Source organism: Mesoplodon bidens (genome assembly GCF_964165515.1).
Source record: "Mesoplodon bidens genome assembly, chromosome: 14".
Taxonomy (NCBI): Eukaryota; Metazoa; Chordata; class Mammalia; order Artiodactyla; family Ziphiidae; genus Mesoplodon; species Mesoplodon bidens.
This window is the reverse complement of record NC_138170.1, coordinates 89187271-89330334: the sequence shown is the minus strand read 5'-3', so window position 1 is coordinate 89330334 and position 143064 is coordinate 89187271. Positions and strand designations below refer to the sequence as shown.

Here is a 143064-nt window from a genome sequence, read left to right as displayed (position 1 = left end):
TGGGGCTAGTGCTGGGGCTGGGGCTGGGACTGGGGCTAGGGCTGGGGCTGTGGCTGGGGCTGGGGCTAGGGCTGGGGCTGGGGATGGGGCTGGGGCTACTGCTGGGGCTGGGGCTGGGACTGGGGCTAGGGCTGGGGCTGCGGCTGGGGCTGGGGCTACGGCTGGGGCTGGGGCTGGGACTGGGGCTAGGGCTGGGGCTGGGGCTGGAGCTGGGGCTAGGGCTGGGGCTAGGGCTGGGGCTGGGGCTACTGCTGGGGCTGGGGCTGGGGCTGGGACTGGGGCTGGGGCTGGGGCTAGGGCTGGGGCTGGGGTTGGGGCTGGGTCTGGGGCTGGGGCTGGGGCTGGGGCTAGGGCTGGGACTGCGGCTGCGGCTAGGGCTGGGGCTGGGGCTGGGGCAGGGGCTGGGCCTGGGGCTAGGGCTGGGACTGCAGCTGCGGCTAGGGCTAGGGCTGGGGCTGGGGCTTGGGCTCGGGCTGGGGCTGGGGCTAGGGCAGGGGCTGGGGTTAGGGCTGGGGCTGGGGCTACTGCTGGGGCTGGGGCTGGGCCTGGGACTGGGGCTAGGGCTGGGGCTAGGGCTGGGGCTAGGGCTGGGGCTGGGGCTGGGGCTGAGGCTGGGGCTAGGGCTGGGACTGCGGCTGCGGCTAGGGCTGGGGCTGGGGCTTGGGCTCGGGCTGGGGCTGGGGCTGGGGCAAGGGCTGGGGCTGGGGCTGGGGCTGGGGCTGGGGCTACTGCTGGGGCTGGGGCTGGGGCTGGGACTGGGGCTGGGGCTTCGGCTCGGGCTGGGGTTGGGGCTGGGGCAGGGGCTGGGGCTGGGGCTGGGACAGGGGCTGGGACTGGGGCTAGGGCTGGGGCTGGGGCTGGTGTTGGAGCTGGGGCTGGGGCTGGGGCTGGGACTAGGGCTAGGGCTGGGGCTAGGGCTAGGGCTGGGGCTGGGGCTAGGGCTGGGGCTGGGGCTGAGGCTGGACCTGTGGCTGGGGTTGGCGCTGGGGCTTTGGCTGGGGCTGCAGCTGGGGCTGAGGCTAAGGCTAGGGCTGGGTCTGGGGCTAGTGCTGGGGCTGGGACTGGGGCTAGGGCTGGGGCTGGGGCTACGGCTGGGGCTGGGACTGGGGCTAGGGCTGGTGCTGGGGCTGGAGCTGGGGCTGAGGTTAAGGCTAGGGCTGGGTCTGGGGCTAGTGCTGGGGCGGGGGCTGGGGCTGGGGCTGGGACTACGGCTAGGGCTGGGGCTGGGGCTGGACCTGTGGCTGGGGTTGGGGCTGGGGCTTTGGCTGGGGCTGCAGCTGGGGCTGAGGCTAAGGCTAGGGCTGGGTCTGGGGCTAGTGCTGGGGGTGGAGCTGGGGCTGGGGCTGGGGCTGGGACTGGGGCTGGGGCTGTTGTTGGAGCTGGGGCTGGAGCTGGGACTAGGGCTAGGGCTGGGGCTAGGGCTAGGGCTGGGGCTGGGGCTAGGGCTGGGGCTGGGGCTGGGGCTGGACCTGTGGCTGGGGTTGGGGCTGGGGCTTTGGCTGGGGCTGGAGCTGGGGCTGAGGCTAAGGCTAGGGCTGGGTCTGGGGCTAGTGCTGGGGTGGGGGCAGGGGCTGGGGCTGAGACTGGGGCTAGGGCTGGGGCTAGGGCTAGGCCTGGGGCTGGGGCTGGGGCTGGACTTGGGGCTGGGGCTGGGGCTGGTGCTTTGGCTGGGGCTGGAGCTGGGGCTGAGGCTAAGGCTAGGGCTGGGTCTGGGGCTAGTGCTGGGGCTGGGGCTGGGGCTGGGACTGGGGCTACGGCTGGGGCTGGGGCTGGGGCTGGGGCTACTGCTGGGGCTGGGGCTGGGACTGGGGCTACGGCTGGGGCTGGGGCTGGGGCTGGGGCTACTGCTGGGGCTGGGGCTGGGACTGGGGCTACGGCTGGGGCTGGGGCTGGAGCTGGGGCTAGGGCTGGGGCTGGGGCTGGGGCTGGGGCTACTGCTGGGGCTGGGGCAGGGGCTGGGACTGGGGCTGGGGCTGGGGCTAGGGCTGGGGCTGGGGCTGGGGCTGGGGCTAGGGCTGGGACTGCGGCTGCGGCTAGGGCTGGGGCTGGGGCTTCGGCTCGGGCTGGGGCTGGGGCTTGGGCAGGGGCTGGGGCTAGGGCTGGGGCTGGGGCTGGGGCTGGGGCTACTGCTGGGGCTGGGGCTGGGACTGGGGCTAGGGCTGGGGCTGGGGCTGGTGTTGGAGCTGGGGCTGGGGCTGGGGCTGTGACTAGGGCTAGGGCTGGGGCTGGAGCTAGGGCTGGGGCTGCGGCTGGGGCTGGGGCTACGGCTGGGGCTGGGGCTGGGACTGGGGCTAGGGCTGGGGCTGGGGCTGGAGCTGGGGCTAGGGCTGGGGCTGGGGCTGGGGCTGGGGCTACTGCTGGGGCTGGGGCTGGGGCTGGGACTGGGGCTGGGGCTGGGGCTAGGGCTGGGGCTGGGGCTGGGGCTGGGGCTGGGGCTAGGGCTGGGACTGCGGCTGCGGCTCGGGCTGGGGCTGGGGCTTGGGCTCGGGCAGGGGCTGGGGCTGGGGCTAGGGCTGGGACTGCAGCTGCGGCTAGGGCTAGGGCTGGGGCTGGGGCTTGGGCTCGGGCTGGGGCTGGGGCTAGGGCAGGGGCTGGGGTTAGGGCTGGGGCTGGGGCTACTGCTGGGGCTGGGGCTGGGCCTGGGACTGGGGCTAGGGATGGGGCTAGGGCTGGGGCTGGGGCTGGGGCTGGGGCTGGGGCTGGGGCTGGGGCTGGGGCTAGGGCTGGGACTGCGGCTGCGGCTAGGGCTGGGGCTGGGGCTGGGGCTTGGGCTCGGGCTGGGGCTGGGGCTGGGGCTGGGGCTGGGGCTGGGGCTGGGGCTACTGCTAGGGCTGGGGCTGGGGCTGGGGCTGGGGCTGGGGCTTCGGCTCGGGCTGGGGTTGGGGCTGGGGCTGGGACTGGGGCTGGGGTTGGGGCTTCGGCTCGGGCTGGGGCTGGGACTGGGGCTGGGGCTGGGGCTGGGGTTGGGGCTAGGGCTGGGACTGCAGCTACGGTGTGGCTAGGGCTGGGGCAGCGGCTGGGGCTGGGGCTTGGGCTTGGGCTAGGGCTGGGGCTGGGGCTTGGGCTAGGGCTAGGCCTCGGCCCTTAGTTAGGAATAGTGTCAAGGCCTTAGTTAAGGTCACTGTCAGGGCCATAGTTAGGGTTAGCATCAGAGCCTTCGTTAGGTATAATGTGGCCCTGAGTTAGAAGTAGTGTCAGGGCCTTAGTGAGGGACAGTGTCAGGCCCTCGATTAGGACGAGCGTCAGAGTCTTCTTTATGTATAATGGCAGGGCCAGAGTTAGGAGGAGAGTCAAGACCCTTAGTTAGGGACACTGTCAGGGCCTTAGTTAGGGACAGTACCACGGCCTGAGTTAGTAGTATTGTCAAGGCCTTACTTAAGGACAGTGTCAGGGCAAGGCCTAGGAGTAGCATAAGGGTCTTTGTAGGATAAGCATCAGAGGCTGCGGCTCGGGCTGGGGTTGGGGCTGGGGCTGGGGCTGGGGCTGGGGCTGGGGCTAGGCCTGGGGCTGGGGCCGGGGCTGGGCCGGGGCCTGGGCCTGGGCCTGGGGCTGCGCTGGGGCTGGGGCCTTAGTTAGAAAGAGTGTCAAGGCCTTAGTTAAGGACAGTGTCAGGGAAAGGCCTAGGAGGACCATAAGGGCCTCTGTAGGATCAGGGGTGGGAGCTGGGGCTGGGGCTGGGGCTGGGGCTGCGGCTAGTGCTAGGGCTACGCCCTTAGTTAGGAATAGTGTGAAGGCCTTAGTTAGGGTCACCGTCAGGGCCTTAGTTAGGGTTAGCATCAGAGCCTACGTTAGGTATAATGACAGGGCCTGAGTTAGAAGTAGTGTCAGGGCCTTAGTGAGGGACAGTGTCAAGCCCTCGATTAGGACGAGTGTCAGAGCCTTGTTTATGTATAATGGCAGGGCCAGAGTTAGGAGGAGAGTCAAGACCCTTAGTTAGGGACACTGTCAGGGCCTTAGTTAGGGACAGTACCACGGCCTGAGTTAGTAGTAGTGGCAAGGCCTTATTTAAGGACAGTGTCAGGGCAAGGCCTAGGAGTAGCATAAGGGCCTTTGTAGGATAAGTATCAGAGGCTGGGGCTCGGGCTGGGGTTGGGGCTGGGACTGGGGCTGGGGCTGGGGCTAGGGCTAGGCCCTTAGTTAGGAATAGTGTCAAGGCCTTAGTTAGTGTCACTGTCAGGCCCTTAGTTAGGGTTAGCATCAGAGCTTTCGTTACGTATAATGACAGGGCCTGAGTTAGAAGTAGTGTCAGGGCCTTAGTGAGGGACAGTGTCGGGGCCTCGGTTAGGACGAGCGTCAGAGCTTTTTTTATGTATAAGGGCAGGGCCAGAGTTAGGAGGACATTCAGTCCCTTAGACAGGGACACTGTCAGGGCCTTAGTTAGGGACAGTATCACGGCCTGAGTTACTAGTAGTGTCAAGGCCTGAGTTAAGGACAGTGTCAGGGCAAGGCCTAGGAGGAGCATAAGGGCCTCTGTAGGATCAGCATCAGTGGCTGGGGTTGGGCCTGTGGCTGGGGCTAGGCCTGAGGCTCTGGCTGGGGCTAGGGCTAGGGCTGGGGCTGGGGCTGGGGATAGGGCTGGGGCTGGGGCTGGAGCTAGGGCTGAGGGTAAGGCTAGGGCTGGGTGTGGGTCTGGGGCTAGGGCTGGGGCTGGGGCTAGGTTTAGGGCTAGGCCCTTAGTGAGGAATAGGGTCAAGGCCTTACTTAAGGACAGTGTCAGGGCAAGGCCTAGGAGGAGCATAAAGGCCTCTATAGGATCAGCATCAGGGGCTGGGTCTGAGGCTGGGGCGGCACCTTGGGACTTAGTTAGAAATAGTGTCAAGGCCTTAGTTCCCACATTGTCAGGGAAGGCCTAGGAGACTCATAAGGGCCTCTATAGGATCAGCATCAGGGGCGAGGGCTGGGACTGGGGCTGGGGCTGGGGTTGGGGCTAGGGCTGGGACTGCGGCTACGGTGCGGCTAGGGCTGGGGCTGCGGCTGGGGCTGGGGCTTGGGCTTGGGCTAGGGCTGGGGCTGGGGCTTGGGCTAGGGCTAGGCCTCGGCCCTTAGTTAGGAATAGTGTCAAGGCCTTAGTTAAGGTCACTGTCAGGGCCATAGTTAGGGTTAGCATCAGAGCCTTCGTTAGGTATAATGTGGCCCTGAGTTAGAAGTAGTGTCAGGGCCTTAGTGAGGGACAGTGTCAGGCCCTCGATTAGGATGAGCGTCAGAGTCTTCTTTATGTATAACGGCAAGGCCAGAGTTAGGAGTAGAGTCAAGACCCTTGGTTAGGGACACTGTTAGGGCCTTATTTAGGGACAGTACCACGGCCTGAGTTAGTAGTATTGTCAAGGCCTTACTTAAGGACAGTGTCAGGGCAAGGCCTAGGAGTAGCATAAGGGTCTTTGTCGGATAAGCATCAGAGGCTGGGGCTCGGGCTGGGGTTGGGGCGTGGGCGGGGGCTGGGGTTGGGGCATTTTGTGTCAAGTGGCAAATGTGAGTACTTTTTGCCATTATTGCAAATTTTCTGTACATTTTAAATTACTGGAAAGTAAATTACTTTTCTAGACAACCATGTCAGGATCATGCCAGAAAATGAGAGAAGACAGACATCAAATTTTTCTTATAGAGGCCAAGACTTACCCAGACCACGTTCAACCAAAGTTGTGATACTTATTTCCCTTGTAGGAGTCCGCACGGGATTAAGAGGCACCATGGGAAGAGTGTATTAGTAGCTACCATGTCGTGGGTCCTGTGGATCACCTGGGGGGCAGTAGAAACGGTGAGATTTTAGTATTGCAATTTTTCACATTACTTCAAAAAATATGTTAAAAAATAAATGCAGTAAAGTTGCCAAATATGCACTCAATATACACAAATCAGTTTCGTTTCTATACACTAATAATGAACCACCAGCAAGAAACATTAAGAAAACAATCCCATTTACAATTCCATCCAAAAGAACGAACTATTTAGCAATAAATTTAACCAAGGACACGAAAGACCTATACTCAGAAAACTATAAAGCACTGGTAAAGAAACTGAAGACACAATAGGAAACAATATTCATTGCTCATGCGTCAGAAAAATTACTATTATTAAAATGTTTGGGAGAGGGGGAAGATGGCGGAAGAGTACGACACGCAGATCACCTTCCTCTCCACACAGGTACATCAGAAATACAGCTACACGGGGAACCACCCCTACAGAACACCTACTGAACGCTGGCAGAAGACCTCAGACCTCCCAAAAGGCAAGAAACTCCCCACGGGGCTTCCCTGGTGGCGCAGTGGTTCAGAGTCCGCCTGCCGATGCAGGGGACACGGGTTCGTGCCCCGGGCCGGGAAGATCCCACATGCCGCGGAGCGGCTAGGCCCGTGAGCCATGGCCGCTGAGCCTGCGCGTCCGGAGCCTGTGCTCCGCCACGGGAGAGGCCACAACAGTGAGAGGCCCGCGCACCGAAAAATAAAAAAAAAAGAAAAGCAAAGAAACTCCCCACGTACCTGGGTCGGGCAAAAGAAAACAGAATAAACGGAGACAAAAGGATAGGGCCGGGACCTGCACCAGTGGGAGGGAGCCGTGAAGGAGAAACGGTTTCCACACACTAGGAGCCCCTTCGCGGGCGGAGACTGCGGGTGGCGGAGGGGGAAAGCTTCGGAGCCGCGGAGGAGACCGCAGCCACAGGGGTACGGAGGGCCAAGCAGAGAGATTCCCGCACAGAGGACCGGTGCCGACCGCCACTCACCAGCCCGAGAGGCTTGTCTCCTCACCCGCCGGGGCGGGCGGGGCTGGGAGCTGAGGCTCGGGCTTCAGTCAGAGCGCGCTGGCGGCGTGAACACAGCCTGAAGGGAATTAGTGCGCCACGGCCGGCCGGGAGGGAGTCCGGGGAAAAGTCTGGAGCTGCCGAAGAGGCAAGAGACTTTTCCTTCCCTCTTTGTTTCCTGGTGCGTGAGGAGAGGGGATTCAGAGCGCTGCTGAAAGGAGGCTCCAGAGACGGGCGCGAGGCGCGCCTGAAAGCGCGGACCCCAGAGACGGGCGTGGGACGCTGGGGCTGCTGCTGCCGCCACCAAGAAGCCCGTGTGCGACCGCAGGTCACTCTCCACACCTCCCCTCCCGGGAGCCTGTGCTGCCCGCCACCGCCACGGTCCCGGGCTCCACAGACAACATCCCCGGGAGAACGCACGGGCGCGCCTCGTGCTGACGCAACGTCACGCCGGCCTCCGCCGACGCACGCTCGCCCCGCCTCCGTGCCCCTCCCTCCCCCGCGGCCTGAGGGAGCCAGAGCGCCCGAATCAGCGGCTCCTTTAACCCCGTCCTGTCTGAGCGAACAACAGACGTCCTCCGGCGACCTACACGCAGAGGCGGGGCCGAATCCAAAGCTGAGCCCCGGGAGCTGTGCGAACGAAGAAGACAAAGGGGAATCTCTCCCAGCAGCCTCAGAAGCAGCGGATTAAAGCTCCGCAATCAACTTGATGTACCCTGCGTCTGTGGAATACCTGAATAGACAACGAATCATCCCAAATTGAGGAGGTGGACTTTGAGAGCAAGATTTATGATTTTTTTCCCCTTTCCCTCTTTTTGTGAGTGTGTACGTGTATGCTTCTGTGTGAGATTTTGTCTGTATACCTTTGCTTTCACCATTTGTCCTAGGGTTCTATCCGTCCGTTTTTTGGGGGGTTTTGTTTTTTTTACTTAAAAATTTTTTTTCTTAATAATTCTTTATTTTAATAACTTTATTTTATTTGACCTTACTTTATTTTCTTTTATCCTCTTTCTTTCTTCCATTCTTTCTTTCTTTCTCCTTTTTCTCCCTTTTATTCTGAGCCGTGTGGATGAAAGGCTCTTGGTGCTGCAGCCAGGAGTCAGTGCTGTGCCTCTGAGGTGGGAGAGCCAACTTCAGGACACGGGTCCAAAAGAGACCTCCGAGCTCCACGCAATATCCAACGGCGAAAATCTCCCAGAGATCTCCATCTCAACACCAACACCCAGCTTATCTCAATGACCAGCAAGCTACAGTGCTGGACTCCCTATGCCAAACAACTAGCAAGACAGGAACACAACCCCACCCATCAGCAGAGAGGCTGCCTAAAATCATAATAAGTCCAAGACACCCCAAAACACACCACCAGACGTGGACCTGCCCACCAGAAAGACAAGATCCAGCCTCATCCACCGGAACACAGGCACCCTCCACCAGGAAGCCTACACAACCCACTGAACCAACTTTAGCCACTGGGGACAGACACCCAAAACGACGGGAACTACGAACCTGCAGCCTGCAAAAAGGAGACCCCCCCCCCAAACACAGTAAGAGAAGCAAAATGAGAAGACAGAAAAACACACAGCAGATGAAGGAGCAAGATGAAAACCCACCAGACCTAACAAATGAAGAGGAAATAGGCAGTCTCCCTGAAAAAGAATTCAGAATAATGATCGTAAAGATGATCCAACATCTTGGAAATAGAATAGAGAAAATGCAAGAAACATTTAACAAGGACCTAGAAGAACTAAAGATGAAACAAGCAACGATGAACACCACAATAAATGAAATTAAAAATACTCTAGAAGGGATCAATAGCAGAATAACTGAGGCAGAAGAACGGATAAGTGACCTGGAAGATAAAATAGTGGAAATAACTACTTCAGAGCAGAATAGAGAAAAAAGAATGAAAAGAACTGAGGACAGTCTCAGAGACCTCTGGGACAACATTAAACGCACCAACATTCGAATTATAGGTGTTCCAGAAGAAGAAGAGAAAAAGAAAGGGACTGAGAAAATATTTGAAGAGATTATAGTTGAAAACTTCCCTAATATGGGAAAGGAAATAGTTAATCAAGTCCAGGAAGCACAGAGAGTACCATACAGGATAAAGCCAAGGAGAAACATGCCAAGACACATATTAATCAAACTGTCAAAAATTAAATGCAAAGAAAACATATTAAAAGCAGCAAGGGAAAAACAACAAATAACACACAAGGGGATCCCCATAAGGTTAACAGCTGATCTTTCAGCAGAAACTCTGCAAGCCAGAAGGGACTGGCAGGACATATTTAAAGTGATGAAGGAGAACAACCTACAGCCAAGATTACTCTACCCAGCAAGGATCTCATTCAGATTGGATGGAGAAATTAAAACCTTCACAGACAAGCAAAAGCTGAGAGAGTTCAGCACCACCAAACCAGCTTTACAACAAATGCTAAAGGATCTTCTCTAGGCAAGAAACACAAGAGAAGGAAAAGACCTATAATAACCAACCCACGCACATATGGTCACCTTATCTTTGATAAAGTGGCAGGAATGTACAGTGGAGAAAGGACAGCCTCTTCAATAAGTGGTGCTGGGAAAACTGGACAGGTACATGTAAAAGTAGGAGATTAGATCACTCCCTAACACCATACACAAAAATAAGCTCAAAATGGACTAAAGACCTAAATGTAAGGCCAGACACTATCAAACTCTTAGGGGAAAAACACAGGCAGAACACTCTATGACATAAATCACATCAAGATCCTTTCTGACCCACCGCCTAGAGAAATGGAAATAAAAACAAAAACAAACAAATGGGACCTGATGAAACTTCAAAGCTTTTGCACAGCAAAAGGAAACCATAAACAAGATGAAAAGACAACCCTCAGAATGGGAGAAAATATTTGCAAATGAAGCAACTGTCAAAGGATTAATCTCCAAAATTTACAAGCAGCTCATGCAGCTCAATAACAAAAAAACAAACAACCCAATCCAGTAATGGGCAGAAGACCTAGACATTTCACCAAAGAAGATATACAGACTGCCAACAAACACATGAAAGAATGCTCAACATCATTAATCATTAGAGAAATGCAAATCAAAACTAGAATGAGATATCACCTCACGCCAGTCAGAATGGCCATCATCAAAAAATCTAGAAACAATAAATGTTGGAGAGGATGTGGAGAAAAATGAACACTCTCGCACTGCTGGTGGGAATGTGAATTGGTACAGCCACTATGGCGAGCAGTATGGAGGTTCCTTAAATAACTACAAATACAACTACCGTAGGACCCAGCAATCCAACTACTGGGCATATACCCTGAGAAAACCATAATTCAAAAAGAGTCATGTACCAAAATGTTCACTGCAGCTCTATTTACAATAGCCCGGAGATGGAAACAACCTAAGTGTCCATCATCGGATGAATGGATAAAGAAGACGTGGCACATATATACAATGGAATATTACTCAGCCACAAAAAGAAACGAAATTGAGCTATTTGTAAGGAGGTGGATGGAGCTAGAGTCTGTCATACAGAGTGAAGTCAGTCAGAAAGAGAAAGACAAATACCGTATGCTGACACATATATATGGAATTTAACGGAAAAAATGTCATGAAGAACCTAGGGTTAAGACAGGAATAAAGACACAGACCTACTAGAGAATGGACTTGAGGATATGGGGAGGGGGAAGGGTAAGCTGTGACAAAGTGAGAGAGTGGCTTGGACATATACACACTACCAAACGTAAAATAGATAGCTAGTGGGAAGCAGCCGCGTACCACAGGGAGATCAGCTTGGTGCTTTGTGACCACCTAGAGGGGTGGGATAGGGAGGGTGGGAGCGAGGGAGACGCAAGAGGGAAGAGATATGGGGACATATGTATACGTATAACTGATTCACTTTGTTATAAAGCAGAAACTAACACACCATTGTAAAGCAATTAGACTCCAATAAAGATGTTAAAAAAAAATGATTCTTTGGCAAAATCCTGCACCTTGTTGCTACTTGTTCATTCCTCATTGCTTTCAATTCCTAGAAAGTATCTTTGCAAGGCAACATGGACATTCACACCTGGATGACGCTGTTGCTACAGAAGGCCCTGACACTGCCCCTAAGTAACGGCCTGACACTGGTCCCAAGTATGGACCTGGTCCTGTCCATAACTAAGGCCCTGAAGATGTCCCTCATGAAGTCTCTGACACTGCCCTTAATAAGCCCCTGACACTGTCCCTAGCTAATGGCCTAAGCTATAACTTACAAAGTCCCTAACACTATCCCCAGCACGCTGACACCCTCCCTGAGGCTTTGATGCTGTCCTTTAGTGCCTAAGCGGTGACAAAATAACACCCTGATTCTATTACTAAGGCCCTGAATATACCCCCAAGAAAGTCACTGAAGTGTCCCTAACTAACGGCCTGAACTGTCTCTTACGAAGGCCCTCAAGTGATCTCTGAGGGCCTGACAACACTGTCCCTAACTAAGGCCCCGTTGCTGGCCCTAACGAACGTCCTGATGCTGAACCTAACTGAGGCCCTGATGCCCATTCTACCTGAGGCCCTAAAACTGGCTGTAACTACTGACCTGACTCTTTTCCTAACTAACACCCTCATTTTGTCCCTCATTAATGCCCTGACACTGGTCGACACCACAGCCCTGATGCTGGCCCAGTCTAAGGCCTTGACGATGTCCCTAATAGTCTTAGATGTCCCTCACCGTTGTCCTGACCCTGTCCCTCACCAAGGCCCTGACCCTCTTCCTAACTAAGGCCCGGATGCCGTCTCTACCTCAGAATCTGAAATTCTCATGTCCCGACTCTCCCTAACATCCTGACGCTGCCCCTAAGTGAGGCCCTGACACTCTTCTTAACTAAGGACTTGCCGCTGTCCCTACCTAAAACCCTGACGCTGTCCGTAACTAATGACCTCTTTCCCTAACTAACACCGCAGTTTTGGCCCTACCTAACGCCCCCACACTGGTTCTAATTATGGCCACGATGCTGGCTCTAAGGCCCTGAAGAGATCCCTAAGTAACAGCCCGAACTGTGTCTAGCTAAGGCTCTCACGTTATCTCTAACTGAAGCACTGACACTGTCCCTAACTTAGGCCCTGATGCTCTCCCCTATAGTCTCAGCTGTCACTAAATAATGCCCTGATCCTGTCCACAACTAAGGCCCTGAATATGTCCCTAAGTGCATCTCTGACGATGTCCTTAACAGCCTGAACTCTCTTCAAGTTATCTCTGAGGCTCTGACACTGGCCCTTCCTAAGGCCTCACCCCGGGGTTGTCCCAGGCTGCTGGGCAGTTTTCTCTTGTCCGCATCTCTGGCCAGCGGCCTGCCATTGGCCACTCTAAGATTCTGCGATGCAGTGGTCCCACGTGGGATGTGCCTGTGTAGGCTCACCTGTGGGAGGAGAGTCATGGCCACTCCGCCCTCCAGGGGACTGCGGCTCAGGGTAGGCATCTCTCAGCCAGTGTCTGGAGAACGGGTTCTGTGTCCTTGTTTGTTGTAAATCCCTTGGAGTTACCTCTAACATTTTTTAAATGGATATCCCCCTCAGGATAATTTGATAATAATTTGATTATATCAATAATCAAATTACTGATAAATAATATAAATTACTTACCACATAAAAATTCAGGAATGACATTATGAGAATGAGCAGGAAAACACTGGATGCCCCCCACCCCCAATGATCTATTACTTGGAGGAGTTAAAATTCTAATGAGAAAACACTCACTCTCCTCACCCCCTTGGGTGTCAGCACAAGGCGGAAATCAGCTGCATCCTTTATTTATCCCTCTGATTTTCCAGAACCTTTCCTTCAAGGAGAAATCTCTGGGCTCTGCGGGAGCTGTGAGTGGTGACCATCCGGTAAATCTGACACTGAAAAGCAAGAGGAAAAGAGATAGAGGAGGAGATGAGAATCGGTGATGGGGAGAAGCAGGGGCATCCCCGTTCAATCGCAGGCCGAGGGTCTGGGTTAATCTCCAACGAAGCTAAGGACCACCAGGATCTGGCCCCACTGGCCTTGTCACCTGGTGTGGGGACTGGGGACAGCCAAACCACCATGGCCACTCTCAGAGAAATAAAGAAGGTGGGAGGGCACCCCGAGAGCCAGATTGAAAATGGTCATGCTGTGAGATAGTAAGATGCCCTTTTCAGAAAAGTGAAGACTGTTCTCTTGGCTCTCAAAGACTTGCAAATACTCTGTGTCCTTCTGGAGGCATGCTGAAGGCTTCAGCCTTTGAGGGCAGTAATGGGAGTGCATCGGGGCTCAACACCATCCAGCACTCACTCACTCCTTGAGGGTGCCGAGGATGACCAGTGACCACCCCTCGGGTGCCGTGGGGCCTGAAATTCCCTGATCACCGAGGACGGGAGGGGCCGCACAGACACTCCACTGGACCACCGGGGGCTTGGCCGGTGGGCTACATACAGTCCTTTATCAGATACATGGTTTGCAAACATCCTGCGCCATTTTGGATGGTGGATTATCTTATTCCTTGCTCCTTTTACACACAACTCCTTTTCATTTTGAGGAAGTCTAATTCATCTATTTTGTCCCTTGTTGCTTGTGCTCTCGGTAGATCTAAGATATCATGACCAAATCCAAGGTCGTGAAGATTTACTCTCATGTTTTCTTCTACGAGTTTTATAATTTTGGCTCTTGCACCTAGGCCTTTGGTCCACTTTGTGTTGATTTTGTATGTGGGGTGGGGGGAGGTAAGGGTCCAACTTTACTCTTCTGCATGTGGGTATCCAGTTGTTCCACTACCTGTGCTAACTGTTCGGGAGAAAATACCTGCAAATGATGCGACCAACAAGGTCTTAATTCTGAAATATACAAACGGCTCATACAGCTCAAAAAAGAAAAAAAAAATCAAAAAATAAGCAGAAGGTCTAAACAGACATTTCTCCAAAGACATACAGATAGCCAACAGGCACATGAAAAGATGCTCCACATCGCTAATTATTAGAGAACGCAAATCAAAACTACAGCGAGTTATCACCTCATAGTGGTCAGAATGGCCATCATTAAAATGTCTAGAAAGAAATGCTGGAAGGGGTGTGGAGAAAAGGGAACCCTACTACACACACTACTGGTGGGAATGTAAATTGATGCAGCCACTATGGAAAACAGTATGGAGGTTCCTCAAAAACTAAAACTAGAATTACCATATGACCCAGCAATCCCACTCCTGGGCACATATCCAGACAGAACTATAATTCGAAAAGATACACGCACCCCAGCATTCACAGCAGCACTATTCACAATAGCCAAGACGTGGAAGCAACCTGAATGTCCCTCAGCAGATGAATGGATATAGAAGATGTGGTACATATATACAACGGAACATTACTCAGCCATAAAACAGAATGAAATAATGCCATTTGCAGCTACATGGATGGACCTAGAGATTATCATACAAAGTGAAGTCAGTCAGACAGAGAACAACAAATACCATATGATATCACTTATATGTGGATTATAAAATGAGACCCAAATGAACCTATCTACAGAGCAAACACAGACTCACAAATATAGAAAACAGACTTGTGGTTGTCAAGGGGAAGACAGGGGAGAGGGATGGATTGGGAGTTTGGTATTAGTAGATGCAAATTATTAGATATAGGATGGATACGTAAGGTCTTCCTGTACAGCACAGGGAACTGTATTCAATACCCTGTAATGAACCATAATGGAAAAGAATATGAAAAATATGTATATATGTATGTACGTATATATGAATCACTTTGCTGTGCAGCAGAAATTAACACAACATTGTAGGTTAACTATACTTCAGTATCAATTAGTTTGAAGGCACTTTTATAAATTAGGTCTTCGTTCTCTTGTCCTTTCATCCTGGGACAAATGTATCACAGAAACTAACCTGGATTACTCCCGGATGAACTCATATCACACAGAACTTTAACTGTTGAACAAACCATGAATACCAGTTACACCAGGGGATGTCCTGATCCAATATGAAGTTTGTAAACCTTGTAACAAGCCTGCAGAATCCACTAAATTTGGAAATTCAAACTGAAATGAAGCCACCTATCCCATGACTTCTCCACAACTAGTTATACAACATCAATTGGAAACCATATACAATCAAATGAATGTAGACAGAAACAACTATAGCCTTCCTTTTTTTCCCTTTTAGATGAAGACGGTACTTAAGGTGATGTCTTGGGCCGTTGCAGGGTGTTACTCCATTTCCTGGGTATCTGCCATGCACACAGGAGGTACACATGTTAGTTAACTTGTTTGTGCAACTAAATGAAGGTAGTTAATACCACAAAACTGTATACATAAAGTGAATTAAATGCTAAAGTCGTGTTTTGTATTTTTAATGACAATGAAAAAAAAAGTGTAGCGCTGATATTTGTTACAAAAATGAACGTTAAAAACATTCTTAGTGAAAAAAGCCATACAGAAAAGGCCCCCTAGGGCCTCCCTGGTGGCGCAGTGGTTGAGAGTCCGCCTGCCGATGCAGGGGATACGGGTTCGTGCCCCGGTCTGGGAGGATCCCATATGCCGCGGAGCGGCTGGGCCCGTGAGCCATGGCCACTGGGCCTGCGCATCCGGAGCCTGTGCTCCGCAACGGGAGAGGCCACAACAGTGGGAGGCCCGCATACCGCAAAAAGAAAAAAAAAAAAAAAAAAAAAAAAAAAAGAAAAGGCCCCCTAGATCCCATACTCATCTTGTCTGCTTCAAATCCATCAAGGTTGTCCAAATGAGGGAGAAACTCAGTCATGGTTCCAGAAAAAGAAAACTGGATCAGGATGGAAAAAGACATTTTCATACCGTTCGGACAGTAGGTGAAGGTTGAAGTGGGGCTGAGTATTAAATTATAACGTGGACATCAGGATTTCTTCATTTAGGGGTTATGTGCTGGTGCCTTGGGCAAAACACACTGAGCATTTTGTGTCAAGTGGCAAATGTGAGTACTTTTTGACATTACTGCAACTTTTCTGTACATTTTAAATTGCTGGAAAGTAAATTACTTTTCTAGACAACCATGTCAGGATCATGCCAGAAAATCAGAGAAGACAGACATCAAATTTTTCTTACAGAGGCCAAGACTTACCCAGACCACGTTCAACCAAAGTTGTGATACTTATTTCCCTTGTAGGAGTCCGCATGGGATTAAGAGGCACCGTGGGAAGAGTATATTAGTAGCTACCATGTCGTGGGTCCTGTGGATCACCTGGGGGGCAGTAGAAACGGTGAGATTTTAGTATTGCAATTTTTCACATTACTTCAAAAAATATGTTAAAAAATAAATGCAGTAAAGTTGCAAAATATGCACTCAATATACACACATCAGTTTCGTTTCTATACACTAATAATGAACCACCAGCAAGAAACATTAAGAAAACAATCCCATTTACTATTCCATCCAAAAGAACGAACTATTTAGCAATGAACTTAACCAAGGACACGAAAGACCTATACTCAGAAAACTATAAAGCACTGGTAAAGAAACTGAAGACACAATAGGAAACAATATTCATTGCTCATGCGTCAGAAAAATTACTATTATTAAAATGTTTGGGAGAGGGGGAAGATGGCGGAAGAGTAAGACACGCAGATCACCTTCCTCTCCACAGGTACATCAGAAATACAGCTACACGGGGAACCACCCCTACAGAACACCTACTGAACGCTGGCAGAAGACCTCAGACCTCCCAAAAGGCAAGAAACTCCCCACGGGGCTTCCCTGGTGGCGCAGTGGTTGAGAGTCCGCCTGCCGATGCAGGGGACACGGGTTCGTGCCCCGGGCCGGGAAGATCATCCCACATGCCGCGGAGCGGCTAGGCCCGAGAGCCATGGCCGCTGAGCCTGCGCGTCCGGAGCCTGTGCTCCGCCACGGGAGAGGCCACAACAGTGAGAGGCCCGCGTACCGAAAAAAAAAAAAAAAAAAAAAAAGAAAGAAAGAAAGAAACTCCCCACGTACCTGGGTAGGGCAAAAGAAAACAGAATAAACGGAGACAAAAGGATAGGGCCGGGACCTGCACCAGTGGGAGGGAGCCGTGAAGGAGAAACGGTTTCCACACACTAGGAGCCCCTTCGCGGGCGGAGACTGCGGGTGGCGGAGGGGGAAAGCTTCGGAGCCGCGGAGGAGACCGCAGCCACAGGGGTACGGAGGGCCAAGCAGAGAGATTCCCGCACAGAGGACCGGTGCCGACCGCCACTCACCAGCCCGAGAGGCTTGTCTCCTCACCCGCCGGGGCGGGCGGGGCTGGGAGCTGAGGCTCGGGCTTCAGTCAGAGCGCGCTGGCGGCGTGAACACAGCCTGAAGGGAGTTAGTGCGCCACGGCCGGCCGGGAGGGAGTCCGGGGAAAAGTCTGATGCTGCCGAAGAGGCAAGAGACTTTTCCTTCCCTCTTTGTTTCCTGGTGCGTGAGGAGAGGGGATTCAGAGCGCTGCTGAAAGGAGGCTCCAGAGACGGGGCGCGAGGCGCGCCTGAAAGCGCGGACCCCAGAGACGGGCGTGGGACGCTGGGGCTGCTGCTGCCGCCACCAAGAAGCCCGTGTGCGACCGCAGGTCACTCTCCACACCTCCCCTCCCGGGAGCCTGTGCTGCCCGCCACCGCCACGGTCCCGGGCTCCACAGACAACATCCCCGGGAGAACGCACGGGCGCGCCTCGTGCTGACGCAACGTCACGCCGGCCTCCGCCGACGCACGCTCGCCCCGCCTCCGTGCCCCTCCCTCCCCCGCGGCCTGAGGGAGCCAGAGCGCCCGAATCAGCGGCTCCTTTAACCCCGTCCTGTCTGAGCGAACAACAGACGTCCTCCGGCGACCTACACGCAGAGGCGGGGCCGAATCCAAAGCTGAGCCCCGGGAGCTGTGCGAACGAAGAAGGCAAAGGGGAATCTCTCCCAGCAGCCTCAGAAGCAGCGGATTAAAGCTCCGCAATCAACTTGATGTACCCTGCGTCTGTGGAATACCTGAATAGACAACGAATCATCCCAAATTGAGGAGGTGGACTTTGAGAGCAAGATTTATGATTTTTTTCCCCTTTCCCTCTTTTTGTGAGTGTGTACGTGTATGCTTCTGTGTGAGATTTTGTCTGTATACCTTTGCTTTCACCATTTGTCCTAGGGTTCTATCCGTCCGTTTTTTGGGGGGTTTTGTTTTTTTTACTTAAAAATTTTTTTTCTTAATAATTCTTTATTTTAATAACTTTATTTTATTTGACCTTACTTTATTTTCTTTTATCCTCTTTCTTTCTTCCATTCTTTCTTTCTTTCTCCTTTTTCTCCCTTTTATTCTGAGCCGTGTGGATGAAAGGCTCTTGGTGCTGCAGCCAGGAGTCAGTGCTGTGCCTCTGAGGTGGGAGAGCCAACTTCAGGACACGGGTCCAAAAGAGACCTCCGAGCTCCACGCAATATCCAACGGCGAAAATCTCCCAGAGATCTCCATCTCAACACCAACACCCAGCTTATCTCAATGACCAGCAAGCTACAGTGCTGGACTCCCTATGCCAAACAACTAGCAAGACAGGAACACAACCCCACCCATCAGCAGAGAGGCTGCCTAAAATCATAATAAGTCCGAGACACCCCAAAACACACCACCAGACGTGGACCTGCCCACCAGAAAGACAAGATCCAGCCTCATCCACCGGAACACAGGCACCCTCCACCAGGAAGCCTACACAACCCACTGAACCAACTTTAGCCACTGGGGACAGACACCAAAAACGACGGGAACTACGAACCTGCAGCCTGCAAAAAGGAGACCCCCCCCCAAACACAGTAAGAGAAGCAAAATGAGAAGACAGAAAAACACACAGCAGATGAAGGAGCAAGATGAAAACCCACCAGACCTAACAAATGAAGAGGAAATAGGCAGTCTCCCTGAAAAAGAATTCAGAATAATGATCGTAAAGATGATCCAACATCTTGGAAATAGAATAGAGAAAATGCAAGAAACATTTAACAAGGACCTAGAAGAACTAAAGATGAAACAAGGAACGATGAACACCACAATAAATGAAATTAAAAATACTCTAGAAGGGATCAACAGCAGAATAACTGAGGCAGAAGAACGGATAAGTGACCTGGAAGATAAAATAGTGGAAATAACTACTTCAGAGCAGAATAGAGAAAAAAGAATGAAAAGAACTGAGGACAGTCTCAGAGACCTCTGGGACAACATTAAACGCACCAACATTCGAATTATAGGTGTTCCAGAAGAAGAAGAGAAAAAGAAAGGGACTGAGAAAATATTTGAAGAGATTATAGTTGAAAACTTCCCTAATATGGGAAAGGAAATAGTTAATCAAGTCCAGGAAGCACAGAGAGTACCATACAGGATAAAGCCAAGGAGAAACATGCCAAGACACATATTAATCAAACTGTCAAAAATTAAATGCAAAGAAAACATATTAAAAGCAGCAAGGGAAAAACAACAAATAACACACAAGGGGATCCCCATAAGGTTAACAGCTGATCTTTCAGCAGAAACTCTGCAAGCCAGAAGGGACTGGCAGGACATATTTAAAGTGATGAAGGAGAACAACCTACAGCCAAGATTACTCTACCCAGCAAGGATCTCATTCAGATTGGATGGAGAAATTAAAACCTTCACAGACAAGCAAAAGCTGAGAGAGTTCAGCACCACCAAACCAGCTTTACAACAAATGCTAAAGGATCTTCTCTAGGCAAGAAACACAAGAGAAGGAAAAGACCTATAATAACCAACCCACGCACATATGGTCACCTTATCTTTGATAAAGTGGCAGGAATGTACAGTGGAGAAAGGACAGCCTCTTCAATAAGTGGTGCTGGGAAAACTGGACAGGTACATGTAAAAGTAGGAGATTAGATCACTCCCTAACACCATACACAAAAATAAGCTCAAAATGGACTAAAGACCTAAATGTAAGGCCAGACACTATCAAACTCTTAGAGGAAAACATAGGCAGAACACTCTATGACATAAATCACATCAAGATCCTTTCTGACCCACCTCCCAGAGAAATGGAAATAAAAACAAAAACAAACAAATGGGACCTAATGAAACTTCAAAGCTTTTGCACAGCAAAGGAAACCATAAACAAGATGAAAAGACAACCCTCAGAATGGGAGAAAATATTTGCAAATGAAGCAACTGACAAAGGATTAATCTCCAAAATTTACAAGTAGCTCATGCAGTTCAATAACAAAAAAAGTAATAACCCAATCCAAAAATGGGCAGTAGACCTAGACATTTCACCAAAGAAGATATACAGACTGCCAACAAACACATGAAAGAATGCTCAACATCATTAATCATTAGAGAAATGCAAATCAAAACTAGAATGAGATATCACCTCACGCCAGTCAGAATGGCCATCATCAAAAAATCTAGAAACAATAAATGTTGGAGAGGATGTGGAGAAAAATGAACACTCTCGCACTGCTGGTGGGAATGTGAATTGGTACAGCCACTATGGCGAGCAGTATGGAGGTTCCTTAAATAACTACAAATACAACTGCCATAGGACCCAGCAATCCAACTACTGGGCATATACCCTGAGAAAACCATAATTCAAAAAGAGTCATGTACCAAAATGTTCATTGCAGCTCTATTTACCATAGCCAGGAGATGGAATCAACCTAAGTGTCCATGATCAGATGAATGGATAAAGAAGATGTGGCTCATATATACAATGGAATATTACTCAGCCCCCAAAAGAAACGAAATTGAGCTATTCGTAATGAGCTGGATGGAGCTCGAGTCTGTCATACATAGTGAAGTAAGTCAGAAAGGGAAAGACAAATACCATATGCTGACACATATATATGGAATTTAAGGAAAAAAATGTCATGAAGAACCTAGGGGTAAGACAGGAATAAAGACACAGACCTACTAGAGAATGGACTGGAGGATATGGGGAGGGGGAAGGGTAAGCTGTGACAAAGTGAGAGAGTGGCTTGGACATATATACACTACCAAACGTAAAATAGATAGCTAGTGGGCAGCAGCCGCATAGCACAGGGAGATCAGCTTGGTGCTTTGTGACCACCTAGAGGGGTGGGATAGGGAGGGTAGGAGGGAGGGAGACGCAAGAGGGAAGAGATATGGGAACATATGTATATGTTTTACCGATTCACTTTGTTATAAAGCAGAAACTAACACACCATTGTAAAGCAATTATACTCCAATAAAGTTTTTAAAAAATGTTTATTCTACCTAAAGCCATCAACAACCAGTGCCTGGAAAACTAGACACCGGACTCCAAAGAACGACAGTGGTCACCATCTACACTGCATATAAAGCTAACTAAAAGCACACAGTATTCCACATTAAACTCTTTCTCTCCTGAGTCCCCTGAAGATGCACCCACCCAGCCAGCAGTCAGTTGCACAGGAAGATTCTCCACACTTGCTCATTTTTTCCTCTTGCGGAGTCTCCTCACCAGTGGCTCCTGAGAAAACCCAGCCCCTGTCAGTGTGGACAATGCCTCATGTTCCAGAAACCTAAGCCCTGACAGGAGACAAAGCTCCCGTCTGCTTGTCACAGAGCAAAGTCTGTGGGCAGGGTGCACCTGTGCCCCCAGGGTCAGACAGGTTGGTTTGGCGCCCCCTGTGGCACGTGAGAAAAGTGCCGGGAGTGCCGCACTCACAAACCCAGAGGCCTCATCCGGAAGGCAGTTCTGCTGTATATACTAAGTTTGGAAATCCAAACTGAAATGGAGCCAAGTGTCTCACTGTATCTTCTCTAAAATTGGTTAAGGAGCAATTAATTACAAACCATATGTAATGAAATGAATGTAGACACAAACATTACAACTTAAACCAAAATTCACTCAAAATTGCCCATAGACAAATTTAAATTACCAAACTATAAAAATGCTAGACAAAAAAGATAATCTACATGATTTTGGGTCTGGTGACCTTATTCAGAAAACAGGAAGACAAACCACAAACTGCAAGAAACTATTTCCAAAACACATATCTGATAAAGGATTTGTACTCAAATTATGCCAACAACGCCATTAAAATTTAGTAAAGATTGAAACACACACCTAGCCCAGGAAGATAAACAGGCAGTAAATAAGCATACAAGAATATACTCAAGATACTGGTGGAATGCATGTACAACCAACTTTGGAAGACAGTTTGGCAGTTTTTTCCAAATCTAAAAAGTCTCACCTTAGGATCCAAGAAGTGTACCTCTTGTATTTAGACAACTGCTTTGAAAAACTGTGTTCAAACCAAAACAAGCATCAAGTAATGCACAGCAGCTCTATTCATAATGGCTAAAAACTTAAGATATCAGGATGTCCTTCTGTAGATGAATTCATAAGCAAATTAGGGCACATACATGTCAAGGGGAGCAGAATACACCACCCCAAAATATGCCCATTTGACAAAAGGATTATTTTGGACTGGTTAATTTAAGAAACAGCAGACCCAGGAGAATCTTTCAAAACCAAGTAGATGGCTTCCCTGGTGGCACAGTGGTTGAGAGTCTGCCTGCCGATGCAGGGGACACGGGTTCGTGCCCTAGTGTGGGAAGATCCCACATGCTGCGGAGTGGTTGGGCCCATGAGCCATGGCCGCTGAGCCTGCACGTCCAGAGCCTGTGCTCCGCAACGGGAGAGGCCACAACAGTGAGAGGCCCATGTACCGCAAATAAATAAATAAAGTAGAAAATGCCCTTTTAGGAGGTAAATTTCCATTTATTAAGGATATCTCCATTTGTAAGCGTATGTCCCTCTTTGGACCAGGAATTGAAAGATGACTAAATATCAAGAAAAGTTTGTTGGGACTTCCCTGCTGGTCCAGTGGTTAAGACTCCACACTCCCAATGCAGGGGACCAGGGTTCAATCCCTGGTCAGGGAACTAGATCCCACATGCTGCAATTAAGGGCCTGCATGTCGCCACTAAAGATTACACAGGCTGCAACTAAGACCCAGTGCAGCCAAATAAATAAATGTTTAAAAAAAAAAAAAGCTTGTCAATGAAATAGGCCTGGATGTAAATCTGTGTAACAACCATACCCTTGTTTACTGGGCTTTGACTAATAACATCCCTTAAATGGCTTCCTCCATTCCCTAACATCTTTCTTTTGTTCTCAGCAGAAGATAGCATTTAAGGTAATGGCTTGGGCCATTTCAGGGAGTGACTCAGTTTTCCTGGGTATCTTTCAAGTATACAGGAGGTACGCATGGTATATATTAAACTTCTGATTGTTTTCTCCAGTTCATCTCTTTTTCATTACAAGGGAGATCTCAATAAAGAACATAGAAGTGTAGAGGGAAAATTATTTTTCCTCTCATATACATGCAGTGCAATAGTATTCAGAGATATAAAGGAATGGATCATCAACCCATGCAAATATATATAGATAGATATAGATGCAACTAACACGTACATTGCTAAGTGAAAGAATCCAGTCTGAAGTGCTACACACTGTATGACCTCATTTATATGACATTCTAGAAAAGGTAAAACTGACACTGGTAAACAGTTTAAGGAATATGTGGTAGAAATAGTCCATATGATACTTTAGTGGTGAATACCTGTCACTATGCATTTGTCTACACCCACAGATTTTTACAACACAACAAGTAATTTACAATCTATTCAAACTTAGCTACTTAGGATATGGGAGTGTCAAAGACTGGAATACAGAATGTAACAAAGAATCTAACTGTTTCAGAAATGTATGGAAAAACTCACTGTTGGTAGTGGGACAAATGGGCTGACCTAAGTTAACTTTGGAAATGTACAGAATCTGTAGACCAAAGACAAAACGTGCCATACATACACAGTGGACTCTAAGTTCTTTCCCATGATGGGTAGTAGCTAACAGTACTGAAACTACTATATCAGTAATCTAATGGAACAAGCACTGAATTTAATAAATGACAAATGGTGGAAGCCAGGTTTCTTACCACTGGAGTGGGATGTTACAGTCAAACAAAGGGAGCAGGTTACGATATCCATGTCATAACAGATCCGGTTGGAGACATCGGTATAAACTATCTTTAGCCTACACATAGTTCCATATGGATATCTTTATAATTATGTGTATATGCATAGGCTGGGATACATGCATGTATTTCTATGTACGGTCAGCTGAGCATATTTAGCTCCCACTTGTAAGTTTTTAATACCATTCTCTAATAAAAGGAACAAGGGCTCTTTGAAGAAAGGGCTGATGCTAGGACTGAGACAGTAAATATATGAAGCAGCGTAATCTTAAAATATCAGAAAGTAAAGAAGTACCCAAAATTTTAAAAACCCACAAAAGAAAAATTATGTAAAATGAAAACAGGAGCAAATGGAAAAAGCTCTCAACAGCCAAAGCAAGAATGAACTAAGCAGTCTAATAATGTAGTGCTGGATTATAACCAAAAGTTTACAGTAATCATTCACGTGTCCAAACTGGTAAAAATAAATTACATAGTTTTCGATGAATGGTGTTAAATAGAAATCTCCTATGCACAAAGCTTCTAAACAATTCATATAGACACTCAGCTGTCCATCAAGGATGTGAAGCTAACACCTCTCTCCTCAAGTGTGGCTTCTGCATTATGACTTCCTCCTAAATAACACACACAGGATGGACATGGGAAAAAAATTAACCTGTGGGAAAACTTGACAAACACTACTTCAGCTAGGTGACCAAAGTTAAGAATATAAGTGAGAAGTTTCCTTAAGAGCCTGTCCTCTTGATATATAGTGAAGAGGAAGCACTTCACCTCTGTGATCTGCTTTTTCAAAGCCAAGTCTAACCACGACAAAAACACCAAGCAAATCCCAGTGCCCGGGAGTCTATATAATACCTGACCAGTCCTCCTCCACACTGTCAAGGTCATGGAAACAAGGAGAGTCTGAGCAACTGTCAGAGCCCAGAAGAGACTAAACAGACATGATGACCCCATGTCCTTTGAGACCCTGGAACAAGGAAAGGTATAACAAAGGAACGTGAATAAGGACTTCAGTTAATAGTAAAGTATCAGTATTTGTTCATTATTTGTCATGATTCTGTAGAAAATTAGACAGGAAAAAGTAAACATCAAATAAGAGAAACCTACTGTAACAAACTGGAAACCTAGAGGAAAAGGGGGATTTCTTTCTAAAAACACATTACCAAAATGGTCCCTAAATTAAGGAAAACACAAAAAGGCCAATTAATCACTGAGGAACCTCTTCCTCTACTGGTTATCCTATCACTCTTCCAGGGTTTCCCCCTCCTGGGACAGGGAAGGAGCAGGGACAGAGATGTCTGGCAGCTCCCCTAGTATATGACCCCACCCAGTGTCTTCACCTCCCCCAGCCACGCCTACCCAGTGAGGACACCTGAGGAAGGATCAGGGATTATTGACTCAGATGTATCAACCAGGACTTTTTCTTTTCCCAGCGACTGGACACACTTACGGAAGTAAAATAAATTAGTATTTATTGTAAGGGTAGAAATACATTAATACTTGCAAGTGACAAGTTGAAGAAAGGGTTTGGACCTGACAGGTACAGCGGCTCACACTGTCTCAGTGTGACCTTGCTTCTCTCCAAACCTTTGTCCTGCTCAGTGCCTTTGGGGGACCCCATTCACAGGCACAGGCTCTCTCACTGCCCTTGGGCCAACAGCAGTTCTAGGCTGACAACCACTCACCATCCATTTTCCGAGAAAGAGTTTCTCCTTTTCTTGGATTCCAAAAAGTCATGGTTTTAAATGCCTTTGATCTGGCTTGGGTTGCATTCTCATCATTGACCCAACACCAGAAGATGGAAAATGGGACTGGCTAGATGTGGGTTGTAAACCCTTCTTCGAGCTGGGTGGAACATGGGGTCATCCTTCTGCAACTGTTTGGACTGGAAGCAGTGAGATGTAATTCCCAAAGGAAAACTGAGGCACTTGGGCCTGAGAACAGATGTTCGCTGGGAGAAAGCAACAGATTCTAAGTCAATGACAGCTCACTGCACAGCACAGAATCTGACACAAAAGGAAAAAAGGGGTTCACTTAGGGTCAGGGGCTGCAGCTATGTATCCAGTGCTCTTACTGTCCCTCCCAAGACTGCAAGAAGTTCTTTCACTTGCTGAAAAGTCAGGATCATTGGTGGTGGTAAACTCAAGTCTCTTTCCTTGGGCATCAGGTCCTCACATCTCAGAGGCTGGCCCAGAACAGCCCATGTGCCCTCAGAAGACCCACAGACCTCATTCCTGCCCCTGAGATGTGGGAGCCCATGAGTTATGCCATCTCCCTGGCCATATTAACTACCCATCCCTGAAAAACAATACTGCTCCTTTTCCAGTTTCTTCTCTCTCCTTTTCTAAGGGAAGAAACCAAATGCTAGGGTGGTAAGGAAACTCTTGTGCAATGAAGTAACGGGAGGCTCAAGAATTATTCCCTGCCATGGAACCCATAATTGGCAGGCTTCCAGAGGCCACATGGATGCATATGGCTCTCCAAGACAATGGCAGTGTCAGTGTAAACCTCCCACTGGGAGGTCCAGGTGCTCCCATATCTTTGATTCTTAATGAATATGCATGTCAAAAGTTTCTAACGACTGAAAGGACAAAGGATTACAGGGCCATGGTCTACTGTACGGGTGTTGTGTCAAGGACACACTCCAATGTTTAGAGGATTATTACTTCTCTTGGCAGCCTATGAGGCTGTGAGCGGGAGGCCTTTTTCTCAGCCACATGCATGTTAGTAGTTGAAACTTCTCAAAGAAATGTCTACACTGCCCAGGTAGCTCTTGAATTGCCCAGCATCATGGTCAGCTCCGTAACTGTACATGAGGGCCTGACAATGCCCAGGCTGGACTGAGCTAGAGGACCACAGATGCCTGCCTGGATAGTCAGAGGTCAAAGGCTGTCCTGCCTGAGACTTGATCATCTATTCATGCCCATTCAGATGGAACAAAGGATGCCTCCAGGGCCAGGAGGGCCCCACCAGCCCTTAAGAAGGCGGCATCTGGGGGCTGGCAGGTCACTGCCCCCAGTCCTGTATAAATCCACACGTGTCCGCTGAGTGCCCTCCTGTCTTGGCTGTGCTGGAACCTGGGGCTGCCCAGGCAGAGTAGGGCCAGCATCACCCTTCCCAGGTAGGAGGGCAGAAGGAAACCATACATGACTTCTGACACCCTCCCCAATCCTTGACAGAGGTTGAGTTGGATAAGAAACAGTCCGAGACAAGAACAGACATTTCATTCTTCTCTCAGAGCCCAGGACTGGGGGAAGGGAGGCCAGAAAAACAGTTATTGACCTCAGCTCCCTGACTCCTGTTTGACCCTAGGCAAGTCCTATCCATTCTGGAGGCTTCAGAGAGAAAGAGAGGGGAGGGCAATGAGGGCCAATTGTGCTTAAACCTAACTCTAACCTTTACCCTAATAACCCTAACCTCTAACCGTAACCCCCTAACAACCCTAGCCCCAGACCCCTAGACCCTTGCCCCGACCCCTAAACTCTAACCCCTGACCCTTTAGCCACAGCCCTCTACCAGGACTCTCCAACAATGACCCCTAACCCTAAACCATGACCCCTGAACCCTCACACTGACTCAAACCTAGGCCTAAAGCCTGGCCTAGTGGGTACCGAGGGATGACTGTATGAACTCTCAAATAAACCAAGGAATTAAATCTTCCTGACCATGAATTTAGCAATGGTTTCTTAGATTTGACAGTAAAGCATAAGAAATGAAAGAAAAAAATAGATAAATTGGCTTTCCTCAAAATTACAAACCTTTGTGCATCAAAAGAGGCTATCCAGAAAGGAAGAAGACAGCCCACAGAATGGAAGACAATATTGGCACATTCTATATCTGATAAGACTCTTTACCTAGAATATACCCAGGACTTTTCCAACTCATCAACAAAAAGACAATAACATTTTTGAAACAGACAAATGGCTGCATGGACTGCTCTCCAGGCAAGATGTACAAATGGTCAACAAGGACATGGAAAGATGTCAAACGTCAGTAGTCATGATGAAAATGCAAATGAAAGCCACAGTGTGATGCCCCTTCACACACACTAGAATAAAAATAAACTTTAAAATCAATTTTAAAATATATAAATAAAAATAACAAATGTTGGCAGCAATGCAGAGAAATTGGAACCCTTAAAAGTTACTTGTGGAGATGCACAATGGTGCAGTCTATGCGTACAAACCTTTACCATTTACTTAAAAATATAAAATATAATTACCATGTGGTTCAACAACTCCACTCCTAGATATATACCAAAAAAATGGAAAACAGGCATTCAAACAAAAACTTGTACACCAATTATTCATAGCAGCACTGTTCACAATAGCCCAGGGTAGAAAAGATTTAAATGTCCATCAGCAGGTAAACGGATAAGCAAAATAAGGTAGATTCATAAGCTACATTATTCTGTCATATAAAGGAATAAAGTAAAATTATACAGCCGCTGTGGAAAACTGTATGGTGGCTCCTAAAACACATGGATGTGATCCCTTGATTCCACTCCAGGGTGTACACCCAGAATATTAGAAAGCAAAGGCTGGAACAGACATTTGTACCCCATATTCATAGCAACATTATTCACAATAGCCAAAAGGTGGAAGCAACACAACACATCCTTCAACAGATGAATGGATAAGTACAGTGTAGTATATACACAATGGAATATGATTCAACCTTTAAAACTAAGGTAATTCTCACACATGCTACAATGTGGATGAACCTTGAAGTCATTATGCTAAGTGCAACCAGCCAGACACAAAAAGGACAAATATTCTATGATTCCACTAGTATGAGGTATCCAGATAAGTCAAACTCAAAGACAAAGTAGAATAAGGTTGCCAGGGGTTGAGATGAGTTCGTGTTTAATGGTTACGGTTTCACATGGGGAAAATAAAGCTCTGGAGATGGATGGTGAGGATATTTTTACAGCAATGTGAATGTAGTTAATGCCACAGAACTGTGTACTTACAAATGGTTTAAATGGGGCTTTCCCCATGGCACAGTGGTTAAGAATCTGCCTGCCAACGCAGGGGACACGAGTTCAAGCGCTGGTCCTGGAAGATCCCACATGCCGCAGAGCAACTAAGCCCGTGAGCCACAGCTACTGAGCCCTCGTGCCACAACTACTGAAACCTGTGCGCCTAGAGCCCGTGCTTCGTAACAAGAGAAGCCACCGCAATGAGAAGCCTGCACACAGCAACGAAGAGTAGCCCCGCTCACTGCAACTAGAGAAAGCCTGCGTGCAGCAACAAAGACCCGACACAGCCAAAAAATAGAAAATAAAATAAAATAATTTTTTTAAAAGTTTTTAAAAAATGATTTAAATAGTAAATGTTATGTGTTTTTAATCACAATGGAAAAAATGAATGAAATAATGATCAATGTTACAATGTGGATAAACACTGAAAACATCCTAAGTGAAAGAAGCCATACAGAAAAACCACCCAGATCATGCTCATCTTGTACACTTTAAACCCAGCAAGGTTTTTTAAGTGAGGAAAAGCCCCAGTGATGGTTCCAAGAAAAGAAAACTGGATTCGAATAGAAAAATACATTTCCACAAAGCGGGGGCAGCTGGTGAAAGTTGAAGCAGGTCTGTAGATAGGATTATAATGTGGAAACCATAATTATTCCTCATTTTGGGGTTATGTGCTCGTTCCCTGGGAGAGTGGCCCTCCTACTCTCACAGGGTAAAACAAACTGGAGTATTTTGTGAATGTGGAAAACTTTATACTGCTATTTAAAGTTTTTTATACACTTGAAATTTACTAGAAAATAAAGTACTTATCAAAACAACCATGTCATACCATGCCAGAAATACAGACAGAGCTATAGGGACTTGCCTGGGGGCGCGGTGGTTAAGAATCCAACTGCCAATGCAGAGGACATGGGTTCGAGCCCTGGTCCAGAAAAATAACACATGCTGCGGAGCAACTAAGCCCGTGCACCACAACTACTGAGCCTGTGCTCTAGAGCCCGTGAGCCACAACTACTGAAGCCCGAAGCCTAGAGCCCATGCTCTGCAAGAAGAGAAGCCACTGAAATGAGAAGCCCATGCACTTCAACGAAGAGTAGCCCCAACTTGCTGCAACTACAGAAAGCCCACGTGCTATAACAAAGACCCAACACAGGCCAAAAAAATTAATTAATTTAAAAAAATAGAGCTACAGAGCATACAGCACTTCCACTCCTGGGTGTATATCTCGGGATAACCATAAATCCATAAGACACAGGCACTTCAACTATTAGTGCAGCCCTTTTGTAGGAGCCTCGACTTAGAAACAATATAAATGTCCTTGGAAGGAAAAAATGGATAAAGATGATATGGTACTTATGTACAATGGAATATTACTCAGCCATGAGATCAATGAAATAAGGCCAGTTGCAGCAACTCAGGTGAACTTAGGTACAGTCATTCTAAGTGACGTAAGTCAGACACAAAAAGACACTTAGCATAAGATATCACTTATAGGTGGAATCTAAAAATGGCTACACATGAACTAAATTACAAAAGAGAGTCACACATTTAGAAAACAAACTTAAGGCTGCTAAAGGGGAAAGGTGGGGTGGGGTGAGGCATAAACCAGAGGGTTGAAATTAGCACAGATAGGGTTCCAAAGACCAAATAGGTAATTGACAAGACCTACTCTATAGCTCAAAAAACTAGACTGGGCACACTCTAGTCACCATAAAAGAATATATACGACTGGTAAGAATCTGGAAAAGAATTTATGGATGTCTCTCTGTAAGTGAATCAAGTGGATGTGCAGCAGCATTGAAAATCAGCTATACCCCATTATAAAAATAAATTACAAAAAAAAAAAAACCAAGGAGAAACTGTTACAAAATTCGTTCAGGGGCTGTGATGAAACCTGCATTGACCCCATCTAGATCCACAGCTAAACGGGACAAGAGCAGAGGGCTCCATCTCTGTCTTTACGTTTACAGTCTAATGCGAGCTCAAGTCATTTTACCTCTGTTCATACACTGCTGATTATTTTCAACAAATCACAAAGATATTGGTGTTTTATATTTACTATTTGGTGCTTGAGCTGGAGTAGCAGGCAGCGCCTTGAGGATATTAATCCTGGCTGAGCTATGTTAACCTGGAGCGCTACTTGGAGATGCCCAAATCTTTAACGTAGTCATAACAGTCCCTGCACTTGTAATAATTTTCTTTATAGTTGTACCCATTATACTGCAGGGTTCAGAAACTGACTTGGGCCACTAATAACTGGGATACCTGAGGTAGCATTTCCCCAAATAAATCATGTAAACTTTTGACTACTTCCCCCATCATTCTTACTCCTACTCATATTACCAATAGTAGAAGCTGGTTCTGGTAAAAGTGGAACTGTATATTCAGCTCTAGCCTGCAATCTGGCCCACGCAGGAGCCTCTGTCGACCTAACCATTTCCTCCTTACCTTTAGCAGGTGTCTCTTCAATTCTTCGTGCTATTTCTTGTATTACTATAGTCTTTAATCCAAAACCAGCAGTCAAATCCCAATACCAAACACCATTATTTGTTTAGTCTTCCCTAACTATAGCCATATTACTATAATTACCACTCTCAGTCCAAGCAGCCAGAATTGCCACACTGTTAAGAGATAGAAATCTCAACACTACATTCTTTGACCCTGCAGGAGGAAACCGAATCCTATAGCAACACCTAGTTTGATTCTTTGGTCACCCTGAAGTGTGTATTCATGGCCTACCAGGGTTTGTTATAATTTCACATATCATTACATACGATTTAGGACAAAAACTGCCTTTCAGCTATTTGGGAATATTATGAGTCATGTCCACTGGCCTTTTAGGATTTCTCTCGTGGGCCCATCTCATATTTACCATAAGGGTAGCTGTCGACTCAGGAGCATACTTTGCATCAGCTACCATAATTACTTCTATCCCTACAGGAGTAAAAGTATCTAGCCGACTAGAAACTCTTTATTTAATTTTTTAATTTTTTTATTTTTGGCTGCGTTGGGTCTTCGTTGCTGCGCACCGGCTTTCTCTCGTTGCGGTGAGCGGGAGCTACTCTTCGTCGCCATGCGCAGGCTTCTCATGGCGGTGGCTTCTCTTGTTGCAGAGCACAGGCTCTAGGCATGTGGCCTTCAGTAGTTGTGGCTCACGGGCTCTAGAGGTCAGGCTCAGTAGTTGTGGCGCACGGGCTTTTTGCTCCGCGGCATGTGGAATCTTCCTGGACCGGGGATCAAACCCATTTCACCTATATTGGCAGGCCAATTCTTTACCACTGCATCACCAGGGAAGTCCCTGATTAGCAACTCTTCACGGAGGTAATATTATATGAGATCCCACTCTATTATGAGTTTTAGGCTTTATTTTCCTTTTTACAGTAGGTGGTTTGACAGGAATCATCTTAGCCAACTCATCCCCAGACATTGTCCTCCAGGATACATACTATGTAGTAGCACACTTCCATGACGTAGTGTCCATGGGAGCAGTCTTCACTATTATAGGAGGCTTCCTACACTGATTCCCACTATTCTCAGGTTACACAGTTAACTCAGCAGTAGCAAAACTCACTTCACAGGTATATTTGTAGTAGTAAATATGACTTCCTGCAGCACTTTCTTGGCCTCTCAGGGAGGTTACTACATTCCTCTGAGGCACACACAACATGAAATATTTTGTCTTTAGGCTCATTCGTCTCAGTAGCAGCAGTAATGCTAATAATCTTCATACTGTGAAAACCATTTGTGTCCAAACGAGAAGTCTCAGCAGTGGAAACTGCTGCTCCTAACCTAGAATGGTTGCACGGATGCCCTCCACCATATCCTATATTTGAAGTCCTACCTATGTAAATGTAAAATAAGGTAGGACTCAAGTCCTTTTCAAGCAGTTTGAAGCCAACAGCATAACAATTATGTCTTTCTCAATAAATGAGATAAAAGTAAAAAGTGATGTAAAATTTTCAAAGTGAAATTATAGGCTAAAATAGTGTATATCACAAAGGCATATCAATTTCATCTAAGCTCTCAAGATACAACATCACCGATTATGGAAGAACTTTTACATTTTCATCACACACATTAATAGTGATTTTTAAAAGAAGTTCTCTAGTCCTCTATATTATTTCACTAATATTGACAATTAAACTAACTCATATATGTACAATAGATGCACAGGTAGAGAAAATTTGAACATTTTACCAGCCATTATTGTAATCTTAGCTGCTCTATCATCATTGTGAATCCTTTACATGATACATGAAATCAATAACTCTTCCCAAAGCATAAAAACTATGGGTCAGTAATGATACTGATGCTACAAATACACAGATTAAGAAGATTTAAATGTTGACTGCTCTGTAATCCCCACATCAGAGCTAAAACCAGGAGAATAGTGATTAATAGAAGTCAACAACCTAGCACTATAGAGATAGTCATTGAATATTAGTTTCACCTGAAATTGTTGTATACTCCTGAGCTGTTCCTTCTCAGGCCTAAAAAGAGCTGCTATCCCAGGATGCCTAAATTAAAGAATCCTAATACCGACAGGACCAGGCCTATGTTGTGGACAATGATCAGTAGAGGTCGTTTTCCTGAGGTCAAAGACAGGACAGAGGGATATGGCTGAGATATGGGGTGAATCTGGAGCCCATGGGGATGCACCCTCCAAGCTCCAGGATAGGAATGGGGCCTCTGGGGTCCCAGGCCACCCACCACGCCCTCCCGAGCAGGATCTTGGCGTCAGTGATAAGGCAACCCTAGCACTTGTCACGCCCCAATGCTGTGTCCTATGTGGGTCCCATGCTCTTGGGACCACACCCACACTCTGCAGGTCCACGCTGCAGGGTCCTTCCTGCCTCAGGAGTACAGACCCCACAGCAAGCAGTTTCCTCCCCAACCAGCAGGAGGAGGGGAGGAGAGCAGGGGCACCAGGGGAATCTCACTCAGACAACACCCCAGGGGTGCCAGCGGGAACAGTGATGATGCAGATGAGGCACAGACCAAGAGATGGATCCAGAGGACCCAACAGGCAGCTGGTCAGGTCCTGGCTCATCTGTACCCTAGACACCTTTGTCCCTCATACAGCCCCTTCCTCATACACCCTCTCCTTAAATGCAGATTCTTCAGATGCAAACAGGCAGAGCTTCAGGCTGAAAGTCAGCTCTTCCAAAGTGACCCCTCAGCAAACACTGCAGGATTCCACTCCAGTGGGTGCCCTGGAGTCCACAACTCAGGGACTGAAGTGGATATCGGTGCCAGGGGCAGTGGGAGAGAATGGGGAGTGAGACGTTCGTGGTTGTGGAATTTTGGTTTTGCAAGATGAAAAGTCCTAGGAATGGTGGTGATGGCTCCACGAGAAAGTGAATAGATCTGATGCCTCAGAAACGTGCACTTAAAATGGTGAAGATGGTAAAGGGTATGTGACGTGTGTTTTATTTCACTTAAAATAAATTCTTAAAATAATGTCTTGTTCACTGTGATTCCATTTCGACTCCCCTTCATCACAGATGTCGGAGGCCCAGACACAGTCCCCTACCTTAGGGGCCATCACAGTACCCTCACATGGCACATGGAAGACCATTCTTAGGGGGGGTTAGTCTGTGCTCACCTGACCTCTGTCCAGGGGGACCCAGGCAGTGGTGACCCCCATAGATTAGACATATGATATGATATGTTATTAATATGATACCACCAAGCATTGTCACTCACCAGAACACAGAGCAGCAACCCACTCAAACATGCCTGACCTCACATGAATGTGAGAAGACTAAGAGAAGAAAAGGTACCACAGGTTAATCAGGTGAACACCCTTAATGCAGAGGTTGGAAATCTCAAAGGGGAAAAGACACACTGCAGGCAAAGAGCACATATGGGCTCTCCCCGTACATGTGATCCTGACCCATGCAGATGTGGTGAGAGCCACACAGTCCCCACACCCTTTACCTGGGGTCGCACGTCCACACTCACCACGGTGACCCCACCTCCCTAGACCCTGCACCTAAAGTCACACGTTCTCTCTCAACAGGTGACCCCTCCTACCCAGACCTCTCCACCTGAGTCACATGTCCACAGTCCCAGGGTGAACCGCCCTCCCCAGACTCCCCCAACTGGGGTCACACGTGCACAGTCTCCAGGGTGACCTCACCTCCCCAGACCCTGCACCTGGGGTGACATGTCCCCTTGGTCAGGACACCATGGCTCTGCTGGTGGATCCCCTCATGTGGAAACAAGCTGTGTTCCTGGGGCCTCCTGGGATGGGAAAATGTGGCAGGTGGGTCTCCTCTCCCCACACTTGTACCAGAGAAGTCCTCCTCTTTTCAGTTTGATTCTGTTGATTTTACTTGTTTTTAAAGCTTTCATGCTGAAGTTGAGCACACTACTTGGTTCTGGCAGGCTCAGTCCTTTCTTGTCTCACATGCTTGTTGAGATAACTCACAGGACAGCAGGGCTGAAAGCAGGGGGGCAGCTCTGGACGCTTCTGAGTAGGGACGGTAGAATGGAAGGAGAGCTCAGCAGCAGCCTCAGCTGTTACCCATCGGGCTTTTGCCCGATCTGCGTGCCCTGCAATCAATTCACCAGCTAAACCTGCCTCCCTACGCACCATGCACGTGCTGGTGAATTGGAATTATTGCCAGGTAGCCCTCCTGTGGATTCTCCACGAGCCCCAGGGAAGGTGAACCTTACAGGGATTAAGACTAAGGCCCCGATCACAGCACTGACCCTTGGGAGGACCAAGTAACCACACTCAGAAGAGAGGCTGTTACTTAGAGAAGCCCACCTCAGTTCCAGACCCCAGACATTTAAGCACTCACCTTCAGATGCAGGCACGGAGCTTCCCAGTCCTGAGGCCAGGCCGGGTTTCTACCCAGGTTCCCATAGTCCTAGCATACACAGAACATGGTCAGGCCTAAATCTTCTTCTTATAGACAACACATGGTCAGCTCTGAACATAATCAGTAGAAAGGACATGCAGAGGTCTAAATCTACCGTGTAGACAGAACTTGACCATGTTTAAACTAGCTTAGGGCTGATCTCATAGGAGGTACAGATCACACACATGGGTCTCTCATCTTTGGACACCCACATCAGGAAACTGAACAAAATCTTTGTCATTAAACATTTCAACAGGCAAAACAGAAATGTTACCAGTTTCTTTGGCCACCTGATGGTCAGGATCCATGGGTGAGCCATGAACTTCTGAGAGTGCAGCCCCGTCTGCTGCCAGGACAGACAAGAAGTGGCCTGATTCCAGCCTCCCAGGCTTCCAGAAGGAGGCAGCCACACTGGAACCCAGGCAGGACAGTCCTGCATGGTCCGGGCTGGGAGATCCGGTCTGTCCATTCCACTGGCCAATTCCTGGCGGGGCGCTCAGGGCCGCTGAGAGCCCTGCACTCAGGTCCTGCTTCCCTGCAGCGTGTGCATGTGCATGTGCGTGTGTGTGTGTGTGTGCGTGTGTGTGTGGGTGTGTGTAGAGGGGGCGGTGGCTGACGGCTCCCATGGCTCCTGTCCCGGGCACCGCGCTGTCTTCGAGGGGAGTCACGGGGAGAGGTAGGGGCACAGAAGCTGTTGGAGAGGAGAACCCACCGCGGAGCTCCTTGCACACTGGCTCGCCCCACCTGGTGACCCGCCTGCCCATCGTGGGCCGCATGTCACCCCCCAGCCCCCACCCCCGAGGGCAGGGCGCCTGCTCTTTCAAAAGGACAAGGTCTCACATGAAGGAGACCCAGTGGGGACTGTCACGCCCCCACTCCTGATGCTGACTTTGGGAGAATGAACCCCCTTGACTGGGCGATGGGACACTGTGAGGAAAGAGGTGGCGGCCCCATCCAAGTCGGGGCCTGGCTGAGAGATGGGAACACAGGAGCCAAGTGCAGGGCCTGGAGGCCAGGCCAACAGGAGGGGCATACCCAGCCTTGGCCGGACTTTCCAACTGTGACATTGTAGCTTTAGGGGACCTGGGGCAGGTGACTGAATGTAATGGGGGTCTAAACTGCACCCTGAATGGGGCTTAAAGAAGGTGTGAAGCATGTTACTGAGACCGTGACAGTCATTGGAAGACAGACTCTGTGTCAGGACATCCTGCTCCATCCATTTAAATCCCTGAGATCTGTGACCTTTACGTGGCTACGCAGGATTGTTAGAGCAGCTGCGTGTGGATATATCTGCAAGTGGTTCCAGCAAACACACAGTTGTGCACACAGGCAGGCACAGCACACACACAAACATATGTAGGTGCACAGCACAAATATATTCACACACTAGCATATGAACACACATGCACGCATATGCCCATGCACACACTAACGTGAGCAAGTGCACACTAAACGAACGTGTGCAAGTGCACATACCTATGCACATGCACAGCATAGGTATGCAAACAGGCACATGCACACGCATGTACATAGCACACACACAGGGAATAAAGTGAATCCATAAAGTGAGTCCGTAAAGCATTAAGTCCTGAACACAAGTGAAGCTGACATGTATTTTTCCCTTTTCTTAGCTTTGATGTTTTTCACAATAAAAAGTTTAAGGAAAAAGTTAATGGCAAATGACTTTTGATTCATAGGACTTTCTGACGTTATTCCACAAATATTATGACAGGAGAAATGAATGTAGGTAGTACATGTGTCCACTAATGGATGAATGGAGAAGAAAAACATGGTCCATCAATACAAGGGAATGTTATTCAGCCTAAAAGGGAAGGCAATTCTGACACAGGCTGCAGCAGGGATGAACCTTGAGGGCATTAATGCTCAGTGATGTAAGCTAGACACAAACAAACAAACAGTGCTTGATCCATTCATACAAGGCCCCTAGAGCAGTCGGAAACATAGAGACAGAAAGTAGGATGGTGAGTGCCAGGGGCTGAGGGAGGGACAATGGTGACTGAGTGTTTAATGGGGACTGTTTCAATTTTTCAGGATGAAAAAATTCTGGAGGACGATGGCGGTCAGGTTTGCACAACAGTGCGAATTACTTCTGGACCCTGAAATGTGCACTTAAAAACGGTTAAGATAATAAAGTTTATGTTTTGTGTATTGGACCACAATTTTTAAAACTTTTTAAAAAAAACAACAGGAAGTAGTCCGTGAATAACACAAGATGCACAACTTCACTAACAACCGAGGGATTAAAACCGTAAGAAAACTACTGTGCACACACCTACCAGAATGGCAGACATGAAGACACAGTATCAAATATCAGCAGGATGTGGAGCAATGGAAAGCCTGGTGCGCAGCGGGGGGTGCAACCACTTCTGAAACAATCGGGCCTCAGAGAGCGAAGTCCGTGCACACAGACCCACAGTGTTCCTCCCAGCTGAACACAACCCCCCCAGCCCTGCACCAGGACACACGGACATGGACTCTGCAGCCACAGGAGCCAAACCTGAAAGAACCTGAAGACCATCACAAGCAGATGCAGAAATGAACCATGCACGCTCCTATGAAGGAATATTCCACAGCAATGGAGTACATTTTGTTTAAAGGCAGTAAAACTATAAAAAATTATTTTTAAAAAAAAACTATATTCACAAGATGAAAGAATCTATAATTCTGGCACCTAAGGATTGTCGAATGCTCCTAAAAGTAGATTGTTGTGGAAACGTTTATTATAAGGAAATTAACATATTCTCTAGGAAGGACGGGGTGAATGGGCCTGCTACATTTTCTACATTGAAGACATATACAGGTTTTGATTCTACTTCTGTTAAATCAAGTGGGACTTCATTGGATTTCTGCTACCGCGGAGATAAATTCTGGGTAGGGGTCAGGAGAAAACTAGTCATAGGCGTTCTCGTGTAATAGTTACTGTTGAAAGTGTAAATGATCCATTTATCAGTAAGACTGAGAATAGAATAACTGCTACATTACTTCATATGGGATTGTGTCTGCTACTGTCCCTAGGGCTCCAGTGAGTGAGTATTTTGAATGTGAAGCTCATCCAGATCTGAGAATGGAATAAATGGCTAAGTGTGATATGGCTAATATAAATAATATGCCAACATTTATATTAATTAGTGGGTAAGATATGGGAAGAGGAATTCATGTTTTGAGAGCCAGGGTTAAGGTTAGCATTGGGGCAATAATATATAAATTGATGATGTTGATGGACATAGCGGTTCTTTAATAAGTAATTTGTATGCCTCAGCAATGGTTTGTAATCATCCATGGGGGCTGAGGATTGTTGGCCCTTTCTGGATTTGTATATAGCCTAGGATTTTCCATTTAATTAATATGAGGAATGCTATGGTGAATTAAATTGGGTCATTTGTGAAAGAATGTTGATTATAAACATATTCTTAGGAAGAGGACTTGAACCAGTGCAGATAAAGGTTTCAGTTTTACATAATTACCGGGCTCTGCCACCTTAACAAACATGGTTCTACAGTAGGGTATGTATAAATTAATTGAATGTAGATTATATCATCATTTAGTTTCCAGACATTTTGTAAAGTAAGCCGTAATGCTCTTGTCCTTTCCTACTGGCAGAAATCTGCAATAGACAGAAAGCAACCAGGATGACTCCAGTCTGAACTCAGATCACGTGAGACTTTAATCGTTGAACAATTAAAAGCAGTTGTACCATTGAAATGTCGTGATCCAGCATCAAGGTCATAAACCATATTGCCGCTATGAACTCCAGAATACAATTACACTGTTATCCCTAGTAAAACTTGTTCTGTTGATCAGTGTTTTAGAACAGGTGATAAAGCATTTTGACTAGTTGGTCTAAATTTTGATCACTCAGAGGTGGTTGCTTCTCCAAAAAATAAATGGCACACAGGCCCAAGGCGCACCAGCTTCAGTAGTTGTGGTACACAGGCTCAGTAGTTGTAGCCCACTGGCTTAGTTGCTCTGTGGCAAGTGGGATCTTCCCAGACCAGGGATCGAACCCGTGTCCCCTGCATTGGCAGGCGAATTCTTAACCACTTCATCACCAGGGAAGTCCCAGAATCGCAGTCTCCCTTTTAGTATATCTTAAGCCCAAAGAATCCATGGAGAATTGTTACAGAAAATAAGACAATAAAATATTGTAAGGACTGTGACAGAAGCATATAGTACACAGTTCATATAGACACAGCCCAAGCAGTTACAAAGTATATTAAAAGGGAGGCTGCAATTTATTATTTTTATTATTTTTTTTATTATTATTTTTATTATTTTTTAACATCTTTATTGGAGTATAATTCCTTTACAATGATGTGTTATTTTCTGCTTTATAACAAAGTGAGTCAGTTATACATAAGCATATGTTCCCATATTTCTTCCCTCTTGCATCTCCCTCCCTCCCACCCTCCCTATCCCACCCCTCTAGGTGGTCACAAAGCACTGAGCTGGTCTCCCTGTGCTATGCGGCTGAGGGAGGCTGCAATGTTAAAAGAATAAGATAAATTATACCCACAAACTCCCAATCTTTCCTGAAACGTTGCAATCTGGAACCCTATTGTAGGAAGCAGAAGATTCCAGGAGACATTCTACAAATGAAGGACTCTAAACCCTGTGGTTGGATAAGGAATTCTGGAAGGAAGGTATCCTCACCCGAGGAGAGCAGGTTCCTATACTTGTCTAACATCACATACCTGGACAGTTCCCACTGATCTTGGTCCAGGCATTGCCTGTCCTCTTGAGAGAAAACTATGGCTATATCCTGGAATGTCAGCAGTCGCTGAAATTAAAAGTATACATACCGTGTGGCCACGGGAAGAGTTCATAATGTGACCCAAGAAGAAAAGAGCAAGTTAAGAGAACTGGTTTTAATTTAGAAGTGTCTTCAATTACCCACTTTATATATATATATATATATATTTTTTTTTACAAAGTAAGTTTCTCTATCTTATTTCTAACTACAAGAAAAGAGTGTGGCATGTGATCCACAAAACCAGTATAGAGACTATACTTATCTGGAAAAGAAATGATAAAATGATGGTTTCAACACAGGCATATGCATTTTTGAGTGTTTTATTTATATCAAATTGGATAAAATGTGTGTATTTCTCAGACAGAAAAGACGTGTCGAGGTAGAAATGTACCTTTCAACTATTCATGGGTACACAAGTACACTGGGGAGATTGTAAAAGTTCAGATTGTGATTCAGTAGGTCCGGTGGGCCTGAGTTCTATTTTTTTAACAAGCTCACTTTTAACTAGTGATGCCACAGTCTCTGATTCATTAACGACAATTGTGAATAGCAGAGACATAATTAGAAAGGTAAAAATTCATATTTAATTTTGAACTTAAAGTGTTTTATGGATTTTACACCTTTAATAGGATAGTAAGCACAGCAGCAACAATCATTTGTGAATATTTACTATAGACCGTGTATCTTTCTAACTTTGTAGTGTAGGACTCCAGGAAAAATGCCTGGGCTGCGGTCACAGTGGGCGGGGCCCTCAGGCCGGGCCGCCCCTCCAGGACCCCCGACGGGGCCCTGCGCTCCTGGCGGCTCCCTCCCCCGGCGCCTCCGTCCCTCCCAGAAGGCCTCGGGGCAGAGCGGTCCCACCCGCTGCGCCCAGAACGGAGCCCGCGTTTCCGCAGAGCTGGAGCTCCCGGCTCGGGGTCTCTTCCCTCCGCCTTCACGGAACTGCCCCGGAGCCCGCGGCGAGGGCGGCCTCACTGACGCTGCCGGCTCTGGAGGGGCCCCGGAGGCCGAAGCCGCGACAGTCGTGCGGACGGCGGGCCGGGTAAGTGGGCGCCGACCCTCCGCCTGGTACGGTGCCCTGGCGGCAGGGCAAGACCAGCTTCTGAGGGGCAGGGGTTCGCTGCCACCCGCCGCTGCTGTGCAGAAAGGGCGGCCCCCAGCGTCTGGTCCCGGGAACTTCGGTCCCTCCTCTCGCCCCTGCCCTCGGCCTGGCTCGCGGGGCCCAGTGGGGCGTGGGGAGGGGGTCGGCCTGAGTGTCCTGAGGGGAAACGGGGCAAGGGAGGCGCAGGGCCCGGCTGCAGCGTCAGCGCGCCTCCCCCCGACTGCGGGGAAGGCGGCTAAAAACTCCTCCCGAGGCTCGCAGGCCCCTTATTCAGCGGAGTCCCTCTGCCCTCCTTCCTCCCTGAGCTAAAGGACCGGGGGGAGGGGACAGGGCAGGGCACTGGCGCAGGTAATGGGGACCATCAGCAGGTGATTGTTAACTAAGGAAAACCGGCTCTCCCAACGTGAGGAATGCAGCGCTTTTCTTTGTTTGCGGAGATGCCAGAGGCTGGGCTCCCTGAATTCCTTCCTTTCATATGCACCTCAGCGCTCTGGGGCCTGCATTCTGTATTTGCATATCCTGAGATCCTCAGGGCTCGCGGCTCACACTGGAGGGCTGCAAGGGCTGATGACTGTGATATCCTTTGTTTACTGAGATGGCAAGAAATATTCCATTTCTCACCGGCTTGAGGGGCACAGAGTGAAAAGGGTAGGAGAATCTCACTCGGCATGTACTTTGGTTTACACATAGATAATATGTACACTTAACTGTGCTACTAGAGGTTCTCAAGTGTGATCAATTGTACTACTGCCCTCTATGGATGCATTTCATGAATATCATAAGATACATGCCTATAGAATTGACTTAATCCATTTAAATAGGATAATGGTTTTTAAAGGAAACATAATAGAAATATAACAAAAAACCCCTTACCACTAAAGGCTGGGTCTGGAGCAACCTAAATAAATGTTCCATTGTTAAAATTTTGAAAGATGTATTCAATAGAAATATCAACAAAAATGACAAATAATGAGGGCAGCAGAATGTTGAAATGTTCTATCTTTATCCTTAAAGTGGCAGAACATCATGTATTAGTAGGCGCTAGGGGCAGAAGATGCCTGATTTTATACCTTTGTCATATTTGTACAGTTGTTTCAACAAGTAACTTAAAGACCAAATGGAAAAAAAGGAGGTTTGTGCCTGAGATCATGTTGATGTGAAACCAGGGATGGCCACCTTGTTCCAGGTGAGTTAAGTTTACCTGGCAGGTAGACCACAGAGCTCCTGAGAAGCAAGGGTTGGAATTTTTCTGCTGGGTGCCCCTTAGGTTCTGTGACTTGACTGATTGTGAGTCATGTTTCGGGAAAGACCTGATCACAGGAAAAGGGTGGGGAAGAGTGATTTGGGGAGCAGCTAACAACATGCATCACGGCTCATGGCTTGAATGAATTTTAAAGAAACAGGAAAACAAATGCTTCTTATGGAATCAGAGAATGTCCAGCCGGACAATCCCAGAAAATGAGGAACACCCATCCCATTTTCCAGATGAGAAAACAGAGGCCCAGCAAGGTGAAATCCCTCACCCAAGTTGCACCCGTCTCTCCTCCCCACTACATGGTTCATGAAAGCACGACTTTTCCTGTCGTGATCACTGCTGAACCCCAAAAAGGACCAGGCATCTAGCCGCTGCTCCAAAAATTTTGGTTGACAATGCTATTTCTTTCTTTCTCACTCTTATTCAGGATTGTGCCAAGAACTCCCCAGGCTGCAATGTAATTCGATAAATGTAAATATTAATTGAGTTTTGTTGTGATGAGGACTTAGGCTTTGGAGGTAACAGACTTGGTTCAGATCTTGGTTCTGCCACTCAATAGCTGTTTGGCTTTGGGAAAATTACTAAACCTCTCTGAGCTTATTTCCTCCTTTGTAAAGTGGGGATAAATGTATCTGAGCCAGCAGAGCACCTGCATGAGAGATGTGCACTAAATATTGGTCTTTCTCACTCTCCCACGCCATCTCTGTGCTTCCCAGAGAAGTTGTACAGAAGGATATAGTACTTTTTAAAATTAATTAATTAATTAATTAATTTTTGGCTGTGTTGGGTCTTCGTTGCTGTGTGCGGTCTTTCTCCAGTTGCGGCGAGCGGGGGCTACTCTTTGTTGTGGTGCGTGGGCTTCTCATTGCAGTGGCTTCTCTTGCTGCGCTTGTTGTGGAACACCGGCTCTAGGCACACGGGCTTCAATAGTTGTGGCCTGCAGGTTCACTAGTTGTGGCGCATGGGCATAGCTGCTCCGCAGCATGTGAGATCTTCCCTGACCAGGGCTCGAACCCATGTCCCCTGCGTTGGCAGGCATATTCTTAACCACTGCACCACCAGGGAAGTCCAATATAGTACTTTATAAAGAGGGGTTTTAATTGATTTCAGATAGTGTACCTGTTTCTTGTAGAAAAGATTTTTCCACTATAGAAACATTAACATGCAATAGCACTACAAATGCAGTATTCTATGGGTTAGATATTATCAGTAAATTTTATAAGTAATTGGGCAAAGGCCAAAGCACTAGGTACTGGGGAGTAAGAAGTCTCAAGTCTGGGGTGCCCCCCCACCCCAATTTCAAGAGCAGGGTGTGTTTTTCAAATCCATATTTCATCTGGTCTTTGTTTCTCATCCATCCTCTGTGTCTGCCTTTCACAAAAGGCTCAGATCCTCCACTTTCACACCCTCCTGGCTGGCTGTGCCCCAGCTCCCGTCCTGGAACCTCTGCACGCATGGGTGTGTCTGCTCTCCCTGGGCCTCACCAGCTTTGCCAGGGAGCTGCTGTATCGTGCACTGCTAGCTGTACCCCAGAGTGCCTAGACCCTTCTGGTACATGAAGTACACCCTCATCACCATGAGTGCACGCCCATCCCCTTACCTTATATCCTGCCTCTAAGCCAGGCTTGGGGGTGACTAGTGTGCATTCAGCTATGTGAGGTGCTGGGATCAAAGTGAAGTTCCCAACTTTTGAAGTTGCAGGCTTGAGGGGCACACAGTGATTTAAAGTCGGGTCACCTGACCTAAAGGGGGGGCTGATTGCTTTAAAGCCAGGGCAGCTGACTTAAACCCTGCGTCCCTCCGCTGCAGGACGAGACCAACTTTGGCGCTGCTCGGGTTTGCTCCAAGCCAGCACTGCTGTGCAGGAAGAGCTTCCAGTAGTGCCTTAGTGCGGGGGGGACTTGGTCCGTTGTCTTGCCGCTGCCCTCAGAGCGGGACCACCTGCTCTTCTGGAGGAGAATCAGGGAGGGGGAAGTGCAGAGTCCCGGCTGGAGTTGCGGCACCCCTTGTCTGATGGCAGGGAAGGGGGGACGGGGCTGTGTGGTGTCCTGGGGCTGGACTCACCAGGTCGACTCAGCCTCTCAGCCTCCTAACCTCACCCCACACACCCCACAAGAGTCTCCAATAATATGTAATTGTGCCTTAGTTTCTCGGTCTTCAAACTCATACCCAGGCTCCCAGGTCCCTTGATTTAGCCAATTCCTCTGTGCTCTTTCTTCTATTAGATACAGTCCCAGAGGGAGGGGCTGGGGGATGGGACTGGAGGGACCCCGGCAGCACTGGCCTAGGCTGACTAAAGAGATCCAGGGCCAGCGCTATCACACATGTGCGAGGACCCTTAAGGCACAATCGAGGGGGCCAGTTAGAGGCAGTCCTTGTTGCCTCAAGTGAGTATGGATCACTGTTGGGTGGGGAGCATGCTGACCCCTGAGAAGTACTGTTAGAAGGATGTGTTCCTCCCTCGGCTTCAAGGACGTGGGTGGGCTTCAGGGCTCCATTTCCCCTCCAGACCTCCAGGGCTGACTGCACCCCAGCGGCCTTGCAGACCTGGCTTCCTGTCCCAGAACTTGCCAGGCTCCAGAAGAATCCAGACTGCAGAGATGGTGCTTGAGCGCTCCAGCTTAAGAAGTGCTGTCCCTGGGGACCCAACAGTGGAGGGAGGAAGGGTGAAGGGAGTAGGGGGGTGGGGTTGGGAGGGGTGGCTGCCCTGGGAGATGTTGAGAGAGAAATATCGCCCCCCACACCCCCTGCTCCCTGCAACTGACTGACCCACTGATGCCATAGGATCTCAGGCCCTTTTAGTCAGAGATGCCTCGGTTTCTTTACTCCTGCGTTCAAAACTATGCAAAACCAACTCTTCATCCTCTTGCTGCCTGGCCAGGAAGGACTTGTAAAGCACTGTTCTTTTGGAGCACTCGTTCCCTAAACTGCAGTTTGGAGCTGTCCCAGCTATTTAAAGGTGTTCTCCTTAAACTGAGACTAAATCCTACTCTTTTGGAAAAACGCCCTGCACTTCCGAGGAGATCATGTTTTCTGCCCATTCCTTCCTTCTACTTCCCTCTTAAGAAGCCCTGTGCTCAAAGGGCTTGGTGACTTATTTTTTGCTTGATGTCAAAAAGAAACCTTCCCCATGCACCACAAAAATCTTTCCTGGAGCATAGGTGTTTCAAAACCATGACCGTGTTTTGCAGTCAGTATACACTGGGTAGACTGCCTAGCAGTCCCTCCAAGAGCCAGAGGTGAGCGTAATCAACTTATCTGATTGGATGCCCTTCAAGTTTAGGAAGGTCCCATTCTTATGCCCCAGCAGATAAGACAGGGCCCTGGATGGCTGTGGCTGTGATTAGGTACCTTCTGATGATTTTATTTCCCTTACTGAGCTGCTGCTTCTAGGTTAAATTCATTTTATTACCTGTCCTTTTTTTTTTTTTTTTTTTTTTGCGGTACGCGGGCCGCTCACTGTTGTGGTTTCTCCCGTCGTGGAGCACAGGCTCCGGACGCACAGGCTCAGCGGCCATGGCTCATAGGCCTAGCCGCTCCGCGGCATGTGGGATCCTCCCGTACTGGGGCATGAACCTGTGTCCCCCGCATTGCAGGCGGACTCTCAACCACTGCGCCACCAGAGAAGCCCTACCTGTACATTTTTAAAGAAAGACTGAAAAAGTCACTGTAATAGGTCAGGAGTCTGAGCTCAGGGTTAGTGAAAGGTACTCACAGGGAGGAAGGTGGATAAACATAGGTGCGTAAAATAGGAGGGTTGGCAAGTACAGCCAGGACGACCGGGTTCACCGTACGCACTAATAAAGGCCAGAATCTCCTCATTTATCTCTGGTGGGAAGTTCTGTTGGTTTCTCAGGATCAAACTCAAATCATATTCAACCTAGGGGGCTTCCCAGAAGGCGCTGAAGCACCGGCAGAGCCCACCTGCGCTCCCACCTTGGCACTCCAGGATCAGAGTTGGGTTTGGAGATGGGGTTGCTGTAACCCCAAGGAGGTGAGCAGAGAGGAGGAGTTGATTACCGGTCTCCTCTGACTCTCTGGCCCAAATTGCCTGGCTTCACGGGGGGGCAGAGTTTTGCTTTGAGCAACTTATGGGGCACTTCCAGACTGGTGGGGTTGCCCAGTGGCCCGACAGTCTGACAGGCTGGCTGCGGTGTGACCGCCCTTTGTTTCTTCAGAATCTGTTCATCAGGAGGTGCATGGTTGCCGAAGCCCATTCACCGCCCCCCACCGAGGGCGATGGCACCTTCCCTGGCTTTACCCTATGATCACCAGGTACTTGAAATGAATGCAAGGTTTTTGACTTCAAGAAAGAGCTCACATAACCCCTTCTGCCTCATAATGTGTGGGATTTACTATAATGGAAGGACATTATAAAGAACAGGTAGAAAACCCACCTGTTGGTCTCCATGTAGGAGTTTATTTTGCATGAATCTCTCCTACACGAGCAGATAGCAGAGGTTTATTTTTGTTCCCGTGTGTGTAGTTGTGGCAGAGGACATAGGTATGGTGGTTTGAAGCCCTCAAGGAAATATTCTCAGAACTCTCAAGACTTCTCTTGATTGGAACCGAAAGAGACCTGGAAAAGGAGGAAAAGCAAAGGAGGAGGGAGAACTAATGGCTGTTTCTCAGTAAATTCACCTTCCTGGTTGATTTTTCTGTCTTCTCATTTCTTTTAACTTCTATGTATGTCTAATGGAATGATGTAGAAAGGCTGATTTTTATGCTTTAAAAGATTTTACATCACAAAGAAACTAGAAGTGGCTAACAGAACTTATTCACATCAATGTTACATAGAGACTTTGATATTAAATTTGTATACTAAAATGGGTTAATCCAAATTTTCTCTTTCTTTTTGAGTGAATATTTCTAACATATTTTTGTAGATAATAATTTATCCTAGATATACAAAATTGTGAGAATGGGTACCATTTTTCACCACTTAAATGATTTCTTTTAAATGAATAGATCATACACTTTAAAGGCCAATGTTGTCTTACATGTTGTTTTTTAATTCCTTGATTTCCAAAACTTGTGTTTATTTAATTGATTTCTATCTAATAATCTCTCTCCTTTATTGTTTCTTACTTTATATTTTATTGATCTATAGTTAATTTACATTATTATATTAGTTTCAGAGGTACAACATAGTGATTCATAAATGTTTAGGTTCTTCTCCATTTATACTTATTATAAAAGAGTGGCTCTATTCCCCATGCTATACAGAACGTCACTGTAGATTATTGATTTTATACATAGTGGATTCTTCCTCAGAATCTCCTACCACTATTTTGCTCCTCCACCCTGTCTCTCCCTGCTGGTAACCACTAGTCTGTTCTTTAATCTGTGAGTCTGTTTCATTGTTGTTGTTGTTGTATTCAATGTTTTAGATGCCACGTGTAAGTGATAACCTACCAGGCTTGTTTTCTCTGCGGCTTATTTTACTAAGCATAATACCCTCCAAGTCCATCCATGTTCTTGCAAATAGCAACATTTCATTTTTTGCTGAAGTCATCATAAATATCATTTTTTTATCCCCTAACCTATTGATGAACACTTAGTTTGACTCTATATCTTGGCTATGGCAAATAACACTGTTATGAACATTGGTGTGCAGTTATTTTTTTTTTAAATAGTGTTTTTGTTTTCTTCTGATATACCCAAGAGGGAAATTGCTGGATATTATGGTAGTTCTATTTTTAGTTTTTTGTGGAACCTCCATTCTTCTTTCCACAGTAGCTGCACTACTTCACATTCACATCAAGAGTTTACAAGAGTTTCCCTTTCTCCACATCCTCACTAACCTTTGTTATTTGTGACCTTTTTGATGACAGCCATTCTGACAAGATTGAGGTGATATATCTCATAGTTTTGATTTGCATTTTATTGCCGATTAGCTATGTTTAGCATCTTTGTGCATTCTGGCTGTCTATCTGCATTTTTTCCTTGGAAAAATGTCTATTTAAGTCTTCTCATTTTTTAAAAAAATATTTTGGGTGCAGTTCTGATATTGAGTTGTATGTGCTGTTTCTGTAGTTTAGATATGAACCCTTGCTTGGTCATCTTTTTGGTGTTAACCTCTTATCATGTGCAAATATTGTCTCTCCTTCAGCAGGTTGTCTTTTCATTTTGTCTTTGGTTTCCTTTGCTGTGCAAAATCTTTTAAGTTTAGTGAAGTCCCATTTGTTTATTTTTGCTTTTGTTTCATTTGCCTTAGTAGACTGAACGCAAAACTGTTGCTATCATTTATGTTGAAGAATGTTCTGTATTTTCCTCTCGGGGTTTTATGGTCCTACATTTAGGTCTTTATTCAGTTTTGCATTAATTTTATATACGGTGTGCTAAAATACTCTAATTTTAGTCTTTTCCATGTAGCTGACCAGTTTTCCTAGTACCACTTATTGAAGAGACAGTTCTTTCTCCATATTGCCTGCTTTGTCATAAATCAATTAAATATACGTGTGTGGGCTTATTTCTGGGATCTCTATTCTATTCCAGTGATCTTTGTGTCTGTTTTTGCTCCGGTCCGATGCTCTTTGATTACTGTCGCTTTGCAGTATAATCTGAAGTAAAGGTGCCTGATGCCTCCAGCTCTGTTCTTTCTCAAGATTGTTTGGCTATTTGGGGTCTTTGTGTTTCTATACAAATTTTAAAATTACTTTTTCAAGTTCTGTGAAAATGCTTTGGTATTCTGATAGGGATTGCATTAAATCTGTAGATTGTCTTTGGCAGTATGGTTATTTTAACAGTATTAATTCTTCCAGTCCATGCACCTGCTATATTTTCTCATCTTTTTCTGTTGCCTTCAACTTCTTTCACCAATGGCTGATACATTTCTGAGTACATGTCTTTTACCTGCTTAGGTGTGTTTGTTCTTAGGTATCTTATTATTTTTAGTGTGATTGCATATGGTATTGTTTTCTTAATTTTTTTCTTTCTGACATCTTTGAGTTTTGTTTTTTTCTTCTTTTTCTAATTCCTTCAGGTGTAATGTTAGGTTGTTTATTTGATATTTTTCTTGTTTCCTAAGAATAAGCTTGTATCACTATAACTTCCCCCTGTGAACTGCGTTGGCTGTGTCCCATAGATTTTGGATCACTGTGTGTTCATTTTCATTTCTCTTGGGTATTTTTAGAATCCCTCTTTAATTTCTTCACTGTTCCTTTTTTCCCCTTTTATTCATCTGTGATGTGAGGACTACCTTTAATATGATGTTTGGATTTCTTTCAGTTGTGTGTGTGTGTGTGTGTGTGTGTGTGTGTGATTATTTAAGTTGCTGAGCTCTTAGTTTCACGTGGACACTAACAACCCTGCATTGTTAATCTGCTCCCCCACAGTTACTGAATTTGACCTTATATTTTACATCTACTTGTTTTGTGTGTCCCTTAACTTCTTATTGTGAATATAGATGATTTTATTACTGTTTTCTTTCATCCTTCCTATTAGCTGTGTACGTGGTTGATTTACCTCCTTTGTTGAATATTTGCCTTATCCAATGAGGTTTTTCCGTTAGTAAGTTTCCTTTTCTAATTTTTATGTTTCAGTCATGGCCTTTTCTTTTTCACTGAGAAAAGCCCCTTTAAGATTTCTCATAAAGCTGGTTTGGCGATGCTGTGCTCTTTTAGTTTTGCTTCTCTGTAAAACTTTAGATCTCACCATCAAATCTGAAGGAGAGCCTTGCTGGGTAGAGTATTTTTGGTTATAGGCTTTTCCCTTTCATGACTTTAAATATACCATGCCACTCCCTTCTGGCATGCAGAGGTTATCCTGAAAAGTCAGCTGATAACTTAATGCAAGTTCCATGTTTGTAACTTGTTGCTTTTCCTTTGCTCCTTTTAATAGTGTCTTTTTATCTTTATTTTTTTGCCATTTTAATTACAATGAGTCTTGGTGTGGTCCTCTTTGGGTTGATCCTGTTTTGGCCTTACTGTTTTTACTGGACTTGGATGTCTGTTTTCTTTCCCAGGTTATGGAAGTTTTCAGCTCTTATGTCTTCAGGTATGCTCTACACTGCTTTCTCTTTCCTTTTTGCTTCTGGGACCAGTATAATGCAAATATTAGTACACTTGATGTTTCACATGTCTGTTCAACTTTCTTCATTTCATTTTAATCTATTGTTTTACAGTTCATCTTCAGTGATTGCCAGTACTCTGTCCTTCAGTTTTCTGATTCATTCCTCTGTCATTTAGTCTACAGTAGTTTCCTTTTAGTGTATTTTTCATTTCAGTTATTGTATTCCTCATCTCTGTTTTGTTGTTCTTTAATGCTCTAACTCTTTTTTAAAAAATTCTACCTTCTTGCTCTGGTCGTCCATTCTTCTCCTGAGTTCTTTGATCATCTTTATAGTCATTACCTTGAACTATTTTTTGAGGAGATTGGCTACCTCCACTTCACTTAGATCTTCTTCTGAGTTCTTATCTTGTTCCTTCATTTGGATCGTGTTTCAGTGTCACCTCATTTTTCTTAACTTGCTGTTTTTATTGCTATGTATGTAGTATGTTCGTTACATTTCCTGACCTTCTAGAAGTGGCCTTTTGTAGGAGAGGTCCTATGTGTCCCAGAAGCCCACTGTCCCCTGGTCACTAGAACTATATGTTCTAGGTGTACCCCCTATGTTGGCTACTTGGGCTCTTCTATTGTGGTGGGCTGACTACTGTGGGTGGTCTGGTAGGCTTGGCTGCCCCCAGACTGCTTGTTTGACAGACTCTGCCTTGTATGGAGGCTGTCTGTGCTGCTTGGTGAGGCTAAATCATAAGGCAGTTGGCTGCACGACTCTGTGGGACACCAAATCTAGTGCTGGTTCACTTATGGGTAGAATTGCAGTCCAGGTGATATCAGGGCTAGTGCCCAGTCACTGGGGTGATGCTGGCTACTGGGAGGAAGACACAGGTCCTGAGTTCTGGCTGCAGGGCCCAGGAGTCTCAGAGTTGGTGTTGGATCGCTGTTCCTGACACAGCTCTCTGCAGGGTCTGGGGTATCCCTAATCTTGTGCTGTCATTCTGATGGGCAGGGTCAAGACCCAAGTGAGTGCATGGCTGCTTGTGGCCTGCAAGTGAGTGTTCTGGTCACACAGGCTGCTGGGCTGTGGTATTCCTGGAGCTGGTGTGTACCTGTTGGTGTATGAGGCTGATCCCACTGCTAGAGCAGATTTGCTGTTGGGTAGGTCCAAGCTCCATCCAGTCCCTGTGCAGTAATCACCTGCCGACGGTGAGACTGATTCCAAGGCCAGAGCAGGCTCACTTGTCAGAGGGGCCAAGGACTCTGGGGCTGGTGCCTCTCCACTTAGGTGTGGAGGCTGGTCCTGGGGCTTTTGGTTGCTGGGCCCATGTCCAGCGGCAGCTGTGCATTGAGAGGGTCTGAAAGCAGCCTGTTTGCTGGTGGATGGGGCTATGCCCCTGCTCAGTTAGTTGCTTGGCCTGCAGCATCCTAGTACTTGTGTCTATAGTCTGGTGGAAATGGGTAGGGCTAGACCCTGAGGCTAAAAAGATAGAGGGAGGACTCTGAAATAATGCTTGCTGGTACCAGTGGCCACGAGGTAGAAGGAGCTCCCCCAAGTGGCTGCTGCCAGTGTCTATGTCCCTGAGGCTGTGCTGTAGTTGCCTCTGGACTCTCTGGGAGACTCTCCAAGATCAGGAGGTAGGTGTGACCCAGGATCCGTTCAAATGAGTCATACCTGAGGTTTCTAAGGAGTTATATACACAGTTGCTATTTGGATTGCTTGTTGATGAAGATAAGTGGGAAAACTAGAGTTGTTTCCAAGTGTAGGTAAGATATAATGAGAGGATGGAGGTGGGAAGTAGGGAGGCCCAGAGAAAAGTGGGAAGGTCATACTGGGCCAAGATGGTGGTAATATCCAGCAGAATGGATGGTAGGGCAGACTGTGGTTTCATCTTTTTTATTTCGGCTCCCCACCTCATCCTTAATAATTCTTTGGGAATATTTCATTGCTCTGTGATGCAGGTACAGAATTCGAGTGAGGAGACTACACCCTCAGGGTCCAGCTGTCTGAGTCCTCAGTGTGCTTCAAATGATGGAGAACTATTGCTTCTTTATGAGAAGAGTTAGTACCTCGTAGCTAAGCTTTAGCTGGAGCTTATGCAGGATTGATTCCAACTTATATATACTGTTGGCATGGAGGTTCCTCCTCCTCTTTTCTTGACCATTATGAAATGAATCTATACTTCTCAATATTTGTGTATATCAGATAAATACATTAAGTAAAGGAATCTTATATATTGCTCCCTGCATAGTTTGCTCTTTCTTGTTTCTCTTTTACCTTTACTAAATTAGCACAGTGAGAGACCGTGCAATGTTCTAATCAGGAGAGATTAGAACATCATATTTCTAGAGAGGTTGGTTGGACAGAGCAGGGGTCCCAGTGAGAATCAAAGCTTCTGTTTCTACTTGGAAGTGTACCTGTATAGAGTAGAGGGCTCCAGGAAATATCCTAGAATATTGCAATGTCCCTGCGGGAGATCATTAAGAGAGGCAGGATCTGGTCCCAGATCACTGTACTATGACATGTTTGTCAGTCATCTGGTGTGAGATTCTCAGAGCCAATCCCATATGGTAAGGCTGAGTGCAGAGTATGAAGCACCTGTGAAAGCCTTTGATTGAATGTTAAAGATGAAGCTCTGATTTTGGGGAGAATTTTCTTACCTGACTGAATGTCACCCTTCTGTGGGGATGAGATTCTGTGCTTTTCTTCTCTTGATGACCACTGACTGAAAGTCATTAGAGGATCATGTCTAGACAGCATTCTTTATTTAATTTCTTAAAGAAGAAAACATAGAAAACATTTTTATCCACTTTCAAATTGAGGATCAAGGGGAATGACATCAGTGAAAATGTCACAGTAGGGAGCTCTAGCTTGTGTCCATCACCAGAAACACTGACATACGTGGTAAAACCTGTCAGAATGATCTTATCAACACATGTAAGTTTTCTTTTCTTTTCACCCTGTAGATTCATCTTTCACTGAAACTTAACTTACTACAAGATGTGGAGAATAAACAGGGAAGTAGAAACTGCATTTCCTGATGAGAGAATCACTAAGTCACATTAGTTGTTCTGAGCTATGTCTTACTCACCGTGACTGTAATTAAAACAAACAAACAGGGCTTCCCTGGTGGCGCAGTGGTTGAGAGTCCGCCTGCCGATGCAGGGGACACGGGTTCGTGCCCGGGTCCAGGAAGATCCCACATGCCGCGGAGCGGCTGGGCCCGTGAGCCATGGCCACTAAGCCTGCACGTCCGGAGCCTGTGCTCCGCAACGGGAGAGGCCACAACAGTGAGAGGCCCGCGTACCGCAAAAACAAACAAACAAACAAACAAAACACTTTTTTTTGGTAAGTCAGTTCTGACATTTCCTCGTTAAAGACAAAGTAACAGATACAGATTTAGATCTACCAGAATTGAGCAAAATGTTGATTGTACCTGTGCTGCATATATGAGCATGACCTGCTACAAATCTTCATTATACTGATTGCCACAACTGACAAATTCACTTTGGCCACTCCTGATATGTTGCATGTAAGGAATGCATAGGACACTAACCCCAGCTGGTCACAGGTAAACTCTGCCACGTGGATTACCGCATGTTTTCCTGCTGGAAGACCACACATTCTCGAGTATCATGACTGCAGAGTATGTGGGCTCTTCTTTTTTCTGGATAAAGGTTAGATAATCACCTAATTTTATGAGAAATATATAAATTGTATTTGCATATTCTTCAGGTTTTTATTTATCCATTCTCTTTCAAGTCCTAAGTGCAAATATTAAAGTGATTTCCAAGAGGGTGGTAAATAAGACAGCTACGTTTATGCTCCAAAATTAGCAATAAAGCATAATACAATTGTAAATGCATTAATGTGTGATTAATATGTATATACTATGTAAATGCAATTTTAGTAATGCTTTGTGGAGAGCTTCAGAATCTAGGGATTTAAAAAAAAAGAAGAAGGAGTTTTTGAAACTCTCAGGGAATTATATAGAAGTTTTTGTGTCTATAATTATCAATCTGGAATAATGCATTTTCTCAGAAATAAACTAGGCATAAAATTGTAGGAAAAAACTTCATGAAATGAAAGAGCATGTGAGATGGGCATACAAGAAAAAGAATATTCTCAGAGAATAATGAACAGTGTGAAGTTCAGCAGAAGTGTAATACAGATTCAAAGAGTAAAACTTTGGAAAGCCTACTTATGAGTTCCTCATATTGCATCTTTGGAGAGACGGTAGTCATTTGAAATATGATGTTATAAGATGACGTTAACATACCTAAATACTTTCGTTTAGAAATGACCACTTAGAACCAGAATAAATGAAAGAGAGCACAAAATTATGTTTTTGTTGATTTTTGAAGATCTCAGGTGAGTGCTGATAATTTAAATATATATGATGTCAGGCTTCCCTGGTGGTGCAGTTGTTGAGAGTCCGCCTGCCGATGCAGGGGACACGGGTTCGTGCCCCGGTCCGGGAAGATCCCACATGCCACGAAGCGGCTAGGCCCGTGAGCCATGGCCGCTGAGCCTGCACGTCCGGAGCCTATGCTCCACAATGGGAGAGCCCACAACACTGATAGGCCTGCGTACTGCAAAAAAAAAACACAAAAAAAACCATGGTGTCTTTCACTGCAAAATAAAGGAACTTTGGAGGATTCCTGGAATGAATGTCAATATTATGACAATAGTATGAGTGTGTTTCATGTTTGGTAATTACAATCATTGTTGCTTTTGCTGTGGTCATCCATTTACAATGTTTGGTGTCAGTTGATTTTTCTCTGGTAAAAATAAAATACAGTCTGTGTGTGTGGAAAAAAAACATACATGATGTCGTGATAAAGTTGTATGTAATTTGAGATCTGGCAAAAAGCATTTCTTTTCTGTAATGCTAGGATGCTAATTGGACATTTTTGCAAGAAAGAGATTTCAGGATGCAAATCTCATGTCTCTAAGGTAGGAAGCCAGTTCATGATGGAACATTCTATTAAACTTGTGTGAGTGCAGAAATATTTCTTTGGAAGAAAGAGGTCATGAATCCCTTTTTAACGGTTAGTGGTTTATAGTATACCGAATGAGCAAAATGGGTATTTCTGAACTTTAGAAAAAAATAATATAGTTTTTCTGCATTTATATTATGCAGCTGATGTAGAATATCAAAAATTCTTTATTTTGAAAAACAATGTAATCAATTTGACATAATTCATATATATTGAACCTGTGGTACACACACACAATAAAACATACATTCAAAAAATCTTTTTCACTTAAGAAATATTTTCTAGTGTAGTTGATTTACAACGTTGTGGTATTTTAAAATACATGTTTATTAGAGTATAATTGCTTTATAACACTGTATTAGTTTCTGCTTTACAACAAAGTGAATCACCTATATGTATACATATATCCCCATATCCCCCCGTCTTGAGGCTCCCTCCCAGACTCCCTATCCCACCCCTGTGGGGGACATAAAGCACCGAGCTGATCTCCCTGTGCTATGCGGCAGCTTACCACTAGCTCTTTTACATTCGGTAGTGTATATATGTCAGTGCTACTCTCTCACTACGTCCCTGTGTCCCCTTCAGCCCTGTGTCCTGAAGTCCGTTCTCTACATCTGTGTCTTTATTCCTGCCCTGTCGCTAGGTTCATCAGTACCATTTTTCTGAATTCCATATATATGTGTTCACATACAGTATTTGTTTTTCTCTTTCTGACGTACTTCACTCTGTATGACAGACTCTAGGTCCAACCACCTCACTACAAATAACTCAATTTTATTCCTTTTTATGGCTGAGTAATACTCCATTATATATATAGGCCATATCTTCTTTCTATATTCATCTGTCGATGGACATTTAGGTTGGTTCTATGTCCTGGCTCTTGTAAATAGTGCTACAGTGAATATTGTGATACATGTATCTTTTTGAATTATGGTTTTCTCCGGGTATATGCTCAGTAGTGGGATTGCTGGGTCATATGGTAGTTCTATTTTTAGCTTTCCATTATGGTTTATCAGAGGATACTGAATATAGTTTCCTCTGCTGTACAGTAGGTCTTTGTGGCTTGTCCATCCTATGTAGAATAGTTTGCTTCTGCTATTCCAAAACTCCCAATCTTTCCATCACTCTCTCCTTGGCAACCACAACTCTGTTTTCTATATCTGTGTGTTTGTTTCTGTTTTGCTGACATGTTCATTTGTGTCCTGTTTTCGATTCCACATGTAAGTGATATTATATGGTATTTGTCTTTCTCTTTATGACTTACCTCAGTATCATTATCTCTATGTCCATCCATGTTGCTGCAAATGGCATTATTTCATTCCTTTTTATGTCTGAGTAATATCTATTGTATACGTATACCACACTTTCTTTATACATTCATTTTTTAATGAACATTTAGGTTGTTTCCATGTCTTGGCTATTATAAATAGTGCTTCTATGAACATAGGGTTTTATATATTTTTTGGAATTATAATTTTGTCTAGATATATGTCCAGAAGTGGGATTGCTAGATCAGATGGCAACTCTCTTTATAGTTTTTTTGCAGAACCTCCATACTGTTTTCCATAGTGGCTGCACCAACTTACATGGCCACCAACAGTGCTGAGGGGTTCCCTTTTCTCCATACCCCATCCAGCATTTGTTAATTGTAGATTTTTTTTAATGATGGCCATTCTGATCAGTGTGAAGTGATACCTCATTGTAATTTGGATTTGCATTTCTCTAATAATTAGTGATGATTAGCATCTTTTCATGTGCCTATTGGCTATCTGTATGTCTTCTTTAGAGAAATGTTTATTTAGGTCTTCTACCCATTTTTCCATTGAGTTATTTGTTATATTGTTATTGAGTTGTAGGAGCTGTTTGTATAGTTTGTAAATTAAGCCATTGTCAGTCTCATCATTTGCTAATATTTTCTCCCAGCCCATAGGTTGTATTTTCATTTTGATTATGGTTTCCTTTGCTGTGCAAAAGCTTATAAGTTTGATTAGTTCCTGTTTCTTTTTTGCTTTTACTGTAAGTCCGCTACGTATGAACAAGTTCTGTTCCAAGAGTGCGCTTGTAAGTCCAATTTGTTTGTAAGTCCAACAAAGTTAGCCGAGGTACCCAGGTTACACAGTCGGCTATATGGTATTGTACCATAATGGGTTTATAATACTTTTCACACAAACAGTATATAAGAAACAAACACAAAAACAAAGAAGACATTTTTAGTCTTACAGTACAGTGACTTGAAAAGTACAGTAATACAGTACAACAGCTGGGATACTGGGGCTGGCATCGAGGGAACAGGCGAGAAGAGTTACTGATTGGAGGAGGGGGAGGAGGTGGGAGATGGTAGAGGTGAAGGGTTATCAGCAGTGGGAGACAGGGGGCAAGCTCCAATTTCACTCATACCTGACATTGATGACACAGGTTCTGGTTCCTTGCTGGATTTCATTCTATCTACCCTCTTGAAAAACTGATCCATTGATGTCTGGGTCGTAGCTCGTTTCTTCTCATCATAGATGATGACACGGTAGCACTGGTTTGCATTCTGAATGGCTGCTACCACCTTTGGGTACCATTGTAGGTTCGAACCCTGTGCCTCAGAAACTAACAGTGCCTCCTCAAATTTAGAAGATGCCCTTGGCATTTTCTGTGTCGTGAATCTCTTCAGTTCTTCAGTTACTTCTTCTTCCTCCTGTCCCTCTTCATCCTTTCTCTGCGCCTCCAATTCCATCAGTAAGCTCCTCATGTTGCACAGCAAGGAGTTCAATGAAACCGTCCTCTTGCAGATCTAGCTCCAGCTTCTCGCTGAGGGTCACTACGTTGCTGAAGACCTTTTCAGACTTCTGATCTGCCTTCTCAAGTCCACAAACATCATGAACAAACTGTGGGCAAAGGTTCTTCCAAACCCCATTCATGGTGACCAACATACACTCACACCATGCAAAGTCAATGTTTTTTATGGCCTTGTAGATGTTATAGTCCTTCCAAAATTGTCCCTAGGTTCTTCCTGATTTCTCACTTACCTTTACTGCCTGACAAAAAGTGTGACATAAATAATATTTCTTGAAAGTCGCTATAACTTCCTGGTCCATAGGATGGATGAGCAATGTAGTATTCAGTGACAGATGCACTACTTTGACGTTGGGAAAAGTCATCCATGAAAGGGGGGTGGCCCAGAGCATTGTCAAGCAGCAAAAGAATGTTTTTCTGGGACGTCCTTCTCCGAGCAATATTTCTCTACATCTGGGATAAAGTGTTGGCAAAACCAATCCTGGAACGTGGCCTGTGTAATCCAGGATTTGGGGTTACACTTCCACACAATAGGAAGAGAGTCATTGGCTATGTTTTTAAGGGTTCTTGGGTTCTCTGAATGATGAACTAAGAGAGGCTTCAGCTTCATATCACTGGAAGAATTGCCACCAAACAACAGTTAGCCTATGTGTTTCTGCTTTACAGCCCGGCATCAACTTTTCCTTCTTACTGATGTAACTTCGGTCTGGCATCCTCTTCCAGTACAGATGTGTCTCATCCACATTAAACACCTGGTTGGGTAAATGCACACCATTATCAATAATTTCTCAAAGTGTTTCAGGAAGTTCCTGGACAGCTACCCTATCTGCACCTGCTGCCTCTCCACTTACTTTTACCTTGTTGAGGTTGGCTCTACCCTTGAACCGATGAAAACAGCCATGGCTGGCATTAAAAAATATGCCCTCTGATTCTTTCCCGTGTTTCTTCTTCAAGTCTTCATAAAGGCTTTTAGCTTTCTCTTGAATCACCATAAGCTGAGCAGGATTTAGCGCTGATATTGATCCCGCATCTGCACACTGAGAAGTTTCTCCATCTCCTCCATCACTTTTCCGTGCTTCTTTGATATTTTGTCATGAGCATTGAATATTATATTGGCTGTGGGTTTGTCATAAATAGCTTTTATTATGTTGAGATGTTTCCTTTATACCCATTTTAGTAAGCGTTTTTATCATGAATGGATGTTGAAGTTTCTCAAATGCTTTTTCGGCATCTATTGAGATGATCATTTGTTTTGTGTTTTTCCTTTGTTGATGGAGTGTATCATGTTGATTGATTGGCATATGTTGAAACAACTTTGTGACACGGGGGTGAATCAAATTCGATCATGGTGTATGATCCTCTTATGTGCTGTCAGATTGGGTTTTCTAATATTCAGTTGAGAATTTTTGCATCCATATTTATCAGAGATATTGACCTGCAATTTTCTTTTTTGCTAGTGTCTTTCTCTGTGTTTTTTTTTTTTAAGTCTTTATTGAATTTGTTACAGTATTGCTTCTGTTTTATGTTTTGGTTTCTTAATTGTGAGGCATGTGGGATCTTAGCTCCACCACTAGGCATTGAACCCACACCCCCTGCACTGGAAGGAAAAATCTTAACTGCAGGACCACCAGAAAAGTCCCCATCTGTGTTTTTTTATTTTTCAGTAAATTTCTTTATTTACTTATTTTTGGATGCATTGGGTGTTTGTTGCTGTGAACGGGCTCTCTCTAGTTGTGGCGAGTATGGGTTACTCTTTGTTGTGGTGTGCGGGCTGTTCACTGCACTGGCTTCTTTTTTGCAGAGCATGGGCTCTAGGTGCGTGGGCTTCAGTAGTTGTGGCTATCAGGCTCAGTAGTTATGGCTCGTGGGCTGTAGAGCACAGGCTCAGTAGTTGTGGCACATAGGCTTAGTTGCTCCACGGCATGTGAGATCTTCCCGGACCAGGGCTTGAAACTATGTCCCCTGCATTGGCAGATGGATTCTTAACCACTGTGCCACCAGGGAAGTCCCCCCCCATCTGGTTTTGATATCAGGGTGATGGTGGCTTCATAGAATGTCATTGGATGTATTCCTTAATCTTCAATCTTTTCGAAGAGCTTGAGAAGAATCAGTGTAAGTTTTGCTTTGTATATTTGGTAGAATTTGCCTGTGAAACCATCTGATCCTGGATTTTTGTTGGTAGGGAGTTTTTGTAAATTACAGTTTCTATTTTGCTTGTAGTGATCAGTCTGTTCAAGTTATCTATTTCTTCTTGATTCAGTTTTGTTTGGCTGTAAAAAACAAATATTTAAAAGTTATGTTAGCAGCTAAATACTTACCATGTATTAGACCACAAAAGAGCAAAGAAAAAAATATTAAAGTATTTTTTCAAATAGAAAAAGTATTGAAATATTTTTAAGAAATTGGGATAATAGTACTAGTTACAATATTGACAAATTGTTCTGAAATTAAACACTACTTTATCTAAGATGCATATCATATGCTTATCGTTTTACTGTTTTTAAATACATGGAATGTTTTCACCTTTCTAAAGTAATTATTTTATTTTACCTGTATATTGGGAAAAAATTTTAGTTGCACATATTATAAAAAATTACACTTTAATAGGAGACATTAATCCATTTACCTTTGCTGTAGTATTGAAAATACTTAGGTTTAGAGTTACCATGTTATTGAGTACCCTTTTTTATTTATTTATTTGTTTGTTTGTTTGTTTGTTTGTTTTTTGCGGTACGCGGGCTTCTCAATGTTGTGGCCTCTCCCGTTGCGGAGCACAGGCTCCAGACGTGCAGGCTCAGCAGCCATGGCTCACGGGCCTAGCCGCTCCGTGGCATGTGGGATCTTCCCAGGCCGGGGCACGAACCCGCGTCCCCTGCATCGGCAGGCGGACTCTCAACCACTGCGCCACCAGGGAAGCCCTATTTATTTATTTTTAAAAAAACTTAATTTGGGGGAGGTATAATTTATTTATTTATTTATTTATTTTTAGCATCTTTATTGGACTATAATTGCTTTACAATGGTGAGTTAGTTTCTGCTGTATAACAAAGTGAATCAGCTATACATATAAATATATCCCGATTTCTCCTCCCTCTTCCATCTCCCTCCCACCCTCCGTTTCCCACCCCTCTAAGTGGTCACAAAGCACTGAGCTGATCTCCCCATCCTATGCAGCTGTTTCCTACTAGCTATCTATTTTACATTTGGTAGTATATATAAGTTAATGCCACTCTCTTACTTCGTCCCGGCTTACTCTTCCCCCTCCCCATGTCCTCAAGTCCATTCTCTACGTCTGCGTCTGTATTCCTGTCCTGCCCGTAGTTTCTTCCCAACCATTTTTTTTCTTTTTTAAAATTCCATATATATGTGTTAGCATACAGTATTCGTTTTTGTCTTTCTGACTTACTTCACTCTGTATGACAGACTCTAGGTCCATCCGCCTCACTATAAATAACTCAATTTCATTTATTTTTATGGCTGATAATATTCCATTTTATATTGAAGATGTGCAAAATCTTTTTTATCCATTCATCAGTTGATGGACACTTAGGTTGCTTCCATGTCCTGGCTATTGCAAATAGAGTTGCAATGAACATTGTGGAACATGATTCTTTTTGAATTATGGTTTTCTCCAGGTATATGCCCAGTAGTGGGATTGCTGTGTCATATGGTAGCTCTATTTTTAGTTTTTTAAGGAACCTCCATACTGTTCTCCATAGTGTCTGTGTATCAATTTACATTCCCACCGACGGTGCAAGAGGGTTCCCTTTTCTCCACACCTCTGCAGCATTTATTGTTTGTAGATTTTTTGAATGATGGCCCTTCTTACCTGTGTGGGATGATACCTCATTGTAATTTTGATTTGCAATTCTCTAATGATCAGTGATGTTGAGCATTCTTTCATGTGTTTCCTGGCAATGTGTATATCTTCTTTGGAGAAATGTCTAATAGGTCTTCTGCCCATTTTGGATTGGCTTGTTTGTTTCTTTGATATTGAGCTGCAGGGGGTGCTTGTAAAGTTTGGAGATTAATCCTTTGTCAGTTGCTTCATTGGCAAATATTTTCTCCCATTCTGGGGGTTGTCTTTTCATCTTGTTTACATTTTCCTTTGCTGTGCAAAAGCTTTTAAGTCTCATTAGGTCCCATGTTTTTATTTTTATTTTTATTTCCATTTCTCTAGGAGGTGGGTCAAAAAGGATCTTGCTGTGATTGATGTCATAGAGTGTTCTGCCTATGTTTTCCTCTAAGAATTTTATAGTGTCTGGCTTTACATTAAGTCTTTTATCCATTTTGAGTTTATTTTTGTGTATGGTGTAAGGGAGTCTTTTAATTTAATTCTTTTACCTGTAGCTGTCCAGTTTTCCCAGCACCACTTATTGAAGAGGCCGTGATTTCTCCATTCTATATTCTTGCATCCTTTATCAAAAATAAGGTGACCATATGTGTCTGGGTTTATCTCTGGGCTTTCTCTCCTGTTCCATTGATATATATTTCTGTTTTTGTGCCAGTACCATACTGTGTTGATTACTGTAGCTTTGTAGTATAGTCTGAAGTCAGGGATTCTGATTACTCCAGCTCTGTTTTTCTTCTCAAGATTGCTTTGGCTGTTCGGGGTCTTTTGTGTTTCCATACAAATTGGGAAATATTTTGTTGTAGTTTTCTGAAAAATGCCATTGGTATTTTGATAGGGATTGCATTGAATCTGTAGAATGCTTTGTGTAGTATAGTCATTTCACAGTGTTGATTCTTCCAATCCAAGAAAATGGTATATCTCTCCACCTGTTTGTGTCATCTTTGATTTATTTCATCAGTGTCTTATAGTTTTCTGAGTAAAAGTCTTTTGTCTCCTTAGGTAGGTTTATTCCTAGGTATTTTATTCCTTTTGTTGCATGGGTAAATGGGAGTGTTTCCTTAATTTCTCTTTCAGACTTTTCATCTTTAGTGTATGGGAATGAAAGGGATATCTGTACATTAATTTTGTATCCTGCAGCCTTACAAACTTCATTGATTAACTCTAGTAGGTTTCTGGTAGCACCTTTAGGATTCTCTATATATAGTATCATGTCATCTAGTGGCAAACAGTGACAGCTTAACTTCTTCTTTTCCGAGTTGGATTCCTTTTATTTCTTTTTCTTATCTGATTGTTGTAGGTAAAAATTCCAAAAGTGTGTTGAATAATAGTGGTGAGAGTGGGCAACGTTGTCTTGTTCCTGATCTTAGTGGAAATGGTTTCACTTTTTCACCATTGAGAACAATGATGACTGTGGGTTTGTCATATATGGCCTTTACTATGTTGAGGAAAGTTCCTTCTGTGCCTACTTTCTAGAGGTTTATCATAAATGGCTGTTTAATATTGTCGAAAGCATTTTCTGCATGTATTGAGATGATCATATGGTTTTTATCCTTCAGGTTTTTTAATATGGTGTATCACATTGATTTGCATGTATTGAAGAATCCTTGCATCACTGGGATAAACCCAGCTTGATTATGGTGTATGATCCTTTTAATGTGCTGTTGGATTCTTTTTGCTAGTATTTTGCTGAGAATTTTTGCATGTATGTTCATCAGTAATATTGGCCTGTAGTTTTCATTATTTGTGACATCTTTGTCTGGTTTTGGTATCAGGGAGATGGTGGTCTCATAGAATAAGTTTGGGAGTGTTCCTCCCTCTGCTATATTTTGGAAGAGTTTGAGAAGGTTAGGTGTTAACTCGTCTCTAAATATTTGATAGAACTTGCCTTTGAAGCCATCTGCTTCTGGGCTTTGGTTTGTTGGAAGATTTTAATGACAGTCTCAATTTCAGTGCTTCGGATTGGTTTGTTTATAGTTTCTATTTCTTCCTGGTTCAGTCTTGGAAGTTTGTGCTTTTCTAAGAATTTGTCCATTTCTTCCAGGTTGTCCATTTTACTGGCATATAGTTGCTTGCAGTAACCTCTCATAATTCTTTGTATTTCTGCAGTGTCAGTTGTTACTTCTCCTTTTTCATTTGTAATTTTATTGATTTGAGTCTTCTCCCTTTTTTTCTTGATGACTCTGGCTAATGGTTTTATCACTTTTGTTTATCTTCTCAAAGAATCAGCTTTTAATTTTTTTGATCTTTGCTGTTTCCTTCATTTCTTTTTCATTTATTTCTGATCTGACCGTTATGATTTCTTTCCTCTGCTGACTTTGGGTTTTTTTTTTCTTTCTTTCTCTAATTGCTTTAGGTGTAAGTTTAGTTTGTTTATTTGAGATGTTTCTTGTTTCGTGAGGCAGGATTGTATTGCTATAAACTTCCCTCTTAGAACTGCTTTTGCTGCATCCCATAGGTTTGGGGTCGTCATGTTTTCATTGCCATTTGTTTCTAGGTATTTTTTAATTTCCTCTTTGATTTCTTCAGTGATCTCTTGGTAATAAAGTAGTGTACTGTTTAGCGTCCATGTGGTTGTATTGTTTTACAGATTTTTTTCCTGTAATTGATATCTATTCTGATAGCGTTGTCGGAAAAAATACATGATACAATTTCAATTTTCTTAAATTTACCAATGCTTGATTTGTGACCCAAGATATGATCTATCCTGAAGAATGTTCCTCAAACACTTGAGAGTGTATTCTGTTGTTTTTGGATGGAATGTCCTATAAATATCAATTAAGTCCATCTTGTTTAATGTATCATTTAAAGCTTGTGTTTCCTTATTTATTTTCATTTTGGATGATCTGTTCATTGGTGAAAGGGGGGTGTTAAAGTCCCCTACTACGATTGTGTTACCTTCGATTTCCCCTTTTATGGCCGTTAGCCTTTTCCTTATGTATGGAGGTGCTCCTATATTGGGTGCATAAATATGTACAATTGTTAAGTCTTCTTCTTAGGTTGATCCCTTGATGATTATGTAGTGTCTTTCTTTGTCTCCTGTAATAGTCTTTATTTTAAAGTTTCTTTTTTCTGATATGAAAATTGCTACTCTAGCTTTCTTCTGATTTCCATTTGCATGGAATATTTTATTCCATCCCCTCACTTTCAGTCTCTATGTGTCCCTAGGTCTGAAGTGGGTCTCTTGTAGACCGCATATATACCGGTCGTGTTTTCAGATCCATTCAGCCAGTCTATGTCTTTTGGTTGGAGCATTTAATCCATTTACATTTAAGGTAATTATTGATATGTATGTTCTTATTACCATTTTCTTAATTGTTTTGGGTTTGTTATTGTATGTCTTTTCCTTCTCTTGTGTTTCCTGCCTAGAGAAGTTCCTTTAGCATTTGTTGTAAAGCTGGTTTGGTGGTGCTGCATTCTCTTAGATTTTGCTTGTCTGTAAAGGTTTTAATTTCTCTGTCGAATCTGAATGAGGTCCTTGCTGGGTAGAGTAATCTTGGTTGTAGCTTTTCCCGTTTCTTCACTTTAAATATGTCCTGCCTGTCCCTTCTGGCTTGCAGAGTTTCTGCTGAAAGATCAGCTGTTAACCTTATGGGGATTCCCTTGTATGTTATTTGTTGTTTTTCCCTTGCTGCTTTTAATATTATTTCTTTGCATTTAATTTTTGATAGTTTGATTAATATGTGTTTTGGCATGTTTCTCCTTGGGTGTATCTTGTATGGGACTCTCTGCACTTCCTGGACTTGATTAACGATTTCCTTTCACATATTAGCGAAGTTTTCAACTATAATCTCTTCAAATATTTTCTCTGTCTCTTTCTTTTTCTCTTCTACTTCTGTGACCCCTATATTCTAATGTTGGTGTGTTTAACATTGTCCCAGAAGTGTCTCAGATTGTCCTCAATTCTTATCATTCTTTTTTCTTTATTCTGCTCTGTGGTAGTTATTTCCACTATTTTATCTTCCAGGTCATTTATCCATTCTTCTGCCTCAGTTATTCTGCTATTGTTTCCTTCTAGAAAATTTTCAATTCCATTTACTGTGTTGTTCATCATTGTTTGTTTGCTCTTTAGTTCTTCTAGGTCCTTGTTAAACATGTCTTGTATATTCTCCATTCCAGTTCCAAGATTTGGGATCATATTTAGTATCATTACTCTGAATTCTTTTTCAGGTAGACTGCCTATTTCCTCTACATTTGTTTGGTCTGGTGGGTTTTTACCTTGTTCCTTCATCTGCTCTGTGTTTCTCTGTCTTCTCATTTGGCTTTGTGGACGGTGTTTGGGGTCTCCTTTACGCAGGCTGAAGATTCGTAGTTCCCGTTGTTTTTGGTGTCTGCCCCCAGTGGCTAAGGTTGGTTCAGTGGGTTGTGTATGCTTTCTGGTGGAGAGGACTGGTGCCTGTGTTCTGGTGGGTTTGTCTGGATCTTGTCTTTCTGTTGGGCAGGTCCGCATCCGGTGTTGTGTTTTGGGGTGTCTGTGACCTATTATGATTTTAGGCAGCCTCTCTGATAATTGGTGGGACTGCATTCCTGTCTTGCTAGTTGTTTGGCATTGGATGTCCAGCACGGGATCTTACTGGTCTTTGAGTGGAGCTGGGTCTTAGCATTGAGACGGATATCTCTGGGATGCTTTCGCCGTTTTGATATTACAAGGTGCCCAAGGTCTCTGGTAGACCAATATTCTGAACTCTGCTCTCCCAACTCAGAGGCACAGGCCTGACACCCGGCTGGAGCACCAAGACCCTCTCAGCCACACAGCTGGGGGTGAGAGCAAGAGCTAGCTTTGGTACATCTCAAAGAACACCAATGAGATTCACTCACCATTTTCTCTCCATCAGTGAAGAAAACAAAATTCAGTGTTCGGTGAGTCAGCCACCTTGGTAGCCAGCCTCCAAGAAGGCCCTAATCATACCCTAATTATCTCCCAGTCATCATGCACCTGTGTGCCTCCTCACAGTTGAAAAGGGCTGATGTTTTAACTAATAAGACATTGCAGAAATGACAAAGTGCAGCTTCCAAAGGTATAAAAGATATTGGAGCTTCTGCTTTGGTTTCTGCTAGATCACTCATCCTGGGGTAAGCCAGCTGCCATGTCATGAGGACACTCAAGCAGCCCTAAGGAGAGATTCATGTGGCAAGGAGCTGAGGCCTCTTACTTACAGCCACATGAGTGAGTCATCTCACAAGTCACAATACTTAATTTTATTTATTTATGGTTGTGTTGGGTCTTCGATGCTGCACAGGGTTTCTCTAGTTGTGTCGAGCAGGGGCTACTCATCATTGTGGTGCATGGGTTTCTCCTTGCTGTGGTTTCTCTTCTTGTGGAGTATGGGCTCTAGGTGCATGGACTTCAGTAGTTGTGTCACGCAGGCTCAGTAGTTGTTGCTTGCAGGCTCTAGAACGCAGGCCAAGTAGTCGTGGCACACGGGCTTAGTTGCTCTACAGCCTGTGGGATCTTCCCAGACCAGGGATTGAACCCCTGTCCCCTGCATTGGCAGGCAAATTCTTACCTACTGAGCTACCAGGGAAGTCCAGTGTGCTCTTTTTTAAACCTAGTCTGTTTTCATTATTTTCTATTTTAACTGTTCTATATTAAATAAAAAATAATAATACTCTTTTCTACCCCTCCTCTTTGAGGATGATATATGAAGAAGTATGTCTTATTTATTAATCTGAAATTTTCACCTTACTTTTAAGAAGTAATCACAATGTCAAGTATTTAATACCTTTCACTTCCACCTTGAAAAGCATGGATATTAAAGTGCTAATATAATTACCTTCCCTAGTCTATCATTTTTACTTTTTGTTATGTATAAAAAACAACTAAAAATATGCATGGTTTGTAAGGAAATGACAAATTTCAGAAAATTCAGAATCTGCATACACTCTATACATAGCTTCTAGATACAGACACAGAAAATTGCCAGATACTCAGAGCCCCCCTTGTCCAATTCTAGTGATTCCCCTTAAGGTTTAATATTGTTCTGGTATCTAACAAAAAGATCACTTTACCTGTATTTTGTATTTTATATAAATGTAATGGCACAGTAAAATCACTTTTGGATTGGGTTTTTTAATTTTATGTTGTTTATGAATATGCCTATATGGTTGCCTGTTGTTGTTGTCATGCACTGACACTGTTGCATAGGATTCCATAGTGTAAATATTTAACTATTAATTAATTTTTTCCAAAATGTATTACAATATGAGTGATTTTCAGTTTGGGTCTATTGAGAATTGCACTGGTATATACATACTAGAACTTGAGCTTTGGTGGTATGTGTATAAATTATTGTTCAATATACATGTAGTAGTAAAATTTTTGACTCATAGCTTTCATCTGTTTATCTTTTTAGATATTTCTAAATATTTTCAAAACATTTGTATGATTTTTCATCCTCAGCAGCAGTGAATGAGATTCAAGGATTACACACATTCTTGTCAAACTTGATAATACCTGTCATTTTCATTTGAACTTTCTTGTTGGGGAGTGATAATTCCAGGTATGACTTTTTTGCATTTAATTGACTACTAAGAAGCCAAGCATCTTTTGATATGTTTACTTAACGTTCTGTACTCTCTTTCTTGAAATATCTTTTGGTATATTTTTCCCATCTTTGCTATTACATTATCTTCTTATTGAAGACTTTTTTTTTTTAACATCTGAAGACTTCTTATTTAGGAGTTTTAAATATATACTTGATATAAGTTCTTCTGTCTTTCTGTCTCTCCTCTTTCTTTAGATGAGTGTCAGTTTTTAATGTTAATAACATCTAATTTGTTATTTTCCTCTAGTCTTATTTCTATTTATTTATGTAATCTTCTTATCTGTTGCAGAACACATTATATATTCTAAACCACAAATATGTTTTCGTTTCTTCAATAAATCTAATTGTTAAGCTTTAAATTTAAGTTAACTTTCTGAACTAAATATGTTGTATCATAGTGAGCATTAATTTGTCTATGACAGCTGAAAGGTTACATTTATTCAAAAAATGTTGTATTCAGCTTTCTTTTCATTTGCTCCTATTTCTCATTGATTCACAGAGGTAAACATCACTTCATCCATGGATCTGACTTTTCTTGATTTCTCATGGTCATTCTCATTAATTCTTCTTGCCTCATGAAATCTTTAGGCATTGCATTATTCCACAAAAGCAAAAAGCTTCCTTGGGCCTTTTTCCTCAGAAGATTGATTATTCCCACGTTTTAAATGGGAGATTGCAATAAGTTAGGAGAAAATGCCACAGGGGTCTCTCTCTTTTTTTTTTTCTTTCACATCTTGTATCAGCCTCTGCTTGCACTCTGTGTTCAAAGATTTTTGTACAACACATTGATAGAAGTGCCAGGTGTTTCTCTCCTTGGGGCAAAAGACAGATTAATTACCTGACAAATAAAATGAAGACAGTGTCCTTCTCTGTTCACATGTTGGAAAGGATTGCTTGCATCCTAATTTAAAAGTTTCAGGTGAGTGAAGCTTAAGATTCCAAAGCTTTAATCCATATTTGCACCATGCACAGCATCCAACAGGACTGCTTTACAAAACCCCATGAGACTTTTGTGTACAAGTGAAATAGATAAAAATATAAAACTATTGCTGTCTTTTTGGGTCATAAAAAAGATTTTTTGTCTCATTTAAAATATATTTTTTTCTAAAATCCAAAAACGTGTCAGGCTAAAATATTGGAATTTCAAACATGGTAAAACCCCTTTTGAACGATGCGAAGTGAGACTTCTTTGTAGTGCTGATTTACATTGCCCACTTGCTTGGTTGGCCAAAAAGGGCCTACGCGTTTTTTCCTTAATATATTCAGGAAAAAAAAAGTACGCCCATTTTGGCCAACTGCATCATTGTCGAAGTTCTGCCGCTTTTCATGTGCTTTAAAGGCAACTCCGATCTACCTCTTGAAAACGGTTTCCTGCAATTCTGCCTTGTTTTCAAATCCTCTTCGTTGCCTTACCTCAATAAGGTACGAAAGTTATCATTTATTATCCTGCAGGTTTGTGAATTTTAGTGCCTCTGAGATCCATTTTTCAACTCGCCTTTTTGGGAGCTGGCCTCCAAACCGCAGGATTGCTTCAGGCCCTATTCTGGTTCCGGGGGGACAGGCAGAGCCTTCGGTTAATTCTTCTTCCTGATTGGAAATTAGAGTGACATGTGTCTGTCCAAACACCTAGAGGTGATCTCTCATTGGTTCCCCCTCTACCCGTTCAACCTCTGGACAAATTGCAAACTGTACGAAACTGGAGGTTAAAGGTGCTGATTCTCCAAGTGGGGAGATTGTTGGTAAAGCAGCTGGAATGGCGAACCCGAGCACCACGAGATGAAAAATGAGGTGCATTTTAGAAACGTTTCCCGATCATATGGTGTACCATCCTCTGGGTTTCCCATGCATTTTTTAGCTGTAGGAAGATTCCCTTGAACCTGGAGATTTCTGACCCATGGAATGGGTAGCACGCAGTATTACTTTAAAGGGTCTGCATTTGCTCACGCAACCTCACCAATCCGGTCGCCCCCAAGAGTGTCCAGCCTTATGTCTCTTCCAGCTGTGGGTCTAGATGTGGTCAATCCAGGTTGCATCACAGCCACTGAACGAATTTTGTAAGAATTTCTCTCTCTTTCACTATCTTTGCTTTTTTTTGTAATTTGTATTTATAATGGGATTTAGCTGATTTTCAATGCTATGTTTGTGCCTCTTTACACCCACTATATTCACTTACCGAGAAATATCAATAAATACTTTTTAAGATTCTTACTACGCAGATATATTCTTCTGTGGTGAATAAGGTGTGTTGAGTCCAGTTCACTGAGCAATGAGTATGTCTTCTCTATTATATATTTGGTTGATGGAACGGTATCTGTGCTAATTTCAAACTGTTGTTTTATGCATCACCCCACCTCACCTTTCCCCTTAAGCAGCCATAAGTGTGTTTTCTAAATATGTGACTCTGTTCTGTTTTGTAATTTAGTTCATATAGCGATTTTTACATTCCGTCTATAACTGATATCTTATGATAAGTTTCTTTATCTGTGTGACGTATTTCTCTTAGAATCATCGTACCTAAATCCACTCATTATGCTGCTACTAGCCTTAGGACATTGATTTCATGGCTGAGTGATATTCCGTTGTACATAAGTACTACAACTTGTTTATCCATTTTTCTCTTTCATGAGATACTTAAGGTGTACCCGAGTCGAGGATTTTGTGAACACAGCAGCCCTAAAATTTGGGGTGCCTGTGTCCTGTCGATTTTTGGTTTTCTCAAGATATAAGCCCATGAGTGGAAGTGCCCTGTGCTCTGTAGCTCTGTTTTTTAGATGTTTTAGGAAACACCATACAATTTTCGAGAGTGGCCGTTGGCAATTTATATCACGCCCATCAGCGTAAAAAAGCTCCCTTTTCTCCTTGACTTGCCCTGCATTTCTGGTTTTTACACTTTTTCAGCATGGCCCTTTTGACCGATGCCTAGTGAGACTTCTTTGCAGTGTTGATTTGCATTGCCCGCTTGTTTGGTTGGCCAAAAAGGGCGAATGCGTTTTTTCCTGAATATATTCAGGTGCTCACCAGGGCATGTAGCAGGTGTGGGTGAGTGTCACGTAGCGCACACCCAGCGCATAGAAGGTACGCAAGATGGAGAGGCTACTGTCCAGTGAGTGCCCGCCCTCCACACCAGTAAGGCAAGCCAACTTCCGGGTATTGTTGAGAGCTGGGGGCACATAGGTCAGATGATCATTTTCAGAGGCAGGGGTAGCTTACTGAAGTCCCTAACACCCACTACCACCAGTCTGTTTACCTTTTTTTTTGGCCATGCCACGCAGCATAAGGGCTCTTAGTTCCCCCACCGGGAATCAAACCCGCCCCTCCTGCAGTTGAAGCGTGGAGTCTTAACCTCTAGACTACCAGGGAAGTCCCCCGTCTACCTTTAACTGAGGTCACAAGCTCCAGCTCAGAATAGGAGGCACACATGAGGCGGATGAGGTCAATTTGTTCCAGGATGAGGCGCACAGCATCCCGTTCGTGGGTCTGGCATGGGACGTAGGCTGACCAGAACTGAGGGAAGGCCAGGGCTTAGTTTGGGCTTTGGAACTCCTTGGGCTTCTCATAGCCTCCTCAGCTGGCACAGCACTTACTGTGCCCAGAAGTCACATGTAATGCGTTGCTTTTTCTGTGGTACTTGGAAGCCCGTCAGGTGGGCTCACTGTGACCCCTGTAGCCCCCAGCATCCATGGCATGGCACTTTCTAGGTCACTATGGTAACTTCGTTCCAATGTGACTAACCTGTGGTCTCTGTGGCCCCCAAACTGCCCCACATTCCCCAGCAGCCATGGTGGCACCTTATGTGTCCCTTTGGTACCTGGCCACCCACGAGACCATCTTTCAGCCTGTCCAAGCTGGTCTAGCCATGGCTGAAATTGAGCAGATTACCATGCTATATAGCCCATTGTGGACCAGGGGCATGTTGTTGTGGCTGGAGGGAGGTCAAGGCAAATGGGTGGGCTCCTTAGGTCTTGGGATCGGGCAGGACACATTGCCTGGCCTGGGCCAGCCTGGGGGTCCCCCACCTCACACTGTCACACAGACTATACTAGGAGCAGCTGAGGCCTGGGCTGAGGGTTTCTCACCAGGGAGGGGATGACAGAGAAGGGGAAGGGCATCCATAGACGATGGAGAGGACATCCAGGGGTGGTGTGAGGGAGCCTCCCCACTAGCGCTACATGCTCCGGACCTCCTCCCCTGCCCAGGGCCAGGCTAGGCCCCCAGCAGCCCGCACACACTGCAGCCACCCTTCCACAAGCGGGAAGTCCCGCATCAGGGCCCGCGTGCGCTCCCGCGGACTTGGGGTGCTGGAGGTGCCCAGCGTGGTCTGCACGAGGGTTACCGATCACAGCAGCAGACCCAGCAGGAGCAGCAGGCACAGCAGAGGCCGCTGGCTGCGTGCACGGGGACCTTCGAGGCCCCCGGGCCGCAAGCTGCGCAGGGCAAGGCAGGCGGGCAGAGGCGGGTCTGAGAGGGGCGGGCTATGGGGTTCTGCCCGTCGACACAGGCCACCCAGCGGCGCGGCCTCGCGAGGGGGGCGGGGTGAGGGAAGGGATACAGAGTCACAGGACCCTGCGAGCCGTGTGCGGAGAGCCGCGATCCGGATCCGGGAAGCCCGGCAGCCACAGGGGGCACTGCCCTCCCGCCCCCTGCTCAGAGGCAGTTCCCGCGGGCTAAGCTGGCCTCTGCTGAGAGCCCACTCGCCTCCCATCGCGGGTTCCCTCCGCCCCCGCCCCTCTTCCCACACCCACTGCTCCGAGGGGGCGCCCTAGGGTGCTCTCCCCCGCCTCTAAACTTCCTGTCCAAAATGGGGTGCTTCTCTCAGAGGGCCACCTGCAGCCCGTGGCCTCCCGGGAGCACACCTCGTCCCCATCTGCCTGCAGCCGGCCCCGCCCACCCCGAGGGCTGCGTGCGAGGGTCTCTGTGGCCACAAGTGCTCTGGGCTCCCGGTTTCCCGGTACTGGGCCATGGAGGCTGGTGTGGGGGAAGAGATAATTTCTGGAAATGGGGGGGGGGTAACCATGTGAGCTCTGGATTCAGGAAGGGGCCCTCTGCCCCCAATCTTCTCTCTCCTCCTACTTGACTCCCCAACCTGCATGACCATTCTCTGGGGACTTGAACCAGCACCTGGGAACTATCAGGAACCTCCCCCACTTCTGTCAGCCAGCCTCAGGAGAGCGCCCTCAGGAGCTGCTACACCTCCCCAGGGCCTGAATAGAGGGACTTTTGGGATGTGAACTGAACAACCTTCTGGGGAGAGTCAACACCCTTTTACTCAACAGAGCAGGAACTCAGTCAGTAGGCTATTTGTGTGGAAGGAAATGAAGTCGCTTCCATGGCAGAAGAGCCCCCACCGCAGCAACCTTCGTCCCAGAGCTGCTGGCTGACCTTCTGGCCAGGATCCCTCCTACCTCAGCGTGGAAGGCCCGGCCTCGTGGAGAAGTGTAGGTTCTGAAGAAAGACCTGGCACCTGGGTTCTGCTGCTACACTTGCCTTATCTCATGGCCCTTGTGGCTCTAGCTTTCCCAGAAACCTCAAGGGCTAAGTGCCTGTGCTTGCTCAGAGGCCGCACGCCATTCCCCATTTCCAGCCTCAGGCCCTCCCTCTAGCTGCCTCCTCTAGGGACCCCCTCCCCCCAACACACACACACACACACACACACACACGCACACTGGGGATGTGCCTTCTCACAGCAGCTCAACCACTGAGATGATTTAGGGACTGTGCCCAAACTCCTGCATCCCCAGCCTCTCAAGTTTTTGCTCTGATCCCTGGCACCCCCTGGAGCTGTTCCACCTTTGGAATCTTTCCCAGGTGGCAGGAGTGCCTAGCACAGGGGTAGTGACCTAAGTCTGAGCACTGGCGACCCTACAAATCTGTTACAGAAAAACATTTTATTGAGCAGTAAGGGACCCCACTGGGGACAGAAAGGGCTGGCAATAAAGGAGCATGTGAACTTCGGGGCGGGGTGCGTGCTGCTTGACTCTCCATCCTGTTCTTGCTTCAGGGAGCAGGGCTTCCTGGGCCTCTCTGTCCTGCCTCCTGAGACCCCAGGCAGGAGGCTCTTTGCGAAGCCACAGATTGCTGCTTTCAGTTTCAAAAAGCCCAGCTCCCCACTGGTTTGTGGTGGTGGCCGCTGACAATGGCTCAGGGCAGGAGCCCATGTGGTAGACTGCTAAGGCTTCTCTGCACCCTGTCTCTGCTCCTGCATCCTCCTCGGCTCGCAGAGTGCAGACTTCACTTTCTCCAGCTCACAAAGGGGCCCGTGAGGATTGAGCAGAGGAATGCCAGGTTTTCTTCCAGGCCAGCTTCTGCCCTGGGATGTTCAGGGCAGACTCTCATTTCAAACCTCACTTTCTGAGGCTCCTGGCTTATGGCCATTTAGTGTGCAGGGAGGCTCCTGGCTGAGGAAGGCTCAGACAGAACGACGCAGGTTCTAATCTGTGGTAGTGGGCAGTGGGGGGGGGGCGGGAGGGGTCACTGCAGGAAGAGGCATTCGCTGTCTTAGGCAGTTAAACCATTGCCCTGTCTTCAGAATGGTTCAGCCAGCAAGATTCTGTGGAGTCCGCCTCCTGGCACCATGCTACAATCGCCGGATTTTGGGTCTGGAGCAACCGAGATCTTCGTCCGACTCTTCCGGAGTGTGCTTTCTCTCGGGAGCACATCTGGGGACTGGCTTCTCGGCTTCCTCCTTTGCTGGCATGGCCAAAGGAGCATCCCTGTAGGCCCGGTAGCCACCAACCAGGCAGTATGTCTCCCCATGCCGGCCCAACTGCGTTTCTCCACACCCTCGGTTAAGGACATGGTAGTGACCAGGTTTAGGGGGAGAAATGGGAGCCACAGCTGCTGCAAAGAAAATCAGAACTGATCAGTCACTTCTGCTGTACACAGTCTCCTGCCAGAATTTCCCTCTCTCATGTCTCTCCCAGTTTCTGGCTGAAGACCTTTAATCTACTTGACATCCCAAACACAGACTTGGCCCATCACCTCTATGAGTCCCTAGAGAAGGGACACTGGCTGCAAAAGCAATTCCTAGAGCCTACGGCTGCATCAGGTGAGGCAGTCTCTTCACCGTTGCCAGGGAAAACAGTAGAACCCAAAAGAAATTGCAATCATGATCCTCTCCATCTCTCCCTTCCACAACAGAGAAAACATTTCTTGCAGTGTGTCACTTCTGAGGCTTTAATGGAAACGTCTTTCAAGTTTTGGAAAAAGATAACCTAATATAAATTGGTTAAGGACCCCTCCCACCTTGGCAACCCCTCTTGGGCCCCATTTATAATGCCTGTTACAACCACACTGAACTCTAGCCCTCTGATACTTTTATCTAGATTAGAACAAGGCCAAGTACTGAGGCAGAGTGATCAGGAGACTCAGAACCGGGTTCTGGGTACCAAGTGTAGGCTCACATCCACCCAGCCTCCTGGGACACCATCTGCTCAGCCCTCCAGTCTCACTAGCGCTTCATCACCCCCCTTGGTTCTTCCGGTCTTTCCATGAATAGGGCACCACCCTCTCCCCTAGTACTCAGCAGCTCAGTATGGGATGTGTCTGAGGGGACCGATATAGATGTGTACAGGACAGCACAGAGGCGCCTGGGTTTGAAGGTGCGGTTCAAGAGTGGCCCTCTTCCTCAAACTGCTCCGTTTACCATCTGCCAACAAAAACGCACTTGCCTTTTGCTAAGAGGCCAATCAGGAAAGGGTCTGAATGGAAGCATCCTGTAGCCCAAAGCGGAAGGCAACATTTATAAAGATCAGAAGCTTCCTGAACACTAGTTCAGGGATGACCTTTCACTTGTCCTCAGCAGTGAGCACTGTGGGACCCTGAAGGTGTCCCAGGTCACTGGTATTACTTACAGCTGGGAAAGCGCTGAGGTTTACGTAGTGGGCAAGCCCCACAGGAACATGTGGCAGCCAGGTGAGGTTGTGTGTACACCATGCCTCTTCTACAGATGCCCGGTCTCGGTGTACCTGCTGCACTGCCCAGCCAGGGAACAGAGCACAGGTTTGAGTAAATATAGACGATCCGGTCAGACATTCTCTCTCAGACAACCAAAGAGATTGGTATCTGGTGGAGAACTGGTAGGGAAGTTTCTCTGAGGGCAGCACGTTTCCATAGTTATGCTGCCATGGAAACTGTGAGAAGGCCTGTGAGGTCATCACTACCCAGTGAGGTCATAATAAGGAACCTGTGACTTGCGGTCAGGCTTCAGGAGGAGGGGCAGTTTTGTGGAGGAGAGCAGGGTGGAGGCAAAGGTACTCTGCCTGGCCCCTCACACCTGGGCCTCCCCACCCATGCCCTAGTCTAGTAGACACCCCACGTGGGGCATGCAGGTGGGCTGGTACAGCCCCAGGGGCCCCAGGAGGGCAAGAGAGACCCACATTCTAAAACTGGCTTGAGAGGCAAGATTAACGTTAAGAGACAGCTAGGTTGTATGGCACTGACCCTGAGAGGCAGAGAATTGTGTGGACTGGAATCAGGGAAGGCTCCTTGGCAGTGGGCCTGAAGGACAAGTGAGATTTGGACCCATGGGGAAGAGAGGGAAGACATTCCAGTTTGGAAGAATACAAGCAAAGACACACTCTTCTCGACCTTGTCCTGCCCCAAATATAAATTCATAGAACCCTCACATTTTTACACCTGAGGGCTTAGAAAAACCAAGATGTTAAGGAGCCTACCCAGTGTTACACAGCTAGTGGAGAGGGGTTCTGCTCATTGGTTACGTTCATGTCGGGGCTCCGGATTTACAGCTGATAGGAATGTGAGGACGAGCTCATGCCGTTTCAAACATTTCCAAGTGATACTGAGAGAGATGTTAAAGGTGCAAAATGAGGGTGCTGAATGACCTCACAAAGTGGGAATGGTGGGCCCATTTTAATATGAAATTCAAAACAAATTCATGACAAAAGGACATAATACAAAATGACAATCATTACACTCCCCTCTCCCCTAGAAGTAAAAATCATTATAATCCTCTCTCTCTCCACCATGAAAGGATGAGATAAAGGCTCAGCAGCAGCCCCCGTGAAAATCATGGTCAACACTGTGAAGAGGGGTTAGTAAGACAACTTGGTCCGACTCAGAGAAGGAAAGAGACAACTCTGCCCTTAGCCTGATCAGGCCCACAGGAAGGAACCACATTTGGGGCAGCTTTTGATAGTGTGGCAATGAGAGAGAACCTTCTTTAGGAGGGGACTCCCTGTTGCCGACCTTGAAAAAGCAAAGATGGGACCTTCGTTTACTGGGGCTGTTGCAGAGGGGATGTGCCCAGGAGGTAGAGACTGCTTGGACTACCCTTTTAGAGGTTGGGCCACCCTGGTTGAGAACCACAGCACCTTCTATCCCTAAACTGCTTGAATCAGTGGGTGCCCGTTAGGACAGACGAAGTCAGGCCTCATTGGAGCAGACTGCCTTTGGGAGTGGTAGAAGGTAAAATGTGAAGGGGAATGCTTGCTCTGGCGGAGGTTTGTCACGGCAGGTGGGCCAGCATGAGACCATTCAGAATCTCCGAGGCTCCGGAGATTACTTGGCTGGGAGCATCCCTCTGATGTGGTGTGGGGACTCCTACCTTAACAGGACCTGGCTGGGCAACTGGGGGAGGCAGAATAAACGGTTTATTAACTTAAGAGCGAGAGAATCACCTGGGGGGTTCCACCAAACCACTTAAAAAGCCTTGTACCTGGATTCTTGAGCCAACCCTCAGAAAACTTATCTAGATCTGGAGTAGGGCTCAGGAAGCTGCACTTTTCATAAGCTTCCTGGGCAGTCCCACCACAGTGGTCCATGTATAGACAGACCAAATTATTGTGTATTCTCGGTTGCTTTTGGGAGTCAAAGTGGGCAATATTAAAAACTGCAGCAGGCATATGTATAAACAGGGAATATTCAAGGCAAGCAGAGGTGTGTAGTTATTCTATGCATGAATCAGATTTGAGAAAAGCTAGCCTGGTGGTTAAAGAACACAACCCTGAGGACAGACAAACCAGATTCTTTCCTACTGACTTGTGTGATTTTGACCAAGTTCTTTTATCCTTCTGACTGTTTCTTCATATGGAAAAGAGCTATGACTGTACATTTAGCACAATATTCTCTTTCGGCAAAGGTTGCTCTGGGTCCATTTGTGTTCTCTGCAACTTAACCCTTTCCAGTGCGCAAGCATTTTTAAGTTGTTTGGTGAAGTATTACATTTGACTTTCAACAGTTCATTACTTTGGGCAAAGCTTATATAATGCTGCAGAGACTAGAACCTATGCAGAAATAGTGAGAGGATGTTATAAGCTTATTCTGCTGGTTTATAAAAAAGTTTAACCTTTTCTTCTCTTCCTCCACCTGCCACCAAGAGATGAGAAAGAAGGCAGAGCCTGGAAATGCACACCAAGCAATATTTCTGTGTCAGTTTGCCTTTGATTCCTCTGCCAGTACTTCCCAGAGAGATTTCACCAAAAGTGCCTAAGCTTGCCATGGCCAAGAAAATTTCTTGTGAAGAAAATTTCTCTTTATTGCTAGTCACATCCCCTTTTCCTTCTCCTGGAGGCTTAATGGATGTTTGGGGGCAGGAAACAAAATTTAAACTAAAACATCAATTGAAAGAGCCTTCGTCCTAAGTGTGGTAGTTTGGAGTGTGAAGCTTCTCAGGGTCTACTGAATTCTGCCCCAGTGGAAACTGTTATTAAGGGGCACCCATAGAAACATCGCTTATTGTTAGAAACCATGACATAATACAGAGCCAAGATCGACATTATTCTTCACGTGAAAGACTACAGAGAGCCAAGCTCAGTAGTTCACCCTCAAGTGTTGGCCAGCAACTTACCTTTTGAAGCCAGACAGCAGCCCGGGTCTTCAGAAGGTGACTAGGCAGCCCAGAGCACCCTACTGACAAGTGTGCTCACCCATCCAGCACAGAGGGAAAGGTCCCTGTTATGGCATCATATATAAGCCTGCTGCAATAAGGTTTGCTGGTGCAAAGGCTCTCTCACTGAGGACCCCAGTCCTGGAAGGCTTCTCCTCTGGCGAGCTGCCAGTTCAATCTTCTGAGCCAGGCTCACGTCCCAGGGATGGGTCACAAAGCTGATGACAGTGACTGGCACCTCGATCCCCACCCGGCCCACCCTCCCTGCTCTGTGGATGTAGTCTTGCAGGGTGAGAGGGAAATCATAATTGATGACTAGCTCCACCTGGGTGCTGTCCAGGCCCCGAGAGGCGATGTCTGTGCAGAGAAGAATGTCTCGGGAGCCCTTCTGGAAGGACTGGAAGATGCCTGCTCTCATTGAGGCTGGCATTTGTCCCTGCAGTCTTAAGTGTTGGATTTTGTGGTCATCCAGAATATATACCCCAGCCAGTTCACAGCGCTGTAGCAATTACAGAACAGAAGAATAGTTCCTGCGGGGCCAGTCCTATATGCTCTGTCATGCTGCCTGAGGATCTGCACCAACCCAGTCACCTTCTCTGTTCCCTTCGGCCTCATGAACGTCTGTCTGACGTGAGGCATGATGCAGTGGAGCTTGTCACTGGTAACGGGGATTAGAGAGTCTAAGCTGGCAACTTTACTCAGCAGCTGGCCTATACCTTCGGGAAATGTGGCACCCACCAGCACTAACTGAGCTTTGGGACTGAAGGGGTCTTTTATGTCAGCTGAGCCTTCTGCTATATGGCTCCCCTCCAAGATGTAATCCACCAGTTCCAGGAAGATTTCATCCAACAGCATGTCTGCATCATCCAACACCAAGAAGGAGAGCTGCTCCAGGCTGATCAGTTGAGTTTTCAGGGCCTTCCACTGAGCCCCCGGAGTGGCCACCAGAATATCTGCTGGAGGTTGTTTGGACAGTTGCAGCCTGATTCTCTTCATGCCATGGCCTCCCCCTAACTCCCGCACCTGGAGGTCCAAGGAGCTGCCCAAGGCCTGGGCCACGGCACGCACCAGTTCGGCTAATTCTCGAGAAGGCACAAGAACGAGGCCTCGAGGAGCAGGGATACGACAGGGGTGCAGGCTTGGCTGGCCCAACAGCCGTTGAAGGAGAGGTAGCATGTAGCTGAGAGTTTTGCCACTGCCGGTTTCTGCGGCGCAGAGAATGTGGCGGCCGCGAAGAAGTGGGGGAATGGTACTCGACTGCACGTTTGTGGGCCGAACAACTTCGGGAGCAGCCTCCTGTAGCGCGCTCAGAACGGGAGTTCCAGACACAATTCAGTGCAGCTGCCCTTGGGCGAAAGGTTCCGCAGCGCTGGAGCCTCACGTTGCGCGCACTCGATGGAGATGGTCCGCGTGGGTGCACCGATTCCTCCAGCCCCACGAAGAGAGTGGCACGGGTTCCAAGAGCCTAGCGTGAGGTGAGCCGGCTGGTTCAAGTCGGGTCGCCGCACTGACATCAGCGTCAGCCCAGGACGCGGCAGCATCGGCCGCGGGGGGGCTACGCTGGCCGCTATGCCGCTCTTCCTGCTGCCGCTGTAGAGCCCGCGGGATGCGCACCACGGGCAGGGGCTCGTTGGGACCGCGGACCGTCAGGTCCCGGCGAGGCGCCAGAAGCAACCGAGCCGCGAGCGACAACAGCCGCAGCCGCCGTGCCAGAGCCATACACCCCTTGTTGCGGGAGAGGCGCACGACAGTGACGTCACCGGCGCGCCAAGGCCTCGCGGACGGTGGCCGGCGCGGCTCAGTAAGGCCCGCGGACTCGGCGAACTGTGTGGAAGGCGCGGGATCTGTAGAGCTCAGCAGCGGCGAGGTGTGTAGGTCCGAACCGGGGATGGTGACTCCAGACCCCCCGCCAACCTTGGGGAAGGGTGCGCGACGGAGGCAGGACCGGGGTCCGGCGATACGCGGCGATGGGGCCCTGGCATTACGAACCAGGAGGGCGGAGGGCTTCTGGCGATCCGATGTCCGATCCCTGCCGTGCTCTTTTGTCGCCCTCACAGCTCCTGTCATGGCTTGGCCAGTTCGGGTCTCCCCCTGTGACTTATGATGAGGGTGCGGCGATGTTTTCCCAGATGTGGTCCCCGTGTAAGGTCTTTGAATACAAGTATTTATTGAGAGTCTGAGTGAATGGGTCAGGCCTGGGGGCCGAGACCAGGAGTCCGGAGTCGTAGGTCCAGGCTCACCCTTCCCTTAGAGCTCCCCAGAGAGCTGAGGGCCCCGAGGGCAAGCTGATGGCTTTCAGCGTATCTTCTCTTCAGTCAAGAGAACTCATCTCTTGGTACTTTTCCCCTTTCTTTTCAGCTGAGGTTCATTCTCCCCTCCCTTGTCACCCTTTCCAAATTCTCATCCTGAACCCACTGCTTTCTTGGGTAGTTCACCTCCAACGGCTTTCCAGTCAGATACCTCAATTCCGTAAACAGCAGAGAGGAGGGTCCTGCTACAGGTTTGTGTCTTGTCTCACAAAGCCGCGGTCAGGCAGAATATTTTACTTTAATTCAGTTGTTCAGGTTGCCAAAAAGCCTTAGACAACAGGTACTTCCTGAACGGATACCGAAAATGGGTGTCCGATCATTTCTGTAATTTCCAGTGTCTTGGGTAGGAGATAAGGTAAACGTGGATTAATCACCTGGGAGGTTCTTAACATCTGGCGAAAGAGTTTTACTTTCATCAGATACCGTTACAGAGATAAATACTATCAAATTTCAAATAGCATTTTGATACACGATAGACGTTCTGGAGAGTTGGATGCTAAGCCAGCAGAGGAGAGGGTTTTGAGTCCTCATGGGTGAACAGAGTCATTGGAAAGAGCAGTGGCTCTTGAGTGAGGGTGATTTTGCCATCACCCGTCCTCCAGAACGTTTGACAATGGCTGGAGACAGTTTTCTTTGTCACATCCGGGGTGTGGGGGCGGGTGGGACGGTGCTGCAGACATCGAGTGGGTAGTGGCCAGGATGCTACTACATATCGTACAAGGCATAGGACAGCCCTCCCCACCACCCCAAAAGAATTATCTGGCCCAAAATGTCAATAGCGTGCTATGGAGAAACCTTGGATAGAGGCTGAGGACTGAAGAGAGGCCGAGGTTCTCACATGTACTCTCCCTTCAGGTTGTCAGTCACATTTGCCAGACCCTTGTGTGGCCCTGCCCCTTTCCCAGAATCTGTAGCAGGCACACTGATGCCATTGCTTGTCACGGCCTTGGGATGAGAAAACCTTGGGGGATCCTCAAAGTCATAAACACAGGAAGGAAGGAGTGATTTAGGAGGGTGACGTGGGAGAAGAGAGCTTTAGGAAGAACAAAATTGTCCTCATGTGTTTGGGAAATGTGCCAGATGGAAAAGAGATGAGGTGTGCCATGGGGTGTACCATTGCAGAAGGCAGACTGGGACTGATGCGTGACAGGGAGTCCGATTCTGAATTTGATATAGACTGCTGTAGCAACTAGAAGTGCCTAGACCTGTCTAGACAGTGCTGGGTTTTCTGTCACTGCAAAGTTCATGTATAGGCTGATGACCAGTGACTGGTGATATGCAAGAGGGGATTTCATATAAAGGATGCTCTAAGATATTGTGATTCTACACTACTTTTACGATTCTTTCCCAGAACTCGGAGCTCCTCGTTCGTTAGCTGAAGAGCTCCTTGGATGTCTGCTCTGACAAGTTTCATCCATTTACATGTGCCACTCATTTTTCAGGTACAAAACGAAGAATCGCTTTGCACAAAGCCAGAAGGGATACGCTGAAAGAACGATCAGAAAAGAATAATACATAGGTAAGCATTTACATTGACTTTCTCCACATAGTTGAGACAGCGTAGCTGGTTAGTGGCTGCTTTCTCGTGCTCGAGCCCTTACAAAGTGAATCTCCTCAGCATGTCATAGAGGTTGGAGCCTGTCTGAGCCTGTGTGTCTCTGCCCGTGGCCCCTAGTTTCTTCGTGTCATTGCTTTAGATACTGTGTAAGGCCCTTCTCTTTTCCTCCGATCACAGCAGACATTGAGTAACCTCTAGTTCTGACTGAGATGCATATTTCACATTATAGTACTTTGAAATGAGAAAGGTTTACCTATTGTGGAAACAAATGTAGGCTCCTGGGAATGTTAGTGTCACATGGTAATGTTTTTCCCAGGGCTGCCATGGTCACTGACGTTGCCTGGTTACTCCCTACGTTTTCCATTCGACGCAGCAGGCCCACCGCTAGGCCTCTCACCTGAGAAGTCCAGAATCGGGAACACACAGGCTGTATCAGTTGCACTGCGGCCTTATTCACAATAGCCAAGATGGTGAAGCAACCAAAATGTCCATCAACAGGTGAATGGATAAAGAAGAAGAGGTCCATGTACACAGTGGAATATTCACTATGGAGAACAATGAAACACTGCTCTTTGAGGCACCACAGATGAGCATAGAGATAATCATGGAACATGAGGTAAGTTGGAAATCAAAAGACCTATATCCTATGATATTACTTATAGGCGTTATCTGATAACTGACACACAGGAAAATATTTCCACAGAGAAAGACACTCACAGATGTAGGAAAAAACTATACTTATCTAAAAGGAAAGGTGGGAGGAATGGATAAATTAAGGTCAGTGTTACATATACCAATACATATTATATACATGTGTCACAAAGACCGACCATATAGCAAGGGAGGTCTACGGAACACTGTGTAATATTTTGCATGGGCAGATGATCTGTATATAAATAGATATATATAATGTACAAATGAGCCAGATTGTGTACAGCTAGGGCAAACAATATTCTAATAATTACCCCGATTACAAAAATTAAGACAACCAACAAGAAGTAATGAGACATAAACGTATGGGGGTTTCTCCTGGCACATTCCATTCTAATTTACAACCTAGGAACACGACTTCCAGAAAGGCTCTGCTGCCCTATTACCCAGATTGGGGAATGGCGAAATGCTGCCTCCTTGTGACCGTTTCACACAACAGCAGCTTTAAACCCACTGCTAATGGTCACTAACTATTCACCAATCTTGCCAGTTCTGTAATGACACCTGTCCACCAAAATAATCCTGGGGTCGAAAATTGAATAAGAAATTGAAAAGAGGGCAACCTTCCAAGAGGACAATTTGAAAAGGTTTATCGTATGCATACTTTTTTCTCCTTTTTTTAAAAACACAAACAAAAAAAGCTTGGAAAAATGATGAGTTTTAGGAATTTATAAAGACATGCAAACCCAAATTACAAAAACCTATCAGCTCACAGCAGTTAGAATGGCCATTAACAAAATGCTGCAAGCAATAAATGCTGAAGCGATTGTGGAGAAGTGTGTACCCTCCGTTCTAAGGGGGACGTGGTAAGAGCCACTAATGAAAACACAATGGAGGTGCTTTGAAAAGGGAAACATTGCACTACCAGGCAATCAATCATACCCACTGCTGGACCTGTCACCTGAGCAAATGAGAATCAAAACCTCACAGACAGGCAATTCTGCACTCCAGCAATACTTACCATAGCCAACACTTGGAAGCAACGAAAATGTCCATCAACAGAGGAGTGCACCAAGAAGCAGTGGTCCATGTACACAATGGAATATTACTCCAATAAAAAGTATAATTTAAATTTAAAATGAAATATAAGTAAGGAGACAGAAGCAATTGGGAGTTTATGCGGGCACATTTCTCTCTAATTTATAACCGAGGAACACCACTGGCAGGAAGGTCTGTTTCCCTAGTACCAGCATGGGGAACGTAGAAAGGCTGCCACACTCTGGCCGTTACCTGCAAAAGCAGCTTAAAACCTGTGCTAATGGTCACTTCATGTGAACAACTACTGCATGGCTGTAAATGAGACCTGCCCACAAAATGCCTTGAGGGAGGTAATGGCCAAAAAATTGCAAAATGTGACTCATACTTTAAGAAAAGACTTTGAAGAGCTAAGCTGTAATCACAGTTTGAAAAATAAAATGGACATGCCTTAAAGCTTAATTTCAACGGATTATGAGACACACACAAATTCAGCTACAAAGAGGTTTCAGCTGGTACACCTCAGAATAACCATCAGCAAGAAACCTATAAACAATAAATGCTGAAGTGTTTGTGGAGAAATGCATAACCTCAACTTTCAGTTGGACGTACCCTTGAAAGATCCACTAATGAGAACAGAATGGAGATGCCTTTAAAAGGTACACATTGAGCTACAATATCATTCACCAGGCCCATTCCTGGACCTGTAACCAAAGAAGACAGAATTGGAAAGGCACAGGAAGGCAAATGTGCACTGCACAGTATTACGATAGCCAAGATATGGAAGTAACCAAAAAGTCCAGCAACAGATGAGTGGACAAAGAAGAACTGGTACAAGTACAGACAAAATATTAGCCAAGGAACAAAAAAGGACACATTGCCCTGTGCAGCACCACAGATGATTCTAGATGTAATCACACAACCTGGAGTAAGTCAGAAAGAGAAAGACACATATCCTATGATATCACTTATAGGTGTTACCTAAAAATTGATACCAGTGAAGATATTCCCACAGAGAAGGGCTATCAGAGATTCATTAAACAAATTTATGGTTCACCAATGGAAAGGTGTAAGGATTGGATACATTAGGATATTGGGGTTAACAGACGTATACAAACACAGGTGAAATATATAATCACCAAAGACCTACGGAATACCAAGAGAAGACTACTCAACATTCTGTCATAACGTACATGGGATAAGGATCCCAGGAAGAATAGACATATGTTTATGTGTAAAAGAACCATATCTTGCACACCTACAACAAGCCAAACGTTGTAATCAAACTTGCTGTAATAAAAAATAAAAAATTAAATTAAAAACACGAACAAGAAGTAGTGAGACAAACTTGAGGGGCTTTCTCCTGGCACATTCCATTCTAAATTCCAATCTAGAACACGACTTCCATTGAGGCTCTGTTGCCCTAGTAACCAGATTTGGTAAGGGAGAACTGCTGCCACCTTGTGGCCGTTTCACACAACAGCAGCTTTAATCCCAGCGCTAATGGTCAGTGGATATTCCAAATCATTACAGGCCTGTAAATGACACCTGCCCTGAAAACAAATCCTGGGGTCATATATCGAACAAAAAATTCAAAAGACGTCCATATTTCAAACCGACAGTTTCAAGAGGCATAATTTATGCACATTTGGCTTCTGTTTCTTTTCCTGTCTTTTTTTGTTAAAAAAACGGGAATGGAAAAAGGCTGAACATCAGGAATTAATAAAGCCATGCAAATCCAGTGTACAAAGACTTTCACCTCACAGCCTTCAGGATGATCATCAGCAAAAAAAAGTCTACAAAGAATAAATGCTGAAGGGGTTTTAGAGAACTCTGTACCCTTTAGCTGCTGGTGTGATGTAACCTGGTAACAGCCAGTAGTGAGAACAGAATGGAGGTGCGTTTAAGGGTAAAAATGGAGTTACCATGTGATCCGGTAGGCCCACTCATGGGCCTATCACCTGAGTAGACCAGAATCAAAAAGACACAGGCTGGCAATCCTGCACTGCAGCAACATGTACCATCCCAAGACCTGGAAGAAACCAAAATGTCTATCAACAGAAAATGCACCAAGAAGTCGTCCATGTACACAATGGAATATTAGCCATGAAAAAGCATGGAACAGTGCCGTTGGCACCACTATAGAAGGATCTACAGATAATCACCCAACTTGAAGTAAGAAAGAAACCGAAAGACAGACATCCTATGACATCACTTATAGGTGTGACCTAAAAATTGATACCCATGAAATAATTTCCAAGAGAAGGACACACATAGATTCAGAAAACCAAATTATGTTTAACCAAATGGAAAGGTGTAAGGAATGTATGAATTAGGATATGGGGGTTAACAGACATGTACTAATACATATGAAATATATAATCACACAATACCTATGGAATACGAAGAGAGGTCTACTCAACACTCTATAATAACATACACGGGAAAGGATCCAAAGAGGAATAGACAGATACATTGATAGGATGAACTGGAGACTGTACACCTAGGAGAATCTACATTTTTATCAAATTTGCTCTGATAATAAAAATTAAATTTAAAAAACAAACAATAATTTAGGAGATATAAACTCTTGGGGCTTTTCGCTGGCACATTCCACTCTAATTTGCAGCTTACTAACACGATTTCCAGGAAAGCTCTGTTGCCCAAAAACCCAGAGTTGGAAATGTAGAAATGCTGCTGCCTTGTGGCTGTTTCCCACAAGAGCAACTTTAAACCCACAGCTAATGGTCACTTAACATTCACAAGGACTCAGGGCTGTAAAGGACACCTGCCCTAAACAATTGTGCGGAGGTAGGGAGTGGCCAAAAAAATTCAAAACTGGCATATTTTCAAGGAGATAGTATGGAGGGGTAAGTTTTACTCATTTTCAAAAAAGAGGAAAATGGATAAAAGCTCAACATCAGGAATTATTAAGACTCATGCAAGTCTAACCTCCAAAAATTTTCAACTCACACATGTCAACTACCATCAGCAAAAAGTCTACAAGCAATAAATGCTGAAGGGGTTTTAGAGAACACTGTACCCTCTAGCTTCTGGTGAGATGTAAAGTGGTAACAGCAAATAATGAGAAGAGAAAGGAGCTGCGTTTAAACGTAAAAATTGAGCCACCATTCCATTCAGCAGGCCCACTGCTGAGCCTCTCACCTGAGAAGTCCAGAGTCGAGAAGGCACAGGCTTCAACAACCGCACTACAGGAATTTTCACAATAACCAAGACATGGAGGTAACCAAAATGTCCGTCACCAGATGAGTGGAAAAAGAAGGAGTGGTCCATGTACAAAATGGAATATTCGCCATGGAAAACAATGAAACACTGCTCTTTGAGGCACCATAGTTGATCCTGTAGATAATCACAGAACATGAGGTAAGTCGGAAAGCAAAAGACATATCCTATGATACCACTTATAGGCGTTATCTAACAACTGACACAAATGAATATATTTCCACAGAGAAAGACACTCACAGACTTAGAAAATAAACTATGCTTATCTAAAAGGAATGGTGGGGTGAATGGAAAAATTAAGATTAGGGTTACCATACGTGTACCGACCATATAGCAAGGGAGGTCTATGGAACACTCTGCAATAATTTACATGGGAATTGGCTCTGTACAGGAATATATATATATATATATATATATATATATATATATATATATATATATATATATATATATAAAATGCACAAATGAACCAGATTGTGTACACCTAGGACAAACAATATTCTAATCATTACCCTGATTAAAAAACTAAAACAACGAACAAGAATTAATGTAAGATAAACTTCTGGGGGTTTCTCCTGGCACATTCCATTTTAATTTACAACCTAGGCACAGGACTTCCAGAAAGGCTCTGCTGCCCTAGTAACCAGATTTGGGAATGGAAAAATGCTGCCGCCTTGTGGCCGTTTCCCACAACAGCAGTTTTAAACCCAGTGCTAATAATGGTCACTAAATATTCACACTCATTACAGGCCTGTGAATGACACCTGCCCTAAAAAACAATCCTGGGGTCGAAAATTGACCAAAAAATTCAATTTTGACGGCAACCTTACAAGAAGACAATTTCAGGTGGTTAATTGTACTCTCCGGTTTTTTTTTTCACTTTTTAACAGAAATTTTAAAAGGTGTGGACATATGGTAGTATATATAAGTCCATGCAACTCTCTCACTTTGTCCCAGCTTACCCTTCCCCCTACCCGTGTCCTTAACCATATGTAAAACAGATAGCTAGTGGGAAACATCCACGTAGCACAGGGAGATCAGCTCGGTGCTTTGTGACCACCTAGAGTGTTGGGATAGGGAGGGTGGGAGGGAGGGAGATGCAAGAGGGAGGAGATATGGGGATATATGTATATGTACAGCTGATTCACTTTGTTATAAAGCAGAAACTAACACACCATTGTAAAGCAATTATACTGCAATAAAGATGTTAAAAAAAAAGGTGTGGACAAATGCTGAACATTAGGAATAATTAAAGACATGTAAATCCAAATTACAAAAATCCTATCAGCTCACACCAGTCAGAATGGCCATCAGCAAAAATTCTGCAAACAATAAATGCTGAAGGGGTTGTCGAGAAATGCCTACCCTTGGTTCAACGTGGGACATGGTAAGAGCCAGTAAGGAAAACACAAAGGAGGTGCCTTGAAAAGGTAAATACTGAGCTACCATTCAATCAAGCAAACCCACTGCTGGGCCTATCACCTGAGAGGATGAGAATCAAAAAGACACAGGCTGGGCTTCACTGGAGGCACACTGGTTGACAGTCCACCGGCGATGCAAGGGACACGGGTTCATGCCCTGTTTCAGGAAAATCCCACATGCCGTGGAGTGGCTGGTCCCGTGAGCTATGGCTGCTGGGCCTGTGTGTCCGGAGCCTGTGCTCTGCAATGGGAGGGGCCACGGCAGAGAGATGCCCACGTACCGCAAAAAAAAAAAAAAAAAAAAAAAAAAAATAGACACAGGCTGGCAATCTTGCACTCCAACAATATTTACCATAGCCAACACTTGCAAGCTACGAAAATGTCCATCAACAGAGGAATGCAGAAAGAAGAAGTGGTCCATGTACACAATGGAATATGACTCCAATAAAAAAAATATAAATTCAATTTAGAAAACAAACATAGGTAAGGAGACATCAGCTTTTGGGGGTTTATCCGGGCACATTCCACTCTAATTTATAACCGAGGAACACCACTGCCAGGAAGATCTTTTTCCCTAGTTACCAGATTGGCAAAAGCAGAAATGCTGCCGCCCTCTGGCCTTGACCTGCAACAGCATCTTTAAAACCTGTGCTAAGGGTCACTTCATATGCACCAGTACTGGAGGGCTGTAAATGAAACCTGCCCTCAAAATGTCTTGAGGGAGGTAATGGCCAAAATATTTCTAAATATCACACATACGTCACGAAAACAATTTGAAGAGGTAAGCTGTACTCACAGTTTGAAGAATAAAAGGACATGCCAGAAAGCTCAATTTCAAGGGATTATGAGACACATGCAAATCCAACCACAAACAGGTATCAGAACACACTAGTCAGAATAAACATCAGCAAAAATCTACAAACAATAAACGCTGAAGGTGTTGTGGAGAAGTGCATACCCTCAACTTTAAGTGGGACGTAACCTGGTAAGAGCCACTAATGAGAACAGAATGGAGGTGCCTTTACAAGGTAAACATTTTGCTACCATATGATTCAGCAGGCCCACCCCTGGGCCTATAACCTAAGAAGACATAATTGGAAAGACACAGGCAGGCATATGTGCATTGCCGCAGCATTACAATAGCCAAGGCATGGAAGCAACCAAAAAGTCCATCAACAGATGAGTGGAAAAAGACTAACTGGTACATGTACAGACGGAATATTAGCCAAGGAAAAAAAGGACACAGTGCCATTTGCAGCACCGTAGATGAGTCTAGAGGTAATCACACAACATGTAGTAAATCAGAAAGGGAAATACACATATCGTATGATATCACTTACAGGTGTTACCTATAAATTGATACCAGTGAAGATATCTCCACAGAGAAGGGCAATCACAGATTCATTCAACAAACTTAGGTTTCACCAATGGAAATTTGTGTGGATTGGATACATTAGGATATTGGGGTTAACAGACGTATACAAACACAGGTGAAATATATAATCACCAAAGACCTACAGAATACCAAGAGAAGAGTACTCAACATTCTGTCGTAACGTACATGGGCAACGATCCCAGGAAGAATACACGTATGTTTATGTGTACAAGAACGACATCTTGCACACCTAGAACAAGCCAAATATTGAAATCAAACTTGCTGTGATAAAAAATAAAAATTATATTAAAAAAACGAACAAGAAGTTGTGAGACAAACTTAAGGAGCTTTCTCCCGGGATATTCCATTCTAAATTACAACCTAGAACACGACTTCCATTGAGGCTCTGTTGCCCTAGTAACCAGATTTGGTATGGGAGAAATGCTGCCACCTTGTGGCCGTTTCACACAACAGCAGCTTTAATCCCAGCGCTAATGGTCAGTTGATATTCAAAATCATTGCAGGCCTGTAAATGACACCTGCCCTGAAAACAAATCCTGGGGTCATATATCGACCAAAAAATTCAAAAGACGTCCATATTTCAAACCGACAGTTTCAAGAGGCGTATTTTACGCACATTTGGCTTCTGTTTCTTTTCCTGTCTTTTTTTGTTAAAAAAACGGGAATGGAAAAAGGCTGAACATCAGGAATTAATAAAGCCATGCAAATCCAGTGTACAAAGACTTTCACCTCACAGCCTTCAGGATGATCATCAGCAAAAAGAAAGTCTACAAAGAATAAATGCTGAAGGGGTTTTAGAGAACTCTGTACCCTTTAGCTGCTGGTGTGATGTAACCTGGTAACAGCCAGTAGTGAGAACAGAATGGAGGTGCGTTTAAGGGTAAAAATGGAGCTACCATGTGATCTGGTAGGCCCACTAATGGGCCTATCACCTGATTAGACCAGAATCAAAAAGACACAGGCTGGCAATCCTGCACTGCAGCAACATGTACCATCCCAAGACCTGGAAGAAACCAAAATGTCTATCAACAGAAAAATGCACCAAGAAGAAGTCGTCCATGTACACAATGGAATATTAGCCATGAAAAAGCATGGAACAGTGCCGTTGGCACCACTATAGAAGGATCTACAGATAATCACCCAACTTGAAGTAAGAAAGAAACCGAAAGACAGACATCCTATGACATCACTTATAGGTGTGACCTAAAAATTGATACCCATGAAATAATTTCCAAGAGAAGGACACACATAGATTCAGAAAACCAAATTATGTTTAACCAAATGGAAAGGTGTAAGGAATGTATGAATTAGGATATGGGGGTTAACAGACATGTACTAATACATATGAAATATATAATCACACAATACCTATGGAATACGAAGAGAGGTCTACTCAACACTCTATAATAACATACACGGGAAAGGATCCAAAGAGGAATAGACAGATACATTGATAGGATGAACCGGAGACTGTACACCTAGGAGAATCTACATTTTTATCAAATTTATCAAATTTGCTCTGATAATTAATAAAAATTAAATTTAAAAAACAAACAATAATTTAGGAGATATAAACTCTTGGGGCTTTTCGCTGGCACATTCCACTCTAATTTGCAGCTTACTAACACGATTTCCAGGAAAGCTCTGTTGCCCAAAAACCCAGAGTTGGAAATGTAGAAATGCTGCCGCCTTGTGGCCGTTTCCCACAAGAGCAACTTTAAACCCACAGCTAATGGTCACTTAACATTCACAAGGACTCAGGGCTGTAAAGGACACCTGCCCTAAACAACTGTGCGGAGGTAGGGAATGGCCAAAAAAATTCAAAACTGCAAATTTTTCGAGAAAATAATATGAAGAGGTTAATTTGGCTCACTCTTTTAAAAAAAGGAAAATGGATAAAAGCCCAACCTCAGTAATTATTAGACTCGTGCAAATCTAATCTACAAAAAGGTTTCAACTCACACCACTCAACTGGCCATCAGCAAAAAGACTACAAACAATAAATATTGAAGGGGTTTTAGAGAACACTGTACCCTCTAGCTTCTGGTGAGATGTAAAGTGGTAACAGCCAATAATGAGAACAGAAGGGAGCTGCAATTAAAATAAAAATTGAGGTACCATTCAATCCAGCAGTCACACCACTGGGCCTCTCACCTGAGACCTGAATCGAGAAGACCCGGGCTGCAAAATCTGCACTGCAGCCTTATTCACAATAGCCAAGACAGTGAAGCAACCAAAATGTCCATCAACAGATGAACAGAATATTAGCCATGGAAAACAATGAAACACTGCTATTTGAAGCACCATAGATGAGCTTGGAGATAATCACAGAACATGAGGTAAGTCAGAAAGCAAAAACCTATATCCTATGATATCACTTATAGGTGTTAACTAATAACTAACACAAATGAACATATTTCCACAGAGAAAGACACTCACAGACTTAGAAGTATGCTTATCTAAAAGGATAGGTGGGGTGAATGGAAAAATTAAGATTAGGGTTACCATACATGTACAAATACCTATTAAATACATATATCAAAAGACCGACCATATAGCAAGTGAGGTCTATGGAACTGTGGAGACGTCCCAATCACCTGACTGCTCTCCAACCTGCCGTGAATTGGAGACTGAGACCAGGCACGCCTCTCTCCTCCTCCATTCACTCAGGGACAGACTGGGGGTCATGGGAACCTCAGAATCGAAACCAGATTCTAAGACACCCCTGGGGTGTCTCCTAGCCAATTTTACAGCCCTCGGTTTCTCCCAAGTTCTCCGTTGCCGACGGCTTATTTTCTATTCCACTGTGGCCAGGCCACAATATTCTCTAGACAGTCAATCCAAATGGCCTCCTGAAGGGACTTTCAATTTTAACATCCTCCGTGATCTAGATAATTACTGCCGCAGGATGGGCAAATGATCCGAGGTCCCCTATGTTCAGGCCTTCTGGTATTTATGCTCCCGCCCCTCCCTCTACGTCGATTGTTCCACTTCCCAGATCTTTCCTGCCAAACAGGCATCTCCTACATCCAAGCCCCTAATTTCCTTTGATGACTCCTCTCCACTAGGTGACCCACCCGAATCTCTCACCTCTCCCCCCTCCAGAGCTCCTCTCCAGCCTCCACCCAACCCTGAAGCGGTCCCTCCTCATCCCGCAGCCGCTCCGGCCCATCCAACCGCTCCCCCGCCTCCCTCAACGGTTTCTCCTCCCTTGCCTCTTGCTTCGCCAATTAGTGCACATACACGCTCTCCCGACTCCCAAGATCCAAATCTCCTCTGCCCTCTGAGGGAGGTAGAAGGAGCGGAAGGATTAGTTAGAGTTCATGTTCCCTTTTCCCTCCAAGTTCTCTCTCAAATAGAAACGCGATTAGGCTCCTTTTCGGCGGACTCTTCCCGCTACATCAAATAATATTGCTACCTCTCTCAAGCTTACGATCTAACCTGGTATGATATCTCTGTGATCCTATCTTCTACTCTGACCCCTGATGAGAGGGAAAGAGAATTCAAACTGCTGCCCGAAACCATGCAGATCAGGTTCACCTTACTGACAACTCCATGCCTGTCGGAGTGACTGCTGTACCTGGTACCAATCCAGGCTGGACTTATCAGGATGGCCAAGATGGCCGTCATAAACACGACCTCATGATCCAGTGCCTCCTGGCTGGCATGCAGGCTGCTGCTCATAAGGTAGTCAATTTTGAAAAACTAAAGAGATAATCCAAGAACCTAACGAAAATCCAGCTATCTTTCTCTATCTCCTTACAGCGGCCTTAACTTTCTACACCCAGCTGGATCCCGACACCCCGGCAGGGGCAGCGGTCCTAGCCACCCATTTTATCACCCAATCAGCCCCAGACATCCGAAAGAAATTAAAACGGGCAGAAGATGGCCCTCAAACCCCTATTCGAGATCTGGTAAAGATGGCCTTTAAAGTCTACACTGGCCGTGAGGATTTGGCAGGATCCAGCTGACAGGCTCGGATGCACCAGAAGGTGGCCCTCCAAACCCAACCTCTTGTAGCCGCCCTAAGGCCGGCCATCTCCCATGTATCACAGCATCCATGGGGTCTGCAAAAGGCAACCCCGCCAGGGGCCTGCTTCAAATGCGGAAAAGGCCACTGGGCTCGCCAATGTCCCCATCCCCGACCTCCTTCTAAGCCCTGTCCCAGCTGCGGGTTAACGGGCCACTGGAAGAGTGACTGCCTTACGACTGGCCCTCCCTCAGCGTCTCCACGTGGGGGGCAGGCCGACCCAATGGCATTACCACTCGAACTGCTGGGATTGGCTGACGACTGACAGCACCCGGACTCGAAGATCCCCATCACCCTCACCGAGCCCAGGGTAACGCTACAGGTAGCGGGTAAGCCCATCTCATTTCTGGGGGACACGGGGGCTACCTATTCGGTCCTGCCTACTTATTCCGAGCCAGTTTCTCCTTCCCAGATCTCGGTCATGGGTATTGATGGCAAACCATCCTTCCCACTCCAGACCGGTCCACTCCCATGTCATATCGAAGGACTCCCTTTTACTCATTCCTTCTTAGTCATACCATCCTGCCCAGTTCCCTTGCTAGGCCGAGATGTCCTTTTCCACTTAGGGGCCTCCCTCCAGCTGGATAGACTTGACCCTAAGGTCCCCTCCTCCCAACTCCTGCTTCCTCTTCTCGGCCTGTCTCTAGAACCCTCCCCCCCCCATCCCCCTCTTCCAATCACACGGAACCCAATCAATCCCCATGTCTAGGATGCTTCTAAGCCCATAATAGCAACACACCATTCCCCCGTCCTCATCCGCCTAAAGGACCTCTCCAAATTTCCATCAAGGCCCCAATTTCCCATCTCTGAGACTCACCTTAGGGGCCTACAACCTATTATCACCAGACTCCTAAACCAGGGACTCCTTATCCCCACTGACTCCCTGAAACACCCCCATCCTGCCTGTCCACAAGGCCTCTGGGGATTATCGCCTAGTCCAGGACCTCCTCCTAATCAATGAAGCCATAATCCCTCTCCACCCAGTAGTACCAAACCCATACACCTTGCTCTCCCATATCCCCCCATCCACAACCCACTTCACGGTTCTAGATCTCAAAGATGCCTTTTTCACTATCCCCCTACATCCTGACTCGTATTTTCTCTTCACCTTTACCTGGACGGATCCGGATACTCATACTTCCAGTCAGCTCACCTGGACAGTTCTTCCCCAGGGCTTCCGCGAGAGTCCTCACCTCTTCGGTCAGGCGCTGGCACAGGACCTCACTTCCTGCTCCGGTACCCCCAGCACACTCCTTCAATATGTAGATGACCTCCTGCTTTGTAGCCCATCTCAGCCTCTCAAGACAACATACTGCAGATCTCCTCAATTACCTTGGCTCTCGTGGTTATCGGGTCTCCAGCCAAGGCTCAGTTATCTGTATCTTCTGTAACCTACCTGGGGCTCCACCTTACCCCCACCACCAAAGGTCTAACAGCCGATCGCACCCGGATTATCCGTGAACTCCAGCCTCCGGAAACAGCGGAACAAATTCTTTTTTGGGCCTTATAGGATTTTTCCGACACTGGATCCCTAACTTTGCTCTCCTCGCTAAACCCTTATATCTAGCCGCTAAAGAAACTCCTCAAGGACCCCTCACCTCTCCTTCCGCCGTTCGACAGGCCTTTCTCACCCTCTGTAATGCTCTGATATCTTCTCCCCTTTCTCTGCCCAACCAAAACCAACCTTTTCACCTTTTTGTAGATGAACGGGCTGGAATAGCCACTGGACTCCTTGCCCAGCCTGTTGAGCCTTCCTACCGCCCCGTGGCTTACCTCTCCAAACAGCTAGACCCAACCATTCGGGGATGGCAACCATGCCTTCGGGCCCTAGCAGCAGCAGCCGAACTGACCAAACAAACACTACAGATACTCAACCACACAGGAATACGTAACATCTCCGACTGCTTTCTATGTGCCTCGCTTGGCCGGCCACCCTTGGCTGCTGTCCCACTCGACCAACCCTTCAATTCTACTTCCTACACATCCCAAAACCCACCTTTTTCCCCGATAAAAGTCCCCATATTCCTTGATTCAAAAAAATCTCACCATCTGTTACGGCAGCCACCCAAATCTAGCTGATACCGGGTTTCTTTGCAACACATCCCTCACGGTAAACACATCAATTGAAGCACCACCAGGCATGTTTTTGTGGTGCAATGGTTCCCTCACAAAAGAGATTAATTCTTCCTCCCCCTTCCCATGTATCCCCGTTACTCTCGTCCCACAACTCACACTGTATAGCCAAGCCGAATTTTCCTCGCTAATCACGCCGCCCCTTACCCGACAAAAAAGAGCTATCTTTCTTCCTCTGGTCGCAGGCATCTCTCTCGCCTCCTCCCTGGTCGCTGCAGGCCTCGGGGGGCGGGGGGGAGCTCTAACACAGTGTTTCAACATCCCGCGACTTAGAACATAAGCTCCAGCTAGCCATTGAAGGCTCCGCCGCCTCCATCTCCTCTCTCCAGTGCCAAATCACCTCCATAGCCCGAGTCGCTCTCCAGAATCGACGAGCCCTGGATCTCCTGACGGCCGACAAAGGAGGTACCTGCTTCTTCCTACAGGAAGAATGCTGCTGTCAACGCCCTCCATCGCTTAAGAGAAGAACTCCAACGCAAACACCAACAGTCCGCCTCCCCAATTCCCGATTGGTGGCGATCCACCCTCTATACCTGGCTAACACCAATCTGAGGCCCCTTAATTCTCATCTGTATCTTGCTCATGTTTGCCCCCCGTTTTCTTAGGTTCCTTCGCCGGCGCATGGAGGAAGTCTCTCGGGTGGCCACAAACCAAATGTTCCTCGGTCCTTACACCTTACTTCCTACAGAAACCCCCACTGGTCTCCCCTAAGCCTCGGACCTCTGGTCGCCCGACTCCCCTTTCGACGCCCCCATTCAGCATGAAGTAGCCAGAGATCGGAACGCCGCCCCATTACACCAAAGATGTCGGGATGTAAGGCCAACTGGCCCGAGGCAGGGGGACGCAATCAGATTCATGGGTTGCATCAGACCGAAACTCTCCGGACCACCCAGTTCCAGAAACTGACCTGGAGACATTCCGGACCACCCAGTTCCAGGAACTGACCTGGGGGATTTCCACCCGGCCCAGCCTTCCCGCCTTTCGAGGGACGGGACTAGCGGTCCCAAGACTGATGTAATCGGCATCAGATAGTGCCACGACACCCGAAGAGACCAGATAAGGAATTCCCTGCGCCCTCCCAGATTCACCACACCCCTTTCCCTTCTTCCCCTATAAAATCTTGCCCAGCCCTCGCCCGGGGGCGACTTCTCTGGTCCCTTTCTCTCGACCAGTGAACCTCGCCCGGGAGCGCCCCCTAATAAAGCTCACTTGAAGCTTTCCTCTGTTTCGCGATGCCGTTTGTTAAGATCCGACCTTACACTTACACATCAAGGATGGCTCTGAGCTGAATTTCTGCAAAACAAGACTATCCCGTGCAAAGAACAACCCAGTAGAGCTTTGTATCCCATCAGCTACAGGAAGAGAATGGCTGCCGGCTACTGAAAGCCAGCAGCATTTACAACTTAACTCCCATGGCCTCTGCAGGGGTACGTCTGAGTTTTCTGTTTCTGCCCCTGTACCAAACAGCTCTGGTGTAATTCCTCGTTCCTTCCTCCACCCACCCCCACCAACCCCCGTCCCCTTACCTGCGGTCCGCAGCCCTCCGCTCCGCGCTCGGATGCCGCTGGGGTGCCAGGGACCCACGGGACGGGTCGTTCCCAGCCGCCGAGCGCTGGCTTCCTAGACCCCCGCCAGCTCGCGTGGTGCCGACGGCGAGGAGCCCCGAGGACGCCCCGCGCCAGGTGTGCTCTGGCCGGGACGCCCACTTCCAAGACACTCTCTTCCGGCAGAGGCGCGCAGACCACCGCCGCGCTCAGGTGACCCACAGCCAATGCCGAGCAAGACCCGCCCCGGCAGCGCCGCGTCCACGCGGCGCAGCACAATCACGGCGCTCCAGGCACAGGCGCCGGAACGCCCACTTGCAGGACATTCTCCTCCGGGAGAGGCGCGCAAACCGCCGCCGCGCTCAGGTGACCCGCACCCAATGCCTAGCAAGACCCGCCCCGCCGGCGCCGCGTCCGCGCGGCGCAGCACGATCTCGGCGCTCCAGGCACGGGGGGCGGGCGTCTCCTCTCCTGAGAGGCAGCTAGCGATGCCCCCGGGCGCGGGCCCCTGCAGCGTGGAGACGGCTCCAGGCTGGACTCACCGACACCAACGCCGCCAGGAGGAGCACTTGGCAGGACTCGGCAAACAACCCAATGTTTTAAATGGAAAAAGGGCTTCAAAAGACCCTTCTCCAGATAAGACATACAAATGGTCAGCAAGCACATGAAGAGATGTTAATCGTCATTAGTCGTGATGAAATGCAAGTTAACACCACAACGCCGACCCCTCCACACACTAGAAAGCCTACAATCAAGAAAGCTAAAAATAACAAATGTTGGCAAAAATTTAGAGAAACTGATACAGAATTTTCCATAGGGAAAATAACTTCCGGAGGTGGATGCTGAGAATATTTGTACAACGTGAATGTAATTAATGCCATAGAACTGTATGCTCAAAATGATTTAAATGGCAAATGTTATGTGGGGGGTTTTAACATAATTTAGCCCCTGCTTTATACCAGACCCCAGAGTCGAAGCTTCTCATCCATTTTCTCAATTTTACTTAACCTCCTAGGATCTTCACACTCCAATTTAACAGACGAAGCTGAGCCTGAGAGGTTAAACTAAGTGACTTGCCGAAGGCTCACTCGGCCAAGTCTACACTGTTCAATGTTGCTGTATTTACTGAGCACCTACTAGAGCACCTACTGAGCAATACCTCCAGCACCTGCCAGAGACATTGTGGAAAGACCAGGATGAACGGGGGCTGAAAGCAGATTACAAAACATGGGTACATCCTGGGGCCCTGCTCTCAAACACTGAAGTTTCTTGGAGTGGAGGGGATGGCTTGTGTCACACTTGTGGAGCCTTTTATTCCACGCCACCGCACCCCCACAGAGGAGGGAAGCAGCTGGCCTGATACTGAGTATTAGCTCAGCTGGGGAGGAGTCCTGGGGCTTTGAAGAAGGCATCTCCTGCCCCACTCCCCACATTGCCCCCTAGAGTCCAGTATGTGGGCACAAGCATCCCTGTGGCGGGGCAGGAGGCACGTCTCACGGCACCCCTCGCCTCCCGCCCTGCAGTAATGACACTGTACCCATACACCCGCCACAAGGACAATGAACTCTCCTTCTCTGAGGGCACCATTATCTGCATCACCCGCCACTACTCCGATGGCTTCTGTGAGGGCATCGGCTCAGAGGGGTCTGGATTCTTCCCCAGGAACTATGCGCAGCCCAGCTGCTGACAACCTGGGATCTCTGGGATGCTGACCCAAGCACCGCCTTGAGTGAGCCTCTTGAGTCCCACACCAAAGCCTGCTCCAGTCAAGACTGGACCAGACCGGCACGCCTCCTGGGCTGTGAGCTGTGTCTCTTCCTTTCCCCCATTGCAGTGGGAAGGCGTCCGGGTGAAGAAGAGGAGGCACCCAGAGGCCTGCTGGAGACAGGAAAGAACTGGAAGCCAAGGAGCTTGGTGACCTTATCCACAGGGGACCCTTACGCCATGCAAGACAGGGTGTCCAGCTGCAAGTGCCAACTTTGAATAAAATTCTGATGACCTCCTGATGATTGCCCTGCAGGGCTAGCGGGCCGAGGGACTGAAAGGCAACCCACCTGTAAGGCTCCTGCTAACTGAGCCTCCTCTGCCTGCCCTAAGCAGCAGTATCTCCCATCTCCTCGGTGCTCACTGAGCCCTCCACACTAGACCCCTGTGCCCCTCTGCGAAGGTGGGCCGCACCCTGCTCTTTTGCCTGTTGCCTACTTTGTTGTGTATTCAGTCTTGGTGCCCCAGGCTGGGCACTCCTCCAAGAGTGGGGACCAGCTCCCTCACTTAAGTGGGGCTGAGAGCAGAGCTCACCTCGCCCTCATCCCCCAGACGGCAGCGTGAGACACCTCGCTCACCTCTGCCCCTTCACCTCCTTCACAGCTCTGAAACCCCAGAAGAGGGAGGTGGGCCTTGGGTTTCCACTGGCTCTGCTTTAAAGCATCATGGCTTTCTCTTCCATACGGGAGGAGGGGGGCTCAAAAGGGCCCAGTCAGTGAGGCGACCTTGGTTAAGTCCCTGCTTTCTTGCTGCATAGACGAGGCTGTGCTGCAAGGAGACATCTTCGGGCTCTGTGAGGTCCCTGGCTGGCCAGACCCGAGCCCCGGGACAGTGTGCTACCTCTTTCCACCAACAGGAGGTGACCGTTCCCTCCAGCTTTTTATCCTGTGGGGATGCTTACAGGGTGGGGTTGGGGGAGGCAAGGAGTGTAGTGTAGTCACAGTAGGTAAAGCAAGATCTAGGCCTGGGACCGTTGGTAGGGAGCACCACCTCTCTCTGTGGGGAGTCCAGTGTGGGGGAGGTGGGGGGAAACATTTCGGGGCCTAGGTCCTCTGGACAGAAGACTGGAGGAGGGAGGCCACGCAGCCCAAGGCAACAGTTAACCGCAACGCGGCGGGACATGTTCCTTCTCGACCCTGACAGGGAACCCCGTCCTCCCAACTGAGAGGACAAGGTTTGTGGAAACACTGCTGCCTGCTCAGATATGCGCGCCACGCTGCTGCGGCCGGACTCCGGAATTCGCTTGCAGTGGAACTGGGGAAGGCAGCCGAGCTGGGTTAACTGCACAGATGGGGACAGCTCCCAACTCTCTCCTCCAGTCCCCAAATGGACCAACCTGGGATTCCGGGAAATCCTGGAGGGATATACCGAAACGAAAGGGAAAGGGAGTAATAAAACTAGCTTTCTCTTTCCCGACCCCCACCGCCCCACGCCCTCCCCGCCCGGGTGGCCCCTGCAGGCCACGTCCTCAGCACCTGATGCAGGTGTAGGCGCACTTCGGTGGAGGTTTCCCAGGGCACCACCCTGGCGCGGAAGGAGCTGGGCTCGGCCTTCTGCGCCTCCTGCATAAGGCGGTGCATGGGGTAGTGGCGGCGCGGGAAGGCCACGTCGCCGCCTGCCAGCAGCCCCATGGGGCAGAAGTCGTTGGCGCCGTTGCTCACGTAGAAAAGGTGCTTGAAGGGCAGGCCGTCGTCGGCCTGCTCGCGCAGATAGTCGCTGAGCACCTTGTGCTGGCACATGTTGGCGGGGCAGCGAGCGCAGCTGTGCGCGTGGAAGGGCTGCAGCGCCAGCAGCCCCCAAGGGTCGGGCCCCGACGGGTTGCTGAAGATGCGGCAGAACAGGCCGTGGTGGCCGGCGGCGCGCAGCGCACTCTCCATGCCAAAGGTGTTGGCGTCTGAGATGAGAATAACCTCAAAGCAGGCACCCTGCTTGGCCACAAACTGCAGCAGCCTGCCCGTGCCGGGTGACAGGGGGATGGCCTCGTAGATGGCGCGCAGGTCCCGCGGCCGCACTCCCTGCTCGCCCAGGTACTGGAAGACGCGCTGCATGTACTCGTTGTAGAAGCCCTTGCGCTAGGTGGCACGCAGGCTCTCAGGCAGCCGCTGGCCCGCCGCGGCACGTGCACGACGGAGTCGTTGCTGTTTTCGTCCACGATACTCTCGTCCAAGTCGAAGGTCAGGAGGAAGCGTGGCGCGCCGGGCACAGCCATCCCACTGTCCTCTACCAGCTTTGTCCTGAGCGACCAAATCCTTTTGTGGTCACCAAAAAGAGTCCCTCAGAGGAAAGGGGGACAGGACCTCTGAGCTTCTCCTGCAGGGTGGGGAGTGGCGGCTGCAGAGGTCTGTCCCGGCTGAGTCTGGAGTGTCAAGAGTGGGGAGAGGGCCTAGCTGAGGTATTTGGGTGCAGGATGGAGCAAGGGGCGCTTACGGGAATTGGAGGGGACGCTGCATCTTATCCATCCCCGGATTTCTGGGCTCCGGCTCTCACGAGTCCTTCCAGTCCAGAGGGTCCGTGAATGGTGTGCATCTGGGCCGTTCCCTCCACTTGCCCCCCATCCCCATGTTATGTATTTTTAACCACAATAAAAAAATGAATGAAACACTGATAATACATGTTACAACATGGATAAACATTGAAAACATTCTAAGTCAAAGAAGTCATACTGAAAAGGCCACTCATATCACAACCATCTTGTGTGCTTTAAATCAATAGCAGTTTTGAAAATGAGGGGATGGGACTTCCCTGGTGGTCCAGTGGTTAACACTCTGAGCTCCCAATGTAGGGGGCACAGGTTCAATCCTTCGTCAGGGAACTAAAATCCCGCGTGCACAGTATGGCCAAAAAATGAAATAAAATTAACGTCACTGGCCTGGTTTGGATCATAGCATCGTCCTTGAACCCATCAGAGCACCCACAGGATGGAACATGGGATTGGCTAGATGTGGATCATATGCCCATCTTCAAGGTGGGTGGAACGTAGCATCAGCCCTCTGGAACTGTTTGGACTGGAAACAAGTAAGAAGTTCCCAAAGGAAAGCTGAGGTTCTGGACTTTGGCATGAGAACAGATGCTGGACTGGGGAAAGCGGCAGATTCCACACCACTGACGGCCCACTGCACAGCTGTGGGATCTGAAGGCCAAGGAAGGAAGGGGCTGATTTAGGGTCAGGGGCTGCAGCCACCCATCCAGTGCTCTTGCTGTCCATCCACAACAGCAAGAATCTCTTCCTCTTGCAAAAGGCACAGCCCTCCTTGATGTCTCTGGTGGCGGGAGCCCAGGAGTCACACCTGCCCCCTGGCCACATGACTCACCCATCCCCCAAGAACAATACTGCTCATTTATCCAGTCTCCTCTCTCCTTTACAAAGAGCAGAGACTAAATGCTATGGTGGTTAGCAAATTCTTGCTCAATGAAGCAGTGGGAGGCTCAAGGATTATGCCGTATCATGGAATCCATCATTGGCAGCTTTCAGAGACCACATGGGTGCATGTGGATCTCCAAGACCATGCGGCCTCAGTGTCAAACTGTCCATTGGGTGGCCCAGTTGCTCCCGTATCTTTGACTCTTAATGAGTATGAATATCAAAAGTTTGTTACAGCTGGAAGCCCAAAGGATTGCAAGGCCATGGTCTGCTGTATGGTTGTTATGTCAGGGACACACTCAAATGTTTAGACGGTTATTACCTCACTTGGCAGGCTATGGGCCTGTGAGGGGGAGGCCCTTTTCTCAACCACATGCATGTTAGTAACTGAAACATCCCAAAGGGCTGTCTGTGCTGCCCAGGTAGCTGTTCAATTGCCAGCAGCAAGGTCAGCTCAGTAATTGGCCACAGGGGCTTGACAGGGACCAGACTGGCCTGAGCTGGAGGACCATAGGTGACTGCCTGGATGGTCAGAGGTCAAGGGCTGTCCTGAGACTTGATGTCTACTGATGCCCACTCAGATGGGACAAAGGATGCCTGCAGTCCCAGGAGGGCCCCACCAGCCCTCAGGAGGCAGCACCTGGGGGCTGGTAGGTCGCTGCACCAAGTTCTATATAAATTCATAACATGACCATGGAGTGAGCTCAGTCAGGCCTGTGCTGGACCTGGGCTGCCCAGGCCAAGTGGGGCCAGCACTACTCTTTCCAGTTCAGATGGTAGGAGGGAGCCCTGTGGGCTTCTGAGGCCCTAACAGCCATTGACTGAGGTTGAGTTGGATTTGAAAGTCAGTGACCCGAGCAGACGTTTCGTTCTTCTGCTCTCAGGTTCCAGGACGGGGGTAGATAACCAGCGGCCCAGGTGAACCCCCACTCGTGAGTGACCCCAGGCAAGTCCTGTCCACCCTACAGGACTCAGACGTGTGGGGTTAGGGGGGCCGTGGGTCAGCTGTGCTTAACACTAACCCACTAACCCTAACGCCCAAATCTCTACTGTTCACTCCCTAACCCTAACCTCCTAATCTCTAATCCTAAACCCTAAGGCTCCTAACCCCTAGCCCCTAGATACTCGACCTTGACCTGTAAACTCCCAACCCTTACCCTGACCCTGACTCAGACCGTCTAACCTGATCCTCTAACCCTGACCCTCTAGCCTGCATCCTTTAACTCATCCCTCAAAACCTGGGCTCACCTGAGTGGCTCCATCCAGAGATGAAGCAAGACCTGTCTTTGGGCCCCCACTGCCTCTGCCCTCTCCTCCCCCCAGGAACCAGAAAGTCCTGGGTTGTTGGACTCTCCTGACCAGATGGGCAGCTGCTCCTGGTCTACCTGTGCCCACACCCCCCTCCTCTGGGGCCCTTGGCCTCTGGACTGTCTGACCTTCAGTCCACCTTCAACAGCCCGGAGACTAATCCAGGTGAGACGCCTGCTTCATTGGCACAGGTGGGACCTGGTCCTCATCTTCACAGCCCGGCCAGAAAACTTTGTGTGCACTGTCTCATGAGGCTGCCTGTCCCCAGCCAGCTGGAGGGGTCGGGAGTCAGATGCGGAACCGAAGTGTCCTTGAGGTTGGAGTGCGGGCAGGAGACGGCAGGAGAGGTGAGAGGTGAGGTGTCATCATTCCCAAACCAGGCAGGGAGTGTGTGCTGTGTTTGCATTTCGGGCAGGGAAGAGTATGTCAGATGGAAGCTCTGAAGTAGCACACCTTGCAGGCCAACCTACTAGGAGAGTTCTTCCCTAAGCCAACGGGTGGCGCAAGACAACGCAAGAAACTGTACATATATACTTACAATGAATCTGGAAACTGGAAAGGAAACGTTACAGGTCATGGCAACCGAGGCACGAGGAGCCTGTCCCGCCCGCCCAGGATTGCGCAGTCTGGAGGTGGAGCCAGGGTAGGCTGGACAGGCAGCTCCCGGCTAGGGCCTGGGCCGGAGAGCCCCCAGAAGGTGTGGCAACCCGCAGACAATTTCCAGAGCCCACTGCACCCAGGAGACGTTCCCTACAGAAGTGCCTCTGGCCCTGTGTGTCCACCCTGCACACAGCACGACCGTTGGTCCGTCGACCCCTGGGCCTAGTTCACGGATGTCTGGCCGCCCCTCCCCTCACTTCCTGAGTCTCTGAGCCCCCAGGGCCCCCTTGGCCGAGCCTTCTCTGCACACCTGGCTTTCCTGACTATCCCTGCCTCTCTGAGCACACCGTGTCCTTCCCCGGGGTCTGCGGGTCTGGCTAAGGGTCCCCCTTGTCCCCGGGTGGGCACCCCAGCCAACGCTGACGCTTGCCTTTCCTGAAAGATGGCCCCCTCAGTCTCACCAACTCCAAACTGTGTTGCGTTTACTTCTGGGAAAGAGGGAATGAAGAGGAAGCCCCATTCTGGCCTCACGCAAGGTGTGTGCTAACCTTGTGGACCCAAGGGACCACCACAAAGAGGCTGGAAGCCTGGCGGAGGCACAGCCCCCACCGTCACCCCTGTTCCTCGGCCCATCTCCTCTCTTCTGCCATCAAACCCCTCAGCCGCCACCAGAGGAAAAATGTGGGCCTAATCCTGTCACTCTGGTTCCAAAACTGTTCTGTCTATAAAACGAAGTCAAAGCTAGCTGTCTGGCCACCCTTGCAGCCCCTCTGCGATGCGTCCTCCCCGCGAGCCAGGCACCCAGCCCCTTCCCCTGCCCCCTGCCCCCACCCTCCTCTAGAGCGAGCTCCGTCCATCCCGCTCCTTCAGTTCAGCTCAGCTGCCACCTCCGCTGACCCACCAGCCAGAGGTAACCTCTCCCTCCGCAGACATACCTGGCCTGCAGCTTCTCTGTCCCGCGCACGGCTGGGCTGAGCACAGCTGAGAGCATGCGCCTGCTTCACTGTGGACCCCAGGCCCCAGCACGTGGCACAGGCTCAGGGATGTTTACTGGACAGATGGATGACCGTGAGGATGAGCAGACAGATCACTGACGGTAGCGGGTAGTGGTCCTCCTTTTGAGTCTCTACACTTCACCACAAAGTGCTGAGGCCACAGCAAAAGGGAGGGTGGGGGAAGGCGGCACCAGAAAGCAACAACCCCGTGCCTTCCTCATCCCCCCACAGTATGCATCTGTACACACACATGTGCACGTACATGCCCAAGCATACCGGCATTCACACACATGTACACACACACATGAAAAGATGGACTGCAGTCACACACAGGCACACAATCACACGTGCTGCGCATGCAAAAACACGTGCATACACACATGTGCCTGCCTGCACATAAACACACTCACATGCACTCGGGTGTACACAGACCTGTGCACAGACAGCACACACATGCACATGCTTGCGCACACTCACGTAATACACACATACACACAAAAGCTCAGGAAATTTCACAAAGTTTGTTTGTGTTTCACCCTCCCCAAGAACGAGGAGACACCAGATGGCCCCTGGGAACTAAAGATGGTCACAGCCCTGCACCTGTCACTGAGGCTCGTTGAAGGCTCAAGCACGCTCTGCCCTGCCCAGTCGTGGGGTACAGACCCAGCCTGCTCAGCTGCCTCAGCCGAGCCTTCCGCTGCCCCAGCCGCTCGTGGGAGAAGCAAGTCTGAGTGTCACTTGCAGGTCATGTCTGTGCTACTTCCGGACTGGGGGTCTTGTGTTATCTTGCATGGTATCTTGCTGTGGGCTGAGGCTTACATTTTGCTAACTACTCTTCCATAAGCACTTCACCATATTCCTGAATGCCTATGCCCTCCAGAGGCCCCAGTTCTAGAACCCTGGAGTTGGGAAACAGTCAGCCGTCTCTGTGCACAATCACAAAGCTGCAGTCTGACCCAAGTCCACTTCTTCTATGTCTTAATGCTGCTCCACCTGGGGCTGATTGCAGAGGTGCTGGGTCTACAGTCCATGAAGATCTGGGAGACATGATCCCCCTCTCACAGGCCTGCACGGACTTGCCTTTGCCTGTTAGTCCAAGGCATGCTCTATACAACATCTCTGTTTTGCTCCTCTAGAAAAAAATATTCCCAGAAGCAGCGGCATCTCTTTAGACCACAGTCAGGATGACCCTCCTGGAATGAGCCTCAATCCTACCTCAACTGGACTATCTCCTGCCCTCTGCCTGACAAGGATCAGGCCTTGGGTGTAGTCAGTCTCCCCTCCAGTCTGACTGGGCCTTCCTGACCAGAGAACCCAGGAATACCCCCTGAGCCTGTGGACTCAAGCACGTGCTGTGGGAAAATGTGCTGATGCATAAAAAAAATGATAGGACTCTCCAAGACCATGAAAAATCACACACAACACGAACCATAAATAACAGCCAGGCTTGTTCTACACTGTGTGAAAACTGTCAATTTTTCACTACACTGGAATACACTCAGAGATGCTCTGGGCCTGGAAGAGCCCCAGGGCCCTGGTGCTGCCCAGACTGGAAAGGGCCTCACATAGCACCTTCTGGATCCTCACTGTGGTGGGATGGGGGAGCCAGGGAGACTGCATAAGAAGTGGGTACGGGAGCCCAGCCAAGCTCCCAGGCTTTTGGGGCCTGGAGGGTCAGAAAGTTCCAGAGTATTCCCCTTGCTGAACTTGGATTCAGAGTCCCAGATGCTCTGTGGGCAGCAGGATCCTCCCATGAGGACACTGACCATCTCCTCCAGGCCTCTACCACACAAAGGGTGACCAAACACAGAGCTGTGCCACAGGGACGCGGGCAGGCCAGGGAGCCTGAGGGAGAGGAGGTGGAAAGCGGCAGCACCCAGTTGCATGGTCTTCTTGTCCCCCAAGTCCTAACCAAGGCAATGACACTGTCCCTAAGTAAGGCCTGAGATTACTAATAACTCAGGCCATGACACGATACCTAAAAAAGGCTCTGATGCTGTTCCTAACTAAGGCACTGACACTGTCCCTAACTAAGGCCCTGACACTACTCCTAACTCAGGCCCTCAAACGATTCCTAACAAAGGCTCTGATGCTAGTCCTAACTAAGGCCCTGACACTGTTCCTAATAAAGGCACTGATGCCACTCCTAACTCAGGCCCTAACATTGTCCACAATGAAAGGCCTTGTGCGACTCCTAATTCAGGCCCTAACACGATACCTAACAAAGGCTCTGATGCTAATCGTACCTAAGGCTCTGACACTGTCCTTAACTAAGGCCTGGACACTACCACTAACTCAGGCCCTGATACTGTCTCTACCTAAGGCCCTGACACTACACCTACCTCAGGCCATGACAGTGTCCCTAACTAAGGCCCTGACATTATAACTAACAAAGGCTCTGACGCTAGTTCTAACCAAGGCCCTGACACTGTCCGAAACAAAGGCGCTGACACTACTCCTAACTCAGGCCCTGACACAGTACCTAATGAAGGCTCTGATGCTAATCCTAACTAAGGCCCTGACACTAACCCTAACTAAGCCCTTGATACTACTCCTAACTAAGGCCCTGATGCTACACATAACTCAGGCCCTGACACTGTCCTTAACGAAGGCCTTGACACTACTAATGACTCAGGCCCTGACACTGTCCCTGAGGCCCTGACACAACTACTAACTCAGGCCCTGACATGATACCTAACGAAGGCACTGATGGTAACCCTAACTAAGGCCTTGACACTATTCCTAACTAAGGCCCTGATGCTACACTTAACTCAGGCCCTGACACTGTCCCTAATAAAGGCCCTGCTGCTGTCAATATCGAAAGTCCTGACACTATCCTAAGCTTATATCCTGTCCCATCTCTTACTAAGTTCCTGAAACTGTCCCTAAGTGAGGGCTTGATGCTGTCCCTAAGAGAGGCCCTGAGGCTGTCCCTAACAGAGGTCCTGATAATGTCTTTAACAAAGACCCTGATGCTGATCTTACAGAAGTACTGGTGCTACTCCTAAGCCTTGCGTGGACACTGTCCCTAGATAAGGCCCTGACGCAGGTCCTAAATAAGGTCCTGATGATCTGAATAACTAAGGCCTTCAAACTATCCCTCGCTCATTTCCTGACGTTATGCCTAGCCTGTAACCTGACTCAGTCCGTAGCTAATGTCCTGCCTCTTATCCTACCTGAAGCCCTAATGCTGTCCCTAACTAAGGCCCTGACTACTGCTAAATCAGGCCCTGACACTGGCCCTAACTAAAGCCTTCACACTACTCCTATCTCAGGTCCTGACACTGTCCCTAACTAAGGCCCTGACACTACTCATAACTCAGGCCCTGACACAATACCTAACAAAGGCTCTGATGCTAGTCTTAACTAAGGCCCTGACACTCTCCCTACCTAAGGCCCTGAATGTACTCCTAACTCAGGCCCTGATCATGTCTTTAACTAAGACCCTACTGCTCATCCTACAAAGGCCCCGATGTTGCTCCTAAGTCATGCCCTGAGAGTGTCCCTAGCTAAGGGCCTGATGCTAGGCCTCACTCAGGCCCTGTCGCTCTCCCTATAACAGGCTCCCAGGCAATCCCTACCTGAACCCCTGACACTGGTTCTAAACAAGGACCTGATACTCCCAGTAACTGTGGTATTCACACTATCCCCAGGTCATTTCCTGACACTATACCTATACCTTAACGTAACCCTGTCTTTAGCTAAAGTCGAGCCTCTCATGCCAACTAAAGGCCTGGATGCTGTGCGTAACTCAGGCCCTGACTTAGTCCCAAGGCCTTGACACTGTCCCTAACTAAGGCCTAGATGCTGGTCCAACGTCAGGGCCTGATACTGTCCCTAACAAAGGCCCTAACACTAATCCTAACTCAGGCCCTGACAGTGTACCTAACAGAAGGTCCTGACGTTAGTCCTAACTAAGACCCTGACACTGTCCCTAACAAAGGCTCAGATGCTAGTCCTAATCAAGGCCCTCACACTGTCCCTAACTAAGACCCTGACAGTACTCCTAACTTAGGCCCTGACCCGATACCTAACAAGGCTTACTTATTAAGTAATAATTAGCCTACCTGAAGCCCTAACTCTGTCCCTAAGGACCTGAATAGTCCTAACTAAGGCCCTGACACTGTCCTCACCAAGGCCTTCACTGTACTCCTAACTCAGCCCCTGACACTGTCCCTCACTAAGGCCCTGACAGTACTCCTAACTTAGGCCCTGACACGATACCTAACAAAGGTTCTGATGCTATTCCTAAAAAAGGTGCTGAAACAGGACCTAACTAAAGCCCTTGGCTTAGGAGTAGTGTCAAGGCTTTAGTTAGGGACAGTGTTGGGCCTTAGTTCGGACTAGCATCACAGCCTTTGTTAGGTATCATGTCAAGGCCTGAGTTAGGAGCAATGTCAAGGCCTTAGATAGGGACAGTGTGTGTCAGGGCCTTGGTTAGGACTAGGGTCTTTGTTAGGTATCATATCAGGGCCTGAGTTAAGAGTAGTATCAGAGCCTTAGTTAGGAACAATGTCATGGCCTGAGTTAGGAGTAGTATCAGGGCGTTATTTAGGGACACTGTCAGGGCCTGAGTTAGCAGTAGAGTCAAGGACTTTGTTAGGGATTGTGTCAGGGCCTCAGTTAGGAATAGTGTCAGGGCCCTAGGTAGGGACAGTATGAGGCCCTGACTTAGGATGAGCATCTAGGCCTCAGTTAGGGACAGTGTCATGGCCTTGGGACTAAAGTCAGGGCCTCAGTTAGGCACAGCATCAGGGCTTTAGTTGGCATAAGAAGCTCAACTTTAGCTAAAGAAACTATTAGGTTAAAGTCTAGGTATAGTATCAGGAAATAACCTACGGATAGTGTCAAACTTTAGTTACTGAGAGGATCAGGGCCTTGTTCAGAACGAGTATCAGGGCTTCAGGTAGGGACAGCGTCAGAGCCTGACAGAGAGACGGTCAGAGCATGACTGAGGCCTAGCGTCAGGCCCTTAGCTAGGGACACTGTCAGGACATGACTCAGGAGCAGCATCAGGGCCTCTGTAGAATCAGCATTACGGTCTTAAGACATGATCAGAGACTGAGTTAGGGAGAGCGTCAGGGCCTCAGTTACGGGTAGCTTCAGGGCCTATGTTAGCAACAACCTCATGGCTTTATTTGGGGACAGCGTCAGGGCTGACTCAGGAATAGTGTCAGGACCTTGGTTAGACATGGGTCAGTATATTAGCTCAGTATAGTGTCAGGCCTTTAGTTATTACTATCAGCAGGGCCTACATTAGGGACAGCTTCCGGGCCTTACTTACAGACAGTGTCAGGGCCTTAAAAGGACTATTCAGGACCTTAGTTAGGGACAGCATTAGGGCTTTATGTAGGATGAGAGGCAGGATATTAACAATGGACTGAGTCAGGTTACGGGCTAGGAATAAGGTCAGGAAAGGACCGAGGGACAGTTTGAAGGCCTTAGTTACTGAGAGAACCTGGGCCTTCTTTACGACCAGCGTCATGGCCTTCGGTAGGGACAGTGCCAGGGCAAGGCCTAGGAGGAGCATAAGGGCCTCTGTAGGATCAGCATCAGGGTCTTGGTTAAAGACATTCTCAAGGCCTCACTTAGGGACAGCGTCAAGGCTCACGTAGGGACAGTTTCACGACCTTAGTAAGAGATGTGACAGGATATATGCTCAGGAGAGTGTCACAACTTCAGATATTGACGGCAGCAGGGCCTTTGTAAGGGACAGTGTCAGGGCCTGAGTTAGGGACAGTGTCAGGGCCTTAGTTATGGACAGTGCCAGGGCCTGAGGTAGGTGTAGTGTCAGGGCCTTAGTTCGGACAGTGTCAGGACCTTAGTTAATACTAGCATCAAAGCCTTTCTTAGGTATCGTGGCAGGGCCTACATTAGGAGTACAACAAGGGCCTTAGTTGGGGACACATTCACGGGTTGAGCTAGGAGTAATGTCAGGGCGTTATTTAGGGAGAGTGTCAGGGCGTGAGTTAGGAGTAGTCTCAGGGCCTTAGTTAGGAGTAGCACCAGAGCCTTTCTTAGAAATAGTGTGAGGGCCTGAGCTAGGACCAGCATCAGAACCTCTGTTCGGTATCGTGTCACGGCCTGAGTTAGCCATAGTCTCAGGCTCTACTTAGGGACAGTGTCCGGGCATTGGTTAGGAGCAACAGAGCCTTTGTTACGGACACTGTCAGGACCTTGGTTGGGACTAGTGTCAGAGCCTTCTGTTAGGTACACTGTCAGGGCTTGAGTGAGGAATAGTATTACGGCCTTAGTTAAGGACAGTATCAGGAGCTGACTTAGAGCATCAAGGCCTTAGTTAGGGACAGTGTCACAGCCTTCGGGCTGAATTCAGGGCCTGAGTTAAGAACAGCATCAGGGCTTTAGTTGCCGTAAGAGGCCTGACTTTACCTAAAGACAGGGTTAAATTATGATCTAGGTATAGTGTCAGGAAATGACCCAGGTATAGTGTCAACACCTTAGTTACTGAGAATATCAGGGCCTTGTTTAGAACCAGTGTCAGGGCTTCAGGTAGGGAAAGCGTCAGAGCCTGACGTAGGGAGAGCGACAGGGCCTGAGTGAGGCCTAGCGTCAGTCCCTTAGCTGGGGACACTGTCAGGTCATGACTCAGGAGAAGCATCAGGGCCTCTGTAGGATCAGCATTACGGTCTTAGTTAAAGACATGGGGGCTTCCCTGGTGGTGCAGTGGTTGAGAGTCCGCCTGCCGATGCAGGGGACACGGGTTCGTGCCCCGGTCCGGGAAGATCCCACATACCGTGGAGTGGCTGGGCCCATGAGCCAAGGCCGCTGAGCCTGCACGTCCGGAGCCTGCGCTCCACAACGGGAGAGGCCACAACAGTGAGAGGCCGGTGTACCGCAAAAAAAAAAAAAAAAAAAAAAAGACATGGTCAGGGCCTGAGTTAGGCGAAGTGTCAAGGCCTCAGTTAGGGATAGCTTCAGGGCCTGTCTTAGGGACAGCCTCAGGGATTTAGGGCCAGCATCAGGGCTGACTTAGGGATAGTGTCAGGACCTCGGTTAGAGATGGTTCAGTATATTAGCTCAGGATAGTGTCAGGCCTTTAGTTATTGCCAGCAGCAGGGCCTGCATTAGACACAGCTTCCGGGCCTTACTTACAAACAGTGTCAGGGCCTTACTGATGACTAGTCAGGAAATTAGTTAGGGACAGCATTAGGGCTTCAGGTAGGGTAAGAGGCAGGACATTAACTACGGACTGAGTCACGTTACGGGCTAGGGATAAAGTCAGGAACGTAGCGAGGGACAGTTTGAAGGCCTTAGTTACTGAGAACACCTGGGCCTTCTTTAGGAACAGCGTCACAGCCTTCGGTAGGGACAGTGTCAGGGCAAGGCCTAGGAGGAGTATGAGGGCCTCTGTAGGATCAGCATTAGGGTCTTGGTTAAAGACATTCTCAGGGCCTCACTTAAGGACAGGCTCAGGGTCTCACTTAGGGACAGCGTCAAGGCTCACTTAGGGACAGTTTCAGGACCTTAGTAAGAGATGGGACAGGATATATGCTAAGGATACTGTCAAAACTTTAGATATTAGACAGCAGCAGGGCTTTTGTTACGGACACTCTCAGGACCTGAGTTAGGACTAGCATCAGTGCCTCTGTTAGGAACAGTGTCAGGACCTGTTGTAGGTGTAGTATCAGGGCCTTATTTAGGGACAGTGTCAGGGCCTGAGTTAAGTGTAGCTGCAGGGCCTAGGTAGGAATAGTGTCAAGGTCTTAGTCAGGGTCACTGTCACGGCCTTAGTTAGGGTCACTGTCACGGCCTTAGTTAGGGTTAGCATCAGAGCCTTCGTTAGGTATAATGTGGCCCTGAGTTAGAAGGAGTGTCAGGGCCTTAGTGAGGGACAGTGTCAGGCCCTCGATTAGGACGAGCGTCAGAGCCTTTTTTATGTATAATGGCAGGGCCACATTAGAAGGAGAGTCAGGCCCTTAGTTAGGGACACTATTAGGGCCGTAGTTAGGGACAGTATCACAGCCTGAGTTAGTAGTTCTGTCAAGGCCTGAGTTAAGGACAGTGTCAGGGCAAGGCCTAGGAGTAGCATAAGGGCCTTTTTAGGATAAGCATCAGAGGCTGGGGCTGGGGTTGGGGCTGGGGCTGGGGCTAGGGCTGGGGCTGGGACTGGAGCTAGGGCCGGGGCTGGGCCTGGGGCTGGGGCTGCGCTGGGGTTGGCGCTGGGGCTGGGGCCTTAGATAGAAATAGTGTCAAGGCCTTAGTTAAGGACAGTGTCAAGGAAAGGCCTAGGAGGAGCATAAGGGCCTCTGTACGATCAGGGGTGGGGGCTGGGGCTGGGGATGCGGCTGCGGCTAGGGCTAGGGCTAGGGCTACGCCCTTAGTTAGAAATAGTGTGGAGGCCTTAGTTAGGGTCACTGTCAGGGCCTTACGTAGGGTTAGCATCAGAGCCTACGTTAGGTATAATGTCAGGGCATGAGTTAGAAATAGTGTCAGGGCCTTAGTGAGGGACAGGGTCGGGGCCTCGGTTAGCACGAGCGTCAGAGCTTTTTTTATGTATAATGGCAAAACCAGAGTTAGGAGAAGATTCAGGCCCTTAGACAGAGACACTGTCAGGGCCTTAGTTAGGGACAGTATCACGGCCTGAGTTAGTATTAGTGTAAAGGTCTGAGTTAAGGACAGTGTCAGGGTAAGGCCTTGGAGGAACATAAGGGCCTCTGTACGATCAGCATCAGGTGTTGGGGTTGGGCCGGGGGCTGGGGCTAGGACTGGGGTTGTGGCTGGGGCAAGGGCTAGGGCTGGGCCTGGGGCTAGGGCTTGGGCTGGGGCTGGGGCTAGGGCTGGGGCTGGGATTAGGGCTAGGGCTAGGGCTGGGGCTAGGGCTAGGCCCTTAGTTGGGAATAGTGTCAAGGACTTAGTTAGGGTCACTGTCAGGGCCTTAGTTAGGGTTAGCATCAGAGCATTCGTTAGGTATAATGACAGGTCCTGAGTTAGAAGTAGTGTCAGGGCCTTAGTGAGGGACAGTCTCAGGGCTTCGGTTAGGACGAGCGTCAGAGTTTTTTTTATGTATAATGGCAGGGCCAGAGTTAGGAGGACATTCAGTCCCTTAGACAGGGGCACTGTCAGGGCCTTAGTGAGGGACAGTATCACGGCCTGAGTTAGCAGTACTGTCAAGTCCTGAGTTAAGGACAGTGTCAGGGCAAGGCCTAGGAGGAGCATAAGGGCCTCTGTAGGATCAGCATCAGGGGCTGGCGTTGGGCCTGGGGCTGGGTCTAGGGCTGTGGCTGTGGCTGGGGCTACGGATAGGGCTGGGGCTGGGGCTGGGGCTAAGGCTGGGGCTAGGGCTGGGGATGGGGTTGGAGCTGGTGCTGAGGCTAAGGCTAGGGCTGTGTCTGGGGCTAGGGCTGGGGCTGGGGCTGGGGCTGGGGCTGGGACTGGGGCTAGGGCTAGGGCTGGGGTTGGGGCTGGGGCTAGGTTTAGGGCTAGGCCCTTAGTTAGGAATAGGGTCAAGGCCTTACTTAAGGACAGTGTCAGGGCAAGGCCTAGGAGGAGCATAAAGGCCTCTATAGGATCAGCATCAGGGGCTGCGGCTGCGGCTGGGGCTGGACCTGGGGACTTAGTTAGAAATAGTGTCAAGGCCTTAGTTACCACATTGTCAGGGGAAGGCCTAGGACGATCATAAATGTCTCTATAGGATCAGCATCAGGGCCTAGGGCTGGGGCTGGGGCTGGGGCTGGGGCTGGGGTAGGGGCTCTGGCTGGGACTGCGGCTGGGGCTGGGGCTAGGGCTGGGGCTGGGGCTTGGGCTAGGGCTGGAGCTGGGGCTAGGGGACGGGCTAGGGCTGGGGCCTTAGTTAGGAATAGTGTCAAGGCCTTAGTTAGTCTCATTGTCAGGGCCTTAGTTAGGGTTAGCATCAGAGCTTTCGTTAGGTATAATAACAGGGCCTGAGTTAGAAGTAGTGTCAGGGCCTCAGTGAGGGACAGTCTCAGGGCTTCGGTTAGGACGAGCGTCAGAGCTTTTTTTATGTATAATGGCAGGGCCAGAGTTAGGAGGACATTCAGTCACTTAGACAGGGACACTGTCAGGGCTTTAGTGAGGGACAGTATCACGGCCTGAGTTACTAGTAGTGTCAAGGCCTGAGTTAAGGACAGTGTCAGGGCAAGGCCTAGGAGGAGCATAAGGGCCTCGGTAGGATCAGCATCAGTAGCTGGGGTTGGGCCTGTGGCTGGGGCTAGGGCTGGGGCTCTCGCTGGGGCTAGGGCTAGGGCTGGGGCTGGGGCTGGGGATAGGGCTGGGGCTGGGGCTGGAGCTGGGGCTGGGGCTGGGGCTAGGTTTAGGGCTAGGCCCTTAGTTAGGAATAGCGTCAAGGCCTTACTTAAGGACAGTGTCAGGGCAAGGCCTAGGAGGGGCATAAAGGCCTCTATAGGAACAGCATCAGGGGCTGGGGCTGCGGATGGGGCTGGACCTGGGGCCTTAGTTAGAAATAGTGTCAAGGCCTTAGTTACCACATTGTCAGGGAAGGCCTAGGAGACTCATAAGGGCCTCTATAGAATCAGCATCAGGGGCGAGGGCTGGGGCTGGGGCTGGGGTTGGGGCTAGGGCTGGGACTGCGGCTACGGTGAGGCTAGGGCTTGGGCGGCGCTAGGGCTGGGGCCTTAGTTAGAAATAGTGTCAAGGCCTTAGTTAAGGACAGTGTCAGGGAAAGGCCTAGGAGGACCATAAGGGCCTCTGTAGGATCAGGGGTGGGGGCTGGGGCTGGTGTTCGGACTGCGGCTATGGCCTGGGCTAGGGCAACGCCTTTAGTCATGAATAGTGTGAAGGCCTTAGTTAGGCTCACCGTCAGGGCCTTAGTTAGGGTTAGCATCACAGCCTACGTTAGGTATAATGTCAGGGCATGAGTTAGAAGTAGTGTCAGGGCCTCAGTGAGGGACAGTGTCGGTGCCTCGGTTAGGACGAGCGTCAGAGCTTTTCTTATGTATAATGGCAGGGCCAGAGTTAGGAGGACATTCAGTCCCTTAGACAGGGACACTGTCAGGGCCTTAGTTAGGGACAGTATCACGGCCTGAGTTACTAGTAGTGTCAAGGCCTGAGTTAAGGACAGTGTCAGGGCAAGGCCTAGGAGTAGCATAAAGGCCTTTGTAGGATAAGCATCAGAGGCTGGGGATCGGGCTGGGGTTGGGGCTAGGGCTCTGGCTGGGGCTAGGGCTAGGGCTGTTGCTGGGGCTGGGGCTAGGGCTGGGGCTGGGGCTGGAGCTAGGGCTGAGGGTAAGCCTAGGGCTGGGTCTGGGGCTGGGGCTGGGGCTGGGGCGGGACTGGGAATGGGTCTAGGGCTGGGGCTGGGGCTGGGGCTAGGTTTAAGGCTAGGCCCTTAGTTAGGAATAGGGTCAAGGCCTTACTTAAGGACAGTGTCAGGGCAAGGCCTAGGAGGAGCATAAAAGCCTCTATAGGATCAGCATCAGGGGCTGGGGCTGCGGCTGGGGCTGGACCTGGGGCCTTAGTTAGAAATAGTGTCAACGCCTTAGTTACCACATTGTCCAGGGAAGGTCTAGGAGGATCATAAGGGCCTCTATAAGATCAGCATCAGGGGCTAGGGCTGGGACTGAGGCTGGGGCTGGGGTTGGGGCTAGGGCTTGGACTTCAGCTGCTGCCGGGGCTAGGGCTGGGGCTGCGGCCGGGGCTAGGGCTGGGGCTGCGGCTGGGGCTAGGGCTGGGGCTGGGGCTTGGGCTGGGCCTGGGGCTAGGACTAGGGCTAGGCCCTTAGTTAAGAATAGTGTCAATGCCTTAGTTAGTTTCACTGTCAGGGTCTTAGTTAGGGTTAGCATAAGAGCCTTCGTTAGGTATAATGTGGCTCTGAGTTAGAAGTAGTGTCAGGGCCTTAGTGAGGGACAGTGTCAGGCCGTCAATTAGGACGAGCGTCAGAGTCTTCTTTATGTATAATGGCAGGGCCAGAGTTAGGAGGACATTCAGTCCCTTAGACAGGGACACTGTCAGGGCCTTAGTTAGGGACAGTACCACGGCCTGAGTTACTAGTAGTATCAAGGCCTGAGTTAAGGACAGTGTCAGGGCAAGGCCTAGGAGGAACATAAGGGCCTCTGTAGGATCAGCATCAGTGGCTGGGGTTGGGCCTGTGGCTGGGGCTAGGGCTGGGGCTCTAGCTGGGGCTAGGGCTAGGGCTGGGGCTGGGGCTGGGGATAGGGCTGGGGCTGGGGCTGGAGCTGGGGCTGGGGCTGGGGCTAGGTTTAGGGCTAGGCCCTTAGTTAGGAATAGCGTCAAGGCCTTACTTAAGGACAGTGTCAGGGCAAGGCCTAGGAGGGGCATAAAGGCCTCTATAGGAACAGCATCAGGGGCTGGGGCTGCGGATGCGGCTGGACCTGGGGCCTTAGTTAGAAATAGTGTCAAGGCCTTAGTTACCACATTGTCAGGGAAGGCCTAGGAGACTCATAAGGGCCTCTATAGAATCAGCAACAGGGGCGAGGGCTGGGGCTGGGGCTGGTGTTGGGGCTTGGGCTTGGGCTAGGGCTGAGACTGCGGCTATGGTGAGGCTAGGGCTGGGGCTGCGGCTGGGGCTGGGGCTTGGGCTTGGGCTAGGGCTGGGGCTGGGGCTTGGGCTAGGGCTAGGGCTCGGCCCTTAGTTAGGAATAGTGTCAAGGCCTTAGTTAAGGTCACTGTCAGGGCCATAGTTACGGTTAGCATCAGAGCCTTCGTTAGGTATAATGTGGCCCTGAGTTAGAAGTAGAGTCAGGGCCTTAGTGAGTGACAGTGTCAGGCCCTCGATTAGGATGAGTGTCAGAGCCTTGTTTATGTATAATGGCAGGGCCAGAGTTAGGAGGACATTCAGTCCCTTAGACAGGGACACGGTCAGGGCCTTAGTTAGGGACAGTACCACGGCCTGAGTTAGTAGTATTGTCATGGCCTTACTTAAGGACAGTGTCAGGGCAAGGCCTAGGAGTAGCATAAGGGCCTTTGTAGGATAAGCATCAGAGGCTGGGGCTGGGGCTGGGGCTGGGTTTGGGGCTGGGGCTAGGCCTGGGGCTAGGGCTTGGGCTGGGCCTGGGCCTGGGGCTGCGCTGGGGCTGGGGCCTTAGTTAGAAATAGTGTCAAGGCCTTAGTTAAGGACAGTGTTAGGGAAAGGCCTAGGAGCACCATAAGGGCCTCTGTAGGATCAGGGGTGGGGGCTGGGGCTGGGGCTGGGGCTGCGCCTAGGGCTAGGGCTAGGGCTACGCCCTTAGTTAGGAATAGTGTGAAGGCCTTAGTTAGGGTCACCGTCAGGGCCTTAGTTAGGGTTAGCATCAGAGCCTACATTAGGTATAATGACAGGGCCTGAGTTAGAAGTAGTGTCAGTGCCTTAGTGAGGGACAGTGTCAAGCCCTCGATTAGGACGAGTGTCAGAGCCTTGTTTATGTATACTGGCAGGGCCAGAGTTAGGAGGAGAGTCAGACCCTTAGTTACGGACACTGTCAGGGCCTTAGTTAGGGACAGTACCACGGCCTGAGTTAGTAGTAGTGGCAAGGCCTTATTTAAGGACAGTGTCAGGGCAAGGCCTTGGAGTAGCATAGGGGCCTTTGTAGGATAAGCATCAGAGGCTGGGACTGGGGCTGGGGCTGGGGCTAGGGCTAGGCCCTTAGTTAGGAATAGTGTCAAGGCCTTAGATAGTGTCACTGTCAGGGCCTTAGTTACGGTTAGCATCAGAGCTTTCGTTAGGTATTATGACAGGGCCTGAGTTAGAAGTAGTGTCAGGGCCTTAGTGAGGGACAGTGTCGGGGCCTCGGTTAGGACGAGCGTCAGAGCTTTTTTTATGTATAATGGCAGGGCCAGAGTTAGGAGGACATTCAGTCCCTTAGACAGGGACACTGTCAGGGCCTTAGTTAGGGACAGTATCACAGCCTGAGTTACTAGTAGTGTCACGGCCTGAGTTAAGGACAGTGTCAGGGCAAGGCCAAGGAGGAGCATAAGGGCCTCTGTAGGATCAGCATCAGTGGCTGGGTTTGGGCCTGTGGCTGGGGCTAGGGCTGGGGCTCTGGCTGGGGCTAGGGCTAGGGCTGGGGCTGGGGCTTGGAATAGGGCTGGGGCTGGGGCTGGAGCTAGGGCTGAGGGTAAGGCTAGGGCTGGGTGTGGGTCTGGGGCTCGGGCTGGGTCTGGGGCTGGGGTTAGGTTTAGGGCTCGGCCCTTAGTTAGGAATAGTGTCAAGGCCTTAGTTAAGGAAAATGTCAGGGCCATAGTTAGGGTTAGCATCAGAGCCTTCGTTAGGTATAATGTGGCCCTGAGTTAGACGTAGTGTCAGGGCCTTAGTGAGGGACAGTGTCAGGCCCTTGATTAGGACGAGCGTCAGAGTCTTCTTTATGTATAATGGCAGGGCCAGAGTTAGGAGGAGAGTCAGACCCTTAGTTAGGGACACTGTCAGGGCCTTAGTTAGGGACAGTACCACGGCCTGAGTTAGTAGTATTGTCAAGGCCTTACTTAAGGACAGTGTCAGGGCAAGGTCTAGGAGTAGCATAAGGGCCTTTGTAGGATAAGCATCAGAGGCTGGGGCTCGGGCTGGGGATGGAGCTGGGGCTAGGCCTGGGGCTAGGGCTGGGGATGCGCTGGGGCTGGGGCCTTAGTTAGAAATAGTGTCAAGGCCTTAGTTAAGGACAGTGTCAGGGAAAGGCCTAGGAGGAACATAAGGGCCTCTGTAGGATCAGGGGTGGGGGCTGGGGCTGGGGCTGGGGCTGCGCCTAGGGCTGGGGCTACGGCTACGCCCTTAGTTAGGAATAGTGTGAAGGCCTTAGTTAGGGTCACCGTCAGGGCCTAAGTTAGGGTTAGCATCAGAGCCTACGTTAGGTATAATGACAGGGCCTGAGTTAGAAGTAGTGTCAGGGCCTTAGTGAGGGACAGTGTCAAGCCCTCGATTAGGACGAGTGTCAGAGCCTTCTTTATGTATAATGGCAGGGCCAGAGTTAGGAGGAGAGTCAGACCCTTAGTTAGGGACACTGTCAGGGCCTTAGTTAGGGACAGTACCACGGCCTGAATTAGTAGTAGTGGCAAGGCCTTATTTAAGGACAGTGTCAGGGCAAGGCCTAGGAGTAGCATAAGGGCCTTTGTAGGATAAGCATCAGAGGCTGTGGATAGGGCTGGGGTTGGGGCTGGGGCTGGGGCTGGGGCTGGGGCTGGGGCTAGGCCTGGGGCTAGGGCTGGGGCTGGGCCGGGGCCTTGGGCGGCGCTGGGGCTGGGGCCTTAGTTATAAATAGTGTCAAGGCCTTAGTTAAGGACAGTGTCAGGGAAATGCCTAGGAGGACCATAAGGGCCTCTGTAGGACCAGGGGTAGGGGTGGGGGTGGGGGCTGGGGCTGGGGCTGGGGCTTGGGCTGGGGCTGCGGCTAGGGCTAGGGCTAGGGCTACGCCCTTAGTTAGGAATAGTGTGAAGGCCTTAGTTAGGGTTACCGTCAGGGCCTTAGTTAGGGTTAGCATCAGAGCCTACATTAGGTATAATGACAGGGCCTGAGTTAGAAGTAGTGTCAGTGCCTTAGTGAGGGACAGTGTCAAGCCCTCGATTAGGACGAGTGTCAGAGCCTTGTTTATGTATACTGGCAGGGCCAGAGTTAGGAGGAGAGTCAGACCCTTAGTTACGGACACTGTCAGGGCCTTAGTTAGGGACAGTACCACGGCCTGAGTTAGTAGTAGTGGCAAGGCCTTATTTAAGGACAGTGTCAGGGCAAGGCCTTGGAGTAGCATAGGGGCCTTTGTAGGATAAGCATCAGAGGCTGGGACTGGGGCTGGGGCTGGGGCTAGGGCTAGGCCCTTAGTTAGGAATAGTGTCAAGGCCTTAGATAGTGTCACTGTCAGGGCCTTAGTTACGGTTAGCATCAGAGCTTTCGTTAGGTATTATGACAGGGCCTGAGTTAGAAGTAGTGTCAGGGCCTTAGTGAGGGACAGTGTCGGGGCCTCGGTTAGGACGAGCGTCAGAGCTTTTTTTATGTATAATGGCAGGGCCAGAGTTAGGAGGACATTCAGTCCCTTAGACAGGGACACTGTCAGGGCCTTAGTTAGGGACAGTATCACAGCCTGAGTTACTAGTAGTGTCACGGCCTGAGTTAAGGACAGTGTCAGGGCAAGGCCAAGGAGGAGCATAAGGGCCTCTGTAGGATCAGCATCAGTGGCTGGGGTTGGGCCTGTGGCTGGGGCTAGGGCTGGGGCTCTGGCTGGGGCTAGGGCTAGGGCTGGGGCTGGGGCTTGGAATAGGGCTGGGGCTGGGGCTGGAGCTAGGGCTGAGGGTAAGGCTAGGGCTGGGTGTGGGTCTGGGGCTCGGGCTGGGTCTGGGGCTGGGGTTAGGTTTAGGGCTCGGCCCTTAGTTAGGAATAGTGTCAAGGCCTTAGTTAAGGAAAATGTCAGGGCCATAGTTAGGGTTAGCATCAGAGCCTTCGTTAGGTATAATGACAGGGCCTGAGTTAGACGTAGTGTCAGGGCCTTAGTGAGGGACAGTGTCAGGCCCTTGATTAGGACGAGCGTCAGAGTCTTCTTTATGTATAATGGCAGGGCCAGAGTTAGGAGGAGAGTCAGACCCTTAGTTAGGGACACTGTCAGGGCCTTAGTTAGGGACAGTACCACGGCCTGAGTTAGTAGTATTGTCAAGGCCTTACTTAAGGACAGTGTCAGGGCAAGGTCTAGGAGTAGCATAAGGGCCTTTGTAGGATAAGCATCAGAGGCTGGGGCTCGGGCTGGGGTTGGTGCTGGGACTGGGGCTGGGGCTGGGGCTGGGGATGGGGCTGGGGCTAGGCCTGGGGCTAGGGCTGTGGCTGCGCTGGGGCTGGGGCTGGGGCTGGGGCTGGAGCTAGAGCTGAGGGTAAGCCTAGGGCTGGGGCTGGGGCTGGGGCTGGGGCTGGGGCTGGGATGGGACTGGGAATGGGTCTAGGGCTGGGGCTGGGGCTGGGGCTAGGTTTAGGGCTAGGCCCTTAGTTAGGAATAGGGTCAAGGCCTTACTTAAGGACAGTGTCAGGGAAAGGCCTAGGAGGAGCATAAAAGCCTCTATAGGATCAGCATCAGGGGCTGGGGCTGCGGCTGGGGCTGGACCTGGGGCCTTAGTTAGAAATAGTGTCAAAGCCTTAGTTACCACATTGTCCAGGGAAGGTCTAGGAGGATCATAAGGGCCTCTATAAGATCAGCATCAGGGGCTAGGGATGGGACTGAGGCTGGGGCTGGGGTTGGGGCTAGGGCTTGGACTTCAGCTGCTGCCGGGGCTAGGGCTGGGGCTGCGGCTGGGGCTAGGGCTGGGGCCGGGGCTTGGGCTGGGCCTGGGGCTAGGACTAGGGCTAGGCCCTTAGTTAAGAATAGTGTCAATGCCTTAGTTAGTTTCACTGTCAGGGACTTAGTTAGGGTTAGCATCAGAGCCTTCGTTAGGTATAATGTGGCTCTGAGTTAGAAGTAGTGTCAGGGCCTTAGTGAGGGACAGTGTCAGGCCCTCGATTAGGACGAGCGTCAGAGTCTTCTTTATGTATAATGGCAGGGCCAGAGTTAGTAGGACATTCAGTCCCTTAGACAGGGACACTGTCAGGGCCTTAGTTAGGGACAGTACCACGGCCTGAGTTAGTAGTATTGTCAAGGCCTTACTTAAGGACAGTGTCAGGGCAAGGCCTAAGAGTAGCATAAGGGCCTTTGTAGGATAAGCATCAGAGGCTGGGGCTCGGGCTGGGGTTGGGGCTGGGACTGGGGCTGGGGCTGGGGCTGGGGCTGGGCCTGGGGCTAGGGCTAGGGCTAGGCCCTTAGTTAGGAATAGTTTCAAGGCCTTAGTTAGTGTCACTGTCAGGGCCTTAGTTAGGGTTAGCATCAGAGCTTTCGTTAGTAATAATGACAGGGGCTGAGTTAGAAGTAGTGTTAGGGCCTTAGTGAGGGACAGTGTCGGGGCCTCGGTTAGGACGAGCGTCAGAGCTTTTTTTATGTATAACGGCAGGGCCAGATTTAGGAGGACGTTCAGTTCCTTAGACAGGGACACTGTCAGGGCCTTAGTTACGGACAGTATCATGGCCTGAGTTACTAGTAGTGTCAAGGCCTTACTTAAGGACAGTGTCAGGGCAAGGCCTAGGAGTAGCATAAGGGCCTTTGTAGGATAAGCATCAGAGGCTGGGGCTCGGGCTGGGGTTGGGGCTGGGACTGGGGCTGGGGCTGGGGATGGGGCTGGGGCTGGGGCTGGGGATGGGGCTGCGGCTGGGGCTAGGCCTGGGGCTACGGCTGGGGCTGCGCTGGGGCTGGGGCCTTAGTTAGAAATAGTGTCACGCCCTTACTTAAGGACAGTGTCAGGGAAATGCCTAGGAGGACCATAAGGGCCTCTGTAGGCTCAGGGGTGGGGGCTGGGGCTGGGGCTGGGGCTGGGGCTTGGGGTGGGGCTGCGGCTAGGGCTAGGGCTAGGGCTACGCCCTTAGTTAGGAATAGTGTGAAGGCCTTAGTTAGGGTTACCGTCAGGGCCTTAGTTAGGGTTAACATCAGAGCCTACGTTAGGTATAATGACAGGGCCTGAGTTAGAAGTAGTGTCAGGGCCTTAGTGAGGGACAGTGTCAAGCCCTCGATTAGGATGAGTGTCACAGCCTTGTTTATGTATACTGGCAGGGCCAGAGTTAGGAGGAGAGTCAGACCCTTAGTTAGGGTCACTGTCAGGGCCTTAGTTAGGGACAGTACCACGGCCTGAGTTAGTAGTAGTGGCAAGGCCTTATTTAAGGACAGTGTCAGGGCAAGGCCTAGGAGTAGCATAAGGGCCTTTGTAGGATAAGCATCAGAGGCTGGGGCTCGGGCTGGGGTTGGGGCTGGGACGGGGGCTGGGGCTGGGGCTAGGGCTAGGCCCTTAGTTAGGAATAGTGTCAAGGCCTTAATTAGTGTCACTGTCAGGCCCTTAGTTAGGGTTAGCATCAGAGCTTTCGTTAGGTATAATGACAGGGCCTGAGTTAGAAGTAGTGTCAGGGCCTTAGTGAGGGACAGTGTCGGGGCCTCGGTTAGGACGAGCGTCAGAGCTTTTTTTATGTATAATGGCAGGGCCAGAGTTAGGAGGACATTCAGTCCCTTAGACAGGGACACTGTCAGGGCCTTCGTTAGGGATAGTATCACGGCCTGAGTTACTAGTAGTGTCAAGACCTGAGTTAAGGACAGTGTCAGGGCAAGGCCTAGGAGGAGCATAAGGGCCTCTGTAGGATCAGCATCAGTAGCTGGGGTTGGGCCTGTGGCTGGGGCTAGGGCTGGGGCTCTGGCTGGGGCTAGGGCTAGGGCTGGGGCTGGGGCTGGGGATAGGGCTGGGGCTGGGGCTGGAGCTGGGGCTGGGGCTGGGGCTAGGTTTAGCGCTAGGCCCTTAGTTAGGAATAGCGTCAAGGCCTTACTTAAGGACAGTGTCAGGGCAAGGCCTAGGAGGGGCATAAAGGCCTCTATAGGAACAGCATCAGGTGCTGGGGCTGCGGATGCGGCTGGACCTGGGGCCTTAGTTAGAAATAGTGTCAAGGCCTTAGTTACCACATTGTCAGGGAAGGCCTAGGAGACTCATAAGGGCCTCTATAGAATCAGCATCAGGGGCGAGGGCTGGGGCTGGGGCTGGGGTTGGGGCTAGGGCTGGGACTGCAGCTACGGTGAGGCTAGGGCTGGGGCTGCGGCTGGGGCTGGGGCTTGGGCTTGGGCTAGGGCTGGGGCTGGGGCTGGGGCTTGGGCTAGGGCTAGGGCTCGGCCCTTAGTTAGGAATAGTGTCAAGGCCTTAGTTAAGGTCACTGTCAGGGCCATAGTTAGGGTTAGCATCAGAGCCTTCGTTAGGTATAATGTGGCCCTGAGTTAGAAGTAGTGTCAGGGCCTTAGTGAGGGACAGTGTCAGGCCCTCGATTAGGACGAGCGTCAGAGTCTTCTTTATGTATAATGGCAGGGCCAGAGTTAGGAGGAGAGTCAGACCCTTAGTTAGGGACACTGTCAGGGCCTTAGTTAGGGACAGTACCACGGCCTGAGTTAGTAGTATTGTCAAGGCCTTACTTAAGGACAGTGTCAGGGCAAGGTCTAGGAGTAGCATAAGGGCCTTTGTAGGATAAGCATCAGAGGCTGGGGCTCGGGCTGGGGTTGGTGCTGGGACTGGGGCTGGGGCTGGGGCTGGGGATGGGGCTGGGGCTAGGCCTGGGGCTAGGGCTGTGGCTGCGCTGGGGCTGGGGCTGGGGCTGGGGCTGGAGCTAGAGCTGAGGGTAAGCCTAGGGCTGGGGCTGGGGCTGGGGCTGGGGCTGGGGCTGGGATGGGACTGGGAATGGGTCTAGGGCTGGGGCTGGGGCTGGGGCTAGGTTTAGGGCTAGGCCCTTAGTTAGGAATAGGGTCAAGGCCTTACTTAAGGACAGTGTCAGGGAAAGGCCTAGGAGGAGCATAAAAGCCTCTATAGGATCAGCATCAGGGGCTGGGGCTGCGGCTGGGGCTGGACCTGGGGCCTTAGTTAGAAATAGTGTCAAAGCCTTAGTTACCACATTGTCCAGGGAAGGTCTAGGAGGATCATAAGGGCCTCTATAAGATCAGCATCAGGGGCTAGGGATGGGACTGAGGCTGGGGCTGGGGTTGGGGCTAGGGCTTGGACTTCAGCTGCTGCCGGGGCTAGGGCTGGGGCTGCGGCTGGGGCTAGGGCTGGGGCCGGGGCTTGGGCTGGGCCTGGGGCTAGGACTAGGGCTAGGCCCTTAGTTAAGAATAGTGTCAATGCCTTAGTTAGTTTCACTGTCAGGGACTTAGTTAGGGTTAGCATCAGAGCCTTCGTTAGGTATAATGTGGCTCTGAGTTAGAAGTAGTGTCAGGGCCTTAGTGAGGGACAGTGTCAGGCCCTCGATTAGGACGAGCGTCAGAGTCTTCTTTATGTATAATGGCAGGGCCAGAGTTAGTAGGACATTCAGTCCCTTAGACAGGGACACTGTCAGGGCCTTAGTTAGGGACAGTACCACGGCCTGAGTTAGTAGTATTGTCAAGGCCTTACTTAAGGACAGTGTCAGGGCAAGGCCTAAGAGTAGCATAAGGGCCTTTGTAGGATAAGCATCAGAGGCTGGGGCTCGGGCTGGGGTTGGGGCTGGGACTGGGGCTGGGGCTGGGGCTGGGGCTGGGCCTGGGGCTAGGGCTAGGGCTAGGCCCTTAGTTAGGAATAGTTTCAAGGCCTTAGTTAGTGTCACTGTCAGGGCCTTAGTTAGGGTTAGCATCAGAGCTTTCGTTAGTAATAATGACAGGGGCTGAGTTAGAAGTAGTGTTAGGGCCTTAGTGAGGGACAGTGTCGGGGCCTCGGTTAGGACGAGCGTCAGAGCTTTTTTTATGTATAACGGCAGGGCCAGATTTAGGAGGACGTTCAGTTCCTTAGACAGGGACACTGTCAGGGCCTTAGTTACGGACAGTATCATGGCCTGAGTTACTAGTAGTGTCAAGGCCTTACTTAAGGACAGTGTCAGGGCAAGGCCTAGGAGTAGCATAAGGGCCTTTGTAGGATAAGCATCAGAGGCTGGGGCTCGGGCTGGGGTTGGGGCTGGGACTGGGGCTGGGGCTGGGGATGGGGCTGGGGCTGGGGCTGGGGATGGGGCTGCGGCTGGGGCTAGGCCTGGGGCTACGGCTGGGGCTGCGCTGGGGCTGGGGCCTTAGTTAGAAATAGTGTCACGCCCTTACTTAAGGACAGTGTCAGGGAAATGCCTAGGAGGACCATAAGGGCCTCTGTAGGCTCAGGGGTGGGGGCTGGGGCTGGGGCTGGGGCTGGGGCTTGGGGTGGGGCTGCGGCTAGGGCTAGGGCTAGGGCTACGCCCTTAGTTAGGAATAGTGTGAAGGCCTTAGTTAGGGTTACCGTCAGGGCCTTAGTTAGGGTTAACATCAGAGCCTACGTTAGGTATAATGACAGGGCCTGAGTTAGAAGTAGTGTCAGGGCCTTAGTGAGGGACAGTGTCAAGCCCTCGATTAGGATGAGTGTCACAGCCTTGTTTATGTATACTGGCAGGGCCAGAGTTAGGAGGAGAGTCAGACCCTTAGTTAGGGTCACTGTCAGGGCCTTAGTTAGGGACAGTACCACGGCCTGAGTTAGTAGTAGTGGCAAGGCCTTATTTAAGGACAGTGTCAGGGCAAGGCCTAGGAGTAGCATAAGGGCCTTTGTAGGATAAGCATCAGAGGCTGGGGCTCGGGCTGGGGTTGGGGCTGGGACGGGGGCTGGGGCTGGGGCTAGGGCTAGGCCCTTAGTTAGGAATAGTGTCAAGGCCTTAATTAGTGTCACTGTCAGGCCCTTAGTTAGGGTTAGCATCAGAGCTTTCGTTAGGTATAATGACAGGGCCTGAGTTAGAAGTAGTGTCAGGGCCTTAGTGAGGGACAGTGTCGGGGCCTCGGTTAGGACGAGCGTCAGAGCTTTTTTTATGTATAATGGCAGGGCCAGAGTTAGGAGGACATTCAGTCCCTTAGACAGGGACACTGTCAGGGCCTTCGTTAGGGATAGTATCACGGCCTGAGTTACTAGTAGTGTCAAGACCTGAGTTAAGGACAGTGTCAGGGCAAGGCCTAGGAGGAGCATAAGGGCCTCTGTAGGATCAGCATCAGTAGCTGGGGTTGGGCCTGTGGCTGGGGCTAGGGCTGGGGCTCTGGCTGGGGCTAGGGCTAGGGCTGGGGCTGGGGCTGGGGATAGGGCTGGGGCTGGGGCTGGAGCTGGGGCTGGGGCTGGGGCTAGGTTTAGCGCTAGGCCCTTAGTTAGGAATAGCGTCAAGGCCTTACTTAAGGACAGTGTCAGGGCAAGGCCTAGGAGGGGCATAAAGGCCTCTATAGGAACAGCATCAGGTGCTGGGGCTGCGGATGCGGCTGGACCTGGGGCCTTAGTTAGAAATAGTGTCAAGGCCTTAGTTACCACATTGTCAGGGAAGGCCTAGGAGACTCATAAGGGCCTCTATAGAATCAGCATCAGGGGCGAGGGCTGGGGCTGGGGCTGGGGTTGGGGCTAGGGCTGGGACTGCAGCTACGGTGAGGCTAGGGCTGGGGCTGCGGCTGGGGCTGGGGCTTGGGCTTGGGCTAGGGCTGGGGCTGGGGCTGGGGCTTGGGCTAGGGCTAGGGCTCGGCCCTTAGTTAGGAATAGTGTCAAGGCCTTAGTTAAGGTCACTGTCAGGGCCATAGTTAGGGTTAGCATCAGAGCCTTCGTTAGGTATAATGTGGCCCTGAGTTAGAAGTAGTGTCAGGGCCTTAGTGAGGGACAGTGTCAGGCCCTCGATTAGGACGAGCGTCAGAGTCTTCTTTATGTATAATGGCAGGGCCAGAGTTAGGAGGAGAGTCAGACCCTTAGTTAGGGACACTGTCAGGACCTTAGTTAGGGACAGTACCACGGCCTGAGTTAGTAGTATTGTCAAGGCCTTACTTAAGGACAGTGTCAGGGCAAGGCCTAGGAGTAGCATAAGGGACTTTGTAGGATAAGCATCAGAGGCTGGGGCTCGGGCTGGGGCTGGGGCTGGGGATGGAGCTGGGGCTAGGCCTGGGGCTAGGGCTGGGGATGCGCTGGGGCTGGGGCCTTAGTTAGAAATAGTGTCAAGGCCTTAGTTAAGGACAGTGTCAGGGAAAGGCCTAGGAGGAACATAAGGGCCTCTGTAGGATCAGGGGTGGGGGCTGGGGCTGGGGCTGGGGCTGCGCCTAGGGCTGGGGCTACGGCTACGCCCTTAGTTAGGAATAGTGTGAAGGCCTTAGTTAGGGTCACCGTCAGGGCCTAAGTTAGGGTTAGCATCAGAGCCTACGTTAGGTATAATGACAGGGCCTGAGTTAGAAGTAGTGTCAGGGCCTTAGTGAGGGACAGTGTCAAGCCCTCGATTAGGACGAGTGTCAGAGCCTTCTTTATGTATAATGGCAGGGCCAGAGTTAGGAGGAGAGTCAGACCCTTAGTTAGGGACACTGTCAGGGCCTTAGTTAGGGACAGTACCACGGCCTGAATTAGTAGTAGTGGCAAGGCCTTATTTAAGGACAGTGTCAGGGCAAGGCCTAGGAGTAGCATAAGGGCCTTTGTAGGATAAGCATCAGAGGCTGTGGATAGGGCTGGGGTTGGGGCTGGGGCTGGGGCTGGGGCTGGGGCTGGGGCTAGGCCTGGGGCTAGGGCTGGGGCTGGGCCGGGGCCTTGGGCGGCGCTGGGGCTGGGGCCTTAGTTATAAATAGTGTCAAGGCCTTAGTTAAGGACAGTGTCAGGGAAATGCCTAGGAGGACCATAAGGGCCTCTGTAGGACCAGGGGTAGGGGTGGGGGTGGGGGCTGGGGCTGGGGCTGGGGCTTGGGCTGGGGCTGCGGCTAGGGCTAGGGCTAGGGCTACGCCCTTAGTTAGGAATAGTGTGAAGGCCTTAGTTAGGGTTACCGTCAGGGCCTTAGTTAGGGTTAGCATCAGAGCCTACATTAGGTATAATGACAGGGCCTGAGTTAGAAGTAGTGTCAGTGCCTTAGTGAGGGACAGTGTCAAGCCCTCGATTAGGACGAGTGTCAGAGCCTTGTTTATGTATACTGGCAGGGCCAGAGTTAGGAGGAGAGTCAGACCCTTAGTTACGGACACTGTCAGGGCCTTAGTTAGGGACAGTACCACGGCCTGAGTTAGTAGTAGTGGCAAGGCCTTATTTAAGGACAGTGTCAGGGCAAGGCCTTGGAGTAGCATAGGGGCCTTTGTAGGATAAGCATCAGAGGCTGGGACTGGGGCTGGGGCTGGGGCTAGGGCTAGGCCCTTAGTTAGGAATAGTGTCAAGGCCTTAGATAGTGTCACTGTCAGGGCCTTAGTTACGGTTAGCATCAGAGCTTTCGTTAGGTATTATGACAGGGCCTGAGTTAGAAGTAGTGTCAGGGCCTTAGTGAGGGACAGTGTCGGGGCCTCGGTTAGGACGAGCGTCAGAGCTTTTTTTATGTATAATGGCAGGGCCAGAGTTAGGAGGACATTCAGTCCCTTAGACAGGGACACTGTCAGGGCCTTAGTTAGGGACAGTATCACAGCCTGAGTTACTAGTAGTGTCACGGCCTGAGTTAAGGACAGTGTCAGGGCAAGGCCAAGGAGGAGCATAAGGGCCTCTGTAGGATCAGCATCAGTGGCTGGGTTTGGGCCTGTGGCTGGGGCTAGGGCTGGGGCTCTGGCTGGGGCTAGGGCTAGGGCTGGGGCTGGGGCTTGGAATAGGGCTGGGGCTGGGGCTGGAGCTAGGGCTGAGGGTAAGGCTAGGGCTGGGTGTGGGTCTGGGGCTCGGGCTGGGTCTGGGGCTGGGGTTAGGTTTAGGGCTCGGCCCTTAGTTAGGAATAGTGTCAAGGCCTTAGTTAAGGAAAATGTCAGGGCCATAGTTAGGGTTAGCATCAGAGCCTTCGTTAGGTATAATGTGGCCCTGAGTTAGACGTAGTGTCAGGGCCTTAGTGAGGGACAGTGTCAGGCCCTTGATTAGGACGAGCGTCAGAGTCTTCTTTATGTATAATGGCAGGGCCAGAGTTAGGAGGAGAGTCAGACCCTTAGTTAGGGACACTGTCAGGGCCTTAGTTAGGGACAGTACCACGGCCTGAGTTAGTAGTATTGTCAAGGCCTTACTTAAGGACAGTGTCAGGGCAAGGTCTAGGAGTAGCATAAGGGCCTTTGTAGGATAAGCATCAGAGGCTGGGGCTCGGGCTGGGGTTGGTGCTGGGACTGGGGCTGGGGCTGGGGCTGGGGATGGGGCTGGGGCTAGGCCTGGGGCTAGGGCTGTGGCTGCGCTGGGGCTGGGGCTGGGGCTGGGGCTGGAGCTAGAGCTGAGGGTAAGCCTAGGGCTGGGGCTGGGGCTGGGGCTGGGGCTGGGGCTGGGATGGGACTGGGAATGGGTCTAGGGCTGGGGCTGGGGCTGGGGCTAGGTTTAGGGCTAGGCCCTTAGTTAGGAATAGGGTCAAGGCCTTACTTAAGGACAGTGTCAGGGAAAGGCCTAGGAGGAGCATAAAAGCCTCTATAGGATCAGCATCAGGGGCTGGGGCTGCGGCTGGGGCTGGACCTGGGGCCTTAGTTAGAAATAGTGTCAAAGCCTTAGTTACCACATTGTCCAGGGAAGGTCTAGGAGGATCATAAGGGCCTCTATAAGATCAGCATCAGGGGCTAGGGATGGGACTGAGGCTGGGGCTGGGGTTGGGGCTAGGGCTTGGACTTCAGCTGCTGCCGGGGCTAGGGCTGGGGCTGCGGCTGGGGCTAGGGCTGGGGCCGGGGCTTGGGCTGGGCCTGGGGCTAGGACTAGGGCTAGGCCCTTAGTTAAGAATAGTGTCAATGCCTTAGTTAGTTTCACTGTCAGGGACTTAGTTAGGGTTAGCATCAGAGCCTTCGTTAGGTATAATGTGGCTCTGAGTTAGAAGTAGTGTCAGGGCCTTAGTGAGGGACAGTGTCAGGCCCTCGATTAGGACGAGCGTCAGAGTCTTCTTTATGTATAATGGCAGGGCCAGAGTTAGTAGGACATTCAGTCCCTTAGACAGGGACACTGTCAGGGCCTTAGTTAGGGACAGTACCACGGCCTGAGTTAGTAGTATTGTCAAGGCCTTACTTAAGGACAGTGTCAGGGCAAGGCCTAAGAGTAGCATAAGGGCCTTTGTAGGATAAGCATCAGAGGCTGGGGCTCGGGCTGGGGTTGGGGCTGGGACTGGGGCTGGGGCTGGGGCTGGGGCTGGGCCTGGGGCTAGGGCTAGGGCTAGGCCCTTAGTTAGGAATAGTTTCAAGGCCTTAGTTAGTGTCACTGTCAGGGCCTTAGTTAGGGTTAGCATCAGAGCTTTCGTTAGTAATAATGACAGGGGCTGAGTTAGAAGTAGTGTTAGGGCCTTAGTGAGGGACAGTGTCGGGGCCTCGGTTAGGACGAGCGTCAGAGCTTTTTTTATGTATAACGGCAGGGCCAGATTTAGGAGGACGTTCAGTTCCTTAGACAGGGACACTGTCAGGGCCTTAGTTACGGACAGTATCATGGCCTGAGTTACTAGTAGTGTCAAGGCCTTACTTAAGGACAGTGTCAGGGCAAGGCCTAGGAGTAGCATAAGGGCCTTTGTAGGATAAGCATCAGAGGCTGGGGCTCGGGCTGGGGTTGGGGCTGGGACTGGGGCTGGGGCTGGGGATGGGGCTGGGGCTGGGGCTGGGGATGGGGCTGCGGCTGGGGCTAGGCCTGGGGCTACGGCTGGGGCTGCGCTGGGGCTGGGGCCTTAGTTAGAAATAGTGTCACGCCCTTACTTAAGGACAGTGTCAGGGAAATGCCTAGGAGGACCATAAGGGCCTCTGTAGGCTCAGGGGTGGGGGCTGGGGCTGGGGCTGGGGCTGGGGCTTGGGGTGGGGCTGCGGCTAGGGCTAGGGCTAGGGCTACGCCCTTAGTTAGGAATAGTGTGAAGGCCTTAGTTAGGGTTACCGTCAGGGCCTTAGTTAGGGTTAGCATCAGAGCCTACATTAGGTATAATGACAGGGCCTGAGTTAGAAGTAGTGTCAGTGCCTTAGTGAGGGACAGTGTCAAGCCCTCGATTAGGACGAGTGTCAGAGCCTTGTTTATGTATACTGGCAGGGCCAGAGTTAGGAGGAGAGTCAGACCCTTAGTTACGGACACTGTCAGGGCCTTAGTTAGGGACAGTACCACGGCCTGAGTTAGTAGTAGTGGCAAGGCCTTATTTAAGGACAGTGTCAGGGCAAGGCCTTGGAGTAGCATAGGGGCCTTTGTAGGATAAGCATCAGAGGCTGGGACTGGGGCTGGGGCTGGGGCTAGGGCTAGGCCCTTAGTTAGGAATAGTGTCAAGGCCTTAGATAGTGTCACTGTCAGGGCCTTAGTTACGGTTAGCATCAGAGCTTTCGTTAGGTATTATGACAGGGCCTGAGTTAGAAGTAGTGTCAGGGCCTTAGTGAGGGACAGTGTCGGGGCCTCGGTTAGGACGAGCGTCAGAGCTTTTTTTATGTATAATGGCAGGGCCAGAGTTAGGAGGACATTCAGTCCCTTAGACAGGGACACTGTCAGGGCCTTAGTTAGGGACAGTATCACAGCCTGAGTTACTAGTAGTGTCACGGCCTGAGTTAAGGACAGTGTCAGGGCAAGGCCAAGGAGGAGCATAAGGGCCTCTGTAGGATCAGCATCAGTGGCTGGGGTTGGGCCTGTGGCTGGGGCTAGGGCTGGGGCTCTGGCTGGGGCTAGGGCTAGGGCTGGGGCTGGGGCTTGGAATAGGGCTGGGGCTGGGGCTGGAGCTAGGGCTGAGGGTAAGGCTAGGGCTGGGTGTGGGTCTGGGGCTCGGGCTGGGTCTGGGGCTGGGGTTAGGTTTAGGGCTCGGCCCTTAGTTAGGAATAGTGTCAAGGCCTTAGTTAAGGAAAATGTCAGGGCCATAGTTAGGGTTAGCATCAGAGCCTTCGTTAGGTATAATGTGGCCCTGAGTTAGACGTAGTGTCAGGGCCTTAGTGAGGGACAGTGTCAGGCCCTTGATTAGGACGAGCGTCAGAGTCTTCTTTATGTATAATGGCAGGGCCAGAGTTAGGAGGAGAGTCAGACCCTTAGTTAGGGACACTGTCAGGGCCTTAGTTAGGGACAGTACCACGGCCTGAGTTAGTAGTATTGTCAAGGCCTTACTTAAGGACAGTGTCAGGGCAAGGTCTAGGAGTAGCATAAGGGCCTTTGTAGGATAAGCATCAGAGGCTGGGGCTCGGGCTGGGGTTGGTGCTGGGACTGGGGCTGGGGCTGGGGCTGGGGATGGGGCTGGGGCTAGGCCTGGGGCTAGGGCTGTGGCTGCGCTGGGGCTGGGGCTGGGGCTGGGGCTGGAGCTAGAGCTGAGGGTAAGCCTAGGGCTGGGGCTGGGGCTGGGGCTGGGGCTGGGGCTGGGATGGGACTGGGAATGGGTCTAGGGCTGGGGCTGGGGCTGGGGCTAGGTTTAGGGCTAGGCCCTTAGTTAGGAATAGGGTCAAGGCCTTACTTAAGGACAGTGTCAGGGAAAGGCCTAGGAGGAGCATAAAAGCCTCTATAGGATCAGCATCAGGGGCTGGGGCTGCGGCTGGGGCTGGACCTGGGGCCTTAGTTAGAAATAGTGTCAAAGCCTTAGTTACCACATTGTCCAGGGAAGGTCTAGGAGGATCATAAGGGCCTCTATAAGATCAGCATCAGGGGCTAGGGATGGGACTGAGGCTGGGGCTGGGGTTGGGGCTAGGGCTTGGACTTCAGCTGCTGCCGGGGCTAGGGCTGGGGCTGCGGCTGGGGCTAGGGCTGGGGCCGGGGCTTGGGCTGGGCCTGGGGCTAGGACTAGGGCTAGGCCCTTAGTTAAGAATAGTGTCAATGCCTTAGTTAGTTTCACTGTCAGGGACTTAGTTAGGGTTAGCATCAGAGCCTTCGTTAGGTATAATGTGGCTCTGAGTTAGAAGTAGTGTCAGGGCCTTAGTGAGGGACAGTGTCAGGCCCTCGATTAGGACGAGCGTCAGAGTCTTCTTTATGTATAATGGCAGGGCCAGAGTTAGTAGGACATTCAGTCCCTTAGACAGGGACACTGTCAGGGCCTTAGTTAGGGACAGTACCACGGCCTGAGTTAGTAGTATTGTCAAGGCCTTACTTAAGGACAGTGTCAGGGCAAGGCCTAAGAGTAGCATAAGGGCCTTTGTAGGATAAGCATCAGAGGCTGGGGCTCGGGCTGGGGTTGGGGCTGGGACTGGGGCTGGGGCTGGGGCTGGGGCTGGGCCTGGGGCTAGGGCTAGGGCTAGGCCCTTAGTTAGGAATAGTTTCAAGGCCTTAGTTAGTGTCACTGTCAGGGCCTTAGTTAGGGTTAGCATCAGAGCTTTCGTTAGTAATAATGACAGGGGCTGAGTTAGAAGTAGTGTTAGGGCCTTAGTGAGGGACAGTGTCGGGGCCTCGGTTAGGACGAGCGTCAGAGCTTTTTTTATGTATAACGGCAGGGCCAGATTTAGGAGGACGTTCAGTTCCTTAGACAGGGACACTGTCAGGGCCTTAGTTACGGACAGTATCATGGCCTGAGTTACTAGTAGTGTCAAGGCCTTACTTAAGGACAGTGTCAGGGCAAGGCCTAGGAGTAGCATAAGGGCCTTTGTAGGATAAGCATCAGAGGCTGGGGCTCGGGCTGGGGTTGGGGCTGGGACTGGGGCTGGGGCTGGGGATGGGGCTGGGGCTGGGGCTGGGGATGGGGCTGCGGCTGGGGCTAGGCCTGGGGCTACGGCTGGGGCTGCGCTGGGGCTGGGGCCTTAGTTAGAAATAGTGTCACGCCCTTACTTAAGGACAGTGTCAGGGAAATGCCTAGGAGGACCATAAGGGCCTCTGTAGGCTCAGGGGTGGGGGCTGGGGCTGGGGCTGGGGCTGGGGCTTGGGGTGGGGCTGCGGCTAGGGCTAGGGCTAGGGCTACGCCCTTAGTTAGGAATAGTGTGAAGGCCTTAGTTAGGGTTACCGTCAGGGCCTTAGTTAGGGTTAACATCAGAGCCTACGTTAGGTATAATGACAGGGCCTGAGTTAGAAGTAGTGTCAGGGCCTTAGTGAGGGACAGTGTCAAGCCCTCGATTAGGATGAGTGTCACAGCCTTGTTTATGTATACTGGCAGGGCCAGAGTTAGGAGGAGAGTCAGACCCTTAGTTAGGGTCACTGTCAGGGCCTTAGTTAGGGACAGTACCACGGCCTGAGTTAGTAGTAGTGGCAAGGCCTTATTTAAGGACAGTGTCAGGGCAAGGCCTAGGAGTAGCATAAGGGCCTTTGTAGGATAAGCATCAGAGGCTGGGGCTCGGGCTGGGGTTGGGGCTTGGACGGGGGCTGGGGCTGGGGCTAGGGCTAGGCCCTTAGTTAGGAATAGTGTCAAGGCCTTAATTAGTGTCACTGTCAGGCCCTTAGTTAGGGTTAGCATCAGAGCTTTCGTTAGGTATAATGACAGGGCCTGAGTTAGAAGTAGTGTCAGGGCCTTAGTGAGGGACAGTGCCGGGGCCTCGGTTAGGACGAGCGTCAGAGCTTTTTTTATGTATAATGGCAGGGCCAGAGTTAGGAGGACATTCAGTCCCTTAGACAGGGACACTGTCAGGGCCTTCGTTAGGGATAGTATCACGGCCTGAGTTACTAGTAGTGTCAAGACCTGAGTTAAGGACAGTGTCAGGGCAAGGCCTAGGAGGAGCATAAGGGCCTCTGTAGGATCAGCATCAGTAGCTGGGGTTGGGCCTGTGGCTGGGGCTAGGGCTGGGGCTCTGGCTGGGGCTAGGGCTGGGCTGGGGCTGGGGCTGGGGATAGGGCTGGGGTTGGGGCTGGAGCTGGGGCTGGGGCTGGGGCTAGGTTTAGGGCTAGGCCCTTAGTTAGGAATAGCGTCAAGGCCTTACTTAAGGACAGTGTCAGGGCAAGGCCTAGGAGGGGCATAAAGGCCTCTATAGGAACAGCATCAGGGGCTGGGGCTGCGGATGGGGATGGACCTGGGGCCTTAGTTAGAAATAGTGTCAAGGCCTTAGTTACCACATTGTCAGGGAACGCCTAGGAGACTCATAAGGGCCTCTATAGAATCAGCATCAGGGGCGAGGGCTGGGGCTGGGGCTGGGGTTGGGGCTAGGGCTGGGACTGCGGCTACGGTGAGGCTAGGGCTGGGGCTGCGGCTGGGGCTGGGGCTTGGGCTTGGGCTAGGGCTGGGGCTGGGGCTGGGGCTTGGGCTAGGGCTAGGGCTCGGCCCTTAGTTAGGAATAGTGTCAAGGCCTTAGTTAAGGTCACTGTCAGGGCCATAGTTAGGGTTAGCATCAGAGCCTTCGTTAGGTATAATGTGGCCCTGAGTTAGAAGTAGTGTCAGGGCCTTAGTGAGGGACAGTGTCAGGCCCTCGATTAGGACGAGCGTCAGAGTCTTCTTTATGTATAATGGCAGGGCCAGAGTTAGGAGGAGAGTCAGACCCTTAGTTAGGGACACTGTCAGGGCCTTAGTTAGGGACAGTACCACGGCCTGAGTTAGTAGTATTGTCAAGGCCTTACTTAAGGACAGTGTCAGGGCAAGGCCTAGGAGTAGCATAAGGGCCTTTGTAGGATAAGCATCAGAGGCTGGGGCTCGGGCTGGGGCTGGGGCTGGGGATGGGGCTGGGGCTAGGCCTGGGGCTAGGGCTGGGGCTGCGCTGGGGCTGGGGCCTTAGTTAGAAATAGTGTCAAGGCCTTAGTTAAGGACAGTGTCAGGGAAAGGCCTAGGAGGACCATAAGGGCCTCTGTAGGATCAGGGGTGGGGGCTGGGGCTGGGGCTGGGGCTGCGCCTAGGGCTAGGGCTAGGGCTACGCCCTTAGTTAGGAATAGTGTGAAGGCCTTAGTTAGGGTCACCGTCAGGGCCGAAGTTAGGGTTAGCATCAGAGCCTACGTTAGGTATAATGACAGGGCCTGAGTTAGAAGTAGTGTCAGGGCCTTAGTGAGGGACAGTGTCAAGCCCTCGATTAGGACGAGTGTCAGAGCCTTGTTTATGTATAATGGCAGGGCCAGAGTTAGGAGGAGAGTCAGACCCTTAGTTAGGGACACTGTCAGGGCCTTAGTTAGGGACAGTACCACGGCCTGAATTAGTAGTAGTAGCAAGGCCTTATTTAAGGACAGTGTCAGGGCAAGGCCTAGGAGTAGCATAAGGGCCTTTGTAGGATAAGCATCAGAGGCTGGGGATAGGGCTGGGGTTGGGGCTGGGGCTGGGGCTGGGGCTGGGGCTGGGGCTAGGCCTGGGGCTAGGGCTGGGGCTGGGCCGGGGCCTTGGGCGGCGCTGGGGCTGGAGCCTTAGTTATAAATAGTGTCAAGGCCTTAGTTAAGGACAGTGTCAGGGAAAGGCCTAGGAGGACCATAAGGGCCTCTGTAGGATCAGGGGTGGGGGCTGGGGCTGGGGTTCGGGCTGCGGCTATGGCCTGGGCTAGGGCAACGCCTTTAGTCAGGAATAGTGTGAAGGCCTTAGTTAGGGTCACCGTCAGGGCCTTAGTTAGGGTTAGCATCAGAGCCTACGTTAGGTATAATGTCAGGGCATGAGTTAGAAGTAGTGTCAGGGCCTTAGTGAGGGACAGTGTCGGTGCCTCGGTTAGGACGAGCGTCAGAGCTTTTTTTATGTATAATGGCAGGGCCAGTGTTAGGAGGACATTCAGTCCCTTAGACAGGGACACTGTCAGGGCCTTAGTTAGGGACAGTATCACGGCCTGAGTTACTAGTAGTGTCAAGGCCTGAGTTAAGGACAGTGTCAGGGCAAGGCCTAGGAGTAGCGTAAGGCCTTTGTAGGATAAGCAACAGAGGCTGGGGATCGGGCTGGGGTTGGGGCTGGGGCTCTGGCTGGGGCTAGGGCTAGGGCTGTTGCGGGGGCTGGGGCTAGGGCTGGGGCTGGGGCTGGAGCTAGGGCTGAGGGTAAGCCTAGGGCTGGGGCTGGGGCTGGGGCTGGGGCTAGGTTTAAGGCTAGGCCCTTAGTTAGGAATAGGGTCAAGGCCTTACTTAAGGACAGTGTCAGGGCAAGGCCTAGGAGGAGCATAAAAGCCTCTATAGGATCAGCATCAGGGGCTGGGGCTGCGGCTGGGGCTGGACCTGGGGCCTTAGTTAGAAATAGTGTCAACGCCTTAGTTACCACATTGTCCAGGGAAGGTCTAGGAGGATCATAAGGGCCTCTATATGATCAGCATCAGGGGCTAGGGCTGGGACTGAGGCTGGGGCTGGGGTTGGGGCTAGGGCTTGGACTTCAGCTGCTGCCGGGGCTAGGGCTGGGGCTGCGGCTGGGGCTAGGGCTGGGGCTGCGGCTGGGGATAGGGCTGGGGCTGGGGCTTGGGCTGGGCCTGGGGCTAGGACTAAGGCTAGGCCCTTAGTTAAGAATAGTGTCAATGCCTTAGTTAGTTTCACTGTCAGGGACTTAGTTAGGGTTAGCATCAGAGCCTTCGTTAGGTATAATGTGGCTCTGACTTAGAAGTAGTGTCAGGGCCTTAGTGAGGGACAGTGTCAGGCCGTCGATTAGGACGAGCGTCAGAGTCTTCTTTATGTATAATGGCAGGGCCAGAGTTAGGAGGACATTCAGTCCCTTCGACAGGGACACTGTCAGGGCCTTAGTTAGGGACAGTACCACGGCCTGAGTTAGTAGTATTGTCAAGGCCTTACTTAAGGACAGTGTCAGGGCAAGGCCTAAGAGTAGCATAAGGGCCTGTGTAGGATAAGCATCAGAGGCTGGGGCTCGGGCTGGGGTTGGGGCTGGGACTGGGGCTGGGGCTGGGGCTGGGGCTGGGCCTGGGGCTGGGGCTGGGCCTGGGGCTGGGGCTGGGCCTGGTGCTAGGGCTAGGGCTAGGCCCTTAGTTAGGAATAGTTTCAAGGCCTTAGTTAGTGTCACTGTCAGGGCCTTAGTTAGGGTTAGCATCAGAGCTTTCGTTAGTAATAATGACAGGGGCTGAGTTAGAAGTAGTGTTAGGGCCTTAGTGAGGGACAGTGTCGGGGCCTCGGTTAGGACGAGCGTCAGAGCTTTTTTTATGTATAACGGCAGGGCCAGAGTTAGGAGGAGAGTCAGACCCTTAGTTAGGGTCACTGTCAGGGCCTTAGTTAGGGACAATTCCACGGCCTGAGTTAGTAGTAGTGGCAAGGCCTTATTTAAGGACAGTGCCAGGGCAAGGCCTAGGAGTAGCATAAGGGCCTTTGTAGGATAAGCATCAGAGGCTGGGGCTCGGGCTGCGGTTGGGGCTGGGGCTGGGGCTGGGGCTGGGGCTGTGGCTGGGGCTGGCGCTAGGCCTGGGGCTAGGGCTGGGGCTGCGCTGGGGCTGGGGCCTTAGTTAGAAATAGTGTCACGGCCTTAGTTAAGGACAGTGTCAGGGAAATGCCTAGGAGGACCATAAGGGCCTCTGTAGGCTCAGGGCTGGGGATAGGGGCTGGGGCTGGGGCTGCGGCTAGGGCTAGGGCGAGGGCTACGCCCTTAGTTAGGAATAGTGTGAAGGCCTTAGTTAGGGTTACCGTCAGGGCCTAAGTTAGGGTTAGCATCAGAGCCTACGTTAGGTATAATGACAGGGCCTGAGTTAGAAGTAGTGTCAGGGCCTTAGTGAGGGACAGTGTCAAGCCCTCGATTAGGACGAGTGTCAGAGTCTTGTTTATGTATAATGGCAGGGCCAGAGTTAGGAGGAGAGTCAGACCCTTAGTTAGGGTCACTGTCAGGGCCTTAGTTAGGGACAATTCCACGGCCTGAGTTAGTAGTAGTGGCAAGGCCTTATTCGAGGACAGTGCCAGGGCAAGGCCTAGGAGTAGCATAAGGGCCTTTGTAGGATAAGCATCAGAGGCTGGGGCTCGGGCTGCGGTTGGGGCTGGGGCTGGGGCTGGGGCTGGGGCTGTGGCTGGGGCTGGCGCTAGGCCTGGGGCTAGGGCTGGGGCTGCGCTGGGGCTGGGGCCTTAGTTAGAAATAGTGTCAAGGCCTTAGTTAAGGACAGTGTCAGGGCAATGCCTAGGAGGACCATAAGGGCCTCTGTAGGCTCAGGGGTGGGGGCTGGGGCTGGGGCTGGGGCTGGGGCTTGGGCTGGGGCTGCGGCTAGGGCTGGGGCTACGGCTACGCCCTTAGTTAGGAATAGTGTGAAGGCCTTAGTTAGGGTCACCGTCAGGGCCTAAGTTAGGGTTAGCATCAGAGCCTACGTTAGGTATAATGACAGGGCCTGAATTAGAAGTACTGTCAGGGCCTTAGTGAGGGACAGTGTCAAGCCCTCCATTAGGACGAGTGTCAGAGCCTTGTTTATGTATAATGGCAGGGCCAGAGTTAGGAGGACATTCAGTCCCTTAGACAGGGACACTGTCAGGGCCTTAGTTAGGGACAGTATCACGGCCTGAGTTACTAGTAGTGTCAAGGCCTGAGTTAAGGACAGTGTCAGGGCAAGAACTAGGAGGAGCATAAGGGCCTCTGTAGGATCAGCATCAGTGGCTGGGGTTGGGCCTGTGGCTGGGGCTAGGCCTGGGGCTCTCACTGGGGCTAGGGCTAGGGCTGTGGCTGGGGCTAGGGATAGGGCTGGTGCTGGGGCTGGAGCTAGGGCTGAGGGTAAGGCTAGGGCTGGGTGTGGGTCTGGGGCTAGGGCTGGGTCTGGGTCTGGGTCTGGGGCTGGGGCTGGGGCTAGGTTTAGGGCTAGGCCCTTAGTTAGGAATAGGGTCAAGGCCTTACTTAAGGACAGTGTCAGGGCAAGGCCTTGGAGTAGCATAAGGGTCTTTGTAGGATAAGCATCAGAGGCTGGGGCTCGGGCTGGGGTTGGGGCTGGGACTGGGGCTGGGGCTGGGGATAGGGCTAGGCCCTTA

The 143064-nt window shown here is 49.0% G+C and overlaps 1 protein-coding gene and 2 pseudogenes across 5 annotated transcripts; 1 reads left to right on the top strand and 2 right to left on the bottom strand.

Moving 5' to 3' along the window:
- Nucleotides 1–40498: 40498 nt before the first annotated feature.
- LOC308628143 (uncharacterized protein) lies at nt 40499–98305 on the top strand. Of its 3 annotated transcripts, XM_081254807.1 has the most exons (3): nt 40499–41330; nt 83903–84145; nt 98044–98305. In XM_081254807.1, exons 1-2 carry the CDS (start codon nt 41007–41009, stop codon nt 83915–83917), a joined length of 339 nt encoding a protein of 112 aa, XP_081110933.1. In that variant the 5' UTR covers nt 40499–41006; the 3' UTR covers nt 83918–84145; nt 98044–98305. The 3 variants fall into 3 exon arrangements, 2 of the variants coding, with proteins under 2 accessions (XP_081110933.1, XP_081110932.1); XR_014017500.1 differs by lacking the exons at nt 83903–84145; nt 98044–98305 and adding an exon at nt 42480–43023; XM_081254806.1 differs by lacking the exons at nt 83903–84145; nt 98044–98305 and adding an exon at nt 81720–82437.
- On the bottom strand, nt 79450–81438 carry LOC308628142 (putative ATP-dependent RNA helicase DDX28; annotated as a pseudogene). Its single transcript has one exon. The product of its transcript is annotated as a putative ATP-dependent RNA helicase DDX28 (transcript).
- A 3767-nt stretch (nt 98306–102072) lies between the features above and the next one.
- On the bottom strand, nt 102073–103413 carry LOC308627660 (phosphoethanolamine/phosphocholine phosphatase-like; annotated as a pseudogene). Its single transcript has one exon. The product of its transcript is annotated as a phosphoethanolamine/phosphocholine phosphatase-like (transcript).
- Nucleotides 103414–143064: the final 39651 nt, after the last annotated feature.

What these genes read in the sequence shown, in the direction of transcription:
- LOC308628143 (XM_081254806.1), top strand. Translation starts at nt 41,007, where the DNA reads ATGCCTGGGCTGCGGTCACAGTGGGCGGGGCCCTCAGGCCGGGCCGCC. An exon ending in TCGTGCGGACGGCGGGCCGG is followed by an intron (nt 41,331 to 81,719) that starts GTAAGTGGGCGC and finishes TCGCCCTCACAG; the next exon opens with CTCCTGTCATGGCTTGGCCA.